Source organism: Talpa europaea (assembly GCF_964194135.1).
Source record: "Talpa europaea genome assembly, chromosome: 14".
NCBI lineage: Eukaryota > Metazoa > Chordata > Mammalia > Eulipotyphla > Talpidae > Talpa > Talpa europaea.
In genome coordinates, this window is record NC_140082.1 from 37,185,041 (window position 1) to 37,329,219 (window position 144,179).

Consider the following 144,179-nt stretch of genomic DNA (forward strand, 5'->3'; position numbering starts at 1 on the left):
CAACTACTTAAAAGACTTGTTTACATTAATTCAAGGGAAGAGCTGCTTGCCATTAAAAGGGAATTTATCTAGAAGCAGAAATGAAATCCAAATCTGCCAAATTAATCCGAATTTCTTAGTGAGTCATTTTAAACTAAAGACATAAAATAAAGCTGAAAGTTGAAGTGATTATGTTACAATTAAGATCCAAGATAATAAAACTATGGAAAGTTAGTGTAGAAGGTAGACTTGAAGAAAGTCTTAATCCTGTCTCTCTTTTCACAGATGAGCCCATTTTTGCAGCTTCAACAGAATGATGAAATGCTGTATTCAGACTCATCAGTAGCCAAACTCGGTGGTTGGCAAGTAGGTGACTGTAGGGTAAAGAAAATGTCACGGAGACGCCAGAAGAAGCAGCAGCAGAAGCCAAGAATGAAAGAGAAGCCAAGAGAGCAGCAGGAGTAGCCAAGTAGCCGAGCAGAAGCCGAGAAGAGCAGAAGCCGAAAGAGAAGCAGAGAACACCGGAGAGCCCAGATAGAGTGAAGACTTGCTGGGGGCTGGGAGGCCTGCCAGCCTCCCGGCCCCCCAGCATCCCTGCCTGCCATATGCCTGGTGAACCCCAATAAAAGACCTGCAAAAAACCGCTGAGGATTCTGACTCCTCCTTTACCTGGTCTGCATGAGATCAGAAAACCTGCACTGTGCCCAGTCCTGCCCTCTACAGTGACACACAAGAAGTCTTTGCTGTGTGAAAAAATAAAATGAAGTGTTGGGGCCTAGGTACTCTGAAGAGTATGGGGATACTTAATACCAGGTTATTAGCATTGAGTTTATTGCATTTTACTCATTTCTATCATCCTAAATTTGAAAGCACCGAGTTAATTCCTTATTTTGCATTTCTAATAATAATCACTTGTAGTTTGAGATATTCAGAAATAAAGGATTTCAAAAAGCATGCATTATGTCTATGACCTGCAATCCTGGAAAACAACATATTCATTTAAACCATTTCCTGTTTTTCATTTAGAGGTGAAAGAATCTTGACCTCTTTGCTAACAGAGTGCCACCAAATAGGTGGCTTAGAACAATTTATTGTCTCATAGTTCTGGAGGTTAGAAGTCCAGATAAAGCTATTGGCAGGACTGGTTCATTCTAAGGTGAGAGAGAACTACTCCAGGCCACTACCCAGCATCAGGTGTTGCCAGTAAACCTTGATTTTCTTAGGCTTATACATATATCACCCTAATTATTGCCCCCATCTTGGTATTCACCTGTGTGTCTAGGAAACCTGTCATACTGGATTGGCGATCCATCCTGAAAACCTTTTAAGCCTGGTTATCTAATTTAGACCCTGTATCCAAATTATGTAACACTCTGAGGTATCACGGGTTAAGACTTTAGCTTGTCTTTTGGGGGAGACACATTTCAATACATAACACTCCAAGACTCACTGAATTGACTGCCTTTCTAAGTTCCAAGCTGTAGGGTAAAGAAAATGTCGGGCTTTTCTGCCCTTCCGCCATCAGGATAGATGATGGATCCTTGTCCTGAATGCATGCCTGATGGCGGGCACCTGGAATAGGGTGTGGGCATAGGTAGATGGGATACACCTGCGTTAAGACTGTGCTTTTTAAGGGCGGCGTCATGGGGACGCCAGCAGAAGCCAAAGCAGAGAAAGCAGCAGTAGAAGCCGAAGCAGAAGCCGAAAGAGAAGCCGAGAAGCAGCAGAACGAATGCTAGAGAGCCCAGATAGAGTGAAGACTTGCTGGGGGCTGGAAGGCCTGCCAGCCTCCCAGCCCCCCAGCCAGCACCCCTGCCTGCCATATGCCTGGTGAACCCCAATAAAAAAACCTGCAAAACTACCGAGGACTCTGACTCCTCCTTTACCCAGTCTGCATGGGATCAGAAAACCTGCACTGTGTCCTGTCCTGCCCTTACACAAGCACAATCTATTCTGATAAATGCTCGCTTGCTAATCTTACTAAAACAATGTTAAACATAGATTTTGAAACATAAGATACTGTTCAGCAGATCCTTTTAGTTTTCATTTCTGCATTGCAATGATTTATGTTAATATGAATTGAGGTTACACAAGTGTTAAAATTATATTGAGTGATACTCAAGATAATTGTTGATAAATTCTTAGTGTGCGTGTGTGTGTATCAGCCACCAATGAGGCTGTATCCTGTGGGAACATACCAGAAAGTGGCAATTACTGGATTACATAGCATCTATTCTTCAAAGAGATCAAATACTATAACCTCCCATGCTTTAGTTCCCTCACGCTCACAGTAGGGTTAATAACACCCAACTGTCTCCCCAAGATCACAGAGATGTTGTAGTGACTCAATAATATTTATCACCCAAATTCTCTCCACAAGACAGGTATAAGCAGGAAGGATGCTTGTATAGTAGCTTCTTGATCTCACCTTTTCTGGTTCAGTTGTGTTCCCCTCTGAATAAATTGGTTAATAGCAGAATCAGTCGTGGTGTGGAAGATTGGGGGAGACATTTGGTAACTTTTTGTCACAGTTATCACTCTACGTTTCTGCCATAGTGTTTATATGTTCAGACCAATGACTCCTCTATCCTTAGCATTCTTTTTTTTTTTTTTAATTTTTTTATAGAGGCATGCTTTATTTATTTGTTTTCTGGTTTGCTTGTTTGTTTTGTTTATACAAGCACTGGGTACAGTCAGAAGCGCGGGAGGGTGAGAGAATTCACCAGAGCCAGAGCGGGGAGCAGAGCAGGCAGAAGGACCGAAGTACACTGCTGAGGGGAGCAGCGGGCGGCAGGAGAGGTCTGCGCGCCATGTGGGACCCTCCTTTGGTGGCCGGGGAGCAGCCGGGGATCGAACCGGCGCCGCAGAGGCCGCGGGCAGCTTCGCAACCCAGCGCTCAACCGCTGCGCCACCGGGGAGGCCCCTATCCTTAGCATTCTTTTTTTAAATGTTTTTTTAAGATTTATTTATGCAAGCATTGGGCACAGTCAGAAGCGTGGGAGGGTGAGAGAATTCACCAGAGACAGAGCAGGACGCAGAACAGACAGAAGGACGGAAGGACACTGCTGAGTGGAGCAGCGGGCACGGGCAGGAGAGGTCTGCCATGCCATGTGTGACCCCTGCAAGCCGGCTGGGGATTGAACTGGCGCTGCAGAGGCTTCGGGCAGCCTCGCAGCCCAGCGCTGAACCCTTGTGCCACTGGGGAGGCCCCATCTTTTTTTTTAAAGATTTATTTATGCATACAAGAGCTGGGGTACAGGCCAGAGGCGGGGGTGGGGGGTAGGGGGGTGGTGGGGTGGGGGCAGGTGGTGAGAGGATTCACCAGAGACAGAGTGGGGAACAGAGCAGGCAGACTGAAATACACTGCTGAGGGGAGCAGCAGGTGAGTCAGGAGAGGTCTGCTGTGCCATGTGGTTTGTTTCCTGGCCTACCGGAGATCAAACTTGTGCTGCAATGGCTGCAGATAGCTTCATAGGTTGCATCTTAACCCTTGCGCCACTGTAGGGTAAGGAAAAATGTCAGGCTTTTCTGCCCTCCCGCCATCAGGATAGATGACAGAACCCTGTGGTCCTGAATGCATGCCTGATGGCGGGCACCTGGAGTAGGTTGTGGGCACTGGTAGATGGAATTCACCTGGGCTAAGACTATGCTTTTAAGGGAGGCGTCATGGGGATGCCAGTAGAAGCCGAAAGAGAAGCCGAGAGAGAAGGCCGAAGAGCCCAGATAGAGTGAAGACTTGCTGGGGGCTGGGAGGCCTGCCAGCCCCCCAGTGTCCCTGCCTGCTGTGTACGTGGTAATCTAAATAAAAAACCTGCAAGAGCCACTGAGGACTCTGACTCCTTCTTTATCCGGATCTGCTGGATCAGAAAACCTGCTCAGTGTCCATCCTGACCCTACAGCCACCAAGGCTGGGGAGCATTCTTTCTTTAGAGCTGAATAGTGAGAGGGAAGTTTGGATCCCTGAGTATTAGTGCGTCAGGGCTAAGAAAAAGGGAGGAGACACAATCTCAGAGAAAATGTGATCTAACTTCTGATCCTGACTTCTTGCGAGGCATAGCAATACAGTGCCCAAGTGTGAATCCCAGCCTTTCCTTGCCCACAGTCGCAGGCCCTTCCGGCCCACTCGCTCGCCCTGTGGTTCAAGAAGAGCATGCAAGCACTTTGGAAATCACAGAAATCATGCACCCAGCATGAGGTGCAGGTGAGTCAATACACCCATGAGCGCTTTTTTTTTTTTTTTTAAGATTTATTTATTTATACAAGCACTGGGTACAGTCAGAAGCGCGGAAGGGTGAGAAAATTCACCAGAGCCAGAGCAAGTAGCAGAACAGGCAGAAGGACCCAAGTACACTGCTGAGGGGAGCAGCGGGCGGCAGGAGAGGTCTGCGCGCCATGTGGGACCCTCCTCTGGTGGCCGGGGAGCAGCTGGGGATTGAACCGGCGCTGTAGAGGCTGCGAGCAGCTTCGCAACCCAGCGCTCAACCGCTGCACCACCAAAGGAGGCCCCTGTGAGCGCTTTGAGCTGTCCTGCCTTTACTGTGGGCCTTCTGGGAGGGGACCTTTCAAAAGAGCTTGACATTGTGGCCACGGAAACCAGCCAGTGCAGTGCTGGACCCGGGTCACGAAGCCACCAGCCCGGGGCTAGGGCTCTGGGCTGGTCCCCAGCAGGTGTTCTCACTCCACTGCCTGAGACCTACAGCCTCCTTCCAGGTGATCATCACCCACACCGGGGCCAGAAGACAGCAAGGCCCCCTGGGCTGGTCAGGACTCCACACCTCCCAGCGCGCACGGCTTTGCTCATTACACATCCCGCCCCTGGCCTAGAACCCCGGCCCCCGGCGCGCAGGCCCGCCCCTCGCCACACGGACCCCGCCTCTCCCTGCAGCCCGCCGCTCGCCCCGCGTCTCCTCCCCTAGTGCCCGCCCCAGGCGTGTCTGGGAGCCCCGCCCCTTGATGCCCAGCTCCTTGATGCCCAGCCCCTTGATGCCCCGCCCGCCCCGCGCTGGGGAGTCCCCCTCCGCGGACCGGAGCCCGCCCCTTTCCTCGCCAGCCTATTGCCGAGGGCGTCGCCTCGGCGTCGGCCAATGGGATCGCGCCGCCGCGCCCCGCCCCCGCGCAGGGCGTCTGGTTAAGTGGGCTCGCGGCGCTGACCCCGTGCTGGTTTCACGCCATGTGGCGCTGCGGATGCCCGGCGCGGGGTGCCCTCAGGAGGCTGAGCGGCGGGTGAGACGCCGGGGCTGGGAGGGGCGCGCTACGGGGGTTCTGAGAGTGGCCTGGCGGTGGGGAGGGCCGGGAGGCTTCACCTCGTGGTCCCCAGCTTGAGAGTCCAGCGCCGCAGCTTGTAGCTGTAAAGCCTCCGAACCCGAAAGTCTCTTCTGTACCCCCATATCCTGAAGCCTGTTTTCTGGGGCTCCTGTTCTCCTGATCTCTTGCCTGGGATCGCCCTCATCCCAAACTCCTTGGTCTGGAAGCTCCTGTATCCTGAAACTCCCCTTCTGGGCCTCCTGTACCCTGACCCCTTAAGCATGTGTTTTTTCCATACCCTTAAACTTCTTTCTGGGGACTGACACCCAAAGACCTCTCGTCCAGAATTGCCTGGAGTGTCCATACTCAGAAACTCCCCCGTCGGAAGGCTCCCATACTCTTTCCTTTGGGGGCCTGGGACCTTCTGCACCCAGGGACCCCCCTTGTCTGAGGGCTCCCATATCTTGAGATTCCTCCTTTGGTCATAAGTAGTCGACGCCCTTCCTCTTGGGCCCCAGTGTACCTTGTTATCCCTCTTTTGGGTTCCTGGACCCCCTGTCTGCTTTTCCTGTATCCCAGGAACCCAGACCCCAGCCCAAGGACTCTAGCCAGGATTTCCTGGAGGGGTCCTTTCTAGCCCCTGAATTTCAGAGCACTCCTTTTCCCCCCACTCCCCCCAAAAGAGTTCCTGTCCCAGTCCTCAGAGTTGCAGCCACAAAAACCTGGGATAATTTTGGGCCAGGCCCAAGGATCTGCTTTGACCTGACCCCCTTTTCCTGTGGGGCCTGAGGCAGTCCCAGAGTGGGTGGCCCTGAGCACAGGTTGTCAGTACTTTGAAGTGGCACTGGTCGTTGATGTGGGTTTTAATATGTGTTATAAAGGAACTGGCAGTTTGTTCTAATTAGTGTCTTTGCTCCCATTTCTTTTTGTTGTGGGTAGAAAGTCCTTAAGAGACCTGAGGCTTCCACAGGCAGTACTTGCCTTTATGTTTCTATGTCCTTAATACAAATGTAGCCTCCAGAAATTAAATTATTTTTAAAGTGACTAGATGTATGGAAAAACTACTTTTAGTATCAAACCTTGACTGAGCATCACCCTATGAGTCCTTAAGCTAACATTTTGCTTGTTAAAAAAAGTTAAGTTGTTTAGTTTCATGCTAATTCACAAAACCTTGTTTAATTTCTGGTACAGTTGAGCTGCTCTTCACCCTGGTGAGGAAATATGGGTGTCAGTTGTTGGGGGTACCCGTATGATGTGTTTGAGTTTGCCAGTAGGAATATTGTTCCCACATTTAAATATTTACCAGAAGGTATATCAGGGATTCCCCCCTTGTTTCCAGCATTTTATATACCTTCAGATGAGCATTTTCTTTTTGTGATTGTATGCTTAAAATACTTCAGCCCATAATTCTAGAATTTTCTAAGTTGACAAGGAAAACAGTTTTATAGAAGATCTCCATAATATTGACTTAGTCTTTTTCTCTTCTATATATATCTTTTAAAGAAATGTATTTGTGAGGGGTATTTGTTGGGTATAAAGTTAATATGGAAAATCCTGTGCAACAATGCAGTGGAGAGAACAATAATTTTAAAATAAGTTGTGGGACCACTACACAGCTTAAGGTTGCTCTAGCCAATCTTAGCTTGTCTTCCTTTCCCTCTTAGATGTAATCACTGTCCTAACAGAAATGATTGTTTTTCTGTTTTTACCACTTATCTACATTCCTAGGATAGATGGAGTGTTAGCTGTGTGAATAACACCTGTCTAAAATACTGGGTGTAGCCTTTGTATTTTTGTTTTTGTTGTTCAGCATTATGTGACCCACATCTTACAGCTAAGTTTATTTTTTTTAATTGATTGAATAATCTATGATGTATCTGTTCTCTTATGAATGGCTGAGTTGGTGTAGTGTTGGGCTCTTATGATTAGTGATAAGAACATGTACATATAGCTGGATGAATTACTAATCTAAATAATGCCAGATGCTGCCCCAAAGTTGTCCAACGTTTGCACTCCTACTAGTAATGGATGGGAGTTCTGGTGATACTAGACTTCCTAATTTTTACAAATTTGGTAGGTGTGCAATGAGACTTTGTTGTAGTTCGAGTTTCCTGTAATACTGTGTGGAAGAAGCCATTTTGACATGACAGTTTTTTATACAAATTAAGGGAAACTGGCATCATAACTATGTTATATTTATTTATAAATTTGTAACAATAGCTTTTCATATTTATTAGTTTATATTATGGCTTCTTAGCTGTGTTGAGAGATAAAAGCATTAGAATGAAAGAATATTACTGGGAGTCAATTATCTGAAAAGGAAGATGTGATTCAGTTATTTTCTTTGAATTAATTATCTTGATTATATGGCAATATTTTCACATTGTTTTTTCACATTGCAACATGGTACCGTTGTTGTCATACATTATGTAATAATCATTTTGATTATTCTCCTATAACATAGCAATGCCATCCTCAAATCTTGGAGGTGGGGGAGTAGTAACACTGCCTGTGGGAAGGCGCTAAAGTATGAAGTCGGAGAAAAGATCCACGGATTCACTGTGAGCCAGGTATGGCGCAGGGATGGCCCTTGTGTGTTCGTGTGTCGATGCGACTTCTGCTGCACTATAGCGTCCTCCAGAGCAGACTCTGTTTCTGTCTGTGTCCTCAGGGCCTGGCTTCTCCTGTTTCCAATAGGTGTCCAGCTGAAGGGAAATTGCAAATGACAGAATTTTCTGCTTGTAAAATAAGTCCAGGTCCTCACTCCTTTCCCTGTACCTGACTTTTTTTTCTGATTTTAGAAAGACTGTATCTGCACTCAGACATACCGCTTTTTTGTCACTACTAAGCTGAATACACCAAATGCTCCGCACTGTTCGGTCTGCTTGTACTATCCAGTAAATCTGTTTCAAACTTAGGCAAATTCTGTTGTTGAGCCATTCGATTTTCAGAATTATAGATAAGAGTTTGTGGACCTATATTTACTTATCTGTATGTTAAAATGGATTTCACTTGGTTTTTGTTTTTGTTTAAACTTTCACGTCTTTCTTGCTTTATTGCAATAATTGAGAGATGTGTACTTCACTTAATTGTCTAGTTGTTGACTTCACTCTGTTGGCATCAAGCTCTAACAAATACAAAAGCAGATGGCTCTCAGTCTAGAAGGACACACGTACAGCTGTAATACAAGGAGCAGTGTGAGGAACAGCAAGGTGGAAGTACAGAGAGCAGGAAGGCAGTGCTGCTGGGTTGGGGAGGGATTAGTCTCTGGGAAGGGGCCTTTATGTTTAGACAGAACTCCATCTGTCTGTTAGCAGGACAGGAGCAGGGCCAGTGACAGGGCCCAGGAAGGTGAGTCATTTAGTTTGACTGCAGCCTAGATTCCTGACAGTGTGCCAGCATTTGTAAAGTCCTGAAAGGCTATACAGAGCAGTTTGAATTTGTAATACAACTGTTATTGTTAGAGGACATTATGCAGAATAGTAGATTCTTTTTCTTTATTTCTCAAGTTCTGTACATTCTTATGATAAACTCTAACTATAAAAACTCTCATGAGACAGTGTATCTACTCATTGTAACTAATTGATCACTTCCAAAGTGCTGTCAACTCTGAGATGCAGGCCTTAGCAGTTCCCTTTAAGCAGGTCCTTTGTGTTAGTAAGGCTCTCAGAGCAGCTCAGAGGCCCAGGTTCTAACCTTAGCCCTGCTAGTAACTTGCTTTGCAAATTCAGACACTTTATTTTTACCGTCTCTGAAAGGGGGTTTGATAAGCTGTGTGGTGTCGCAATGATCCAGTATCAGGATTGAAGAGAGGGGCCCTGACATAGTCAGATGGTAAGGTACGTATTTCAGTATCAAGGACAGTGGAACTCAAGCAAGACATTATCTCAAAGTTGGGAGGGGGGTTGATTTAGACCCTCCATGTCTTGCTCTAAGGAATGAGTAACTGCTGCTAGCCTGGCTCACTACTGAACTCTCCTCATAAATGAGATGAAGCCAAGCTCAGTCCCTACAGCTTCCTTCATCTGCCCTAGCCTAAGCTTCGTTTGTTTATTGACCTCCCGGCAGGGTATTATTCCAAGCATTCAGTGGGAGGGTGGGTGGAAGTGTGAGACAGCAGACATCACAGTGATGGTGACATGCCTTCAGGGCAGCCAGTATGCTCGACTTGGAGGGCCTGGATGGTGGCTCTGTGACGTCAGAGAGCTGGGTCATCTCTTTGAGCCTGTGTTTCCGTGTGTTACAAGAGAGCAGCCAAGCCAGCTCCCTGTACATGATGTAACTGCCCTGAATGCCTTTTCCATCTCAACTGCTCACATTTTTCTTGTTAATCTAGGTAACATCTATCCCTGAACTGTTCTTAACAGCTGTGAAACTCAACCATGACAACACGGGGGCCAGATACTTACACCTGGCCAGAGAGGATTCAAACAACTTGTTCAGGTATGTGCTGTGTTCTAAGAACTTGTTGAATGTTTCTATATAGAATATCCACCACATACTAAGAAGTTTAAATTGAGAAGTTTAATGGCTCACTTGTATGTTTATTAACAGCATCCTAATAATACAAAGTGAATGATTGAATGGATTTATATCCTCAACTACACAGTCGGAATCAGTGACTTTATACATTGTAGTCAGACAGCATGTCGAGACTGACATAATGATTAATAATCTGAGGTAATGTTAAGACTGTGTTCTATACTGGCCAGTATGAAGCCTGACCTTTCACATTGGTCTCTGCTTCCCCTCAGCGTGCAGTTCCGCACCACCCCCATGGACAGCACTGGCGTGCCACACGTTCTGGAGCACACGGTCCTGTGCGGCTCTCAGAAATACCCATGTAGAGATCCTTTCTTCAAGATGTTAAATAGGTCCTTGTCCACGTTCATGAACGCCTTCACAGGTAAGGCATCCTGAACCAACATCCTGAATATCCTCAACATCCTGAACCAACGCTGGTGTGGGTCTGTAGGACACACCTACCTGAATTTACCTAGTTTCTAAGATAAAAGTGGGTAGTTGACACCTCATAGAAGGAAGTTACCATTCTCTAGTCTGCTTGAAAGATGTCGGAAAGAATTAAATAAAATTTTACATCATGACCAGATTATAAGAACTGGAGTTTTAGAAAAAGACATCTGCGTTTATTTATGGAGAAAGTCAAAACAATTTTGGAAATATTGCTTTACGTTTGGTCTCTTATGTTGATGGTGTTGGAGTTTTAATTTTAGCAAATAGGATAGTGAAGAGGCTGAGGGAGTGCACAGAGTACTACAGAGGATGGTGTCTCTTTAGCTTGTGAGGTCACTGATCAGTGCTGCTGTCCCCTGCACAGAGCTGAACCTGGCAGGAGAGGCGAGCAGGGTCAGAGAGGTAGCGCCCCTCTGTGCGGGTGAGTGGAGGCTAGAAGTGAATCATTCCTGCGGAAATCTGTTCTGTTTTAAAATCTTACTTTTCATTTGTACCCAGCTAGTGATTATACCCTGTACCCATTTTCCACACAAAATCCCAAGGACTTCCAGAACCTGCTCTCTGTGTACTTGGATGCAACCTTTTTTCCTTGCTTGCGGGAACTAGATTTCTGGTATGTATTCGTTTGTTGCTTTTAGACTTCCATGTTAGTGTCACTATCATCAAGTAATTATTTATTGTTATGTAGGCAAGAAGGATGGCGACTAGAGCATGAGAACCCCAGTGACCCCCAAACGCCCTTGATCTTTAAAGGTGTCGTCTTTAATGAAATGAAGGGAGCATTTGTGAGTATTTTCTTTTTATATTGCGCTGAATTATCTTATAAAATATTGAAATATGTAGGCTTGAAAGAGAGTTGACATTTTACTGTGTCACTTAGTATTCCTACTGTATGGGACTTCATGAATTATTTGGGGGAAAAGTTCTCTGAGTAGAAACTGGGACAATGGAAGGACCAGCTTCCAGCATTCTGGAATCTAATCTTCTGGACTAATAGTTCTCAAACTGTAACTTGGGGGCTTCTAGTGTATGCTCTGTAGGAGGTCTGCAAGACAAGAACATCTGACAGCACTAACATGGCTTCTATTCTTGCCCAAGTTATTAGTGGAGTTTCCCCAAAGCTGTATTATGTGAGGTGCGATAATGCAATTTATGGGATAGAGAAGTAGGTATAAGAATCCAACTCCTTCTATTAAGCCATACATTAAAGAGATTTGCAACATATGCAGACAGTGCATTCTTCTAAATAATTTTCGTTTTGTTATAAAAAGTATTTTTCAGAAAATGCTTGTGTTAGCATGTAATGATGGATTAAGTAAATAAGTAATTATTTTTAAATATCTTGATTTTAATTTCTAAAACAGAAAAATTACACATACAGACACATAATCAAGAAATCTACATGATTGGGGGGACAGTTTTCCCTCTGGAAACCCAACAACCCCCCTTTTGCACAGCACATAGAAGAAGAAATGCTGGCATATCCTTCCTTTGGGGGCTCGTTTAATTTTGGGTTCTAATGATTGCCCTCCCAATCCCTCTTGACCTTTGAGATCTGCCCAGACATGTGTGGGACTGAGTGTACAGAGCTGTTCCTTCTCCCTTGCCTGCCACTTCGTATAGCTGGCAGCTTATTCTCATCCTCTGATACTCAATTCGGGCATCATTTCTTACAAGTACTGCCTTGAAGTTTGATTAGGGGGACAGTTTTCCCTCTGGAAACCCAAGAACCCCCCTTTCACACAGCACATAGAAGAAGGAATGCTGGTCTATACCTCCTTGTTGCAGTGCCCTTCCTCTCCCCTCAGCTATACAGTTACTCGTTGCCCAGTGCAGATAGCCTTCTTCCATTGGAGCCAGTCCCTGCATCCCGAGCATAGACTGAGTGAATCAAGTGCTTTGTTAATAGCATATGCATGTCTCTTGTTTACCCTTAGAATGGTTACACTTGTAAGATATAGGTATATGCTCCTAGGAGGCGATTAATTTGCTGTAATATAATGGGATAGTGTAGGTGTGTTATTTTACATCTGTATTTTGTTTATGTTTTTTAATCTGAAGACAGATAATGAGAGGATATTCTCGCAACACCTTCAAAATCGACTTCTTCCTGACCACACGTACTCAGTGATCTCTGGGGGTGATCCTCTGTGCATCCCAGACCTCACGTGGGAGCAACTTAAACAGTTTCATGCTACGCATTATCACCCTAGTAATGCCAGGTAGCATTCCCTTTCTAAAGTTAACATGGTGGGATGTTGAGAGTTGACATGCTTGCATTTTCTTACACTGAATTCATGCTTCTTCACATTTGGCTGAAAAATGTGTGCTTGAGACATTGATTTAGATGAGAGTCTTAGCTCAGTAATAAATTGCTTTTCTGATTTTTACAAGCGCAGATAAGTCTTCAGTCATACTCTGTGATGGTAATACACTCCTGGAAGATGACCCAGTCAACCCCTCTCCTATATCTGTGCTTATTTGTGACCCCCGCCCCCCATAGGACTGAAAACATGGCAGCTCTGAGCTACAGCCATTGGTCAGAGACATAGTCCCACCATGGCTGTTGCAGCTATTAGGCCTTGCATGCTTACTTTTTGATAAATCACTTGCTGCAGAGAGTATTAGGATAAAACACTAATACTTGTATTTATAGACATGAAGCAGTAATGTAAAATCATATTTGCAGGAATGCTTCATAGAAATGTTTTCATTATGAAAACTTTGCAGCACACAGAAAAATATTTCCTAGGTAAGTTTAGCCAACATTTTTTGCAGGAAATTATAGACATCATGATTACCCTTAATACTTAGATTGTGACCCTAAAACACTAGAATATTTTGTTACATAAGAAAATAGTAGTTTTGGGCCTCCCCGGTGGCGCAGCGGTTGAGTGCTGGGTTGCGAAGCTGCCCGCGGCCTCTACGGCGCCCGTTCGATCCCCGGCTGCTCCCCGGCCACCGGAAGAGGGTCCTACATGGCACGCAGACCTCTCCTGCCGCCCGCTGCTCCCCTCAGCAGTGTACTTCGGTCCTTCTGCCTGCTCTGCTCCCCGTTCTGGCTCAGGTGAATTCTCTCACCCTCCCGCGCTTCTGACTGTACCCAGTGCATGTATAAACAAAACAAAACAAACAAATAAATAAATAAATAAAACATGCCTCTATTAAAAAAAAAAAGAAAATAGCAGTTTCACATTTAATCACATAGAGTACTTACCTAAAACCACGTTCTACTCTATTCTAAATTCACAGTTCCTGGTTGTCCCCAGATGTTCTTTTGATCCCCATGAGCCTGCTTTGTCTGTGTATCTCTTTGTTTTTTAAGTCTTCATTCTTATTATCATTGACAAGTTAAACACATCAGACCAAGGCTTCCTCTGGACTTTGTTACCTGGACCATCCGACTGCCTCTCTGTGGCACTGGGGACACGTTCCCTTGTTTCCTCAGAGCTGAACATGCTTTTCCTTCATAGATGTATATCACCTGCTATGTCTGTATTCTACCTGCTTATTGACAGTGGAGATGCCAAAGCCTGTTTGCTGGCTCAGACCCCTCTCTTCAAACCTGATTTTCTCCCACAACCCTAACAGGTGCCTTGTGAATATTGAGTTTCTCATCAACCTGTTCCTGTTATATCATTGATGACTGATGCCAAGAGCAATTCCTTTAGTGTAGTTTGCAAATTTTCCTAAAATTTTTGCAAATTTATTTCTTTTAAATTATTATCTGGGCTTCTGTAAAGAGGTGCTTTCTTCCCATTAGTGGGGCTGTGGGTTACCCTGAAATATTGCTGATGGCAAAGACAGTGATTCTCCACCTTTACTGTCCAGCTTTAGGGGAGATGGTAGCAGCAGCTCCTCCAGTGACAACAGAAGGAACTTTTTTAAAAAGTGTTGTTTGGCTTATTTTACTTTTTTAATACTATTTTGACTTCAAAGAAATATTGTTAATATATGTTAGGTATTTGAGGTTATATAATCAAATGGAATATTTAATTTTTTTTGAATTTTATTTATACATACAAGAACTGGGGTGTTGACTAGAGGTTTGGGGGGTGAATAGTTTCACTAGAGATAGAGAAGGGAGCAGAACAGGTGGATCTACCAAAATACACTGCTGAGGGGAGCAATGGGCGAGCCAGGAGTGGTCTGCTGTGCCATGTGGGTAGCTTCCTGGCCGGGGTTCAAACTCATGCTGCAGTGGCTAGCGATAGCTTGGTAGCACTGAGACTTTCACACGTGCCACCAGGGAGTCCTGGAATCTTAACTTTTTTATGCTCAGATTGCCCCAACTATAATCCAAGGGTGTTCTTTTTAACCTGCGCTGTCTTTCTGGCAGTTCTTTTGTCTTTAGTAAGTGGTTTCTGGTCCACACCCCCACCCAGACTCACTCTGCTTCAGGATTGTAGTGTGCATTTCTCTGAGGAGTTCACTGAATGGAAAAGGGCATTTATACCAGCATTTGGGTGGGCTTTGTTCCATGTTATCACTTCTAGACCTTTGAGTGGAAATTTCTGAAGACTAGTATACTAGTTCCCAAAACCATAACCATAGCTTAAACCACAATATAGTAAATAAAAAGGTCACCTGTACCGTTGTAATACCTTTTGTCCATTTGAAGGAATATGTTGTCCTAAAAATGTGTAACCTGAAACTTACATCCTAAAATGAAACTTCATGAAATTCTTTCGTTTGTCAGTCTTAGATGCATTAATATATGACTATGACCGTAGCCAAATCTTAAAATAATTTAGTGTATAACTTACTTGGTTTTATGTCTTTACAGCAGATTTGACAGAAGATAAAGAACAATTTTTACCAGATTTCATTAATTGCTTCTGTTTAATTTGTGTTGTGTTTGTGAAACAGTTGTAGCAGTAAATGCTTCTGTTTGCTGTTTGTAGTTAAACTAAATAGAAAAGAATGTGTTTTTGTAGAGTTCTTTTTGGTATGGAAACTGACATATCATCTGCTATACACTATATACCTTCCCTTTCATACAAAAGCCATTTGTTTTTCTAATCTTTTAAAATAAAGTAGACTGATAGAGTCTCAAAATTTTCAGGTTCTTCACTTATGGAAATTTTCCATTAGAACAGCATCTGAAACAAATTCATGAAGAAGCCTTGAGTAAATTTCAAAGAATTGAGCCAAAAACCGCAGTGCCAGCTCAGAAGCCTTGGGATAAACCTGTAAGTGCTTGCTCAAGTTTTTACCATGTCTATGAAATACATTAAGATGAAGGCCAGAACTGTGTATCAGCAATAGGACTTTGAGAGGTTGTGGTCTCTGCAGTGTATTAAGAACTTCTCAAGCCTAACGAATGATTGTTTGAAAAGAAAGTAAATTTAATGAAAAGCATTTCTTGTACCATTTTCTCAATCCAGATAACCTGTGCCAGTATAAACCTGTTAATTCTTACTCTATGCGAGCTTAAAAAGCATCACGTTGTCTTGCAGAGGGAGTTCCAGATCACATGTAGCCCAGACTCACTGGCTGCAGATTCCTCTAAACAGACAACTATCAGTGTCAGTTTCCTCCTACCAGAGTGAGTGTCACTGTGGAAATTCCTGTTGTTGGGAACAGTTGGATCATGTGCTGGGCACCAGAGCGTGGAGGTGACTTTGCCAATCAAGAATAAATGGATGCGTGGTTACGATCTGGGGATCCGGGATTTTAGCATTATCTTAAGTTGTTTTAGGTGAAATTGCTTTGGTAGCCATCAAGAAGAGAAGTCATAGATTTATTACACTTTAGGGTTCATTCCTGTAAAGAAAAGATTGAGTCAAAACATTGTTAACATTTGGGGATCACAGATGCTGTGGAGCAGGGGAGAGCAGTGTGAGTACTGGCCTCATTTGGGGATCACAGATGCCGTGGAGCAGGGAAGAGCAGTGTGAGTACTGGCCTCAGGAACATGCGTGGCACACACGACTCAGTTAGAGATAGGGTCCCTGGACGGTCCGCAGGAAAGGAAGAAGGCTCCTCTGCTGTCTTGGGATGTCTCCTCAGCTGTCCAACATCACGTCCTACCTACTTCTTGCCTCGCTTTAATGCTGGTGGTGCAAATGCAACTTAAATAGTAAATGTCAGAGTGTTTGAACATGGTCAAGCCATCACATTTGATGTGCAGCTACGCCAACTTTTTGGTCTTGAACCAAAAAAAAAAAAAAACAAAGCAGTGTAGTATATAAAAACTTTGCAAGCACAATAATATTATTCTTTTTTGCTAATAGAAGTATATAAATTAAAATAGAGATTGAATAGAAATATATGTTTTTGCTAATAGAAATATATGATTTAAAATAGAGATTGAAATGAAAATGCTTTCTAGTAGACTTCAGCTTCTTTAGAAATAACCAAGTCAATTAGTGATTTTTGATGATTTTAAAAATGTATTTAAGGACCAATGCTCCCTCCCCTCCCAACTCTATGTTTTTATTTTAATGAAGCATCACTGATACATTTGAAGCCTTCACGTTAAGTCTGTTGTCTTCGCTCTTGATTGGTGGACCCAACTCCCCCTTCTACAAAGCCTTGATTGAATCTGGACTTGGCACAGACTTTTCTCCTGATGTTGGGTAAGTTTTATTACTAGGTCAGATTACAGTTCATAACTGAAGGCAATTTTGACATTTTAGTGTCTGGACACATTTTTGGTTGTCATACTGGGGAAGAGAGTTCTTGGCATCTGGTGGGTGGAAGTCAGGGATGTCGGAGGCTTAACCCCCACAGTCAGAGGATCCTTCCTCCACACTCCCCTAATCCAGCACTGACTACATTAGATTAAGGTTCCAGTATGAACTGGTTATGTCTCCTGTAGGGTATATTGATCAAAAAATCCCCCCAAAATAACAAGATAGATTTTCAGATTTTCTAAGATCTCAGAATGGCATGTTTGATGCCTGTTCCAAAAAGTCAGGTGACATTTAGTCTTTGAAATCTAGAATTGTGTAGAACTTGGTAGTCCTCTTTTCTTAGATTCTTTTATGGTAGCTAGTGTTTAAATTATATTGCTTTTAGAAATGTTAAAAGGACATGAATGTAAACATGATTGATCTGAAGCAAATATCTGAGGACACTGCTTTAATTGGCTTTTTCATGGAAGACTTGAGAGTTTAAAGTTCTGTTGTGGTGGAGTATTTGTTCTTTACATAGTGCACGTGCTAAGCAAAAGTTACGGATTCTGATGCGTTTTCTAATTCGTATTTAGGTACAGTGGCCACACCAAGGAGGCCTTCTTCAGCGTGGGCCTCCAGGGAATTGCGGAGAAAGACATCGGGGCAGTTCGAGATATCATTGATAGGACAATTGATGAAGTTGCTGAGTAAGTGCACCGTCCACAGAGACTAGCTCGCCTTCTGGGTTTCATTGAGGGGCCCGAGCCTCCCCATGTGAAAAAAGAAACATCTCTTCACACTTAATTGTGTCATTATTCCCCTGTTTCCTTGTGTGAAAGCACTGGTGTCCTTTCAGCAGCTTACTTCTTTCTTATCTCTGCAGAAAAGGATTTGAGGATGATCGCATTGAAGCCTTACTTCATAAAATTGAAATACAGATGAAGCATCAGTCTGTCAGCTTTGGGCTTGCCCTGACCTCGGTGTGTGATTTCTCAGTTGGCTCCTATGGTTCCTTTTTTTTTTTTTTTTTTTTTTTTTTAATCTTTGTGAACAGTAGTTCTTGAGAGCTCTGAAAGTGTAGGTTGAAATTCATAGTGTCTTTCCTTTGAACCTTGAAAGTTATGCTCTTTTGGATCTCATAAAAATTTAATTTAGTTTAATTTTACAATATATATTTTTTACTAGCTTATTTAATGACTGATATCTTGTTTTTAGGTAAAAGATATATGCAGAATATTTTGGGTAGGAATTTATGAAAACTGTTGATATGTTGGTAATTGTACTTATTAATTTATTAACTGTACTTTCATGTTAGGAGAAAAGCAGGTTTAAAGTGAATTTACCTTTTCTTCCAACCAAAGTGACAATTTTTCTTAACAGTCGTTGTAGTACTTTTAAATACAGAAACTGTCTTAATGCCATGTCTGTGATGTTTACTGAGCTAATATAGGGCATACTGTGATGTGCATCATGGATTTGAAATTCTGTTTCAGTACATAGCTTCCTGCTGGAATCATGATGGGGACCCTGTGGAGCTCCTGAAGCTGGGAGGTCAGGTGGCTCAATTCAGGAAGTGCCTTGAGGAAAATCCTAAGTTTTTGCAAGAGAAAGTAAAACAGTATTTTAAGGTACGACAAATGGAGATTTTGTATCGCTGAAATTAGTAAAAAGATCTGCGTAAGTCAGTTTTTGTTAAGAAGGTGATATAATTTCCTAAGTAAAAATTTAAATGCAGATATTAACTAAAAGATTGTATTTTCTGCATTCTAATGCAAGTCAGCTTTTTTATATGAGTGTTTATATTTTTGTATAGGAACATATAAACAAACCATCTGTATATATTTTGTTAATAGAAAAATTATATGAAATATGAGACCACCTGAGTGTGAATATTCAGGTTATTTTTATGAAGAATGTTTGCTTGCTCATTTCCTTAGACTTCTGAGTGTTTGCACCTGGTCTGTGTTCTCTGGGGTATAGGCATTAGTGTGGTAGAGCTTGCTGTGAGAGCCGTGGTGAACCTGAATGTTGTCTATGCTGAAATCAATCAGGACTTGATTTCAGGACTTAGAGATTTCTCTAAGTTGAGGCTTTGCATCAAGCTCCTGTGTTCTTCTCTCACCTCTCTGTAGTATTACAGGTGAACACTTTATTTAATTGTTGAAATAAGAAGGGAGGCATAATCATTTCACCTATATTTTCATATTATGTCAACATCATAATTTATATTGATGGAGAATTTAATTCCACCCTTTGAGAAACTAACATTGAGTAATGAAGACTGAATAAAATTATTCTGTTCTGAGTCAGTTGAAAGTCAAAGATTAATATTTTAAAATGAAATTTTTGGTATAATCAAGGTGTAAAAATGTTAAATATGGTATATTTGTGGTTAAGACAGTAAATTTAATAATAATTATCTTAATTATTACATAATCAACATAAGTCACTGTTTACCAGCCTAGCATCGAAATGTCAGCTTGCTGGGGGTGATAGCAGTATATTGAATTACATGTTTACCATGTGGTCAGTATTGTTGTGAGAATTTCACGTGGCTCAGGTACTCTGTGAAAAGCCACCCTGGACGTGAGTTCTGTTATGGGCACTTTAAAATGGGAAAAGTGAACCGTGGCCCAAGAGCATACTGCGGAAGTGGTTCAGCATGTCAGGATTTAATACAGTCTTGTTTTAATTGGTTTTATGTTTTCTGGTTATTGCAGAATAATCAGCATAAGTTAACTTTATCAATGAAACCAGATGACAAGTATTCTGAGAAACAAGCACAAATGGAAACCGAAAAACTAAAGGAAAAGGTCAATTCCCTTTCTCCAAAAGACAAGCAGCAGATCTATGAAAAAGGTCAGATATATACTTTGTATTTAGTAATTCGTAGCCTTCACAACCCCAGTGACCTTTATATTGAGTTTACAGTTGGAGCCAAGAATTATTTCAACGAACAGATATTTACAGGGCATCTACAAAGTTCTACATTTGTTGTGATGGAAAGGGTCAGCTGTGAGATTCGACTTTGTTTTCAGAAAATTCGTTTTACACTAGAAAAGAGGTAGCTTTATAAATTCTATTTATTTTATGAATTTGGAAATACTTTTATTTACCAGGGCTGTAATTTGCTACTGAAATGTACTGCGCTGTGGTTGATTGCAAATGAGCACAGCAGACAGGCCACACTGTGAGTTCAGGAGAGACAATCTCTTGAGGGATAAAGGCTGTGACTACGGTCCTTGTGGTGCAGGCATGGACAAGGACTAATTGTGCTAAACCCAGACATACCATAAAGTCCAGCTGTCCTACTCCTAAGTATTTGCAGAAGAAAATTGACAGTGCGCGAAACTTAGAGCAGCCCAGTTTCTATCAGCATGGTATATCCACATGGTGAAATACTACTCAAGCACACACAGGAATAAGATATGGCTCTGCTCCATATTGCTAAATCTCACAAGCATTGTCCAGATGAAATAAGTCAGACATGAAAGAATACCTATGGAATAAGTCAATTTATTTATTCAAAACCTTAGAAATGGCAAAAATCTAGTGATAGGAGGCAGGTGCAGCCAGCATTGGGGCAGGGACTGCCTGCACAGGCCATCGCGGAACTTTCTGTGCGGGTGGAAATGTTTTATATCATGATGTAGCAATTAATACCACTTTATACATTTGTCAAACCTCTGAACTATAGCTTTAAAATTGCAAATTTTTATTATAGGTAAATTATATATAAATTTTTAACATTTAAATATAATTTTTTAATAAAGATTATGAAAACATACAGTATATGCATGTAGGTGTTTTTTCCTCCCCCCATCAGGAAAAAAAATAAGTACATGGACTGAGATTATGGGAGGAATTATCAGGCATCACAGGACTTGGGGTTGACTCTATGTAGGAAGCAAATAATTCCATTTGATCATGCTAAGCTTGAGGTGATACAATTTTAAAAAAATGAAAAATTAATGTTAACATGTAGCCTATAATTCTTGCTTTCTGAATTTTTGCTAACACAGTACAGTTATTTTAAGTTCTGTGGTGGATTTAACATGCTAATCATGATTAATGAAGACACAAACTTCTGTAAGTGCCCTTGGACTGGTTCCATCTTACTTTTTTCAATCAGGGTTCTGTAAGTGCCCTTGGACTGGTTCCATCTTACTTTTTTCAATCAGGGTCATCTGCAGTCCACAAGGTCATTACACACGCAAGCAACAGAGGCTAGTTCTCTAAGTTGTCACATTACCAGCCTGGCTGTGGGTTATGTTCTTTCAAGGAACCAGTTGACACCCATATGTGGATTAATGAGGCCCTTATTCAAAACTGTATTTTTATATTACAGACTCACTGACAAGTCCTGTAGCAGGACTTAATACTTGTGCATTGAATGCCTCTCTCAGGCTGTAAGTCTGGAGCGTGGACTTCAGTGTGAGCAATCTGAGTCCAGCTCCAGAAAGGGAAGGTATCTGATTTATTAAAACTTAATAGTCCCCTAATTTGGGGGTTGCCTGCATGTACTGTATTAAGTTCAGTGAAAGTTTATAATGTGGTTGAAGAAGAAGAAAATTCTAGAAGTTTCTGTGCAGACCACTTCATGCTCTGAGAACTGTAGTGGTGTTAGGCAGGTGCATAGTGATTGAAGATGGTGGCCCATGAACTGCTTCTAAGTCTAGAGGGTGAACAGTCAAGAGGTGGAAAACATCTGAAAATCTGGGGGCTGAGCTCACCGAGGAGGTCATCGCCCTGGGACCAGGGCCTTGAAAGTCTAGAGAGTGTAAGCTTTATGTCGCAGTATCTCTTGGGCTCACCAAAGAGCTAGCAGGAGAGGCCAGGTTATCTTGTCTTGCATTGGGGCACAGGGTAGAAGAAATGCCTATGAAGACATGGCCAAGGTCCCAAGTAAAGGTCCCATGTAAAGATTCTCAAGGAACTTGAAGGAGGCCGAGGTGAAGGTCAGTGAGCCACTCCACTGTGTGGGTCTGCTCATCAGCTACCAGGAGGGTGTGTTAGCATGAGTTGGAGTAAGCCCTGTGGATCCTATAGGTGAGATGACATGTTTGCTGGTTCATTTGCTGATATTTTAAAAGAATCACTCTCACAGGCACACTCAGCCTCTGACAGTCTGTGTTCTGTCACCGGCACAGAAAAGGGAAAGTTATCTTCTCTGATCAGATCAACCCATGAGCAGGCCAAGGACATGTAGTTTGAAGCATTTCTATACTTTGTAAAATTTATGTCTTCACACAACTGTTTTGCTGAGATCAGGAAAATGAAATATGAATAAATAAGCACAAAAGTCATTAAATGTCAGTTCAGATAGAAATGTTTTGAACCTTTGAAAGCCAGTTTATCTACTATAAAATTTGGGGAAGTGAGTGGAGAAGAAACTGAGCAAACCTTTGCCCCCCAGCAGAGTTGCTTTTTAGGAAGCTGGGATGAGAATTAGAAAGGCCCCGTGCTGAGCAGGTTATGAGCCTGTGATTTAGCTGACTTGGCCATGGCAGATGCCTGCAAACTGTGGTGCTGATGGGGTCCCAGTGTGGTGTGGGGTGTCCAGTCTTGATGTAAGGTCTCACAAAGGGAGAGGACAAATTGCATAGAGAGGACCTTTTAATTATTATCCTGAACATTCATTTATCCCCCCCTTTTTTTTAGGTTTAAAATTGCAGACTGAGCAGAGTAAACCTCAGGATGCCTCTTGTCTGCCAGCATTGAAGGTGTCAGACATCTCGCCCACCCTTTTATTCACAGACTTGGAGGTGGCCTTGGCAGGTAAATACTCTGCACCGACGTGTTCATGGCTGCTCAGACTCGTCAGTGAGGGTTTCTGTACCCATGAAAGTAGAGTCACATAGTGACTGTTTTCCTTAAAGCTTGGGAGTACCCCTATAATTTTATATTCTACTTTGCTATTCAGGTTTCTTATAGATGTCTGTTTTTTTTTTTTTTTTTTTAAGATTTATTTATTTATACATGCACTGGGTACAGTCAGAAGCGCGGGAGGGTGAGAGAATTCACCAGAGACAGAGCGGGGAGCAGAATAGGCAGAAGGACCCAAGTACACTGCTGAGGGAAGCAGCGGGCGGCAGGAGAAGTCTGCGCGCCATGTGGGACCCTCCTCTGGTGGCCGGGGAGCAGCCGGGGATGAAACTGGCGCTGCAGAGGCTGCGGGCAGCTTTGCAACCCAGCGCTCAACCGCTGCACAACCAGGGAGGCCCTTATAGATGTCTGTTAACGTTGAATGATGATAGACTTCTATGGCCAGGCCTAGTAGTGTTTGTTTTCTGCCAGTGGAGTTAAAGGGCACTGGGGTTTGTTGCTTCTAGAAGCCTGTGGCTGTTTTAAGTGCAGGTCTTCACAAATCCAGGTCTTCTCTGAGCCCTTGGCCCAGACTTGCTCTTGTGCTCAGCCTCAGACTAGAAGAGGTGACAGGATGAGGAGAGGGGTGTGCATCATGTAGGAGGGGCGGGTTGTGGAGAGTGGAGGGAGGTATGGCTCTGTACCATCTCCAGTCTCATCCTAGAGTTCCTTCTGGGATGGGGCTGTGCCGCTGCTTCAAGTTGTTGAAGGTGCCTGATTTCACTCTGGCTTCTGGTTGGAAGCTGTCAGTTTAGAAGTCCCCAGACTGAAATAGCATCAAGAAAGTGTTCATGACTAGAAATCCATTCCAGATTCACAACAAGGGTCGGCGCCCCCTGGGTGTGATTCTGCCAGGCATAGGGCAGAGAGAAATTTAAAGAATCAAGCAGGGGAGTGGGCTCCTGAACTTAAGACATCTGAAACTTCGACTGACAGGAATTTTCAGGCAGAAAGCTGGAGTGTGGGGTCTTCTTTGTTAATCAGGAAATGGCTTTCCTGTTTCTCTCCTACCCTTCCATCAGGAGGGAACAAGATGTTGCTGATCTTAGTAGTCCCTGGTGAGGAAGGGGTGAATAGGTGTTCTTTCATCGTTACCAACAAGAAGTTGAGTCAACTGCTTACTTTTTACCCGAAGTCCCATCATGCAACTTAGAAACAAGACTCAAATTAGGTTCTACAAAGCAAATGAGACACATGCTATCTGGAATCAAATTACCTGTCAGGTGCTGACATTTTGTTGGCTTTCCTGGTGGGCCTGAACTTAACTCTGCTGGAGTTTCTGGTAGCAGTGCAGCACTCACTTGAACCCTTCGATTGTATAAAAAAATGAGTGGGCTAGTGACTTGCCACAGAAATGCACTTGAGCGTCACTTTGATTTCTGTGCTACATCTCTAGCTTACCTTGCATTTTTAACAGTGCTTATCCCGTTTGTCACATGATTTATGTTGGTATAAGCACATGTAAACAAAATCTTTTCTAGAAAGTAGAGTTAATATCCCTGCTCTCCCCCTTTTTTAAAGATTTATTTATTTATATAAGAACCGGAGTACAGGCCAGATGCGCAGGAGGGTGAGAGGGTTCACCAGAGACAGAGTGGGGAACAGAACAGGCAGACTGACAAAATACACTGCTGAGGGGAGCAGTGGGCGAGACAGGAGAGGTCTGCAGCGCCACGTGGAACCCTTGCCGGCTGGCTGGGATCGAACCGGCGCTGCAGAGGCCGCAGACAGCTTCACAGCGCAGTGCTCAGCCTTCTGCGCCACCAGGGGAGGTCTTCCCTGCCCTTTTTGACCCCCCTTAATTGTGGTTTGTTGGTGAAGCCTGTTGCTGTTGATTAAAAGCACTAGTAACTCATCAGTCAGGGCTTAGTTCCTCCACCAGCTTAGGGCCGTGGGTGAGAGATATAAGATGGACAATAGCACCTGCCTGGTAGGTGAAACAAACCTTGGGGCACGACTTCGATGTACAAATAGACGTATGTACAAATAGGCTGCATGGTGGGCCATGGGACCTCAAAGGGGAGCCGGACTAGTTTGGGAATGAGTGACTTTGGCGAAAGAGTGGGTCAGATGTAGCTTGGTTATCTGTAAGGATCTGTTCTCATGAAAGGCAGTGTCTGAGTGAAGGTCATGAGGGTAGAAAAAAGATGGGTGAGGAACATCTTGAAGGCTGGGTTGATCTGAATACCGAACATTATTGTATGTTTTGCTCTAAAAGCAAATTTTCTTCATTTTCTTGTTAAAGACTGTTTCTGTTTTTACCATGATGAAAGTGTAGTGGGAAATCTGTGTAAATTAGAGCAAATGGATAGTATTAAATTTTCAGTCTCTACCTTTGAGAAGTATTGGCATTAGTTTTCAAATATTAAAAGGGGATTAAAGGACTAAAATTTTCTCATAATGAAAATAACTTAAGCCCTTTTATTTCTCCAGCTGCAGAAACCCCCGTCCAGTACTGTGCCCAGCCCACCAACGGCATGGTGTACTTCCGCGCCTTCTCCAGCCTGAACTCCCTGCCCGAGGAACTCAGGCCCTATGTGCCGCTCTTCTGTAGCGTCCTCACCAAGTAAGCCTTGTGCGAGGCAAAGACACCCACATTTATAGGACACCTTGTCTTTGTGTATTTCACTAATAGGGATTTTTGGGGCTTGTGGTTATTTGTGATTTAATGCACCAGTAGTCACTTTTCAATGACTTGTTCTTTCAAAACTTGTATTGCTGCTACAGTATACAACAGTTAATACTTACCTAGTATATTTGTTCACAGTTTTTCTTAGGAAAAGTAATTTTCTTACTAAAATATATTGCATATATATGAATCCAGAGTATAAAGAAATCGTTACAGATACATGATTCTCAACAATTAAGTTCTTTATAAGATTATGAAAAGTGATTTTTTTTTAATCAGAAAATGTAAGTGATGAAATAAATATGGCATGGAGGCCTGGGATTACCTTGAGGTTGTGCCATGGACCCCTTCTTTTGAGCTAATTTTTTTTTTTAAGATTAATTTTTTATTTATGCAATAGCTGGGGTACAGGCCAGAGATGTGGGGAGGGTGAGAGGGTTCACCAGAGACAGAGCGGGAAGCAGAACAGGCAGGCTGACAAAATACACTGCTGAGGAGAGCAGCGGGTGCGACAGGAGAGGTCTGCTTCACCATGTGGGAATCCCCCTGGCTGGCCGGGAATCCAGCCTGCACTGCAGAGGCTGCGGACAGCTTCACAGTGCTGCGCTCAACCTGCTGTGCCACCAGGGAGGCCCCTTTGAGCTAATTTTGTGATTCCTGTTACTCCTCAATAAGCAAATGTCTGGACACAGACAGCTGCATCTCCGTGTTCCTCTGCTCAGTCCCAGGCCTAGGCGGCTGACTTGGGGAAGATAGTCAGAGCTTAGGTTTTCCTTCCCTACATTCCAGAAAGTTGGAGGAAAAGATTCCCTGTGGGTGCAGGGAGGACTACCCAGCTGCCAAAAGTGAGTGGAGATTTCGTGTAGAAGCAGCTAGTGGGTATGGGGCCCTTCCTCCCTGGCTGAGATTCTGAGCATATGAAAACCTCTTTAATTTTGTGGGTGGTCCTGCCCTTTCTTTTAACTATTGCTTCAACTGCTTGGCCTTCTGTGGCTCCCATAGCTTTAGAAGACACCTCAAAGTTGGTGCCGTGGCTTAAATTTCTTGGAGGAGCAGCAGTTAGAATGTGTTTTTCCAAAATCATCCATACTAAGGGGGCCTGTTTTTTGTTTTATTTATTTATTTTTTTTGTGAAAAAAAATCTTAAACTAAAAAAGCATACTCTTTTTATTTATTCTTTAAGAATACTAAAATTTGAGTAGATGAAATATGTGTCAGCATATTGTAGAGGAAAAAAATAATGGGGAACTCAAACATTTCACAGCTTAGGACTGGGAAAGCATTCAATGTATTTGCAGTTCTGGACAGTAGTTGAGCATCTGGTGCATTAGATTCTGCTGGGTTAGCTCCCACCCGGGCAGAGAAGGGGGACCACGTGAGGGAATGCAGACACACATCATGCTGTGTGATGAAGCGTAAGAGGCTTGTGAGGGCAGTGGCTTTTGGCTTGTTGCAGCAGAGGTGGCGCTGGTCATATGGGGATCTTTCCATCCACAGGCTAGGCTGCGGGATTCTCAACTACAGGGAACAAGCGCAGCAGATCGAGCTGAAGACAGGAGGCATGACTGTGTCCCCCCTCGTGCTCCCTGATGACTCACACCTGGACTCCTATGAGCAGGTAACGTCTATTTGTACATCGAAGTCGTGCCCCAATGTTTGTTTCACCAGTATCTTTTTCTTTTCAGTTTACATCAAATTAATCTCCTTTGTGTTTTTTTTTTTTTTCCATGATTTAGGGTGTACTTTTTTCATCTTTCTGCCTCGATAGAAACCTGCCAGACATGATGCATCTGTGGAGTGAAATATTTAACAAGTAACTATTTGCAAAGATGTACATCCTGGGGTGTATCAGAGATGGAGTCTGAAAGGAGAATTTACTCATTCGTTGGTTGTTGATTTTTTTAGCCTAATTTTACTGGTAGTTCCTTTGAACTTGTAAATTCCTGAAGCTTACATTTTCTGAAAAGTTATACTTACTTAATACATTTTCCATGATACTGCAGGGAGAGTGGGTGGGCATGTAAGGCTTTATTTTTCTTTCTTACAGCCCATGCTTCGAAGAAGAGGAACACTTCAGAGTGTTGGTGAAGATGGCTGCTCAAGAGCTTTCGAATGGGATCCCGGACTCTGGGCATCTCTATGCGTCCATCAGAGCGGGCAGAACTCTGACACCTGCTGGAGATTTGAAGGAGACCTTCGGTGGGATGGATCAGGTGACGAGCACAGGGAGCATTTGTTATTATGGGTTAGCCAGGTCTTCCAGGGTTAGTGTTCTCTGGTAATGAGTTGTTAGAGTTGAGGAAAACTATCTCTAATTGACCAAATTTCTTGGGGAGGAAACTTTTACTCACCATTCCCTTTCCAGCCCCTCAGTCCACAAACAGAATCGTGTCAACCAGTTCCGTAGCTGTTTGTATCAGGGATGAATATTTCTGGACTTGGGGTGGGTCTTCTGGTTCTCCCTCAGTCTAGTGAGGGTTCTACCTCAATGTGTCAATTTCTCTGGCTTAGGTGAGGTTGATGAAGAGAATTGCGGAAATGACAGACATCAAACCCATCCTGAAAAAGCTCCCGCGCATCAAGAAACATTTATTAAACTGTGATAATATGAGGTATGGATGCAGAGCAGTTGCTGCACCGCTTGGAGTAGTTAATATTTCATAGTATCTACTATTATTAATTACAGTGGGTTTAGGGCCAGAAGGGGAAACAATATACTATTGCTGTATATCTTCTATTGTATTATACATTGTGCATTTACTGGTTTGTTTTTTTTTTAAGATTTATTTATTTATTTATACAAGCACTGGGTACAGTCAGAAGTGCGGGAGGGTGAGAATTCACCAGAGCCAGAGTGGGGAGCAGAATGGGCAGAAGGACCGAAGTACACTGCTGAGGGGAGCAGCGGGCGGCAGGAGAGGTCTGCGCGCCATGTGGGACCCTCCTCTGGTGGCCGGGGAGCAGCCAGGGATTGAACCGGCGCTGCAGAAGCTGCGGGCAGCTTTGCAACCCAGGGCTCAACCGCTGTGCCACTGGGGAGACCCTCATTTACTGTTTAGTTCTAGTAATTTTCATATGATAGTAGTATTTGTGATTCTATAGAATTTGGAAGTTATATAAAAATATTGAGAGTAGGATTTCTCTTCTAGACGGTAATTTTGAATTTATCCTCCTGGTAATTAAGCCTGAAGGCACTGTTGGCAGAGCTTAACATCTTTATTATCCATCCTTGCCCCTTTAGAACAGACTTTGGAGGTGAAATGCATCTTGATAACTATTCATTAGCTGTTACACATTGAAATATGTGAAGACTTTGATAAATTAAAGCACTGTAGAGATGTGAAATGGCTTATTTCCTTATTTTAGTTACTCTTTAACATTTTGAAAACACTATAGAAAAAGTCTGTTTTTGTGTTATACAAAATGTAGTTTTAGTAAAACTTTCATTTTTTAAAATTACTTTCTGCATATATACTTTTAAACAGATGTTCAGTGAATGCCACTCCTCAGCAACTGCCTCAGACAGAGAAAGCTGTAGAAAACTTCATCAGAAGCATTGGTCGGAGTAAAAAGGAACGGAAGCCTGTGCGCCCCCATGTGGTAGAGGTGAGGTAGTGCTGGGGTGGTGGGGCAGGAGGGTATTTCCCAGGTCCCAGGTCTTATGTCACCATGTTAACTCCCTGAACTATCCTGTGGGTGCTGATGTCCCCACTGCACAGGTGAGGAACCCAGTGTAGGGGGTCTGCAGCTGGCCTGTCGACCCAGGTAAAGAAACCAGTTGAGACCAGGTGGTTGGGTATTTTCATCTATGCTGTTATCGCTTGAATCTTGTGGCTGAATCTTCTTTCCCAAACAGGCCTGTTTGGGACATGCTGGTAAAAGCAGAAATATGTTGGGTAACACCCGACCGTCACCCATCTGGTTACACCTGGGTTGCATCAGTTAATCTGATCAGTCTGATTAACTAGAATGTGGGTTCATGTACATCAGCAGGGATTGGGGAAGCTTCGGTTCTCAGACCCAAGGTTGACCGGCAGTCTCTGCAGGTGCCCTGTGAAGGCCACTGCTCCTTGCCATCTGACAGTCTCATGAAGCTCCCCTTGTTTAAAATGCTAACAGTGTTATTTAGAACAGCTTTGCTCTGGTAATTTTCTAGAATATACCCTACATAGTTCACATGCATTTGGGATTTTTTTTTTTTTCTCTAATCTCTCTTGGAAATGATTGATTTTCAGAAACCTTCACCTAATGGGTCTGGTGAAAGCACACACATCAGTGGCTCCCAAATCATAAGAAAGCTAATCACGGTAAGTCAACACTCACCGTCTCTGCAGATGAGCCCGTGCCGACCCCTGTTGAGTACCTAGTGGCCCTAAGTCTTCTGGGGGCAGCCTGTTTGTAGATTGCCAGTCAGGCGCCTTTTTCCATTGAATATTGAGGGGCCACTAGCATCCTTTTTCTGTGGACAGCTTGCCTAGTGGCTTTCTGGTACTAATTAGAGGTGTCCCTCCAGGAATCTCTCACTGTGCAGCTTAGCTTCAATCTAACAAAACTAACCACTCACACTAGTTCACCTTCAGCTGGGCAGTGTAATCCCTTCCTACTCAGCCAGGGTGGTTATGGTGTCACATTACCCAGCAAAGGATGGCAGTTTTAACAGTTGTCCGTGGGGAAACATAAAGCTGTAGTCACGGTCAACTACTTACATAATGCTGGCCATAGAAGGAGTTTTCAACAGAATACATTCTGTAGCATTGCGTCCAGGTCGGAATATTTGCCTTTAGTTTGAAAGTGGAAAGCTGGGTGGAGCAACATGTCCATCATTCTAACTCTCACATGCGAGACACAGCTGCAAGTAGGACACTTGGACAGCAGGGAGCAACCGTGCTCACCCCGGGCTGCATCACAGCACAGCCCAGCTGAATGACCCTCCTGTACTCCTCAGGACCCCACTTTCAAACCTTGCCAAATGAAGACGCATTTCCTGCTTCCCTTCCCTGTGAACTATGTTGCTGAATGTGTTAGGACTGCCCCTTACACAGACCCGGACCATGCCAGGTGAGCGGGGTGGCAGGGGATTTCACAGATAGGGACAGAAGTGGCCAATTAGGAGCCTGTGTTCTGGGAGCGGGAGGGTGTTGGTGGCAGCATGTGGAAATTGGACCAACCATGGAGTCAGTGTTGGTTCAAGAAAAAGGAAGTTCCATGTAAAAAATGGAATCGTGTTGTCAGCTATGCTGTGAATGATTTATTTCCCTATTTCTATAGTGAGGAAATGTGCTCTCTCTGCCTATAGTCAAGAATATAGTAATATATTTCTACCATCAAATAGAAAAAAGGACTTAAAACAGGAGTTACCCCCTAGTTAGATTTTTCCCTTTTATATATGTTGGTTTTTCAACAGTGGGTCCCATATGGAATACAGAACTTTCTAAGGACAAGCACATGGCAGGTAAACCTGCAGCACCTGTGCGGCCAGAGCCCCCTGCACAGCTTGGCACTCCTGCTCAGAGCCGCCCTCCCAGGGTTTGCGGTGCAAACAGCTTTTCCTCCCCACCAGCTTCAGGAATGACAAGTTTGAGTTCATACTTGCCCCCATTTAGTCCATCATTTGGCCGGTTTCTTCTTACAGAAAGGGTTGTGGGAGCTGGTCCAGTGCTCAGAGCAGCAGGCCCATGTCTCCACACATGGTGGTTGTGGCCCAGCTTGCTCCCTTTCAGATGGAAAAATTTTCTAGAACCAGCCTTTTCTAGGACATCAGCTATTAACCACTTACAAAGTCATGGGATCATGGGATTCATAGTAGACATTTATATACGTGGGAAGTTCTTGAATAATTTTTCCCGTGATGTGGTTTTTTTAAAAAAATGCTTCATGTGTGTTGTGACAAACAATAGAGTGAGGAAGGTCCAAAGAAAGTTCATGTCCACACTGCACCACCTCTCCTCTTGATCCAAGTCCACCTTTTGAAAATTGTTCCTCATTTTGCAGTTTTATTTTTTAAACATCAGACTATCGTTCATATGTTACAACTTGATTTTTATTTTTGTTTTCACTTAATTATCCATTAGGCAACTTTTAGATTATATACTTCCCTATCACCTATGTTTGTGTTTAACTTGCATTTCGTTAAATCATACATTTCATTTCAGCCTTAAGATCCTTGCACGTTTGATGACTACTAAGTTCTTGCATACAGAAATTCGAGAAAAAGGTGGAGCTTATGGTGGAGGTGCTAAACTCGGTCATAATGGAATATTCACTTTTTACTCATATAGGTGAGTTTTTCTCTGGCGTTGGAGACACAATGTCACTGGCTCATTCAGGCATCACTGTCTTCACTTTGGAGTGAAATGTAGAAATACAGTTTCCACTTCTCAGCACTTAGCCACTCCCAGCAATGTCCTTGAGGTTGCCAGGTTTTAGCAGTGGGATAGAAAGGAAACATTTTGTCTCAAGTAAATTCTGGAGTTTGGAAACTACTGAATAGGCAGTATTGCCCTTTCACTTAGGGTAATCCTTTCTTTTGTGGGGGGTCCCCTGCCTGAAGACTTAACACCCAAAGGGACGGGGGAATTGCCTGCTACCCTCGACTCGGCTCCATCTTTCTCCAGAACTACTTCAGGCTCTGTGTACTTGTGTTTGGAGCTGCGGTTCTGGAGAGGGATAGAAAAGTCACACGTGAGCTCACCATCACTGTCTACATGGCATGTTCAGCAGTACATGGGTTTGAGCAGAGGGCCTTGTAGCTCTGTGTAGACAGTGAAGGATCTCAAACTGACCCAGTTATAGGTGATTATTAGACTGTTCTGGGTGATACCTTATGAAACAGTGTTTGATCTACTTAGCTTTTCTGCATAAATTTGCTTCCATTCAATTAGATTTTCCTCTATCTCACTTTTCCTAGTGAATCAGAAAGTTGCATTTCTGATGGCAGAATCAGGTGGACAGACCTTGTCTCCAAATAGAGGTGACAGATTGGACAGATCTGCGTTAGATTTAAATTTCCCAGAGTATCGATTTTTGTCAGTGAGCTGTTTAGACTAAGCATTAAAATAATCATTTTAGGACTAGAAAATGTTGAAGTCAGTACATGATTGCTATTTCCTTTTCCACCCATTGATGGACCAATATTTATTTAACCCTTTGGGTCTCTTAGGGATCCACATTCAGTAGAAACGCTCCAATACTTTGCAAAGGCTGTGGACTGGGCCAAGGCTGGACGGTTTTCCCAGCAGGACATCGATGAAGCCAAGTTGTCTGTTTTTTCTGCTGTGGATGCCCCGGTGGCCCCTTCAGAAAAAGGTATTTGGAGTAGCTAGCAGCTCTGTGATGGTGATGTTAGCAGACAGGACTCTCAGCTCTGGGTTCTGACCATACACCTATTACCCCTTAACTCTCTGTTTCAGTCAAGTCCTCCAGGACTTGGCTTTCCTACTTGACGCAGATGTCTCTGCCTTAAGCACATGCTTCTTGGTACCTGGGCAAGAGCATCTCAGTGTTTGCCACTTGAAAGGAGGATCCATTGTTTCAGAGCTGAGTGAGCTGCCACGTAGGAGGCTTAGTGCTCTGGACAGTGTGGCTGTCCCAGCGAGGAGATAGTCCTGGTATGAAATCTCATTTGTCCTCATCCTCACCCCCAAAGGGGAGAAGCTCCAGGGAAGCTGAAGATCATGGTTTGATGTTTGGTGGAAATGTGTCAGTAAGGTGACCACACACAGGGTCAGCACCTGTGTTCCCTTCCAGGGATGGACCACTTCCTGTATGGCCTCTCAGACGAGATGAAGCAGGCCCACCGGGAACAGCTCTTTGCCGTCTGCCACAAAGGTCTTCTCAACGTGAGCAACAAGTGAGTAAGGCCCTTGCAAGTGTTCAGAGCCTGCTTGGACTTTTTTGGTTCCCCATGTAGGAGACAGTCCTGAGCGCCTCCTTCCTTTCAGGTACCTTGGTGTTGGGAAGAGCACACACGGATTGGCTATCCTTGGACCAGAGAATGCAAAACTTGCCAAGGACCCATCATGGATAATAAGATAACAAGTCTGAGCGCAGTTCAATTTGTGAAGTCAGGAAACTTAACTGTGTTTTCATTCCCCCTAAATCTTGATCATAAATATTATTTCACCAAAGGTATCACCCTAGCAAGTGAGACCAAAATCCTTCTACAGTTTAAATAACCAGACAGTCTAAGTAATCATGCATTAAGTGCCAGAGGTGTACAAATTATAATTTTAAAGACTTCTAATGATATAAATGCTTATTTTACCTTACTAACCCTAGATTATTTATTTTAAAAATAAAAAGCAACTGTAATCTACTGTGCTTTAGTCATTTTAAATGACATTTTCCTAAAGTAGTTCTTGGGACCTTTATTTAAAAACGAATGAAATGAACAAACCAAGGTATCCCAATATCTGCTTTGGTTTATAAAAAACTGGTTACAGGAAGGCCTGTCAGAAAACTAACACAAATATGCCAGCCAGCCTGACAGACCAGAGAGAACTCGGTACCTATGAGTGAGTGTTAACTGAAGCTTTTCCTACCAGGTCTGTAGAGAGGGGGCCCTCTCTCATCCCTTAATGACATTTTTCAGATAGAAAGGGAACATCTCCGTGCTTGCTCTCCTTTATCATTTGTTTCTCAGTGCTTGAAGGGACTTAATTCAGTTGTCATCCTCTCGATAGAATGCCTGTCTCCACCATTTCTGGTTTACAAGCTGTTACCTTTCTCATCTCAGGCCACAGCCCCGAGGGACTCCAAAAGGTCACCCTAAAGGTGGGGCTGATGTGGAGGAGATGTTGGTAGCCTTGGAATCCAGTGTTTGAGCTTACCTTGTTCTTAAAGCACACGTGAGTTCTGTTTCTAATAATACACCTGGTGTCCCTTGAGAAGCAGACAAGAGGTGGATTTGGGTCACCTCTCCCAGAGCAAGGCAATTTCAGGGAGCCTGTCTCCCTTCAAAATGATGTCTGCTGTGTGCAAAACAGTTTGCTAATATGTGCAGATTCACCTTTGGTAGCGACCCACAGATCCTCAGATTTAAAAATTAGAAAACTGAAGAGAGTGCTGAGTTTTGCCAAGTGTTTAATTCCACTGGGTGTGTACATTTAAAGCAGGACGTGGGGTGGAAGGTCCAGCAGAAAACTCTTGGGTCTCTTAAGGATCCACGGGCGAAGGGTACAGGTGGCAGGTATGCTGTGATTAGTATTAATGTCAACAGTACTCACATAAAGTCCCGATAAATAACTTAACTGTTACAAAAATGGGCGATAGACGGGAAATGGGAAGCATCACTGGTGGACAGGCGGGCCCCATGCATCTAGATGGCAGCATGCTCTTCGTGGCCACTGTGCACGTCTAGCAGCTCACCGGAGTCAGACACTTCGTAGCTGGCCTTGTACTTGGCCAATATTTTCATGAGCGGCCGCAGTTTCAGCCACCACTGCTCTTTGGGGATTCTGTGGCTGTGGAAGAGGAGGAAGAGGAGGCAGGGTTGAGACCACACTGGATGCAGCAGATGCTCTGCCTGCCCAGACACAGGAAGGGGCTTTATGTAGCTTTTCCATCAAGTCTAGGTGATCATTTCATTTCTAAACATTAAGCCCTATTTCTGAGTCTTGCATCTTCTAACTTGGCTTTCTTAAACATGTAACTGAGTCACATACAGAAACTGAAGCGAGGATTAGCACTTACTCTTGACAGCAGTGAGGTTTAGATATTATGCTTACTTACTCAAAATCTGTCTCTTTCTTTAGCTCTGCCACGGGTTGGAAAAGAACTTTTCTTTTGTTGATTCCCAGCACACAGATAGAATCATCTGTTACAAATTTTCCTATAAAATAAAGAAAATGATCTAAGAACTGATAATTGGTTGTATGAACAGGTTAGATGAAATAATAAGCAGAGGAAGAAACGGTGAGGGGAAAGGAAGGCTCGCTCACTGACATGAGGGTGTAGGGCCCTGTGGGAGGAAGAATCGGGGTTTCTTGGAACCTGCCTGGGTGGAAGCTAGAGTTCCCCAGCTCTGCTGGGGGCCAAGAGAGGTGGTGAGGGACACCCAAGAACTGGTGCTCCCCAGCTATTGCTGCTTCCTTCAGGATCAGGACTGGAAGGAGAGAGGCCATGGTGCATGCGCACCAGGGTGGTGCCTGGCCTCCCTCCGCCCACACTAGTCCTGGTGGTGATGCGGGTGATGGAACAGTTGATGGTGAGTGACTACTTCACTAAATACCAGAATAGGAAAATTGGCTTAAATTGTAGGAAAAAAGGCTGAGAGTTAATGAGATGAGTACTCATAGATGAATTGGAAAAAAGAAAATATATAACCAAGAAGGAAAAACAGAAAAACAGAAATTAACACAGAAAACTCAAAAAAGAGTTTTCTCATCTGCCAGCCTGTCTCAACATTAACGCCGCCTCACCCCTGCTGTCACCCATACCTTTTCCCTGAGATGTCTTCAGTTTCTCAGTGATCCACTGCATGGCTCTAGCAGAAATTTTGGTTCCAAAGTTCCTATCAAATGGAGAAGGCGCTCCGCCCTGTTGGTGGTTAATGTGAAATGTTAGATACACAATGCCACCTTCCTGGCTGCTGCTTTCTAAAAGTGAATTAGAAATTAAAGTTATTGTTACTTAACAAAAGTCACATAATTTTGAGAGACCAAATTTGTAAAGCTAGGTTTTGTGGGGTTTTTTTTTTTTTTTTTGTGTGTGTGTATTTCTGTCTTGTGTCTAGTTGGAACTAACCAAACACAAACCCTGTGACTTCAGTAACCAGAGGTTAGCCTTTGAAACTTTTAATCCGTGGGGCCAATCCACTGGCAGTTGGCACTGTCTTAGAATCCTCTAACCTTGAGTTAAGAGGTTCATAATTTCCTTCAAAAATATGAACTCAGGACTCATTTTCACAAAAATACACATATGCCTGCATTTCATCAGGAGATTCACTGACCTTCTGAAATGAATTAATGGGGTCTAGGTTAAAGGGGAAGGAGCAGGCAGAGTCTTGGTCATCCTAAGCAACTCCAGCTTTGTTATCTAAGGCACCCTTACAAATTAGAACATCTCAAGATGCTTTCCAAATCATTCCAAATCATTCTGATTTTGTGCAAACCTCAAATAAATATTTGACCTTCCATTTAACTAATGATGGCCCAATATCTAATGGGGCACTTAATTTGAATAAATTTTTATAGTTAACTGGCATCACTAATTCTGTAAAAGTTGATAGGATTTTCCTTAAAAAGTTCCATCTGCCCAAATATTGCAAACAGAAAACTCCCAAAACTGATTTTTGGTTTAACTTTAAAATGGTCCTGTAACAGTCTAGATGTTTTTTTAAATCTTCTGGGAATGTGCTTATGAATACACTTTTCTTTCCAAATGGTTAAAACAAAACACTGGTTTGAAACCAGTCCATGGCTAACACCTTCCTCTCCGGGGGTGTGCCCCCCGGATCCAGGCATCAGAGAGGCCCCACCTGCTGCATGTGGCCCAGCACGTTCTTTCTGCAATCGAACACGCCCTTGCCTTCTTCCGAGTAGAGTTGGTAAATGAAATCAGTGGTGTAGTTTTCACTGCAGCTTTCATTTCTGAAATGATTGGAAGTGGCCAAGTTAATCAGAGCAGGGGTTAGGGACTTAGGAGCTTCTGGCCCAAAAGGTAGCTGGGAGTTTGAGGCCCACTGAGCACTGGTGACCTGTGCCAGCTTGACCACCCCAGCCCTTTGACTGCCCAAGACCCTGTGAACGACAGACAGTATGATTTGGAGAGATCTTAAAAAAATAAAATAAGCTACAAAGCAAAAATGTTTTAAAAATCACCACTTCACAATTTAAATGCATGCCCTTTTGTAACACAACACACAGCTACTCTTTCTTAGTGTTCAGCGTGAGAATCATGGCAGAGAATGGTTCTTTTCAATCAAATAGGTTCTGACAAGCTAGGTCAGGGATAGAGAAAGGTTTGCCATTACCTGAGCACCAACCCTCGCTGGATAGTGGTCTTCATCTTCTGTGTCAGGTGCTCCACGTTGGACTAGAAAAGAGTGTTCTGTTAACCCGACACCTTTTACTCACCACCCGCTGTGTGCCAGGCACTGTAGGAGCCTACGCCTACATGCTGAAACTAGCAGTGGGCAAGTCTACATTTCAGTGGAGGGGGCAAAAGACAAAGGAGAACACACCATGTGGGAAAATGCAGTGGGGTGACTTTGATAACAAGGTTATGCATCCCCAGGAGGTAGGGATAGGAGTGACACACTCAGCATGTTTATTTAGTCAGCAGAACTTAAGCTTTTCCAAATAAATAGATCTTCTTACATATATTCTATATACTTGGCCTGAGGCTTATCCACTGCTCCACGATCCTTATCATTTTACCATTACAATATTTTCTTTCTAAGGAAAATAACTCTCCATTACATCTTTATGTTCAATCTCAAGTAACTGCCTAATGACAATTTCAGATGAGAGAATTTTTTACTGACTCAAATTTGGCCACAAATTTTGTAAGGAAAGAAATACTCTATTTTGAGAGGAGAAACATGCAAAAAGATATTTACAGGCAAGTAAATCTCAGCTGTTATTACAATTATTATCTGCTATGTGCCAGGAACTGCAACAGTGTTGGCCAGGCATCTTCTTTTGACAGGCTTTTTAAATTTTTAATTCAGTCTTGTAAAGAAATTCATAGGTGAAGATAAATCATTTATTAAAAAAAACAAACAACGCTCTCTCTACCGGATATATTTGTCTCAAAAACAGATGAAGATAAAATCACAACTATTTATTTATGAGCCATATTTGTGGTTCTGTATATTTCACTTGAGTTTTCATTGCTAACTAGCCCCTCCATCCTACAGAACAGGTTTTGGCATCACCAAAGTTGTCCTTGAGCACCTTCGGGCTGGGAGCAGGGCAGCCAGCAACACAGAGCCAGGTGCTGCCCCCTCCCTGCCGGCTCTCCTTCCCCTCCACACCCATGACTCCTTCCATCCCTGAAGGGGGACTGGGCAATCTAACTAATGGTTCGCTCTCCCAACCAGCACTTCCCCCAAAAAGCTGGGGGAACAGAGAAACCTGCATCAACTTAGAAGGCACCTGTGACCTTATGAAAGGAGCAAGTGGCAACACAGGAGTGAAGCTGTACACTTGGGTACTCAGGATGTGGAGACGTGGCCACATCTTCTAACAAATGTACCGCTTGGTGGGGAACACCGACTGTGTGGGAGGCTGTGCTGGGTTGGGACAGAGGCCTGCAGGAAAAATCCCTTGCTATGAACCTAAATCTACTTTAACAAAATACTACTAGCAAGGTGGTTTTCTTCTTGAGCATGTACCAGGAAAGAGGAGGCTAGCTTTGTCCCCATGTTTTTACTTGACATCTGAGCCCACTGTGCCATGTCCCCATGAGTCTAGCGTCCCCACAGCTCTAGCTGTTTGTGGCTGCTGGCATTTAACAAAAGCCACTCCCGGGCAGCACAGGAAGGGGGGCTGCAGCCACTGCAGAGCATCCCAAACTCAGACCCATAAGGGCACCCAGGAGCCAGGATCTATCTATATAGTCCAGAAGGCCAAAGAGACTGTTCATGTACAGCAGCTGTTATGGAATACCAGGTCCCATTCAGCAGCAATGTCCGGATTAATGACCTGCCTGAGAAATGCTAACGACACAGTGGATGAGATAATGCAAGAGGCAAAAACATACAAGCTCGTGTGAGGAGGACAGGCACTTTGAAGCATGTTTGTTCTCACTGTCCTGACACTGAAGGAGTCCTGCACCGGGACCTCCCTGGCCTTGATGAGATGGGCCGTTGGAAGGTCATAGTGTTAAATATCCTTATCCCCTCCCACCAAACTGATCAGATGGGAAGCAGCAGCAAAGGCCCAAGGGCCTGCGCTTACCTGTAGATCTCTGATATCAAAGGGCTCTTCAAAAATGTAGGCTGCATCGGCTCCTGCGGCGAGGCCCCCCATGTTGGCCAGGTAGCCACAGTAGCCCCCCATGGTCTCGATGATGAACACACGGCGCTTGGTCCCACTGGCCGACTGTTTGATGCGGTCGCAGGTCTGGTCACAGGAGGACATGGGTCATTTGAGGCAGGTGCAGGATAGGCCAGAGCCCCATGCCCCCCGCAAGCCCAGCAGGTCCTATTATGTGTCCCCAGCTCTGGGCCGTTGCAGGCACGGCCCTGACCTTGGTCAGTGTGATCAGTCCCTGTGATGTAAGAGCTGCCCATTGCAGCAGACCTGATCACTCCTCCCAGGGGCCTTGGGAAGACCAACAGACCAGCTCGTCTACCTGCCAAGGCAGCCTGCAGGATGTGAGCATGTTAGACTGTGTGGGTTTAGCCAATGGGAATTTGTGATTTTCTTTTGAAAAGTTCTCTGTGAAGTCTGGATTTTGGTCAGCCACACTCTCTCCCTCAATGTTACAGCATGTCTGGCACCGCTACTCAAAGTCTGGTAGTGGTGGATTCTTAGACAAAAACACCCAAAAGTCTTCCAGACACTTAAGAGTAGGTCCCCTAAGGCCTGGTTGGCAACACAAGCTCGGGAGGAAAAAAAAACCACCACCACAAATATCCACTTGCTCCCCTCTCTAGACAAGCCCACTCTCCTTCAGGTCTTGTAAAGTCTCTGACCTAGCTCAGTCCATGAAAAACGCACTGGACCTCTGGCCCTGCTCAGCACCTCCTTTAACACCATTCTCAAGTGTGACACAGCCTTCACATGGAGTGTCTGGCCTGCCCTCCAGCTGCCATCCCATCCCTACTGTGCCACCCTGTTCTCGTGGCTCCAAGACAGTGGCCCCATAGGTCAGCAAGGCCCTAATTCCTGTACTGGACTGTTTGCTTACATGGTGATTAATTCCAGGAGGGTGAGGGGGAGATGATCCTAGATTATCTGGTGAACATGGATATAAATGTCAGTGTCCTCAGAGAGGCAGGATCCACGAGATACCCAGGAAGAGGCACAGGATGCTGGAAGTGCCCGTTGGCAGGTTGTGAGATGAATAAGGGCCAGGGACTATGCCAGCAAAGGAACTAACATCATTTCTTTGGGAAATCCAGCTACTTCCTGGGCATAGACGAGAGTATCTACAAGGAGCCTCGTGAGAGTCCCTGTCCTTTCATCCCAGAGATGGCCAAAGCACATCTCTGCAGTCGTTTGTCATTGTGATCTGGTGTATCTTCCTCACTAAGATCGCAAATTCCATGAAGACAGGAATCACAGCTTGGATGGACTCTCACCTCTGCCACAGCAGCAGCCCCCAGCTGTGTCTTTCAACACAGCAGGTGCCCATATCAGCCACCAGCAACCAGTGGTACAGGAGGCCCTAAGTGAGTCTGCAGGGAAACCAATAGGGTGAAGGCAAGGAGGCCAAGCTCATGGGTCTTTGGGGAAGGGCAGTGCGTGCTCCAAAGTGTACCACCACCAGTGTGGGAACTCACTCCAGTACCTTGAGTTACATATAAAAAGAGAATTTTGGTTTTCAAACACAAGCTCAATTAAAATCACTCATAACTATACTTTAAATTTCTTTGATGGGTCCTCACCCTTACAAAAGAGACTGATTCAAAATTCAGTATGTGCTTTAGTTGGTGGGCAACTTAGTGTCTCTAGAAACTGAGAAGGGGAGAAATAAGCATCAGTATTATAGTTTTTGCTGGTGGTTGCACAGGGACGGGGGTGAGAACCTGACAAGTATCTGGAGAACCCACACAGGCCGGCGTGGGTTTTCCTTGTGGACATCATTGGATGTCGTCTATGACATTCAAGTACTGAAACCTCCCTGCGTAGTCTTTGTTTCCAAGGAATTCTGTGCGGTGGGGAAGAACAGGGCTACATTCATGGACCACATTCCAGGTCCCCTACCGTTGCAAAATCACATGCATTCTATTTCCAACTGACTCTCCCCAGCATGCCACCCTAAGGCAGAGAATTATTGTCACTTAAGTTATTGCAGAAAAATGTTATAATCCCTTAATGGAAAATAATATGCTGGTAAAAAGGCTTTCATAAGGCTACCCTGAGCATGTGCCTCTCAGCTCTGATGAGGACGGCAAAGATGAAGGGCCCCAGTGGACCCGGCAACCGAGCAGAAGCCCCAGGGTTCTGTAAGCCACAGAGCAAGAACAGCAGTGGAGGGCTGACACTCAGCCTTTGTTTACAGCTTAAATAGGCTGTGACTAAACACCTTCTCTTCGGCACATCAGTGTATCCAGCAGTTTGAATCCTGTCTTCTAAAGACAGTCATCGCAGCCAGAGTTACTAGAAGTAGCCTTGACGCGAGGCCACAGCACCAAGTATGACCTGTGTGGGGCTGGAAGCTCTTGGGGGTGGGGGGGGTTCTCTGACTTTAGGGGTGAGAGGAAGGAATAAGGCACTGATCCCCCCTGCTTGCCCAGGCCATTTGTCATCACTGTGCCAGTGTCCCCTCCCACCAGATCCCGACAACCTGCATTTGGTGAATGATTTCAAGGAAACTGCAGGAAAAACTTGTACAAGTTCCACCACTGCTAACTTTTTCCTGTACTGATATTTAAAAAATATAAAATCAAGTATGAAAAGATAAAATGGAGTTCGGACAGTGTAAAATAGGGGAAAAGCCACAGTCTTAACGACCACAGTCCTACTCTGTCACGGAGTTCTCAGGTTAGTCTCCTGTGACGAATATTCTCAGAAGTGAGTCAGCAGAACCTGGGCGACCAGACCAGATGGGCTGGGCCTCACCCACAAGGCATAGACTGAGGGCAAAGCCAGGACAGAGGCCAGGTGCAATGGGAGGGTGAGAGCAAGTGTGATCACCCGGGGGCGTCAACGATGCCATGGGGCCTCGAGGGATGGCCGCACTTGCAGCCTGGGCCACTCCATGCATCTGTCCAGCAAAGAAACAGAACCTAAGGAGGTGCTGTGCTGGCCCACGGCACCCCTCACTTAGCTAGGAGCCTCGTGGAAAGCACTTCAGAAAAAAAGGAGGCCAGTTACCTCTTGGCAGCAAGCTCTGAGAAAACAAGTGACAAACTTAAGATGTGCATCACTTTATGAGTCAGAGACAAGACACCATAGATTTTAGACAGCAGGCAACCTTTCCTCCCCTATCCCAATGTGGTATCTCAGCGCAGGCGAATCGACCTGGACCCAGGCTATTCTAGGTCTGTGCCAGGCTGAACCAAGGGGCTCTCCAATAGAATTAGGGCTCAGCAGGCAAACGGTGGAGCCCACCTAGATATGGGTATCTCAAGAAAGAGGCCGAGGTCACCTTCTGGGTGATCACTGATAGGGCCTGGACGTGGCCACCTCTTTTGTTGTTACGGGATTGCTACTCCCCATAGCACAAGTACACTGGGGCCACCAGAGCGCTCATGTCCAGTCACTGACCACAGGCCTGGTGACACCAAAGCCTGGCATGGAGCAGAGTGGGGTGGGCAGGGCTCACCTACAATAGAAGCACCAGCTTCAGCCCCGGGCAGGGGCTGCTGAACCTGTCACACAGCTGGGCGGTGTTGCACTGATGCAACCTCCTGAGATGATGCTATTTCAACTCCAGCAGCACCTCACTTCACCACCAAGGAGGTACTCAAGCCAATGGGGCCTGCTCTGGCACCACATACCCACCCACCCCAGTGCCTTCAGATACATGTCCCTCCCTATGTGCTGTTCTGGGGTCCCCTCTAGCTGCCGCACACCTGGCTGTGCCTCTTGGGCATAAGAGGTGGCCCCCCAGCGTACCTGTGAAACCCCAGGCCTCTTGTGCAAGAGGCAGGGAAGTGGAAATTCCACCCAGAGCACTGATAGAACATCGGAGTTTTGATAAGATAGATTCTCCCTAGAATGGAGAAGCTAGGATAACTCACCCCAGCCTGTAAAGTGTGATATCAACTCCAGCTAATAGGGGGAAAAAAAGGTAAATAATAAATATGGTTCATTTATCCTGAAAGACTAAATAGGTTTCCCCTTTCTGGCAGTCTCCTTGGGGAACAGAAACAAAATGTGGGAGCAAATAAAATGAGTGTCATTGCGCTTACCTCTACAATCGCATTCATGCTGGTATCAGAGCCCAGACTTATCTCTGTGCCTGGGATGTTGTTGCTCATGGTGGCAGGCAGGATACACATAGGCAAGCAGAATTCCTGGTGGCTGCTGCGGGCATCACCCAACATGATCATACCCTCATAACCCTGAAGCAGCAGTGCGGGTGGTTAGTGTGGCATCTGCCCCCCTGCTCATCATCAGGCAGGGGCTAGAGCTTGACAAAGCATCAGGGAGGACACCACTTGCTAGGGGGCATTAGTGAGCTCCGTTTCCCCAGTGGGTGAGAGAGAAGAAGTGCCAGTGATGCAGAAACTGGGGGGCAGGGGGACTCCAATAATGCCTGGGGAGTGATAGGAGGGCTCAGTGCCCAGCATGGAGGGGACACAAGCATGAAGGCAGCAAAGCAGGGCCAGGATGGCACAGGGTGTTAGTGGTTAGAGAACAGTGGTTCTTTCTAGGCATCTCGGAGCAGGTGAGCAAAGGCATGGCTGGGAGAGTTTATGTACCGATGTAATCTTGTGACTTTCTGCAAAACTATGCAATAACCCCATTCCTATTTCGGGCCACCCTATAGTCCCCCAAGGCAGACATGCAGTTAGAGCATTTGGGCCTGTAGCTGGGTGCCCTTCTGCTCTGAAAGGCACCCTGTCCCTGCCAAGCCTCCTTTGCAATTCTGACATGAAGCAACAGATAAAACCAAGAACGCCAAACTACTCTGGAATCCAAGGTCGAACTGTAACTCTGATGTCAAAAAAGTCAGCTGTTCCTAAGCACATGGATGGGGGTTTGCATTAGCTGCCTCGGGTGTTAGTAAAACAGTGGACACAGGCCCATACCCACCATCCCTAAACCCACAGAGCTCCAAACAGCAGGGGGTGGGTTTTGGTGGGTCATTTCTTGTCTTTATTCCACTCTGACTATTCTCCATTTTGCTGCCTAACACTAAGTTTCGAAGCAGGTAGCACCCAGGCCTCCCCAGAAGGCATGTCCTCCATTTCCTCTTAGCACCCCAAACATGTTCAGGGCGGCTATGGCCCAAGGATGGTATGGTGGGCCTGAGTAAGTTAGTGCACTGAGTGGTAGGGATGGAAGGGAGGTAGGCACTCACCACCGGCACCAGACCCTGAATTAGCAGCTCTGCCCACCCTCAGACTCCACGTCACCAACTCTACCCACCTGCGACCAGCTTCACTCAGTGTCCCCACAGACCCCGCCTTCCCGACCTGTCCACCTCAGTCACAAAGCAGAGACCTGGAGGCCCCTGCCCTGGAGACAAAGGTCTTAACCAGATCCTGGGGCGGCGCTGCCTCAGGCTCTGACAGAGAGATCTCACAACTCTACAAAGCCTCCGTGAATATTCACAGTCGTCCACATTCACGTTGAGAAGAGTGGTTTTTAAGGAAATAATCATGGTTCTCCTAGTCTCTATAATCATACCTCTGGGCCATCAGCAGGACTGTGGCTGCTGCTACCTTCTCAGCATTGAGAGCAGCACAGGGCACAGCTCATGTTTGCTGTGTTTTGGGTAAAAGACAAACGGGTCAGTTCTGTGGGATAAAAACCTGCCGCTTAAAAAGCCTGTAACCACAGTGTGAGTGTTTTCTAAACACCTGTTCTGAGGGATCGATTTTGTGCTGCTCCCTCCTAACACATGAGCACGCTGACACTGGTATCCAGTGAAGCCCCGTCAGCCAAGCACTAATGGTGGCAAGAAGAAGAGACTTTCCAGGTTTGTCTACCTCAGCACCGCTCACCTTCTGGGAGGGCACCTCCAGGTAGGAGCTGTCCTGTCAGCGTGGCTTCCAGCAGCACCCTGACCTCCACCCATGGGATGCCAGTGGCATACCTTCACCCAGTTCTGACCACCAGAAATGTCCCCAGATCTGGCAGCTGTCCTCTGGGGGCAAAACTCCCACCCAGTGAGAACCACAGAGTGAATAGGAGCAGTTGGCACTGGAGATGCTGGGTTGCATCCTGAGCGCTTCCTGGCCAAGCACTGAGGCAGACAGAGCCATGTTACAGACTATGGGCCCAGAGTCTCAGGCCACCTGAGAAGATGTCTGGCAAGGAGAACTAAGAAGTTGAGGGACTGATGCTCACCTCACACTGCTCCTTCTGCCCAAGATTCCCTAGGTCCCCGGTAGCATTGGGAGGGACCCAGGGCACCGATTCCATCCTCAGACTCCTCCCTCCCTGCACATTTCCTGCTGACAATGCCACCCCCTTCCCTTTTCATGGCCAGTCAGCCCATCCCAAATCTAAATCTCCCTCAAAAGATTCAACTTCACTGTAGCCGGAAGAGCGAGGGCTGCAGTGTCACCACGTCCAGGCTGCCCACAGTCCTCTGTGCTGACTTCCACTATGGAGTCACTGCCTGCTTATCCCTGATCACAAACCAGAACCAGGACTTTGACTCTGAGCCTCTGAGCAACTCCATCACTCACCTGGGTGGGTCAGCAGGCCTGGTACCTGCACCAGCGCAGCCTAGTTTATCACTGGTTACCCTGGCTCTGAGGAACGCAATGGAAAACTGAATTCAAGATAAAGAATAAATCTCAAAATCCCTCAGGGAGCAAGGATGGATAATTGGAAGCTTTTTCCCCTACATATTTTGGTTTTCAAATATTTTGGCTTTCAGATGTAACAATACATATGAATTATATCTTTGTAATCTGGAAAACAATTCCATTGTGGAGCCTGGAATGTGAGAGAGGGCGTCGTGTCTTTGTGCTGTGAGTGCACGTGAATCATGGCAGGGAGATGAACACCGACCTCGGTCAGGACCTGCAAATGAAACTTGTCACCGGCTCACCCACCCCAAGACCAGTGCTAATTAAGTAGCAATTAAGAAAAATGAACATTCAGTTGTTTCTACTGCAAGGTCAGCAAAAGCATGTTCAAAATGCAGCTGAGGCAGGGAGATAAGCACTGAAACAAATGAAGTTCATTTCTCGACAGACAGTGACCTTACAGCATGAAGACCAGGAGCTGAATTAACTCAACAGCAGCGCAAGTAGGACACAGTCAGCACAGCGCAGGCGGGACAGGTGATGGCAATGAGGACGCTCCAGCAGGGACACAGGTGACACAGGTGGAGCTTTTTAGTAAAGAAATTGCAGAAAGTTTAAGAAGTGCAGAAAAGTGAGAAACCAGTGCTAAGCATTACATACCATTTTTGATTTTTCAAAGCGTTTCCTTTTTATTTACCAGTACTAGAAACAAATGGGATGCCACAGGTGGAAGGAAAAAAAAAATCTCAAAAAAATATTTAAGAGATCTGGGCCTCACAAGGAAAATGAAACTTGAGAATTGATGGAAAAATTTTAGTCACTGAATTAAAAAAAAAAAAAAAAGAGCGATCCTCAACTCCCATGTGATTTCTCAGGTGTGATTTACAAATAGGATTATAAAGATGTTATTTCTGTTTCGTTTTGCCTTTCAGTAAAAAGACTGAAATAGCATCCCTAGTGTTTTAGATGTCGCTAACATCACCAATTACAAAGGGAGAAGGAATTTGGTGGCCACAGTCAAAAGTTTCACAAATTCAATGGTGGATGCAGGCTAATCAGTAAAATAACAAAGTGTTTAGTTCAAGTTTTACTCTGAAACATTCAAGTAGGAGCGACTACACCCAGGATTTATCACAATAAGGTGTACAGGCTTGATACCATTTGGTTTGTCCAAAGGAGGAAAAAAAAAAACCCACTTTAATGATTATCCGAATCACAAAAAGTGGTGACCTCCACCCCATGTGCTCTTCAGATGCTCCCGGTCACTCCATGGGCCTGGGCATTGTTCTGGCCACGGTGTAGGAAAGGAGGTGGTGGAAATCTTGGAAACTGGATCAGAGATGGTCAGATCTTTTACTATCTTTCTGGAAACAAAACAAGCCCAGACCTCGCTCAGGTTTCTAGTGTACTGGTAGATAAAGAAGCGGGCCAGGTGCCCTCTGGGTTAGTGTCCACGGCACCTGCTTTGCTGACTACATGGACTTACGTCGGTGATGGTGTTCAGGGCCGTGTCTGCACCGATGCTGAAATCAGAGCCCGGCACGTTGTTGGAGACAGTGGCGGGGACCATGACCATGGGCACACAGAGCTCCATGTGATGCTCCCGGGCAGCTGAGAGCTCTAGCAATCCCAGGTAGGCCTGCAGGTAAGTGTGTGCAGTTGTGGGGAAAGAAGGGGGAGTAGAGAGAGGGATATTGATGGACCACTAAGAGAATCCAGGTGAGAACACATTAACATCACAGACAGGCATGAAGGGGACCACAGGCAACATCTTGTAGACGCCAGATCACATTTCTTCAGGGTGAGAGTTTGACTAGGGTGAGGCTGCTCAGGGTGAGGCTGTTACATATTCTCTACATAAACTGAAAGGTGATATTGGCACTGATCTGGGATGAGCAGAAAATATTAAGGCCAGCAGCCCTGGTATATAATTTAAAAAATTTAAACAAACTGCCCATAAAACTCCTTTCCTTTCTGAGTCACCAAAGGGCTTCAATTTAAGAGACAGAACTCACTGATGGTGGAGCTCAGGCAAGGTGTCAAGCTCCCGCTTCTGGACTGAGTCACTTTCCTAGCACTGGGTGGGCTCATACTTCGTCTGGACCGTGATGTTGTCTGCATCACGAATGTCCAGTGGCAGTCGAACTTGGGGTGCTATGACCACCTTCAGTGAAGAGTAGCAGCCAGGACCATGCTGGCCAGCAGCTGGCCAGAGGCACTGTTCAGACATGCCGCACCAAGAGCTAGTGGGGGAACAGACAACATACCTCAAATCCTCCGATGATCAATAGTGCGTTGATGTTGTGGGTGCGGATCTGTGCTGCAATTTCCTCCAGATACTTTTTAGGCAGTGTACTGAAAATCAAGAGACAAGGTCACCCCCAGCACCCCAACAGGACCCACTTAACTCCTGCCCCTGACCAAACCAAGTGGCACTATAACCATCTGCCTCCCTCCTCATGGGGGGTCGGGGAGGCCCAGAGTGGCATGTTGGGGAACCACACAGTGAGTCTCGGGGTACATTTTCAAATTAACTGGAAGAAACTTTGCAATTGTCCAGCGGCTTGAACTCTACTGCCTCATTAGAAACTCTACTGCCTTGGGCCTCCCCGGTGGCGCAGTGGTTGAGCACTGGGCTGCGAAGCTGTCCACAGCCTCTGCAGCGCCGGATCGATCCCCAGTCGCCGGGCGAGGGTCCCACATGGCGCGCAGACCTCTCCTGCCGCCGGCTGCTCCCCTCAGCAGTGTACTTCGTCACTCTGCCTGTTCTACTCTCTGCTCTGGCTCTGGTGAATTATCTCACCCTCCCGCGCCTCTGACTGTACCTAGTGCTTGTATAAATAAAGAAATAAATCTTTAAAAAATAATAAAAAAAGAAACTCTACTGCCTCAGCAGAAAGAGTGAGAATGTTCCTAGCAATAATTGTCTGAACCTTCCAGTTCCCAAGTCACACATATATGGCATGTCCCATCTTAGCTCCTTTAAGGTCATACCCACTGCCACTTTCCAGTCTTCTCTTTTTCCCCCCTTGTCAAGGACGGCCAACACAAGAATCAGGCAATGACAATGGCTATGCAGGGTCCCAAAAGCCTGCCCAGCACCCAGCCCCATCCTGCTGTTAAGTTGACTTGGGGAAGTAGAGAATTCACAGGTTTGGTAGATTTGTGAGAAGTTGTAAAGTGAAATGTCAGAACTGGGATTAGTTGGGGAAGTAAGTGAGCCCAATGGGCATGCACAGCTCCCTCAGTCTAGGGTAAAGCACTGAGTATGTCCAGACTGAGCTAGCATGTCACCCCTCAGTGCACCCAGATTATGCCCAGGTCTATTCGGAAAGCAAACCACACTGGGGGGGGGGGAGGGGTGTCACAGTCTGAAGAGGCCCAGGAGGCATGCCAACAGGTCCTCTTCTTCTAGGTGGAACTTTGTTCAGAACACGAGTATGAGCATTCTGGGAGACACAGGACTGCTACAACCCGGGGGGCACCCAGGTTTCAAAGTGGAACAAAGGGCAAATTCCTTGCCGTGTCTGCAGTAAGCACACATGGATGAGGAAGCCAACACTATTAGACCCAAATGTTACTTCCCTCCCATACAAAATGGGATATGCAGTCGTGACGGGTGTTAACACTTGTACCCTGAGGTCAAGATATAAAGAACTGGGCTTAGTGTTAGACAACAATTCATTGAAATTCCCAGTTCCCAAGTCCTACCAGAAATAGGAGTTTGTTGTAACTTAGAAACATTTTTGTTTGCAATCACTCAGGGGGCATTTCTGCCGTGTGATCTGGGCTTCGGCATTGTGTGTTCAAGTCTGCTATCCCCACAGACACAGATGGAGACACCGCCAGCCTGACTCTGGTTTGAGTAGCACATCCCATGCCAATGTCATCACTTAACTTTATCACCTCAAATGAGAGCACTGTGTCCACCCGATGAAGCTTCAGACCAATGGCAACAAAGGATCATGGGAGAGGATCCTCCCCAACTTATCTGCTTGCTCTCTTCCCCAGGGTCCTTGTCTCATGTATTCCTTAAAACACAACTCAGACTCCCCGGGGTGGGCAGGACAGGCCCAGAAGAATTCCTTTCCTGGAAACTGAAAGCACAGCCTGTCTACCAGCTACTCTCTTCGGGAACAGGGCTTATTCCTCTTCCTAGCAGCAGATCAGGGCCAAGATGGGAATTACCGTTTTGTCCCAAGGATGGAGCCTCCTTGGCCAGTCCAGCCTCCGACATCTGCCCAGCCGATCTCTTTGATCTAAGTGCAAACACAGAATGAAACTGTAACTGGAAGAGAAAAGGGTCAGAGAGTTTTAGAAACACCTCAGATGTCTGCACCCTTGACAGGTGCAGAGACTGCTGCAAGGACTACTGAAGCCTCATGACTGCCTCACCTTGACAGCAGCATTTCAGCACCTGTCCCCTTCCACCTGATGTCCACTGGACCCTAGAGCTATCTACTGCCCTTGAGAACACTTGAAACTATGTTCTATTCTGAGCTCAACTGGCAGGTCTAGAACAAGCATTAGGACAGGATTCCAAAGTAGAAGCTTTGCATTAAAAAGCAATAACTGTTCAGCCCATTAGGGAACCCTAGGTTCTAAGTCCCGGAAGGTATGGGCTCCCACCCCCCCCACATTGTTCCCATCCGTGATGTTCCTTCTCCTGGCACCTCCTCAGGGACTCACCTGGCCTTTGGCGAAGCCCTCAAAGCCATCGTAGATGGCGAACATCTTGTGTCCATCCGCAATGCCCATGCGCACTGCCGAGCGCACGGCTGCGTTCATCCCAGCGGCAGGTGCACCCACATTTATGACAGCAACGTTACAGTTGCTCTGCAAATGGAAAAAGGCATAAGCCCCCATCACTGGGTGTGTCCCAGCCTGTACTTGCACAGGCCAGGGAGGGAACCCGGGCCCAGATGCTCAGACTGGAGGGGCACAGCTTCCTGGGTAGGAAAGGACTGCAAGGGGAGGCTGGGGAGTGGGGCTGGAGAGCCAGCGTGCAAAGACCTCCTACCTTTGGGATCTGAGAGTCTGGCAATTTGATGGCAAGTCGCTTGTAGGTGTTCAGGTTGTTTTCAAAGCTCCTAAAAGAAACGGAGGTTGTTGGGGTCGCACATGAGGAATGTCTTAGTGAAAGGGCGCAAAGAACTGTGTGTAGCACACTAGTTTTGTGTCCTGGCTGCCAGGGGAAGGAGGGTCCCATCTGTAGCCATGTCCTGCAAGCCCTGGGAGGGACCCCCACTGTTCTCTACTTGCAGCAGCAGCTCTGTGACTAGGATGCCTTAGGTTGCTTTTCCTACATGCGGAGTATGTCATTTTCTGTCTTATTTCTTATATGCGGAGCAACCTCCACCCTGCCCAAAATAATTTCTAACTAATCATGTAGGCCTTCAACCTGCAGAAACTTGCTTTTTGTACTGCCTTCATGTTTGGCCCTTTATATTGAGACAGAACAAGTGCAACTTCTAAGCACATTCTAGATGGCCACAGCAAGGAACAAAGGCTCTCAACAGAGATTTCTTCAAAAACACTCACCTTCCTCGGAGCTGCACAGCATCCTTAAATCTCCTCTCATCCATCGCCTTTTGTACATCCTGGGTCTGTAGAGCAAAACAAAAGAGCAAGAAGATGTCAAGAGTCAGCGCCTCCATGGCTGTATGTATGGGTGTCGGGGGTGTCAGATGAGCACATTCATGGCCTTTGGGGGGAAGGCATCTGTGGGGCAAAGCTTGAGGACCCCTATACATTGGTGTCACCAGCCTCATCCCTTCAACTTGAGGATCTTGGCCAAGTTAGTCATCTCTCTGCACTTAAGTTTCCTCATCTGCACAATATGAAAAAATAATCCCATCCCTAATGTCATATGCAGTTGTAAAGACATACCAGACCCTTAGGAAAAGCCTGACAACAAGTGAGTTGGTCACTAGGGTTATGTGAACTGTCTGACTAATGCAACATACTATGCAGCTTTTTGAAGGAGAAGCCAAATCATTCCTGCCTTGTGTTTATCTAAATCAACAGAAACCTGGACCGAAGAAATAAGTTAAGAGGGCCTCCCTGGTGGTGCAGCGGTTGAGCGCTGGGTTGCGAAGCTGCCCGCGGCCTCCGTACCGCCGGTTCGATCCCCGGCTGCTCCCCAGCCACCGCAGGAGGGTCCCACATGGCGCGCAGACCTCTCCTGCCGCCCGCTGCTCCCCTCAGCAGTGTACTTCGTTCCCTCTGATGAGACGCCACTGCTGCCTCAGCTAACAGACATGTAACTAGAAAGTTCTAACCCGTTTTCCTCAATCTGTTAGCCTGCACTCTGGGGCTAGAAGGAGACAATGCTCGCGAGTAAGTCACCTGAGTTAGCCGGCATGTGTCACATCACAGACCTGAGTGTCTGAGGGGTGCGGAGGCAGGCAGTGGCTAAAGCTTGAGGCTCAGCAATGTCCCCCTGCATTCCCATGACAACCTCCCACCAACTCTCAACAAGGCCTTTCTCCTCCACCACCTTTCTTTGACTTTCTGACTGAAATGCCTGAGATCCTCTGAGAACGCTCCTCCCTGAGAGTCCACTTACTCTCAAGGGAGGTTACTAATAGGTTTATAGATGTGCTAACTTAGAATGGAGAAAGGAAAAATGGAGCCCACAGGGCAGCTCCTGTGCCTCTGAAGGGTCATTTAACTCCCTGCTCTGCAGACAAGAGGGCAGCGTGGCTGTGGGGCAGAGCTCACCATCTGCACGCACTCCACCAGGGGCAGGCGCACGGCCTGGTTTCCGCTCAGCGACACCACACAGGCCGGGGTCTCCGGGGTGGCCTGGAGAAGGGCGACCACGGCCTCCACGCCCATGCGGCTGGCCTGGAAACAACATCACGGAGGTCAGACAGGCCAAGTCCACTTCCTTCCCCTCCCCCAACCCCCATGCCAGACTAGCCCGCACTGCCTGCTGGTAGGAGGGAGAAGGGGGAACCACCCAGATCCCCACTCTAGGTCTCTGCTCCCCAAGTCTGTTTCTAGAAACCTGCACATGGAAGACCTCCTTTTTACCTCCTGAGTTTGTTCAGGAGCCTCAGTCACCCTCAACTTCCCTCACTGGATAGGTGTCCCACATCTGCGGGACTAGACTCTTCAAGGCAGCAGGTGTCCATGTGGGAGCCCCGGCCCCTCCACTGAGCCACCTGGCAGAGACACCTCTATCGAAGGGTGCTCAGTCTTTGTGGCAAATCCGTTCCTTTGCCTCCCCAGAAAAAAATGCCCTCTGACTTCCACCCTCACTTACCAAAATCCTGTCAAAGGCTGAAGGTGTCCCGCCTCTTTGCACATGTCCAAGTATGGTCACTCGCGTATCATACCCCAGCTGCTTGACCACAAGCTGAAGGGAAATAGCTCTGTCAGGTGACACAGAACACAACACTCCATGGGCCGGGCACACCCACCCATGCTAGGTGACGGGCTGGGGACTGAGAAGAGTCCCTACGCTTCCTTCGGATCCACATGGGCAAAAACATGTTAATTTCTAAACCTGGCTTCCTGGAGGAATGTTTAGCTTGATGGCTAGCTGAAAATTATTTTTTAAAAATAATACCTCTGTAATCAATTAAAAATCTTATGTCTCTCCTACCTTGAAAACAAACATAAGTAACACAACTTAAAAAAAAAAAAAATCTCTTTGTGTAGCTTATTGAAAACAAGACTAATACTTTATAAAAATGTAACCATTTCCATGAATCACCTTAAATTTGTATAGATGTATGTGGAAAGGACAGCAGTAAAGTTGAGCTGTCCTCCTCAGGCTGAGACCCATATGGACCCCAGGGGGAGAGCCGGGGCAGGTAACCTGTCTTCCTGGGCCTCAGTTTACTCTACTATGGAGATAATGGGTTAGCACATAGAATTCCTGGGTCCTTTTTGCAGTCTTATAGTCCATGATTCATGCTCAACTTTGATTAGGAGGAACACAAGAATCTTGGCTCTATCAATAACTTCTTATCAATATTGCCAGGTAATTTTCACAGATCTCTCTCAATGTTTATTTATTTATTTATTTATTTATTTATTTGTTTGTTTGTTTGTTTTTTGTTTATACATGCACTGGGTACAGTCAGAAGCGCGGGGGGGTGAGAGAATTCACCAGAGCCAGAGTGGGGAGCAGAGCAGGCAGAAGGACTGAAGTACACTGCTGAGGGGAGCAGCGGGCGGCAGGAGAGGTCTGCGCGCCAGGTGGGACCCTCCTCTGGTGGCCGGGGAGCAGCCGGGGATAGAACCGACGCCGCAGAGGCCGCGGGCAGCTTCGCAACCGAGCGCTCAACCGCTGCGCCACCGGGGAGGCCCTCTCTCAATGTTTTAATATTCAGATGTATAGTTGGTAGGAATTAATAACAAGATTTTTTTTTTCTCACTAGTGGACCATAACCAGGCATGCAGTAGAGAAACCAACTTAAAAATCCAAATCAAAATGTCTTTGATCCTGAGGGGTGGTTTTAACCAGAGCCTGTCTGTTCCTCAGTGTTCCTTCCGGATTTGTGGTTTTCTTCTAGAACCCAGTTGGCCTGGCCAACCCATCCTGGCCTGTCTGGCCCAATAGGCCTGCCCCCATCTGATTGAGGCAACAAGATAGCAATCAGGGGCGGGTGGGTGTGGTGGTGGTGGGGGGCGGAAATGGTAGTGTCTTAAGTTATTCAAGCACACATTCTTGGCTGATCCTATTAGAGTGGCTGGTAGCCAGAGGTGGAACCTTTTATACCACTCTACCTAGCTTCCTCCATCTGTCTGGGAAAATGGAGCCTTTGGTAACATTCCCAGTGGGAAGGCAGGAAGCACAAGACCTCCAGAGCTGGGAGCTGTAAGAATCTCATTAAAGTTATGAGCCACTATAAAAATATTTTTAAGTATCAGGATGAACAAAAAGTGCTTACAAAAGAATAATGCAGGGTTCTAAACCTAAATCATGCCAGCACACTAAGCTTCCCCATTTTCAAGTGGGTGACAGGGGACTAAAGAGAAGATGACACTCACCTCCTTGATCTGCTCAGAGGTAATGGGTCTATTTTGGGTATCAATTGCTCCTTCAGCTACAATGATAATATTCAGTCTTTTTTTTCGGGCACGGTTCTAAGAAAACAGAAAATGAAAATCTTCAAATGCTGAAACTCTTCTTAAACAACCTGGGGCAGTTTGCTTCAGTGACCTGGTCCCTTGCCAGTAGGATCTGTCAAGTTTACAAACTGTGCTTCCTAATAACAGGCACCCTGGGAGGGTGAGTACTAGAGGGCAGGAGTCAGAGGTGCTCCCTAAGAGGTGATTTTGACTCCCTAGTCAGTCTGTCATGGGGAGTCACACACGTATGTTGTTTGGGTTTTAGGATGGATAATTCATTATTACTATAAATCAAACAATTTTTCAGACAGAAATCTTTAAGGTGTGAAGATAACAGTACACAAGCAATTATTTTTGCATCATTTGGAAAACCAAAAATATAGGAAGCAATGGTACGTCCATGAATAAGGGATTTGTCAAATAGCCATGCTTTACCCACAAAACATTCTGAAACTCTTAAAAAATGACAGTGTTGTCTATATACTTCCATGGGAAGATAATTCACTGAAAGCCTCCTGGGTCCCCACCTGGATCAACTAACACATTCACTGACTCCTCATGGGATCACTAAGGAGAGATCATGTCACCCACATCATGCCGAGGGGGTTAGGACACGGGACAGTGGTGCTGGCCCTGATGAGGGACAGAGCCAAAATCTAACCCTAGCAATCCTGATGCCTTGGACAGTCCTTTTCAATTTTGCACTCAAATCTCTTGGACTTGGGGCTTATTTTCTAAGTCATTTTATGCAGCAAGATACTGGAAAAATTCTTGCAGTGCTGCATTAATAACCAATTAATTACATATTAGATATATTACATATTCTCGTAGAGCTACGTTAATGCCCAATAAAATTAATTACACATCAGGCATTTTATTACATAGTCTTATAATGCTACATTAATGACCAATAAAAATTAATTACATATTAAATATAACAATATCAAGTGTTTACACATTCAAGTTCTTTTAAAACAACTGTCCTACACATCTGTCAAGACTTACAGGAGAGAGGACCCCACAAATTCTTACTGTTGTCCTAACTGCCTGTGCAATTTATGTTCAAACTCAAATATATTTGCAGAGAAGACTACAGAGTTGCAGAAATAATGACAATCGATACATGAAAATCAAACGACCACTTCAACTTCCCCCAACCTTCCTGCTGCCCTCCTTCCTGACCACCATATTCTTGGTGTCAGCCAGGGTTAGTTTCTATTTCGCTACAGGGCTCCCATTACTCCCTGGCCTGCCATACCATTGCCCTGGACCAGGCTAGAGACAGGCAGGGAGGTGGAAAGGTGGCTGCCAGGGGACAGTCACAGTCTCTTGGGGGTTGTGACTTTAAGTAATATATCACACGCAGTGGTAATTGCATGGATGTCCTCAGACCACACAGAAGTTAACAGTCTCGAAAGAATGCCACCTTCCCTCATGCAACCAACCTGGCCTTGCCCCACACCAGCTGGTGGGTGGAGGATATTGCTCATGTCCCATATCAGAGCCACAAAACAATGAACTTACTTAGGACTTTAATAGTAACGTTCATACTTGAACAGCCCCGCTTTACTGGTTTTGTACAGCTAAAGGCTCTAACCTCCAAAGGTACATGATGCTTCTCAGCAGAAATGCAGCTTTGATCAGAGCTCCTTATACCAGTTTTTAGGTCAACAAAGCACCCTGCTGGATTCCTTTTCTCCAACTCTGTCACCCTGAAGGTGAGGGCCGTGTCTTCATGCGCACTGGGCCCTGTGGCATGAGGAGTGGTGCTTGCTGAATGCAGGGGTGAGTAGCCTATGCTGCTTGCTTACATTACTTACCACTAAACAGTGAGAAGACAGTTATCAAAATAAAAGAAGGGAAATTGACCACACTTTGGGATTTCTGCCCTGAAAGTTATAAGTTGCTTTTATGTGCAAACTCATATGCCTTCATTATAGAAGCCTTCAGGGAGGGAAACTTGCCTGATGCTAATCAGCCACAGTGTGAAAGGCAAACATGCACAGACTCATGGCAGTGGGGGAGGCCTGGTTCACAGTGTTTAGCCCACAAACCTGGCAGTCAGGCCAGTGCGAGGGGGACAAAGCTACCGGAGATGTCATAGCATGTGGGGGAACTTAGGTTGGAGTCAAAACACAGGTCTGTTCATGCTTGGTGAGTGGAGAGAGGCATGAAGCAGATTAGCTGCCCAACCGTGAACTTTCTTTTAAGAGCCATGATTTCTGGGAAACTCCTTAATCTAAAGCTTAAGAACAAAAAAGTTATAGTTGTTTCTCTATCGTATTACTCTGCAATATAAAAGAGAACATGGATCCTTGACTAGTCAATATAGGTAGACCCCCTGGCAAGAGTGAATTCACTTTGAAATTGGAAAGTTTTCACCAATTGAAAACTGCCAAGTTGACAATGCCGGAGGCTGCTGCAGATCCTGGTCTGCGAAGTGCAAGTGACTCACCAGAGATGGAGGGAAACAAAGCGTGAGTTACCTCTGAGAGCTTGATGCACATGTGCTCCTGCCAGCCTTCTTCTGGGGGCGACTCTGGAAGGAACACCCAGTCTGCCCCACAAGCCAAGGCGCTCACCAGGGCGAGGTACCTGTTTAGAGAAAGCAATGATCCCATAAGGCTGCCATGGACAGAGCTCGGCCACCTTGGGCCACAGAACATGGGTGCTTGTTCTGTGCTTGCGTGCTTGCTTCCCTCCTAAGAAGCACTCTTAAAGTGAGTGCAGGGCTCTCGGGAGAATGTGCTAATAGGGATTGTTTCCATTTGAGTTGTACCCCTACATACGTACCCGCAGTGTCTGCCCATGACCTCTAGAACAAAGGTCCTCTGGTGGCTGGAAAAAAAGACAAAATAAACATCCATTCACCATTACCAGAACAGCATGGAAAACAAGGAGAAAAGTGCTTTTGCAGCCAAGGTAGACAGCACCCTCCCTAGCACTCCAATCATGGTAGGTCCTTGACTCCCCACCATTGACCCATTTTCTACAAAAGCAAATGCCATTCCAGCAGCATGCTGTGCCATCCCATTTTCTGTGATAAGGGGCTTTGGCAGCAAGCACTCTTTCTGGTAACTCGTACATCTGTTTGCCTGTGCCCAGACATATCTGCACTTCTAGGGCAATTTTCTAGGTTCTTTCCAAGAAAATAGCTCTACTTAGCTAGTCACTTCTGCTGCCAAGAAACACAGGCTGGAGACGCCCCCAGCAAACACAGGAGACAGAGGGTTGGGAGTTAGACAGTCAGCTTCGTGACTGCCCCACAGCTCTGATCCTTCCGTGAAAGGAAAACCTGACTGCTGCCAGCAGTTCATGGCGTGGTTTTCCAAAAGTCATGCTGTTCTCAGGAACTGGACAAACCTGAGCCTCTTCAAACAAAAATTGGGAGGCACTTATGCTATCTTCCCTTTCACTTGGTCTTGGTGAAAAGTGTCTGCACGCTCCCAAGTGCCACATGAAGAGCACTCAGGGATGATCCTGCATGAGTCTGTCACCGCGGACAGAATGCCACATTTCAGCTTCACCTAACCTTGTGACACCTGCAGGTTAACATCCAGGCTGTGCTTGCTGGCGTGTCTAACAAGGGTGTGGCAAGACTCACAGTTTTACTGACTGAGGTTCCCAAAGAAGACCTTTGCCCAGGACTTTAGATAATGATTCCTTGTCTTCCACGCTTTTCTAAATTCTCTCTGATGAACCAATTTTTCTCTGAAAGTCCATAGTTGGGAGTAACTTTATAACTTGGAAATAAAAAGATGTCTTGTACCATTTTCTAATACTCCAGGCATACAACTTGCACAGAAGGGTTCCCCTGTGGAATCTCCCAGAGCCAGCACTAAGGTCTGGGCCACGCACACACATGTCCAGCGCCATCACCACCTCTCCAGAGGCTCCTACCTCTGGGCGGTGGTCATGATGGCATCCACGACCTCAATGATCCTGTGCAAGGCGGAGTCAGTGCCGATGGTCATGTCGGTCCCACAGAAGTCATTGTCGATGGAGCCCACCATGCCCACGACATTGAGATAGCCATACTTCTCTACCTCCTCTTTGCTGATCTTGCCTGTGGGGAAGAACAGATCACACGTGCTTTGTCAGCAGGCACAGTGCTGACGCCAGGACGCCATGCTGGGCACTAACTGGTAGGTGGCCATGGGCAAGAAACCCTCAATTCTAAACTTGCTCTCTTTCTTTTTTCATTTTATCAGAACTGCATGTAAATGAAAAATAAAAACCAGACAAAGGTGGAGGGGATGACACAGATGCTGCTGATATTCAGAGAAGTCACAAAATGAAAGGAGCAAGGATCAGCACATAGCAACTGGCGGGCAAGACTGACTTCAGTCTGGCACCGGCTTCAGAGAAAGGCTTGGCTCTAGGGGAGGGCAGGTCACAGAACAGAATAAAGCCCTTAAGAATGCTGTGTAACCGGCCTATTGATTTCTCCACATCCGTGGGGGCTGGAGAGTTGACAGGTATCTACTTAGCATTCTCAGAAAAGATGAACCGTTCTGGCAGATGTGCTTAAGTAGAGTTGGAATTGAGGGTGTACAGGCAGCAGGCCTGAACTCAGGCTATTCCTCCCGAGTGATCCCCAAGCCTGAGTTACACCAGAATAAGGTGGCTAGAAGGTGCTTGGATCTTGCTGCTTGCCTCTGATAGCCATTCCTTATTTCCTAAAGCAGATCTTACAGACCGTCAGGCACCTGCATCAATTCAAGTTTACACCCTTTACAAAGCTGCTGTTATTCAGGCAATATACTACCACAAGTTTTACATTAAATTGGAATCTTATAATAATAGCTTTAAGATAAAACCCATGTCATGTACAGGGTTCTAGGAAACCCTTTCCTAAGTGCCTTCAAAGCTGTGAAGGATGGGGCCTCCCCTGGTGGCGCAGTGGTTGAGCGTTGGGCTGTGAGGCCAGCGCCTGTTCGATCCCCGGCCACCGGTGAGGGTCCCACATGGCGTGCAGCCCTCTCCTGCCGCCCACTGCTCCCCTCAGCAGTGTGTTTCGTTGGTCTGCCTGTTCGGTTCCCCGCTCTGGCTCTGGTGAATTCTCTCACCCTCCCGCACTTGTGACTGTACCCAGTGCTTGTATGAATAAATAAATAAATCTTTTTTTTAAAAAAAAAAAGCTGTGAAGGATGATCTTGCAGCAGACCACTGTCATCCCAATTAGAGTCCCCAACAACTTCAGTTTACAGAAGCCCCGAGTCCAGCCCCTGTGGAAAACAGTATGGAAGTTTCTCAAAAGCAGTAAAAATAGATCTAACATAGGACCCAGCTATCCCTCTCCTTCCCTACCAAATAGCTCAAAAACACCAATTTCGAAGGCTAGATGACTCCTCTGATCATTGTAGCACTATTCACAGTAGCCAAGCTATGGAAACAATGTGAATGCCCAATGACAGATGAGTGGATTAGGAAAGTATGGTGTTATGATGGATATACACAATGGAACACTACTTGGCTTTGCAAAAGATGAAGTCTTTCCATTTGCAACAAAATAGATAGAATTGCAAGGGATTATGACAAGCAAAATAAATCAGAAGGCGAAAGACAAATACTGGATGATCTCACTCATGTGAAATATAGAGAAACAAAATAAAGGAACAGACAAAATAAAACTGAAACAAACCCTAGAAATCAGACCGCAGAGTTAAAGCTACCAGAGGGGGAGGACAAGGGATGGGGGCCAAAGGAGGGAAGGGGCCCCATGGACTGGGGTGGAGGATCATTGGTGCTCAGGTGTGGTGGGGCAACACACATCTGAAGAGGTGGGATTCTAAACGTCTCAATCATATGCAGGGGTTTGCATCACACAACCTCAGTAAAAAATAATTAAAAAAAAAATAAGAACACCCAAGGAGCTACGGATGTAGCATGATGGCTAATCAGAGCTGGCATCCAGCATAGGGGTGCCCTGGATCCCCACTCAGACCCACGGGCGTCCCCCCCAGACTCCCCCTTGTCTGTAAAATGGGTATACAGATCAAACCCATCTCTGATGGTTCTTGTAGCCATCTCTGATGGTTCATGAAGCAACCATGAAAAAACAGTGGGGCCTGGCACACAGTAGTGAAATAAATATTCCTCTTCCTATAGCTTTCGGTTTATTTGAGGCACAAATTCAGTTCTGCTGGGGCAGCTGTAAAATATGCTAAACCGGCAGAATGTCAGAGCTCTCTGAAGGTGGGACCGACAAGGGGCAGGGAGCCCAGGAGAGCACTGTGCAGGCAGCAACATACCATCTTTGGCCAACTCCTCCAGCAACCCGTTCCACTCCTTCCGGAAGATGTTGGCCCCCGTGAGACTTCCGTCCCCGCCAATGACACACAGGTTGGTGATGCCCTGCTGAATCAGGTTGTGAGCAGCCTTCAAGCGACCTTCTCGAGTACGGAATTCTTTACAGCGGGCACTGCCAATAATGGTCCCTCCCTGGAAAAGGAAGAAAATTTTTGATTTATTTCCTCCTAACTGAACAAATGCTAGACTGGGTGCATGGCAATGCTGATGCATACACATAGGGCTTTCAAAATTGAGGTCTCCATTCTTTCAGTCTTATAAATTAGTCATCAATGTAAGTCTGTACTTCCCCCCATTTTTATTTCCATCCTGAAATTCTATGAAAAAAGACCTATACAGGGTAGCCAGGAGGGCATGGAAGCAGGGTTGATGGCAGGATCAACTTAACAGAGCAGAGGCTGCAGATGAGCCTAGCTGATCTGACTGAGGTTGACAGCAGGGGTAGCTGGGCACCCAGGAGCTGGGAAGAGCTCAGCACCCAGCCTCAGTGTGTCCAGTGGCTGCAGGGAACAAGGCTGCCCCTTCCATTTGTTCAAGGCCCTCACATGTGCAGGCAAAATGTACAGAAATATGTGAGCTACAGGGATTTGTTTTTCTACCACATTTCCCCTCCCTTACCTATTTTTAAAGACTAAATCTTAAGTGTGATCATCCAGACTTTTGAAAGAACAAAATTGGGCCTTCCTGGTGGCACAGGGGTTAAAGACAGTGGTATCAAGCTATCTCCTGCCACTGCAGCACTGAGTTTGATCTCTGGCTGGCCAGGGAGATACCCACATGGCACAGCAGTTCTCTCATGCCTCGTCCACTGCTCCCCTCAGCAGTGTCTTTCAGTACATCTGCCTGTTCTGCTCCCCACTCTCTCTGGTGAATCCTCTCACCCCCTGCATCTCTGGTTTACACCCCAGTTCTTGTATGCATAAATAAATAAATCTTTAAAAAAAAAGAAAGCAAAATCATGATTTTTTTTAGACTTGGTAAAAAAAAAAAAAAACCCAATAACCACAAAGAAGGAAGCGTCCCAGTTTTACTTAGAAAAATGTAGGATCCTAGCCCTTTGTGTGTGGCTAGGAAGGCACTTATAAGACTTCAGTTTTGTGTGGGAGGCTTCAAGTGCCCACTCACCTCAGAGAAAGATCCTATGTTAAGGACAGTAATCAGGATGGGGGAGGGCATGTTGGGACTCTACACAGCCCAGGGGACAGGGAAGGTGGAGGGCACAGGGCAAGACATGCTGGTTCCCTGAATGTTGATTTGACCAAGAGATTCCAGAGGGTCGTGTGATTTTAAGTGGAAGTTAAGTCAGCAACACATCAATAACAGCACTGGTAGAAAAAACATGGAGAGGACCCAGAAGGACACTAAGTAGCAAAGAAGCCGGCAACTCATAGACATGCACATGCACATACACACACATGCTCGTGTGAGCACACACATGGTCACACATACTCTCCCTTATACACACTTCAATTGACATGGACTTCCCACCTTCTGGCACAGCACAGATCAGAATGGAAATGTCCCTTTCTAGGCAGTCTAGAATCCAGATAATATGGTCCTGAGTTTTTGCAAATATTACTCTATCTAAGTGTTGATGACCATCAAACTTTCTTACAGTCTCTTTCCAGGCATAGTGAAACAAAGGAGGTCCAAGTGCAAACTTACGTGTCTGTGACCAGCATGACAACCTATTCCCCATGAGCATGCTGCCCCACCCCCAGATTTATTGAGAAATAGCTGACATATGACATTGTGTAAGTTTAAGGTGTACAATGTCATTTGGTGCATGTACACACTGCAAAACGACTACCACAAATTTAGCTAATACATCTCTCAATGCACATAATTACTTTTCTTGTGGTGAGAACTTTACAGATCTACTCTCTTAGCAACTTTCAAGCATATAAAATAGCATTGTTCACATTTTTTAAGGCCTATAATATGATGAAATAATATACATTGTGAAATCATCAGCACACTCAAGTTAATTAACGCCTCCAAATCACAGTTACCTTTTGTGTGTGTGGTGAAGACAAGGAAGATCTCCTCTCTCAGCATCTTTCAAGGATACAATGCTGCATTGTTAACTACAGTCGCCACGCGGCATAGTAGATCCTCAGAACTGATTCATCTGATAACAGAGTGTGTAACTTTGACCAACATCTGCCCATTGCTACCACCCCTAACCCCTACAACCCCCAACCTACTGTTTCTGTGAGTGTGACTCTTTTAGATTCTCTACATGAGATGACACAGTGTTTTTCTTTCTGTCTCTGCAAATGGCTTATTTCATTTAGCATAATGACCTCCAAGGCCACATAAGTTGTCTCAGATGGCAGGATGGCTTGGTTATATACACATATAAAATGTATATATCCACTATGTGTGTGCACATAATATAGATGTGGGTACGTGCACATGGGTCACATTTCTTTTTCAATCTATTCATCTATTGCACTAGCACCTTCCAATGAAATGTTTCAACTTGAATTCTATTAAAAAGTACTCAACATGAGTCATGGATTAATAAATACATTTCAAAAGATTGAGCTGTAAGTAAAAAGCTTTTCCAAAGTCCATTCTTCCTAAGCCATTGCTTTCTTCCTCATCCGATTTGGAGCCTTCACTAAGCTCCAATGTTCCAGGAGTTTATTAAGCATAAAATTCTCAGGCAGGTTTCTTTTAAATTCAAAGTAATCAACTGTTTTTGCCCCCAGTGGTAGTTACCTCATCTTTGCTCATACCAAGGCAATTAGCTGTCTGATTCAGGCCAGAACAGGGGTGCTGTGTTTCCACTAAATCCACAGCCCTCAGAGGTTGCCAGCGGGAATCTTTCCCAAGCTTTGTTACACCGATGCCAGGGACTTGCAAAAACCCCCACAGGCATGGAGATTTGTGTCTAAACATAAAACACCAGCAAGCCAAAGTACCTTAACGTAATTTGGTTTAAAAATCAGCCCAGATTATTACAAGTAGCATGACCAATGCTAGCTACCCCACGTAACTTTATTGCAAGGGTAATAACCCTCAGTTTGCACTATATAAAGCTTTTTTAAAAAATTTAATTGACAGTGACAAATTAAGGATGTTTTCTTGCCATGCAAGTAGGCCGCACATGATTCAGTCTTAAGTATTACTGCAATGCATATACAAAAGGCTCTAACTCAAAAGTCCCTTAGAGAAGCAGTATGAAGACAGCACCTACCACTTGCAGAATGCTCGAGACGCTTTCCCAATTGGCCTCCACAATGTTCCTGCCGCCATCTACCATGCCTTGGTAACCCTGGAGGAAGAGAATGAAAACATTTTTCAAACTGGGTTAGACTTTGTGGAGACACTAATTGATGTATTAATTGTGTAAAATAGAAATACAAATGACAATGCATCTGAGCTCCCAAGAGCCAATGGTTAGAAGACATGGTGGGTCTCCCTGGTGGCATAAAGGGTTAAGCAACGCACTATGAAACAATCTGCAATCTCTGCAGCACAAGTTCAATCCCCAGCCGGCCAGGGACAAACCCACATGGCGAGGCAGACCTCTCCTGTCTCACCCACTGCCCCCCTCAGCAGTGCATTTTAGTCAGCCTGCCTGTTCTGCTCCCCACACTGCTCCCCAATCTGTCTCTGGTGAATCCTCTCACCCCCCCACATCTCTGGCCTGTACTCCAGCTCTTGTATGCATAAATAAATAAATCTTGGGGGGAAAAAAGCACCACCATTAACTATGAAAAAAAAAAAAAGAAGACAGTTCGATACAACTTCTAGTTCAAACTATTATCTTGGGGTAGAGCCTCTTAAATTTAATCTCCAATAACTGGGATTTCCACCAAGACTGGTTCATTGCACGATGGGGAATTAAGATAGTTTGCCTACTGCCTACTGGTGACTAAGAGACTGAAAAGGGTCACATCTCCCCTAAAACTTTTTGTAATTTATTTTTTAAAAAAAGATTTAATTAATCAATTAATCAATTAATTAATTAATATAAGCACTGGGTACAGTCAGAAGTGCAGGAGGGTGAGAGAATTCACTAGAGCCAAAGCGGGGAGCAGAACAGGCAGAAGGACTGAAGTACACTGCTGAGGGGAGTAGCAGGCGCGGCAGGAGAGGTCTGTTGCGCCATGTAGGACCCTCACTGGCAGCCGGGGATCGAACCAGCACACTGCAGAGGCTGCGGGCAGCTTTGCAGCCCAGCGCTCAACCGCTGTGCCACCAGGGGAGGCCCACTGTTGGTAACTTAATACAAGCACACATGAGCAGTTGTGGTGACCAGACTGTATGTATACATTAAACATTCCTACTGGGGCCTCTATTTGCCCAGGCAATTTATACTACGCTAGATTTACAGCATTTTTTTCCTTTCAAGCACAGCTAAATGTTACCCTTGAAATTCAGTTGTCTTACCTTCCACTTAGTGACATTTACGGAGGGCAAACTTTAGATGAAATCGGATCTATGTACATTTTTGCTTAGATGCCCAAAGAAAAGCATCTCCATTTTTCTCCATAGGAGAAAAAAAGATCAAGAAAAACAGACATGTTTATTGCATTTTTATCTGTCTGCCTCACTTTCTAGGGCATTTAACCTTAAAAAGGAGTGGGCATTAAGTATTTAGAGATACTTAACATAATAGATTATTATTGTAGATTCATATCCTCTACCTAGTGAAAGTCTAGAAGAAAAAAAAGAATAAAGGATTTAAATAAAATGGCCCACTGAGTATGGAACCCCATATACAAATTCATCAATAATTCATCCCTTTATGAGTGATTCATAAAATTCATCCCTTTATGAGTGATTCATTCATATATTTATACATGTAAAATTCTCATAAAAAAGGTAAGACACATATTATCAATATATAATTGAGTGTTATCTATGTATTGCTATATTATTTATGATGCATGGATATATAACGTAGAAAAATGTAAACATGCACATGTACATGCATGTGTGTATGCACTCGTGTCTGTATATTACAAATGAGGAGAAAATCATATAGAATGAAAAAGAAGGTCAGAGGAGACTGCTTTTAGTGGCAGCCAGTGTCTCTCTACTCCAGACCTGTGGGCTCCCCCAGCCCTCAGAACAGGGGGGACAAGGATAGCCACGACCTGCCCAGTGCCTGCAGGGGGACACAGTGGCACTTCTTCAAACACACCTCAGCCTAACTTTAAGGGTCGCTTTCATCTTTTCGTTCCTATCTCCCTTCTTCCTGAAGACTTTACAGGGTGTACATTTTTAGCCAATTCCATTTAAAGTATAGCGCTGGCACGACCGGCTGTCACCGCAGAGGGCAAGGGAGATAAACTGGAGTCCACCCCACCCTCTGGAAAGGGAGCCGCTATCAGAGGGCTATTTTTGTTGGTCCTGGAATGTAAGCTCCTAAACAGAAGAGGACGAACTTCCCTGCTGCTCCAGTACCAAGTTCAGAACCACTTTCTCAGTGACCCCAGGGGTCTTAGTTCAACAGAACATTAAAAATAGGTCATAGTGGATGGATGGGTGGGTGTGTGGCTGGAGGGACGGATGGATGGATGAATGAATGGGTGGGTGGGTATATGGGTGGGTGACAGATAATGAGAGCAAATAAATTCATCATTGGATAGATGACAAATGATAGATGGATCACTGGAAACATGAATGATAGAGAAGGGAGGGGCAGGAAGGAGAAAGAGAACAAAAGAGAAAGAATCCAGATTTAGGGTTGCTCGTTTACGTGACCGCTGCCTCCCTGCAACTCCCAGGTTTCTGTTAAGTAGTAGGTCTCACGCTGCCTGCACAGCACGCGTCCATTCTAAGACACAAGAATGTGACTGAACAAACTGCACTTTGTGGTCAAGCCACTTTCTGGGTTTGCTTCTGTGAAGCTGGATCACAGGGAACAGCAGGTGAGCAGGCCTATGACCTGGGTCCAAGTGGTTACTAGACCACTGGGCTGAAGTAGTCCCTGCATTTTTGGAGGATGTGTTATCATGCAAACCTGTGACACCTGAGGAGAGGAACTATGCTCATTAATTAGGCCAGAACAGCAGGCTCGAGTTGGGCTTTTCCGAGCAGAGCAGGAGGGTGTTGCATTGATCCTAAGCAAGGCTTTGGCAAAACCGAAAGTGAAACCTTCCAAATCCCACACCAGTAGCCACTAGAGCCATTTGTGTATACTCTATTTCAGGTAAAGAGAGAGGAAGGGAAGGGAGCCAGTCCTGTTTCCAAGAATGAGACCTGGCTGCTGAAACGTCCTGAGATCACGGTGGGGCCGAGTCCCAGGCCCATCCTGTGACATACTCCAGCTCCACATTTTCATCACTCCTGTGGCTTGTATGTCAGAGCCACTGCTGCTCAGCATTGAGAGGAATGTGCTGCCCAATATATGTCATACTGGGACCAGAAAAATCCCCTTCCTCTTTATATTTCTCAGTTTTAAATAGTGATTTAATAAGACTTTTTTTCTTTCTAAATCCTGTTGTTTCTAGAGTCACCATGAAAAGCTGTTCTACAAACCTTAACACATTTTGAAAAGTAAAACGTTCTCCAAAAAGAATTTGATTTGTGTGTGTGTGCTCAGTGTGGTAATCAAAGGATTAAAAAAGGAAAAGGATGATTTTATCACCACTATACTTTGCAAAGCCCTCACGATTGTACACAGGAGTTTGGTTGCTAGGAAATGACTCACTCTTTCACTTGAAAAGTAGTCAAGCTCACCTAACATTTGGAAAATAAATACCAACCTCAGTTTTAAGTTGTCTTGCATTACTAAATTAAAAGGACTAGTTTTACACTGGTGTACTATAATTTGTAAATTCAGATGAGTTTTTCCTACTGAAATCTCCTAGAAACGTTCAACACCTATCCTAATGCAGTCACATCTTTCAAAAATTTTTTTTCTAAAATTTCCTTTGGAATTTGCCTCCCAAACCAGTTTCATGACTCACACAAGAAAAACAAACCAGAAAGCCTTTAAAGCTACACTTAGTTTTTAACCAAAAGTAACACTATTTTGTTGATCCTGATTCATAAGGTGTCCCCAAGAGATCTTTAAATGGCTCCATCAAATTAGCCACCCCACACAATGCTTAACATGGGATCATCGCATCACACCTGGGAGCATATTACAGGCTCATAAGTTATTTTAGCTTCTTGTCTGAAATTGTTTTGAGCAATGTCAAAATAAGTGCAATTATTGTCCCAAATGACTACTTGGGAGATTGTGACATATTTAGACATTATTTTGAATGGAATTTTTGGGTATATATTAAATCTATCCTAAATAGAGAAAGGGTTAGTCCAGCTGTGGGTGATTTTCTCTTATGGAGATTTCAAGTGTATTTTCAAAAATGCAAGATGCAGAGGGAAATTTTAGTCTCCTCTTAACAGCAAAGCAAGCCTGCTCTTTTATAATGCTTACATGCTTGCTGGGTCCTCATCTTCTCAACTTCATGCTTTTTTAGAATCTGATTTCCTGGATTCCTCAGTCAACAATGAAGTGTGAATGACAAACATTCCTACTACCAGAGGAAATGATCTGCCACAGACAGCACAGCTCAGAGGTATTTTCTAGATATTATCATCTCTGACTTTCTAAGCATAGTTACTGCATTCAGCGACTTATTCGGGGGGGGGGGGGGTTGTTACTTTCAAATAAATACATGGTCTTGTTTCCTATGAAACAATTAAGATTCCTTAATTTAAAAGATGTGGAGAGGTCATCTCTGAACTGCTGTTAAGTCTTAGAATTGGCGGACACTGTCCTATGAAACCAGGTGTGTAAGACAACGGAGCACAGGGGCTCTCCAGGAGGTCACTGACTTTCAAAGTCCAGGAACTTTACTTTGCTTCTAGGAACTTCCCATTCAGACTTCAGGTCAGGCATCTCCACCCTACCTTCACCTGCGGGTTCTCAGGGAAAGAATGCACTGGTCTATGGAAACTAAACCCCTGCTCACTGATTTCATGACTTCAGAGCAAATGCATAACAAACATTCTTCAAATTTATTCTTGGAGAGATTAGGTCAATGCTAAATTCTAAAATAGGTTAGCGTATGAAACAAGTTTTTGTACAGTCTTGTGCTTGGTGCTTCTGAAAATCTGATCATATACTAACACGACATATTTAGCCCTCTGGCGGTGTTAGATTTCTTTAAGCTAAAGTTAACAATGAAGCCAAAGCCACAGCAGGAACAATGGGAGTGGTTGTGAGGACAACAGAGGACTGTGGCTTCACAGCAGCCCTCAGTGAGGACAGCATAGGGTGTAAGTAGAATAAATTGTCACTTTTTTTGAGATTTGAGGACTAACATGTTGACTATAACTAGGTTTGAAGGAGTGAGGCTGAGATCACAGGAAGAGCTTAGCTGGGAGCTGACAAAAGCAGGGCTCAAGGTGGCAGTAGTAGTTTAACTGTCATTTCTCATTGTTCCAGGTGTGCAAGATAAGCTCTAGTGAAATGGGGGGATGATGTGGGGTGCATGGGTCATGGGTCTTTAGTGAGTTAACTTAAGGAGTCCAACCAACCTAGTAAAGGCTCATGGATGTTAGGGGGAGGACCTGCTGTGGGTTGGCACAAACACCGCCATGGCAATTGCATAGTGGTACACCACCCTTTTCATATTAAAGCTTGTCTGTCATCAGCATATTAGTGAGGCCAAAACAGGGTCCCAACCCAGTGCAGCCTGGGTAACATGCGGTCTTCAAGCTCACAGAGGCTAGTTCCCCACTCGCCCTGGGGTTGAGGCAGGGGTGGGATGGGGCTTGGGGAGAGTCAGCTCTGGCATCTGCAGTGCACACTTAAGACCAAGATGTTAGCTCCTGACCTTGTCCTGGTGCCCTTATTCTTGAAAAATAGAAGTCCTGACTTACCTAAGACAAACAGATTCTATGACGAAAGCCATCAGCTGAGAGCTAAAGCCATGGGCATAAATCCTAAGCGTCTCTTCCACATGCAAAGATGACAGACAGGCTCGGCAGATAGTCACACAAGCCAGGCGTGAGCGGAACCAAACCGTTCAGGGTGAATGAAAACAAACTTTGAAGTCAGTCACATTTAAAGAGCTGTAGAATGCTTTTCTTTCAAATCTGCAGAAAAACCCTCTGTGGATAGGGTAGTGAACCCACATCTCTCTTTTGTTTTTAAAGATTTATTTTTATTTATTTATGCATACAAGAACTGGGGTATAGGCCAAAGGTGGTGGCTCAGGGGTTAAAGTCTCAGCAATATCAAGCTAACTCCAGCCACTGCGGCGTGAGTTCAATCCCTGGCCAGGGATCTACCCACATGTCGCAGCAGACCTCCCCTGCCTTGCCTGCTGCTCCCCTCAGCAGTGTATTTCAGTGAACCCTCATCTTAAGCCAAATACAACTAGACTATTTCTGCAGCTGCGTCAGCAGCATCACAGAACGTAGGGCCTTGCTCTCTTGGTTCTGCTCCTCCCAACCCAGGCCCATCTGCTCTGGCAGTCTCTTGCCAGAGCATGTGATGTACTTGCCATGCCCTCTCCAAGAAGCTAAAGGCACTTACAAGGTTTCTAAGGAAAATCCCAGCTTAAAAGGCAAAAGCAAAAACAATTGGCTCATTAGGTGGAAAGACTGGGTGGCTCTCCCTCTCCCCCTTCTCCCTGGCTGGTGCCCACAGGCTCCTCATGCACCTCACATCACTCCAGACAGACCCAGCACCAGCAACAGCCAAACAACAAATCCGGGGCCAGAGATCTGGCAGGTTTTTCTGATTTATTTACACTTTCCACTCACTTTCTGCTAAAGAAAAGAACCCAAAAACCCTTCATTGAAATAATGCTGACCTGTTCACTGTTGGGGTGTGTGGGTTCTAGTAACTTCAAAAGTTCTCGGTGACTCACATACTAAACTACAAATGAACACAAATGTTGGACACATAATAAAACGATGCTTTAAAAAAATAAAACCCAACGCCTTCTAAATTTGAACCCAAAGAGTTCTAGGGTGGTAAAACCCATGGAGGGTGAGCATGGCCTCCAGGAGGTGCTCTCTGATGTCTGAGGACATTTCTGACCCTCCCACTAGAGGGGAGGAGTGGGCAGAAGCAGGGACGCTGCCAAACATGCTTGGTCACTGGGCACCTCGGACCAGCCAGCTGCAAATGCCAATGGTCCTGCTGTGGTTCAGTAGGAAACCCTGTTCCTGCCCAGCAGGGCCTGACCAGACAGCAGTCAACTAAGGAGACTGGGTTTCCACAGTTCTGGGAAGTGAGCGCAGGCAGGCGCCCTGATACTGTGCCTGCCCCAACCCAATGGAGTCAAAGCATCTAAATCATGGCATTGCACCCCAAAGCCCCCTTCCCTGCCCCAATGTGCAGTTCATCTCAAAGCTGTTCCAAGTGCGGGAAGGGTCATTGATTTTCACTGAACAGATGAGGAGACGGAACCAGAAGATTCATTTACTTATCTCCATCACCCAGCAACACACTGCACATCCTCAACCATCTCCCCAAGCCTTGGGGAGAGACATGACAGCACTGGGGAGGTACAGGATGTGAAGCAGATGCTGCAGGGAATGAGACTGACCTCATACCACCTTAGGGATGGCCACTCTAGGCAGAGAGCAAGTCACACTGCCTTACTGAGGTTTGTTGGTCAAATGAGAAAAAAACAGGCAGATTTCTGAAATGTTTGCACTTGAGAATTCAGATTCAGCACAGCTGTGACAGAGATGATTCCCCAACCCAACTCGTTCAACGAGACAATACTGATGCCCACTTGTGCAGAGTCCTGTGGGTATGAGAGTCCCTGGGACTTGGAATTGAAGATTTGAGTGAGACTGGCATCCAGAAGCCCCCTCTGAAAGGACATAAAGAACAGATTCAACAACTTCTATCTTTCTTGGTGGGGAGGGGTCATGAAAAGCATTGTAGTCTCTCAATGCCATTATCTTGGAGTCACTAGACACCAAGTACAGAATAACCTGGTTGTGTGATGACAGTTGCAAAATGGCAGGTAACCTCAATAGGCAATTTCAGTTGTGAGGCAGCCCATTTTCCTTTCAGTCATGCTCTTGAGACACCCTCAGTCTAGGGTGCATGGAAATCAAGACAGTCCTAATGCTATCTCCATGTCAGGATTCTCTTTGGTAGCTTTCTAATGAAGGAACTGCATTTTCCAGGAGGAAGTAGGATCTGTTCAGTTTCAGGACTCCACTAGCTGACTCTCCTCACCCAGGACGTGAAGGATGCAGCACCCCAAAAATATCAGTAACAAAGTCTTCATTACCTGTGAGGAAAGTGGGCCTCAGAGCCATCATCCTCATCAACAATGGAGAGAATAAATCTGCTCCCCTATATCAACACACCTCCATAGGAAGCCCCAGTGTTCTAAGGCACAGGCACACCCTAAGTGCACAGGCACTTCCCAAGTCCTTAATTGTAAACTGTGGAACATCTAGTAGTTAGGGTCCGGATACATCTCAGTAGCCTCAGAACTCAGATGCACAGTTGCAGGACACTTCATCAATAAGCAAAAACACACACACACACACACACACAAAAAAAAACCTCTTACATCTAAATCATTTAGAGTTGACAAGTCACTGTATTGGTTTCGATATTCAAAGATACAACAAAAACACTCACCATCCCCTAACCCCACCCTTCTGACTACTGACCTTTGCACCAAAGAGAGATCTGCCCCTTTAATGTCTTTGACCCTGGCACTAATGACATTTGGGGGCCAAAAAATTCCATGTTGTGAGGCTGTTCTTTGCATCATAAGATGTGGAACAGCATCCCTGGTGTCCCCCCCACTAGATGCCAGCCCCCCATCCCCATTAAAATAAAAATGTCTCCAACTTTGGAGAATTTCCAGGGTAAAAACACATCCCTTTACTGGCTAGATGGGAGGGTGGGGGATTCAAGCTCTTCTCAGCCTCCCGCCCCCAGTGACAAGTATAGACAAAAGCAGGTCACCTGTTCATGGGAGGACAAGGTTCTTTCGAGGAAATACTTAAATGACTCCTTCCACCCCTCCCCTTGTCCCTAGAGTCCTCCTGGGGATCCAGTGTTTCTGTTGTGGCAGAGCTGGTACAATAGTGATGACTTCACCAGGGAGATCAGGACCACAGCAGGAGACTAGATAAATTCATCTCCAGGAATCTGAAAACATCTTGCTAATTATGACAGAAAGGCCTGATCCAAGGGAGCTTGAACCCCCAGAGATTCTGAGGCCCAGGCTCACTTAGTAGGCTTTGTTTTCAGGCCAGGGTGTGCATTTGCTCACACTGTAAGGCAGAATGCAAACCTTCCCCTCCCAAAATTAAAAGGGCAGAGGAACCTGTGTACCTGCCTGTACACTCTTCTGCAGCAGCAGGAGAAGTTCACTTTAGCTACTGTATGCAAAGTCACACATTACAGGGAGGGAGGAGGTAAAATGTGAGGGGTGGCGATGTGCTCACCCCAGGTCAGTGAGCAGAGCAAGCCCATGGGGAGTCACTCACAAGGGCAACTTGACCCTCAAAGATCCTAATGGAAAATGATAAAACAATAGTCCAGGAAAGCTTTGATCATAGCTACCCTTCAACAACACCAAATCAGGTAAAAACAAACCCACAGAGTCACAGTTGAAAAAAACAAAGCAAATCTTGGAGAAAACACCCCTCCAGCAAACTGTGAGCAAATGGTCATTGGGAACACAGACTATGAACAGCCAGCCACTTGACAGAAGGAGAAAATGGCTCAGTAAACAGACCCAGGAACTGAACCTATTCTCGGGAGTTAGAAGCCCACACACAGGACTGGGGATTTGGTACTGCCACTGCTGTGCATGGCAGGCTGGTGGCGTGGGTTGGAATAAGTTTCAAAAACTGCTTTGGCAAAACACATTAGCCCTTTGTAAGGACCATCCCTTTTAACTCAATCAGTGAGGTATCTTGTGACACGGTAATAACACAAACACAGAATAGCTTTAAATGCTAATATAGCTCTGGTTATGTTATGAGAGTTGAAAAATGAGGAGTGACCTAACTAGATGCTTGGGGATGCAGTGATTGAGTAAATAAAAGGCTGAGTAAATGATACAACAATTGGATGGAATTTAGATAAAGCAATAGTTGAGGAACGACTAGAGCAGAAGGTAGAAAATAACTATACAAAATGTATTTGTTACAATTTTTATAGTACACATATTTATTTCCTTCTAGTGTATCACATATATAATACTGGTATAAAAGAATAAAATACTCAGTGATTTTGGAGGAATTAAGCAATTAAAATATTTTCTTCTTGTATAAATACAAAATGGAATACCATGCAGCTATAAAAAGGTGAAGTCTTCCCATTGCAACAACATGGGTGGAACTGGAGGGGATTTTGCTAAGTGAAATAAATCAGGAGAAAGACATAAACAGGATGATCTCACTTATGTGGAATATAATGAAACAAAGCAAAGGAAGAGAGATAATTACACCAAAACAAACTATAGAAATGTGCTTATAGAATTAAGGCTCCCAGATGGGGAGGGAAGGAGACTCCCATGTAGGACTAAGGGAGTTTTGGTGGTAGGTGTGGTAACGTACATCTGAAGAGATGGCAAGCCTACACTCCTAAATTCATATAGTGTTATAAACCAATGTTACCTCAATTAAAAAACATTAAAGTAAAAATAAGATATTCTTCTTTCCATATTTAAGCCTTCTTATGTTTTACAAAATATAAAACCTAATTTTTTCCCAATAATTTTTGAAATACATCATAGGGTCCAAATTATATTGGTGCCTTCCCTCCAAAGATTTCTATGTTTCCAGGACCTCAAAAGCAGGAGATAAGGGACAATCACTGCTGTTTTATTTCAGACTCTTAATTTTGAAGTTTATGCACAAGCAATTATTAGGGAGCACATCTAGATTTTACATTAATGATGCAAAGCTCAAAGTACTTGCTTTTCCCCATTTATTATTCAAATTCAGTCTCTACATTAAATGAATAGGTCACTCCATAAGGAAAGAGAGGTACAAATAAATATAGTCAATTGGAGAGAATTTATTCTAGAAGTCAAGACCAACAAGTTGATATCAAAATGGTATTTTGTGACAGGATCTCCTTTCCCTCCTCACTCCATCACAGGATCTCACAGCCCTGCACCTCAATAAAGGCATGCAGACTCCAGGTAACTTGACCCCAGGTGCCCCTTTGGTGACTGGGCTCCCTGCAGTTCACCTGCAGCTCTGGGCTATGGTCACTGGCCCTCGGGCAGGCATTCCGGAGAGTCAGAGAAAGCAGGAATGTGAGGAAGCACTGACCTCATAGATGAAGTACACTTTGGCTCCTACGTATATTCCCATGCGCACGACAGCGCGGACAGCAGCATTCATACCTGCAAAAGGAATGGGACAGTGTTATGGATAGGACAGGGGCTGCTCCAGTGCTGGCCCCTAACTCTCTGTAACCGAGGCTCATCTGGCAATCTCTGTGACCTGAGGTGGAGATGGAAAATAGATTTTTTCATGACCAGTTACAAGTGCTAAAAATATATTCGTCAATTGCCTTAGATACAAGTCATGCAATTTTATCAAAAGAGAAATCAAACTCAACCAGTGTACTATAAATAATACCCAATCAAGAAAAAACTGAGCACAGCACTGTGAAGCCATGCACAGCCTCTGCAGTGCGGGTGTGATCCTGGCCAGCCGGCGAGAATCCCACATGGCGCAGCAGACCTCTCCTGTTGCGCTCGCTGCTCCCCTCAGCAGTGTATTTTGGTTCTTTGCCTGTTCTGCTCCCCGCTCTGTCTCTGGTGAATCCTCTCACCCTCCCGTGCCTCTGGCCTGTACCCCAGCTCTTGTATAAAAATAAATAAATCTTTAAAAAAATATATATATATATTCGTCAATTGCCTTAGATACAAGTCACGCAATTTTATCAAGAGAAATTAAACCCAACCAGTGTACTATAAATAATACCCAATCAAGAAAAAACTGGGACATTTTCCCTAGAGGGCTTTACTTAAAATAAATTAAATGTAAGTCTGTCACACGACATTTTGCTCTCCAGTGAAGGTGCATTTCCGAGAAGCCATCTGTGCCATAGAACCATCGTTCAGACCCCAGTGAACAGGTCAAGATTTAACATCTGCAGAGTCCTGTGTCTTCGCTGGTCTTAGTGGACCAGCCAAGGCCCATCAGGAGAGCAGAGAAAAGGACAGAGGCCTTTTCTTTAGAAATGATTTTGTCCAAATCCTGTGGTGACCAGCATGTAGGCTTCCAGCCAAACACCTCCTGGACGCCAACAGCTGCAACTCACCTTTCTGTAAATTTAAATTTCAGAAACAAAGGTCAGGGATAAAGATCCTGGAGTGGGTAGAGCATAGATACTGCTGGTAAATAAACAACTAAAAGGTAATGTGACTTTCTGGGACTGTATTTAACAGACAAGGAAATAATTTATATACATTTGCATGGCAAACCAGCCCAGGGATGGTTAAAAATTTTCTAATTATGCTGAGCCAGAACCTTAGGGCTGTTCCCTTCTGAAAAGTGACACTTGAAAAAAGTTGGGGTATCTTTAAAATAAATCCATGCTTAATATATATCTCACATCTATGAATAAAATATATACCTAATATCTGTATATGTGGAGATGATAGATGTTACTGGTCTCATTATTCATGTTTAAATCTAGTTTATCACCCAACAATTTTTTTTTTAAAAGATTTATTTATTTATTTTTACAAGCACTGGGTACAGTCAGAAGCGCGGGAGGGTGAGAGAATTCACCAGAGCCAGAGGGGAGAGCAGAGCAGGCAGTGAAGTACACTGCTGAGGGGAGCAGCGGGCATGGCAGGAGAGGTCTGCACGTCATGTGGGACCCTCGCTCAGTGGCCCGGGATCAAACCGGCGCCGCAAAGGCTGTGGGCAGCTTCGCAACCCAGTGCTCAACCACTGCGCCTCTGGGGAGGCCCCACCCAACAAATCTTAATGACCTCCTGATCAATTAGTGCTTGTCTCTCAAAGTGCATTAAGTATTTTACCCTCATTATCATCACCTCTTCGTGTGTTCTTGACCTCACTAAATGTCAGAACTTTCGTCTTTCTCTCAAGTTGGTTACTGCCAATCTTCTTGATAGCTCCTGTCCACAAAATGTCTTCTCCCAACATTTCCTCTTGAACCCCACTGTCTCCCACAAACATTATCCACAATAAGCCAGGATATTAAAAGTTTTTTCCTCCTTTCTTTGTTATTGTACCAGTAATTTATAAATACATCTTTTCCTGTTAAAAGAACCTTTAAAATTCTGTAAAAGGGAAAACTGTGGAGATAGTAAACAGATTAGCGATTGCTAGGAGTTGGGATGAGGAATGAATAAGAAGAGCACCAGGATTTTTAGGGCAGGGAAATCACTCTGGATGGTATTATCATGGTGGATACCTGCTCATTATACATTTGTATAAACCCATAGAAGGCACAGCAGCAAGAACCCTTCTGTAAACCCTGGGTTTGAGGTATGTATGAGGCATTGGTGTAGGATCAATGATAACAAATGTATCATCTGGTGTGGAGTGTTAATTGGGGAAGGCTGTGCCTGGGGAGCGTGGTAAGGGCAGGGGGTATGTAGGGAATCTCTATGGCTTCCCCTCATGTTTTGCTGTGAACTGCTCTAAAATAGAAGGTCTTAAAGAATTCCAAGAGGGGCAGGAGGCCCACTGGACAGTGGTGGAGAATTGTTGGGACTTGGTGGCGGGTGTGAGGCGGTAACGCACATTTGCAGAGGTGTGAACCATAAGTGTACCCCTAAGTACTGCAAACCAACATTATATTACCCCAATAAACATAACTTAAAAAACTGCCAGATAAAAGATACCCCAAAACTCTCCTTCCCCTGTCCTTCCCTTGGGAGATAGCCGCATAAGGTCTCAAAAAGAAAAAAAAAAAAAAACTAATTTGAGGCTGACATCCATCACTGTCATTGAGCCCTAAGTAGCCACAAGCCCTTTTTACTGAGGTGTTTTCTGTGTTAGTATCAACATTCTTTCCCTAAAACATGAAAACAGCCACCTTCTTCCCGTGGATTCTCCAGAGCCTGGCAGGTAAAACTGACCTCTCTGGGAAAGATCTCCCTACCTGCTGGCTTCCACCTGGATGCTCACCCTTGGACAGCAGGAGCCACAGCTCTCAGGCCTGAGCACAGCTCCCAGGAGCTCCCCATGACTACGGGGCCACGTCCCAATGTGGGAGCCCAGCACCCTCTCAGGCACCAGGACAACACTCCACCAATTCCTGGCAGCAAAGGGCTGCCCTGCCCCTCATGAACACATGCGGCGCTTTATCACACTCGTGTTTTATCTCACACACCTGTGGCATTTTACCCCACCTGTGTGCTGTGCTGACACCTGCACTGTCAGGTGTGCGCCATAGCCTCGATCCTTGGACCCTAACTGATAGAAGCGCAGTTCCTTACGGTTACTCCTCACAACTTCCATGTGTCTAGGACTTTATTCTATGAACACTGTCACTGATAAATTAATCACCAAACAATTTAGCAGCAGCACTTTACCACTTGGTGAGAGGAACGATTAATGCCCTCAACCTCCCTGCACTGCCCCCTTCGAAGATCTCATTTGCAGAGTTGTTTCTTTATTATAAAGGTGTGATAAAGGACACATTTTAGAAAGAGGTAAAAAATGAGAGAAGGAATGAAATTGTGACGAGTAGGACAGGATCCAGAGGTGATCCCAGGAGACCCCAAGTGGAATAAATCTGACCCTAACTAGAACCTCTGTCCCAAGAGGTCTGAACAAGTTCACATCAGCCCATGGTCTGCCTCTGGGGTGGGCCACTATCACCCACACTGGCATTCCCACTAACCTGCACCAGGCTGTGCAGGGTGACTCCCAAAGTCCTGGGGTACCCAGGAAGGCAGGAGCTTGAGCATCTACATCTCTACCAAGCTCAGTGCATCCTGAGATCCAGTGCACCCGACCCCATAGGGCCTCCGCTCAACTGCTGACTGGTGATTTAGTTATGGCTGCTCTTTTCCTGGGACACAGTGGTCCTGATTGGGGCCTGGAGGGGAGGTGGCTGGCATCTTGCCACTGTGGGGCCTGAGCACTGGGTGGATCCCGCAGCAAGCCCGCCAGGTCCCGAGACTCCTGGGAGGGCAGCAGTCCAGCTCCAAGAGATAAACTGATTAGTCAAAGGCAACAAACTCGGCAAATGGCCAGGCTGAAATGAAAACCTCAGTTTTCTTTTTAACTCTAAAAGACATCTGTTCCAGTTCCCTCTATCACAATACCTGAGGAGAATCACCAAAGGGAACTTAAGAAAAAGTGTCAGGTAGGCCCAAATTCCTATTTAATTCCTTGGGCTTGTAACCCCCTGCTTGCTTTTGTGTGCAAGAGGCCCTGCCACTGCTGGGCCAGCCAGGCAGGAGGGAGCCTGTGAGAAAGGGAGCCTGGAGGACAAAAGCAAGGAAAATAGAGCCTATATCCTTGCAGGGCCTCCTTTTCACTCACAGGGAACACGGCCTGGGTCTCTCAGCCCTGGGCGTGGGCCTGCCTGTGGGTTTGTTGGTGCTCTCTCTGTCCCTGGCTCAGTGCCTCTACTAGAAGACGACAGGGCGGTTTCTGCCTTTTCCCCTGCCAGAGCTGCTGTTTTACTAACCTCCTCAGGCACAGCAGATTCTTCCCTTTTGCTTTTGTGTTATTAGCCCGACCCGGAAATAAAACAACTCTCAGAATAATTTCTGTCAGAAAATATCCTCCTGCTTACAAGCAAGGATCTTAGTAGCTGGAAATCTCTCCATTATTTGTAAGAATCTAAACCCCTGTCCTGAGGGAAATTAGATCTGTAAGAGAAATAGAAATAAACACACCTTGAAGCCACTAGGGAGGTGCTAAGTGGGAAAGTGTGATAATTACTGTAAATGTATTAGGAAGAATATATTCTAAATTGCTTTCTTGACATTGCACCTGAATAGCTTCTTACTAAATTACCAAGCAGGTAAGGTAATTATTACCATAATTTCTTCCTTGATGTCAGGGTGTGGGTAGGAACTTCCTGTTTCCAAATGCTTCCTGAGATCCAGTTCTGATAAAATTTATACTTTGACTAATTTGTAAGAAATAGGACTATGCTGACTCTAATAAAATAATTGGGTTCATTACACTTCCTATGTGGTAAACCTCCTTACTGAATCCTTTTGGGTCTCCTGGAGCCATTTTCCCTGTATAGTTCTCAGCAGTCATAACCATTCCTGACTTTTCCATAATTAAACTCCTTTTTGAAAAATAAACTCAGACTATTCCATCCTCTTACTCATTTTTCCCTAAGTCGATGGAGTTTTCATCTGAATCCTAAAGTGTGGCCTGAAATAATAATCACCACTGTGATAAGAAAAAGTGAAAGGAGTTTCATTTTCAGAATCAAAGGAGGATGAGCCCAAGGGATAGTAACAAAGTTTCTGGTCAGCTGTACCTTTCCTGAGATAGGTAACAGCTTGTATTTTTAAAAGGTGGGCAGAGAACAATGGAAAAATGACATTAATTATTCTACAACAAAGTATTTGTTTTAGCTTGGTATCTGGCAATCACTGAACATTCTGAGGTGAGATTCCTGAGGATCATACATTTTTTAGGGGGTTGTCATCTCTATGAGCTGATGCAATCTATGTGTGAGAAATGCAACAAATATGTGTCATAAAATATTAATCTTAAGGATCTTTTTCTTAAAGGATTTTTTTTTTTTGTGGACATGTAGGTCTGGTCAAACATTGTTTATCTTTTTGAGGGTGACAGCACAGTGTGGAGCTTGTAGTAATGGTATACTTGGTCGCTGGGGCACAGGTCCAGGGTGTCTTCACATTCGAATTACTGCTTTGCTATGACTGAGTCAGGTCTCTGCAGCTCTCTCTATGCCTTAGACTGATTTTCCGCAACTGTCTTCCACAAAAGCAAAATGTTAGCATATGTCAGAAAACACACTGAAAATATCTAATCTTGCTGGTGCTACTAAAATTCTCCATAAAACTTCCTGTTTAATCATTTAGGCATGGGAGGGGAACTATCCTAGGAGAACGTACTTCAATGCTGACATCCCTGTGAAACAAAGCTATTAAGTGGGAGCTTTCCTGACTCTTGCACTATCCAAATCACCCAACTTTGTGGTAAAAGTCAGTTTATAAGGGGGTTCTCACTCATTTACTCATTCATGCATCCATTTATGAGTACAGTACTCATCCATTTATTGAGTACTCTTTTCCAGGGCTGATTTGTTGACAATCAGGGGGACGCCCTGGCCATGGTGGGACCCAGTAGCAGAAAGGGACAAGTGCTAGTGGAAGATTAAGTAGAGCACGGGACGTGGAGAGGGGCTGCAGTAGGTGGGTACTATGGAGCTAAGCCAATCTACTTGAGAAGTGCTATTCAAGACAAAATGAGAGAAGGTGACGATGGAGGCCAGCCAAGGGAACATCTGGACGAGGACACTCCAGGGTCACCAGGGAGGGTGCCTGACACATGCTTGCATCCAGAGTCAGACGCAGACACCAGAACACAGCTGTCCCCTTCATGTCACTCAAACTTCATCATCAACATTCAGCGTGGATCCCTAAACAGGAGCGACACTAAGCCCCTGGAGTCCCACTGTGTGCTACCATGGTTATTGGCAACAAGAGGCTTGTCTACACTGAGATGTACCATGTCAGATACACACTGGATTTCAAAGACAGCCTGGAAAAAGTGTGAAATATCTTATTAATCATCTTTATAATGATGGTGTATTGAAATATGCTTAAAATTAATTTCACCTGTTCCTCTTATTTATTTTTTTAATGGGGTGACTAGATAGTTTAAAGTTGCCTATCTAGTGGGGATTCCCCCTGCTCCCTCTTTTCTATTCGACAGCATGTTTGAATCTACTCCTTGCATCTCTCCACACACTCCTTGTATCTCTCTCATTAAAGGGGCTGGATGTTCCATTCCAGACACCTAATGCAGTTATTTCCTGTTTCATGATGCATTTCCCATCATTCACTAGCATCAGCACTAGATAAAGAATATCTTCCCTACTTACCTGTCTCCACCTCTGCTCCCACACCCTTCCTTTTTTCATGCAGCACAGAAGAGTGTTACCTGAGGTCAAACTGTCCACTTACAAATCCATCCCATGCCTCTCAGCCCCCTCCATGGTGGCATCCTGCCTTGTGCTCAGCTCCACACCTGCAACCCTCCACCTATGACCAGTCCTGCTCCCCAAGATCCCCTAAGCACGGTATTCTCTCCCCTCTGCACGCTGTTCTTATCAGAGGCAGCCAGTCCTTCACATGGCTTCCAGGAGACACAGCTAAATCAAAGTCCTCACTACCTGACCCTGCCCCAGCCTCACCCATCTCCACCCTGACTGCTTCCTCCCAGCCTCTGCCAACCTCCTATCTGCTTACACCTTTCTGTAGCTCACACCTTGTAGGCCAGGTGGAAAGCCCTGGACCCTTGGCTGCCCCAGATCCTCTGGGAAACAGATTCCTTCTGGAAACAGCACCTTGTGATTTGTATGACAGCCCGCGCCATCATGGTGGTATGACTCTCTGAGGGAGAGGGCCCCTCCTCCTGACGAGATCATGACTTCCACAGGGGTGGCCACTGCTAGCCTGCAGATGATTAAATAAAAAGGGCAGCAACTCTGGTTTCCTGTTAGAAACCAGAGCTGAAAAAAATCAGGAGGAAAGGCTGCAGGAGGCTACCCTGCGCCAGCCTAGTAACCACTTTCTTGTCAAATGCATTTTCTGATCAGCTCCCTGATGTACATAACTTTATATCAATCATTCTACATTAATCTTCCTGTCAAGATCTTCATCAAGGTTGAGAAACAACAAGGTCATATGAAACTGCTGGCATGTCTGAACTGGCAGGGTCTCAGCACCCGTAACCTTGACTCACGTGTGATCCCAGCCCCACCTGAGAGACCAGCAGCACCCAGGGCAAATCTCAGGGCTCCCCTAGACCCACGAAGTCTTGGTTTGGTCTCAGCCAGCCCTGCAGCGAGAGGGGGATGCTGTTCTGGGCCCCAGGGGCAGTGGGGCTGGTGACTTTCTCATCAGGGCAGCCACCTTTTTACTTTTGCTCCAGTTCCTCTGCCTGGAGATAGTGATTAAAGAGAAGGGTGGGAGGGAGGAAGCAGACAAGATGGAAGGACCCACTTTCTTCATTTTGCAGGTGAAACCCGGAAACCCTGTCCCCCTACCATGGAGAACAGGACCTGGAAGGATCTATAAATACCTCTTGCTGCTCAGCACACAGCTCTGCCATGCATTTGCTACTGTCTTCTGTCCTGACAGGCACAATTACTGTAATTCCCTAGACTAACTACAAGGTGGAGAAGACAAGGAGAATAAAGAAGGGGGGCTGGGCAACGGGACCTCCTAGCAGATACTTCCATGTCAAATAAAAATATATCTCTATGCAAAGTTCCTTAAAAGAGTAACAACTACTTTTTTTTTTTTTAAGCATAGGACCATCTGTTCTTTATCCAAAGACACCTTTTCAACTTAATTACAATATGGATGACACTGCTGTGCTCCTGTTTGCCTTTTCCAGGTTCCTCTCCTATCTTCTTAATTGTATTTGTAATTGCTACTCATGGCCCTCAGTTGGTAGAGAGTATTTAAATAGCCCCAAATTCCTGGGTAAAAGGTCTGAGTCCTATATAAAAGCTTTTGGTTTTCTGTAACCAAAGGGAAAGCATGCTATTCTGGAAAGATCACAAAAAATGCCCAGCTGTTAAGCGTCAACTGAATGAGTGACACATTTTATTTGCATTCCCAGGATGCACTGTTCTCAATTTCCTTTTGCACAGGTCAGCAGGGCTTAGCAAGAGGCATAAATATCTCCACATATTGCTCTGTGGACAACAGAGTATTTTCCATTAGGCTTACATTTTCCACGAGGCTTAAATTCATTGAATGATATGAGAGAGGACAGCTAGAAGTGTCAGTCATTTGCCATTTTGTGAAAGGAAGTGGTCCATGATTCCTTAGAGAGATTTCAGGAATTTCCACAAATAGTTTACTTCCACTGATGGTTGAGGGCCTGGAAAGGCTATGCTGTGTACTAGGCACCAAAACGTACTGGTTAATGTTCACAGGTCTCTACTCCCACGTGGCCTGGTCCTATCACTTACCAGGATCCTGTCTCAGAGGATTATTCCTGTAAATAATGATAAGATTATTTTTCTGTAAATAATGATAAGTAGGGTTTCCTTTGTGGTAGGCAAGAAGGTTCACTCCGCGTAAGGATGCCCTTGATTCCTCAGCCTTCTCGGCTGCACCAGGCCTCCCACAGCCCACATTCTGTGTCCAAGACCATGAGTCACTTTTGGCGTGTGAGACAATATTGTGTGGGGGTGGACTCTCAGGGAATCTATCCATCCAGGTTTGTGGAATTTGTTTTAGTGAAAAAAATCAGTTAAAATTTGCAGACGTCTATTCCTTGTGACAATGAAAAATACCCAAAGAATCAGAAAAATAATTAGCCTCAGAAAGGCTCTTCCTTAGAGACAGGGTTGGTGGAGTCAGAATATAGATGGGGGACGTTCTGGTTTTTAAAAGCAATCATATAAATTCCATTGGGAAAACAGAATATCGCTTTGGTATCGAGCGGCGCAAGGCTTCAGCTGCCCTCTGTTTGGGAAAAGAAATTTTCTGTAATTGTGAGTATTTTGAGGTCTGCTCACCTTTGAGCCATAACTAGACTTTATAACCTTGGCTAAAAGAACATGGTCTACTGGTAAGTATTTGGGATCAAGAACAAAATAACTTGGTTTAAATGTTGCAACTGCCACAGAGTAGAACCTTAACCTAGTCACTTTTGATCTCTTTTTGAGTCTTTCTACCCACCTTCAATAATAAAGAAATATGAATGTTGGAGTTGAAAAATTAGACCTGAGATAAGAACTGTGAATCTCTCAGAGCCTAAAATGCACCTGAAGAACAGAAGCTAGAATCATCTCAACATGGAGTTTTATCAGACTCTTACATCTGATTAGAAAAATACCCTTGAAGTGGAACTTGAATATATTCACCTGGCTCACTAGCTTACCAGCACAATTCTTCTATCGTAGGGAAAATGCAGCACTGACATAAATTAGAATCAAGATAAAATAGCAAAGAATGAGAGTGCAACCAATAATGTGTTGAGAATAACCTCTGCTAGGGGTCTGTAAACTAGCTACCACTAATCCCAGACTCTTGGAACACATCTCAGGGCCGACTTTCTCAGAAAGAAAGGCATCCAGACGCTCCATCAACAGGGAGCAGGATCAAAACAGATCGTGCTTGGCATGAATTCCAAGAAAACACCAGACCAGCGGCCTGAGTTCTGTCTGGGGATATTCCCACACAACCAGCCATGTGGGCTTTCCGGTCACAGCCCAAATGGGCAGCTGAGAGCAGGAAACGCTCACAGGTGCACCTGCTGAGACCAGCATCTCCCACTCACCTGGCAGATACCGACCATGGCAATTCTCAGATGATAATCCTCAGAAAAAGAATCTCAAAAGGATCCTTTTCCACTGTGGAGAAGAATGTGGACTTACCGCCTTCTGTATTTATGACAGCTCACAGGTGGCAGGGCCAGCGTAGGTAACAGACAAGACTGATTCTGTCTATTGCACCACCAGGTAGTTAAGCAAACTTTTGGACAAAGACTCAAAAAAAAAAAAAATGACCCACAAACATTTTGTCAACAGACACAGCACCTTCATTCTAAATAACCTTGAAACTCTGACCTTGAAGTCTGTGGCCAAAGAGATCAGTTCCTCTTCCTGTGTTAACGGCTCACTGTCTTTGGAGCCCCAGCATAAGGTTCACTCTAAGATGCTTCCTAAATTGCGTGCCTCATGTTCTGGGAGGCAAATGCTTCTGAAGCCATGTGACAGGGAAGCCACTCTCAGCTTCATGGAGACCCCTACTGTTCCTAGAGCACCTCAGGGCCAAGTCATCTATCTCAAGCCTCTATTTCCCCAACCCCAGTCTTTGCCATATCACTTTTTTACCCGGCCCCCCTGCAACGTTTATGCTGGGAATCACTTCACTATTACACCAAATGAGAACATCCCTGCTTCCTTCGGACACCTCTGACCTGTGGAGTCAAGGCCGGTTGACTGTCCTCTCAGCCAATTCACGTCTTTATTAGGCTTTGCAAGGGACCCAGGCTAGGGGACTCTGTGAGCCAAAGGGGCGCATGTCCCCACGGCTGTTGCCCACATGTAGCAGGTGCCTAAGGCCCAGAGCACCAAGCAGGACCTGCAGGCAGCGACGGGCCAGGCATCACGTAGGCAGGCGGGGCGGCCCCAGAGCCCCGACCCGCCACACCCGCGCCGGCCCCGCCCTTCCCGGCTCAAGGGCGAGGGGAAGGTCAGCCCGCAGGGTGGGCTGAGGGCCAGAGTGCCAGATGCATTCCCCGAGCATCTCTCCATCGTGCGCAGCCTTGAAACATACGAAAAGAAAGCATCAGGGACTCTGAGCTGATCTGGAGTGCGGGAGTGCAAGGAACAGGGGAAATGAAAACCAAAACCCAGCTCTGGGACTGTTTTAAGCCGGCGTGATCCTTCAGCTCCAGAGGCGCATTAGCCAGGAAGGCACAGACGTCTGCCTTCTAGCGATTGTTTCTGCATTACCCAAGCTTTCACCTGGCCCCAGAAACCCCACGGTCTAAGATATCCTGCGTTCCCACCACCAGTAGAACAGCCATGTCGCGGATCCCACAGCCCTCACCCCGGCCCTAAATTTAAATATCCTCTTCGTGAGTCTACAGGATCTGGGGTTGGGGTCTCACCCCCACCCTTCCCCGAAATCAGCCTCCACATTGCGTGGTGGTGGTGGCGTGTGTGTGTGTGTGTGTGTGTGTGTGTTGGGGGTGGTGGTGGTGCCTGGAATCGTGTCTCGAGAGCTGTGGCATCCCCGGAGTTCCCGCCTCGCTTCCCGGCCCTCCCCATCCAGGGAGGCCGGCAAGAAGGGCCTAAAGATCCATTTTAGTTTTCAGTTTTGTCACCAGCCGGAAGCTAACTGGAGATCAGAGCCGCACAAGCCCTTCTGAAAAATCACCCAGCGGAAACACGAGGACGTGCGGGGCCAGAGGGGCAACCCCCGCAGGACCCCAACGCGCCCGCTACGGCCCGCAATGCAGCAGCCGCGGGCCCCAGCCTGCGCCGCGCCCGGGGCGCGAGTGCGCGGGGGGCGCGCCGGGAACCCGGCCGTTTTCCTCCCGCAGAGAGTGGGGCGGCGGGAAGACCAAGCTTAAGGAGGGGCGTCCGACCCCATCCTGTGACTCAGGGAGGAATGATATTCGAGGGATTCCGGGTGACTCCCGCGCCAGTTCCAATTTAAAAAACAAACGTGGAGATGAAAAAATTATTTGAGCTTCCTGATAAAGGATCCTACAGCCACTTCCCTTGCTCCTCTCTGCCCGCACAGTGGCCACTTCAGAGGTTGCACCCACGCGCCCGCAGCCCGGAAGGCACCCCTGCGGCTCCTGCACCGGGGCTTCCCTCCCCTGGGTCTATCCCTGGCACTCCCTATTTGTTTCGCCCTGCTCCCCTCGCCCCCACCCCGGCGCTAATCCCCGCTAATCCTCGCCCCCACCCCTGCTAATCCCCGGTACCCCCATCAATTGTCTACCCTTGCCCTGTTCCCCATCCCCTCTCCCTGTGCCCCACATCCTTTTTCCTTGTGGCCCGCATCCTTCGTCCTTCTATTGCCATTCCCACTCCTAGGTGCCCCCATCTCTTCTTCCAGGTGTCCCCATCTCTTCCTGCAGGTGTCCCCACCTCTTCTTTCGGATCCCACCATCCCTTTTCCTCCGCCTCCCTCTCTTTCCTCCCCAGCCCCCACCCGCCTCGCCCCGCAACCCTCTCGCCTCCGGGTTGGGCTAGGCGGTCGCTCACCCTGGGCATCCCCGCCGCTGGTCAGCACTCCGATGGCCTTGCCAGCCCCGGAGAGCTGCTCCAGGAACCTTCGGAGGGAGACTTTGCGGCTCGAGTCCTCGTCGTCCATGGCTAGGAGGCCTGGAGACAGCGACGCGCCGGGTGCTCAGCGGGCAGTGCGCCCCGCCCGCGCCGCGGTTCCTTGGAACCGCCGCCCCGCCCGCTGCGCCCGCGGGCCAATGGGCAGAGAGGGGCGGGTCGCGTGCGCCCGGAGTGGCCCACTGGGGAAGCGCCTTGGGAGGGGGTGCAAGGTGGTTGGGTGTATAGCAGGTGGAGGATCACGAACCGGCGCCGACTGAGCACCACAGGTGGGTGGGAGTAGCGCAGACGCTGAGCGCCACAGGTGGGCAGCGGGGGAGCATCGTTAGGGGCACGTATCCCAGAGGGCAGGGAAAGCACCACAGGTGGGGGGAGGAAAACAAGAAAGGGATGCGGCTAGTGGGGAGGGGTACCCTAGGTGGGTGGGACCATGGCAGTTGAGGGGAGCATCATAGGTGGGAGGAGCAAAGCTAGAGATAGTTGTAGGGTCAGGAATGGCCACCGTGCAGGTTTTCTAGGATCCAGCAGACCAGGTAAAGGAGGAGTCAGAGTCCTCAGTGGGTTTGCAGGTTTTTATTGGGATTACTAGGTACATGGCAGGCAGGGGCGCTGGGGGGCCAGTAGGCTCGCAGGCCTCCCAGCCCCCAGCAGGTCCTCATTTTGGGCTCTCTGGCCTTCTCTCGGCCTCCGCATTTGGCTTCTCTGCTTCCTTCTCGGCTTCTCTTTTGGCTTCTACTGGTGTCCCGTGACGCCATCCTTAAAAAGCAAAGTCTTAGCCCAGGTGAATCCCATCTACCTATGCCCACACCCTATTCCAGGTGTCCGCCATCAGGCATGCATTCAGGACCGCAAGGATTCATCATCTATCCTGATGGCGGGAGGGCAGAAAAGCCTGACATTTTTTCCTTACCGTACATAGTGGTGGGCCTGAACCCTCTTCCCGCGTGATTCCTCCAGGGGGGCTGTGCTCTGGAACCTCAGAGAAGCCCACATATTCCTCCAGCTTCCCCAGGCTACACCCTCAGGTCGAGAAAAGGCATGTTAGGGGGTTCTCCAACTGGTGGACAAACGTGGGCATTGCTGCCTGGCAACAACCGAGGCCTGTGCCCTCAGGGACTGGGGTGCCCTGGTTACCCGCCCAGGATGAAAGGCAAAAAGTGAATCCGGGGAGCTCTGCAGCTACATGACTCTGGACCAGGCCTAGGCACTAGAGGGCCTGTGGGGCATGGAGACAGCACAGGAAAGGCTTGGCTTTGGAGATAAGCAAAGGCACATTAGCCAGGGCGCATTAGCCAGGAGAGCAAAGGCACATTAGCCAGGAGAGCACAGATGTCTGCCTAAGGACAGTTCTTACCTAAGGAAACCTGAACTGCTCCTTGTTGTCAGCTGAGGCTCCTAGTTCTGTTGGAAAACCCCCAAAGTGAAATTGTAATTCACCCACCAGTATAGTGGGTGATTAACAACAAACTGAATTTTTGCAGAGCTTCATCTGGTGCCAGCACCTGCCACTGAGATGGAGCCCACTCCCACTTGGGATGTAGGCCAGGGGGCACCTAGCTCTGGGTTTGTGGTTCAGGTAGCCCCCAAAATTGTTCCATAAAGGGGCCATGGGCAGTTTGTGGCAGGGATGGCACAGCTCTGGATGCAAAATAAATGTCCAATGAACAGGAATGGAAAAGAGGCACTCAGAAAAGGGTGGCTCTATTAACTGGGAGAAGCCCCTATTCGCAGCCTAAACAAGCTATTTGCTATACAGCTCCCTGAGGCAAAATGTGGAGGCGGGGCATAAAAAATTTAGTTTGGATGCTTGCCTCCAGCTAGATTCACCTCCCGCTCCAACTCCTTCTCTGAGCCTGTTACAGTGTGAGCTTTAATTTATGCGTCAGCCTGATTCTTGACTGGGTCATGGGGGGGCCAAGATACCTGGCCAAATGTTATTTCTGAGTGCTTCTGGGAGGACGTTCTTGGATGAGATTAGCATTTGAACCAGTGGACTCAGTAAAGCAGGTGGTCTTCCCCATGTGGGTGGACTCCATTCAGCCTACTGAGGACCTAACAGAACAAAAGGCAGAGAGAGGAAAGGAGAATTTGCTGTCTGCTTGGGCTGGCCTGTCCAGGTTCTCTGACTCTTGGACATTAGCGCTCCTGGTCCTCAGGCCTTCAGGCTCAGTCTGTGTCACTCCACCACCAGGTTTCCAGCTGCAGAGGGTAGATCACGGGCCTTCTCGGCCCCTGCCAACACATCAGCCCATTTCTTGAGTGAATATTCTCTTACATCTGTCCCTCTATATACACCACTGGTCTTGTTTCTCTGGAAATCCCTGACCGTGTGACTGGCACACATGGTCAGGTTAGATGGGTTATATTTTAGTTGTGAAATGCTAAATCAGAATATCAATTTGCATATTGCCCCCAAACAGAACTTCAAACCTTCCCTGGGCATTACAAGATTGGGTTTACAATGACTGATTCTTAAAGGCCCCTTACTTTCTTATCAAAACCAAATGGTTCAAGGCCTAGGCGTTTAAATACAAACACACTGAAATATCCAAGCTCTGAACAATAATGCTTGCAAATGGCTAAACATTGAGCAGTGAGAGACGCATGCCAGGGTCTAGCAAGTTTCAACTTTTTCAGATCCTGATACAAGCCACAGACTTCTGCAGTTAGTCATAGAGCGGCATGTCACATGCAGTGAGCTTGGCAACAGGCCAGGTAAGGCTGCCCGGAGGCAGACGAGGGGATTCTCTTCACTATCTCCATAGGGACCCACTCTCACCTTAGAAGCCCACACAGGTCATTGAGCCCCATCCCCAGGGAAGATTGGGTGTCCTTGGTCCTGCGTCAGTGGGGATATTGGCTTTGCTCTCAGATCTCTGCTCCCTTCTTCCTGCAACACTATTGAGGAGCCTCATCACTGCTCTAGCTATCTCCATACGATGACCGTTTGAAAATTATCACTCAACTATTTCTTGTTTCTCAGTTTCTCCAAACTGCATGGTGGCATTCTTTAATCCCTTCCCCCCAGAAGATTTTCTTTGGTTGCATTTTTTGTTGTTGCTATTTTACATAGTGGTATTGCAGAATACAAAATATTATGGTGAATACAAATGAAGATCAAAAGCATTTTATGCATATCATATTATCAGTCAAAACACTGTAGAATTTTTTCCCCCATTTCTTAATAATTAGAGAGCTTTGGGGTCTCCTCACCTCACAGTTACAACAAGAAACCCATCATTTAGCCTTGTTTTGGGGCAGATGAAATGTCAAGTAATAGACATGCATCACAAGGTTTTCCTGCCTTCAAATGTTTGGCTCATTTAACATTTTTATTACCCTGGATTGTAGCCTCTTGTTTTCCATATCCCAGAGAGTTCTGGAAGAGAAAACATTTGAAGTACTTATGCCATGCAGTCAGTCAGATCTGAATGCTTTGTTGGCATCAAAAAGGTGGCTCTTTCCAAAGGAGCCAAGCTCATGATAACTTCCTTGGAAAGTTTCAGAGCAAAGACATTTGGTTGAAGTGTCACAATTTTTAAAATTTCAGACACAAGGAAGCATCTTCAGGACCATGCCTTAATTTCTCCCAATCTTGTCTAAAAGTTTAAACATCTGGTTGTACATTCCAGGTGGGTCTTATCCTTCTCTTCCCAAACTTAATTAATTCATTCTTGAATTATCTTTAAGGGAAACAAAAGCTTTTTTTCCACATAGATTACATGTAGTTGACATAAACATCTTCCAAACTCAGATGAAAAAGAACATGGGAAAACTGCCAGGAATAGGGTATTTTTATCAAGCAGGCCTTGCTGTGGTGAGGGCGATTTACTTAATATCCTAATAATTCATCCAACGCATCCGTCTCTGCTCCTTGACCCTGATATTCTTGTGACAACCTACAAGTCCACCACTCACCATTCAAAGAGCAATGAAGAGGCTATTGTGATGGACTCAGTTCATTTCCCCTCCCTGGGCTGGGGAAAGGCTGTTCCTTCTGTGCCGATGGGTGTGGCCAAGTGACTCTAGTCCAGCTCAGGCAATAAAGTGGAATTATGCAATAGGATTTCCAGAAAGACTCCTTAGAATGAGTCAAACCAAGTGCTACTGTTGGAATGCAGCTGTGATTGCAGAATCCACGTCACCTTTTATGGAGCATGAGGTGATGTAGAAGATACGGTCATTGATAAATGTAGCAGAGGGAACTGTAAAAGAAGCTTGGCTCTGAGAACTTTGTGGATCTGTTGAACAACTAAAGATTGCCTTTCTTTAGACTCCTTTGCTGTGAAAGGATAGACCTTTATGCTTAGCTTGAGTTATCTATTTTCTGCAGTGAAGCTAACCCTAACTGACACGTTTCTTACTTATAGTTTATGCCAATTTCTAATATTTTAGGTACCTGTGTTTCCCTGGAAACTCACAGGAAGTGGAAGGGGCTTTAATGATCACACAATTCACCCTCCTCGTTTTCTAAAAGAGAGCATTAGGGGAAGTAGTCTGGCTGTAGTGGGGAAGTAGTGGGGAAGTAGTCTGGCTGAGGTCAAGTTATGCCCCTGATATCTGAACCTAAGGCACTCTAGCAATAAAATTTTTCAGGTCTTAAACTGTACTGCCTACTCCATCTCATCCCTTATTGCCTTTTGAAATTGCTTATGGGAGACTGATATTGAAACCTACCACTGCCTTCAAGGTTTTTTCAACATAACAGAGAGAGAGAAGGTGTCCCCACGCTTGTCTGCAGAGGTGGTCCATCCTGGAGTGGGGATACAGCCCCTCTCTGCCTGGAGGCCTTGCTCCCAAATGGAATTCTCCCAACCAAAGTCTTATGTGACGTTTCCATGAGCAGTCATCAGTTCCTTCTCCAAACTCCTTCCCATTTTGTGTCTGTGTGTTTATCGCATTCTGACTCAGAATTATTGATTCATGAAGGCACTCTGCCAAGCCCTGATTCGATCTGGATACCTACAGACATGAAGGGACAAACTGATAGATGATTCTGCAGTAGCTGGACAAAACAGAACCTGACAGTCCCCCATCCTCCACTATGGACACATGTGGAAGGAAAATAGTTGCGTTTTCACTGTTGCTCTTGGGCAGAATCAGTTCTTTTTTTTTTTTTTTTTTTTAGTTTTGCCTTGCAATTGAACTCTGGGGCCCATAGTCTGCTTTCAATGCTAGTGCACAATTTCCAAGTCTTGTCTCTTCCTTTAAAAATTTCAGTGTTTATTATTTTATTATATAGTATGTTAAAAAGCACTATTTGAATAACATTACCTAAGCGATCAGATCAGAAAAGGTCATAAACTCAAAATAGGAGGTGTCAGTTAGGGTTAGGGTCAGCTGCACAGGCCTCATTATTTTCTAGTGTTTATTTTTTTGCTATCTTTTTGTTTGAAGAGTCTCCAAAAGAGAGAAAGATGTTTCTGTAGAAAGAGAGAGACGTTCTTGGTAAAATGACATGTATTCATGACTCAGAGGGCATCTGGGGGCAAATACAAAGCCCTCTGACAGGTCCCTGTGTGAGATTCTTATTAACTTGCCCCTCACGTTAACTGCTTGACAGGTGACGAAGGGAAAATCCTGGGACCAAACTTACCTTTGAACCTAGTTTTACTAATCAAGATAGAAGTCCTGCCAATTCTTGTCACTAGACATCTCTCTGCTGTCCTCATCTTCCTATTGCCCTAGTGTTTTTGGTCTGTTTTTTCCTTTGTGCTTGCTGCACATGGCTTCTTGCCCGTTCTTCTGCTTCCAGCTTCCATTTCACATCTGACATTAAAATGGCTCTGCTTAGACCCAGCAAGAAGTGCAGGGAAAGACTGAGGAATTATTGCCATTAGCAAGGAAGTCGACGTTTACTGGAGCCAGTGTAATTGGTTATTAGAAACACTAAGTTAATTTGTCTAGCTGGGAATTACTGAGGATTCACTCAGGCATGACTATCCAAAGCAGACAATAACTGGAGCTCCTCTCCCCCTCTTCGTGGGCCCTGTCCTTGCTCTGCAGGGGAGGAAGCTCCTAGAGCTCTGTCTGAGCAGACTGGTTCTCCCACCTGCAGATCTGAGGGACCCTGGCCGGTGCTCCTCACCCAGCCTCAGAGCAGCGCCAGGGACTGGGACCAAGCAGCCATTCTCTGTCCTGGCCTCACTTGACCTCTGCCTGCTTGGCTGGGACACACTGCCTGCAGTGTCTGAGCATGGAAACCTTTGTCCCCCCGGTGACCGGCTTGGGCTCTGCCGCTACTTGGCCATTGGCCTTCCACTCAGGCTCCAAGAGTATGACCTCAGTGGAGGGCTCAGAACTTTCTTCTCAAACTTACTCAGATTTTTAAAAGTCAGACAACCAAAGTGAAGCACATGCATAAAGAGAGGTGACTCAAGGGCAAGCAGAAAGTTAGATGATGAGGCGACTGTGGGCTGGTAGAAACAGTCTCAGGGCAGCATGGCTGCCACTGGGTCATGTTCGGCTGTGAGCTTCCTGGACTCAGAACCAAGATAGAGGGAAGGAAAGGAAACACCAAGTTTCTCTGTAGGGTCTGCTTTCCGGTTAATAGGTTTGCAGAATTTTTTCCCTTAACTCTATTGATAAGACATAGCACAACAGGATCTGTTGGAGGTGCCGTGGTCTTTTCCAGACTCTGGAGTAGCTGGGACCTGATGAAGATCAGTGGCAATTAGATGCACGTGGACTAAGAGGGAAGGAAGCAGGAGTCCCTGGAGGGCGTTTCCCACCAAAGTGTTAAATGTGGGGGGTGGGGGTGGGTGTGAACAGAGACACAAAGACACAGAGAAAGAGGGAAACAGAGACAAAGAGACAGAGAGAGGTGTGCTGTGCACTGAGAAGGTATCACATGGCAGGGCAGGGCTGTTCTGGAAGAGGTGTCCAGAAAGAACATGTGTGGCTGGGAGACAACCATGTAGTGTGGCGGGGGGGGGGGGGGGGGAGAGCGACAGCGCAAGTGCGCGAGAAAGAACACCTGTGTGGACTGCTGGCTGCTACCTGGCAGGTGGAGGGAGGAGAGGCCCTGAGAGTTGGCACTTCAGACTCACCGAGTTGAGCAAGAGTCCAGGGTTAAGTTACAGATCAGGAAACGCTGTCTTTCCACTGTGGAGTCACAGCTTCTCTGTGGAGGCCAGAGGAGTCCCCATGCCCCACTGGGTAGCCCTGGGCAAAGGACGTACAGGCTGAGTATCTGAGCACTAGGTTTGTTGTAGAAAAATTCTAGCCTTTCACCCAGGCAGAGGAAGAACAAGCGGTACTTCAGGAAAGGTGAGGTCAGGAGAAGCTTTATTACTCATGCATGAGGTCCCAGACCTAGGGAGCCCCATAAGGTCTGAGCATCGGTTTAAAGACCAAGGGTTCCTTTTATACACAACTGTCTCCATATCTGTTACATTGATAACATTGTTTTTGAGCAGGCACCACCATTTGCAGCAAAGTCCCCAGACAAGGGGGGCAAGACAAGGGGGGAAAGAGGCAGGCATTCAGGGATGGCTTTGGAGAGAGAGACCAGCTAGTTGGCTGCCCCACCTTGTAGATAAGAGTGCTGAGGTCCTGGCCATGAATCTTGAAAGGGAAGGAGCTGTAAGTAAGCAAACTTGTTAATTATGCCTGCATTGGAATGTTCATTGCACCTGGGCTGGAAGTTCTGCTGGAATCTTTATTATATTTATTTGCTCAATAATATATTTTCTCATCAGGTTAAGTGCTAAAATTAATGCATAGCCCCTTCTGCCAGACCTGAGGCCATGGTTATTCCAGGAAGGCCAAGTGTTCGTTAAGTGAGGATTTGCAACTTTCAGCAAAGGACGTGTTTGGGCGCAAAGCTGGCCTGTTGGCAGGAGGGGAGAGGCTGTGTTTACCCCATCCTCCAAACCCTCCCCGCCTCCTGCGGGCCTGGGAGCAGAAACCTGACTTCCTTGTATGGCCAGGCAGTGAGCTGGGAGTGGCCTGGGACCCTTGGATCTGTCCAGTCTCCTCAGGCAGGCTCCCAAGACCAGGGGTGGAGGCGGGGAGAGCAGAACATTTGAGCAGCACAGGGTGCATAGGTGAGGTCCCTGGGGTCACAGAAGCCAGGACATCAGAGCCTCTTCTAGCAAGTGGTGGTGGCTGCCAGGCCAGGGAGCTGAGTATCCACCTGGTGGGGTGCGCAGCTCATGCCTTCATGCTATGAAGGGCACAGCAGAAATGTATCACACTCGCTAAGAGTGACTGTGCAACTAATTCCAACCGCCTTATCTCCACGTGGACAAAGAAGGTGAATTTCTTTGTGGTATTCATAATTTTAAAAAATGGTTTGAGTGATACATTTCAGTGAAAGCTGTTATTTAAAAAAACACTGGGAAGTCCTTTGCTGATGTGGGACACAGAGTCTTATTCACCCCTCCCCTCTTTCTCTCCTCCCAACTCATCTCCTTTCCCCCTTCCCCCCCCACCCCTTTCTGTTCCAGCTCAGTTGCCTTCTTGTTACTTCTGGAAGCTGGGACCTGTCCCAAAGGGCCCTGTTTGTAGGACAAAGAGCAGGATGGACTCAGCGTCAGTGCTCACGGGGGAGATGCCAATTCGTTATGAGCCATGCATTTCAAACAGACTTCACCCCACTGCAGTGCCTGCTTTTGGGGAGGGGGTCGGATCATTCTGAGCAGTGTTCACGAGGGGTGGTCTTTTCCGAAAGTTCCCCGAGCTGAGTCTGCATCAAACTTTTTATTATGAGGCAACTGACAGGAATCTAGACTCTTTGTCTTTGCTCTGTACCCTGGCTAACTAAGGCTCGAAAATTGAAATCATATACATTTTTGATGAGTAATTTCAAATTAATAAGTTTGATAGAAATGACACCTTGACTGGAATATTGAGAAAGCGACATCTCAAGCAGGTGGTGGGATGTCATTAATTTCTGGCAACTGGGGAAGTGCCTGTCTGCCCCTCGTGACAGCTGGGAACACTAAGTCTCCATCTTAACCCCAAGCCATGCTGTGAACTTGACAAAGCCACGGTTTTTCACTGTGGTCAGAGAAAGGAGGTGTGTGTGTGTGTGTGTGTGTGTGTGTGTGATGTTATTTTTTAGATTAATCTTAAGATATTATTCAAAATAGCCATTTGGGAATTGTTTCATCTTTCACCAAAAGTGGGGTTGACATCCTTCTTGGGAGTCTTAGAGATACTTCATTTGAACAGGATTCTCCATATCATCCTTATACATATTAAAGCACTCTCATCATTTTGTGTTGATTAAGAAATGACCTAAGTTTCTGAAGGAGACTCCTAGTCTTTACACAACAGCACTGTACACCCCCTTTGTGCAGCAATTCTTCCTCTGACACATACACCAGCCTCTGAGCTGAGCCTTGTCCAGCATCTCCACACGATGGCGCCAGAACCCTGCTTTCTTTCTAGTCGTGCACCTGAGTCTTGACAATAGTGATGTTAACTCCAGATAAAAATTAGGGGAGTATTAATACCTTTCAGCAAGTACACATTTTGGTACCGTTAGCCACAGTTAGGACTTACTCATCTCATAATGGAAAATTTGTACCATTTGACCAACAATTATATTTCATTAAAAAAGTAGAAGCGGGGCTTCCCCGGTGGCTCAAGGGGTTAAGCACCACACTATGAAGCAGTCCGCAATCTCTGTAGCACAAGTTCAATACCCAGCCAGCCAGGGAGCAGCCACATAGCGTAGCAGACCTCTCCTGTCTCGCCCACTGCTCCCCTCAGCAGTGTATTTCAATATGCCTGTTCTGCTCCCGATCTGTCTCTGGTGAATCCTCTCACCCCCTTCATCTCTGGCCTGCACCCCAGCTCTTGTATTCATAAATAAATAAATCTTAAAAAAATTAGAAGATAATGCTTTCCTCAAAGAATGGATTTGGAGATCTCCCTGGATTTTTTATTTTTATTTATTTATTTATTTATTTTAATAGAGGCATGTTTTATTTATTTATTTATTTTGTTTGTTTGTTTTGTTTATACATGCACTGGGTACAGTCAGAAGCGCGGGAGGGTGAAAGAATTCACCAGAGCCAGAGCAGGGAGCAGAGCAGGCAGAAGGACCGAAGTACACTGCTGAGGGGAGCAGCGGGAGGCAGGAGAGGTCTGCATGCCATGTGGGATCCTACTCCGGTTGCCGGGGAGCAGCCGGGGATTGAACCGGTGCCTCAGAGGCCGCAGGCAGCTTAGTAACCCAGCGCTCAACCGCTGCGCCACCGGGGAGGCCCTCCCTGGATTTTTTAAAACAGGGTCCTGTAAGGCAATAGACCGTATTGCTCCTTGCAATCAATATGGTGTGCTTCCTCATTCTAAAGCCTAGTATGGCTTTAGAAATAAATAGTAACCAACTTTGAATATTTATTGCTTTTTTAGGATGACAACATTTACAGAACTACCTCTGAGCTCTATATTTAAGGATGACTCTGTCTGCCTCCAAATCCAAAGGTAGTCTTTTTGTATATTTTGGGGATCAAATTTGGACAATGTATATTTGATTTTTTGTTCTTATAATTCTTCCTGTTTCCTTTTTTTTTTACAGATTTATTGAAGCATAATTGATAAATGCCAAAATGTATATTTAAGCCTAAAATGAGTGAGTTCTGACATATCCACACATAGGTAAAACTCAGACCACCATCAAGAAAATGGCAGTATCCATCACCCTAAGATTCCTGTGCCTCACTCCTTTACCCCCACCAACCTCTCAAAAAATGCTGAGGTTACTATATATTTATTTGCACTTTTTAGAATTTTATATAATTGGAATATTATATATATTTTCATGGACTAGTATGGAAAATACCATTTTTTAAAATTCCTCAGTATTTGATGTTTGTGTTTTCTGATGTGTTATGAATATTGATGAATATGAATGTTGATGAATATTCTAGAGTCTAAAAGATTCAAACTGTCACATTACATGGTTCTTTCACTGCTCCGGAGTCCCATTTTTTTCTGTTTTCTTCCTCTCATCTCTCCCTAGCTATGGGTTTGCTTATCATTTGTATTCACCTTTGACTAAAATTGCACTTTCTCATTTCTTCTGGGAGATTTATTCCATAAGGCTCTGAAATGTATCCTTCTAGGCATCAGGTAACCTACACTTTATTATTGTATTAAACAGTTCCTTTTATTTTGGTGCTTCGACATTCGGAGCCTTGCTGACCCTGGAAGGTCTGCCCCTCCCAGGGTCAACAAATTCCTGGAAATGGTTTGGGATTTGTACCATACAGTACCATACAGAGCCTTTCAATGCAAATTGACAAGTCTAGCATCTGTACCCTAAGCTCCTCCTCTGTGAAGCCCCTGTATGCCCTGGAGCCCTTGCACCTGCCCTAATCACCCAGATCCGGAATGTAACCATTGAGAACAGTCCCAAACCCAGAACCCACTAAAATTACTCAAACCAGCTAATCTAAACTTGCTCACCTGCTTCTCTGGTTCCTTCCCAAGGAGACCACAAAAAAAGGCTCAAGTCCACATTCCTCTCCCAGCCTCTGACTCCTGGTTGTCCCTGTGCTTCCCACATTGCCCTGCACTGCTAGGCAGGTCCCCACTCCTGGGAATGGCAAGTAACCAACTATTCAGTGGCATCATCTCCTGATCTGGGGAGGCCCCTGTGGGCCTCCCCATCCCTGAGTAAACATAAGGCTACATTTAAAATGCTTTAAAATGCTCCAGAAAATACTCTTTTCTTTGCAAAGGACATATGTGCACAAAAGACCAGGATGGTGTGTGTTGTGTGCTGTGTGATATGAGAGTATGGATACCTGTAAACTCTTTAATTCAAAGGGAAATCATTAAGACCAAAACTATGTAACTGTATCTTATGCTCCAACACATTTGCTTTGAAAGTGAATTGACTCATTATCACTTAATGGTTTATAAGCAATACATCTATTGCAGTTGCAGGAAGGCCACAGAGCTGGTTCTATCTATGATCCCAGCAAAACAGGTAAAGGAGAAGTCCTGGAGCCCTCAGTGGCTTTCTCAGGCTTTTATTGAGCTTTTTTACATGTAGTGCAGCAATCAGGTACACGGCAGGCAGGGTTGCCAGGAGGCTGCAAGGCCTCTAAGCCCCGCCTCCCCAACGTCTTCACTCTGGGCTTCTCTGGCATTCTTTTTCCCCTTCTCTCTCCTGTACTCTCCTGCCTCTGCTTCTCTTGGTAATATCTCAATACTACTGCCATGACCCACAGAAGTAAACAACACAACTTATAACAATGTAGCAAAATGCAGGTGCCCCATCAGGCAGGGCAATTCTAATGTAAGGAGGGCAGAAAAGCCTGAAAATCATTTACCCTACACTATATAAAATATTTTCCTTTAGCAGGAAATGATTTACACAGTCACAAATTTGCAATAATAAATGCAGTTACTTGCAAAAATAGGACAATTTTTTTTCAGAATCCTAAGTTTCAAATTTATTGAAAACTCCCTGTGATTCTGAAGGGGAATGCTAACCAGCACAGATGTGGTATCCTGTTAAAAACAGTAATTATCCATCATGCTATAGGCTGCAGATACACATTACAGTAATGTTACAGAGAACCTCTACTAAATAGTTCTCATTATACATCTGGTCAGTCAATATATAAATATAATCATTAAGTCTCAGATGTTTTATAATCCTGTTTAACCCACATGACATTGAGCTTGAAATAATTAAACAGCAATGTGTTTGAGTAGCACCAGTGTGTGTGTGTGTGTGTGTGTGTGTGCAAAAGTGCTTACGTGCACATGAGCATGAGTGAGTGAGAATGAGAAACAGAGAATTGGTATTTCCACATATACATGTCATGTCATAGTGCTTCACAAACAAAGGATTTATTTTTCAATTCCTCTTTTAGGGAGGAAGTGACTTTCTTATAGAAATGACCTTCAGGGCCTCCCTGGTGGTGCAGGCAGTGGAGCGCTGCACTGTGAAGCTGTCCACCCGTTCTGTTCCCTGCTCTGTCTCCGGTGAATCCTCTCACCCTCCCGCACATCTGGCCTGTACCCTGTTTCTTGTATAAAAATAAATAAATCTTAAAATGAGCTTCAAACCCCACCCTCATTACTACAGCAGAAAGAAGAAAACAAATTCCTTAAGGGGAACACAGAGAGTACACTCAGATTAGAGATGTGTCATTTCTACAAGCCATATCTAAAATCTTCTAGAACATATGGGAGAAAATTCCAGTTAGCATAAATCAACTATATATGTAGACTAAAGTTGGAACAGGTTTATAAGCAAAGACTAAAATGTGGGCCAGAAGTCCTAAAGGAGAAGTAGATAGCTGTGGGTGGACCTGAGAATTAAGTGGAATCACCAGAAAATGTTCCTGGAGTAACAGTATGAAAGGTGACCTGCTCTTTATGGTGAAGGAGAGAGTGAATAGAATCAAGATCCAGTTAGTATCTTTATGGTTCACCTTCTATTGAGTGCTATGATAGTTCGTTTTCATTTTCATGAAATCCCTCTTAAATGAATTGCTTTAGCTCTGCTGGGTCAACATCATCGTAGAGTGAAGAAGTCAGTGCCCAAGAATATAAAAGATCAGATTAAAATCCCACTGAAAAAAAAATTGTGACTTTAGGGAGCTGGTTTCTGTTTGAGGGCATTATGTTATGTAGCTATATTATTATATTATTATTCAAGTCTTCATTACTTAGTCCCAAGTAATTCTCTTGATCTAATGAAGGCAATATCTGCTTTAGACAGATATGAATTTTTTTTAACGATTTATTTATTTTTATACAAGAACCGGGGTACAGGCCAGATGTGCGGGAGGGTGAGAGGATTCACCAGAGACAGAGTAGGGAACGGAACAGGCAGACTGACTGAAATACACTGCTGAGGGGAGCAGCATGCGAGCCAGGGGAGGTCTGCTATGCCATGTGGGTTGCTCCCTGGTCAGCCGGGGATCCAACTCATGCTGCAGAGGCTGTGGATTACTTCATAATGCGGTGCTTAACCCCTTGCGCCACCAGGGAAGCCCCTAGACAGATGTGAATTATTATTCTGAGCTTTTTGAAAAAACTCTTTAAGATGATGGTGAATCATAATATCTTTTTGAGATACATTCCCATGTTTATAGAAAAATTTGAACCATTAAATATTACTATGGGCAAGGAGACAGATTCCTGAAATTTCATAAAAAGAATGACTTGATTTAAAACCACACACCCACAGTGTCCCAAGTCTTAGACACAATGAGTCTGAGGGTAAAGAAGTGATGAGGTTCTGTGTCATCATTAAGAACAATGGGGATTTTGCTATTAATTTTAGTTCAGTATAATTTTGGAGAAGGGAAGTTGAGACTATCAACATTGAAAACCCATGTTCTCAGCTGTAACTATTTTAGTCCCAGTGAGAAAATGAAATTCAAGTGGAAACAACCAGACAGTAATATTCTCACTACTTTTCCTAATCCTCAGGGTAATGGGCCATTTTGACTAATTCCACTCCTTTAGCTTCAAATTCTCTAATGAAAACAAAAAGCTATTTACAAATTACATAGTAGCAGAGAGGAACTTCCAACTGCAGTTCTCAACTGTATCTTATTTTCTACTGTTTTGAATAAGGATGCCTTGTATATTTGACCTTAAATAATTAAGATTCTTTTCTAAAAATCTGCCATACTTACTTAATCCAGAAAAGAATGTATTTCTTTAAAGTACTTTTTCACTAAAGATTCACAGCTGTGTTTTGGAACATGGGGCTGCATCTTTTATGGAGGGCAAAAAGCAAGTTTATGACTTATTCTCTTTTGTATAATTTTTATTTTCCTCTCACACTGGGTTAAGCTTATAAATTCATCCAACATAATCCTGTGCAGATCCTGATATAATTCAAAACAACTTTGGTCAGTTCAGGAGCTTGTATTACAGTGGCTGGGAAGTGGCAAGCTCTAGGTCTGTGGGAAACCAGACAGTTTGCAGTACTTTGTTACACAGCTGCAAGGCTGCTCCCCAGTATTCCTGGGTCCTCCCTAGCATAGAGATTAGGGCACTAGGCAGAGCTGGACACTGAGTGCAGAAGGGGCAGGGCTTCCCACATCTGTCCTTCTAGGTGAGCCATAAAACAAAGAAACCAAAATACTGAAACTGAAGGATCAGGGCCTCAGATCTGGAGTTCTACCTCCTTCAAAAGGAGGGACCAGACTCATGTCCACTTACATGGTATGGGACCTAGAGTCTTCAAATAAGATGAAGAGCATAGGATGGTGGGTGCCAGGGGCTGGGTGAGGGAAGGATGGGAGTTTGTTGATTAATGGGACAGAGTTCCACTTGGACAAGATAAGAACTTTCTGGAGATGGATATTAGTGGTGGTTGCCAATAATGTGAATACACTTAATGTGGTTGAATTGTCCATTGAAAAATAGTTAAAATGGTAAAATTCATGTTATATATTTTCCTATAATGATCAAAAGAGATTAGCATAGTTTCTATCTTAGCCTTCTTGTCTTGGGTTATTATTGTTATTTTTTTAGATTATGCCAACTTTATCGTTTCATTCTTGAAAGCAAGTGGCATGTCTTCATAAATGGGCAGCACAAGATAATCATCCCTTCTCTCAGGGATGTTTATCTCAGAGACTTAGTGGGAAGTCTAAAAATACTACATCAAATTTGGGTGTATGATCACTAAAGAATAATTGCCTTGTTTAGTGAAAATTCCAGGAAGGGAAGTCTAGGGTGTTAGCTCTGTGTGGTCTCCTGCTGTTCATTGCCTGAAATGTTCCAAGCAGTAAGATGCATCAAAGCTTTTATCACTCTTCTATGCTCAATACTTGGCCCTTGGAAGTGTGAAATCGATATTTGATGACCACATTACTGGATGGCCCTTCAAAATCACTTCTGGGTGGATTGATCTTAAAGATACATACATTCATGCTTTCCAGTGTTTACTGAATTCATGTGAACGCTAATTCCGTGCTGCACATTGGGACACAGTAACAAGCAAGCCTGCTCCCTAAGATGGCTTGACATTGCAAGTGGAAACTCAGGGCAGATACTCCCCCTCCCTCCGGTTCAAGGAGCAAGAGCAGTGAGTCAAATCTCCCTTAAGGAACAACCCTGCAAGGGACCTAGAATGTTCTAACTGGTTTGTTCCTTGCTTGTTGTCTTCCTATTGTTGGAAACCCAATCCACTGGGATGGCTTCCCCTCCTAGTGGGGGAAGGGGTAAATGTGAGACCAGGTAAAGCACCTATGGGTGTTAAAAGGTAGTGAAACGCAAGATAGAAGAGCGTCTGAATCCGGCCAATACCCTGCTTGAAAAAACCCAGCCAGTCAACACCCTGCTTTCCTGCTACCCCGCCCTGATGCTCAACCTCATAAAACCAGGAACCCTGCGAACCACCCCGTCCCCTCCCCCACTCTCAGGGTGACTCAGGCAGTTGTCACCCCTCCCTTATCCACAATAAACTTTTCTCACTTGAACCAGTTTTTTTTTTTTTTTTCCTGTCAAAATTTGTGTGGTGTTATTTGGTGGAAACCAGACAAAGAGCCTTCAGAATCAGTAGCAGCTCCCTCTGTTCCATTCTTGGGGGCTTTTCTCACCAGAGAGCTTTGTAACTCAGCTGGGACTTGGAGCTTGGGGTCAGAAATCCTCATTCTCTATCATTGGAAAGGACTGTTGAGAACTGTTAGTCCATCACAGCTGTGTGTCCCTGCCTCCGTTTTTGACTTAGGAATGGACAATAATCCGGTTCCGGTCAATGATCCCTGTGCTTTTCAAGGAAAGATTTTCTTGCAGGAAAAAGAACAATATCAGGGAACTCTTGGTCAGAAAACTTTGAGAACATTCACATTTGGGAGCTCCTGTGGCAACCCCACTTCACAACCTTGTCTTCTAACATCTTGTGTATGAAACAGTTACATGTTCATATTGTTCAAAGCACATTCAGCATCTCCAACAAAACAAAAACAAATGTTACCTAGCCAGCGTAGTACCCAGAAAGTTACCATTTTAGGAATAAGTATTAGATTTAATTTGACTAGGAGAATCCCCAGAGTCAGCTTCAGAAAGTAGAGCCCTGATGATATTAGTGAGTCTATAAATCCAAAGAGTCACCTCAAAAGTGAAGCTTCTGATCAGTCAGGTATTTGTCTATAAGGTAACAAAAACAGTGACTGCAGGGATCATTTTGATAGTTTTGGATCCACTTTCAATAGTTACAGTTTCTGTCTACCCCTTGGTTTCTCTTCTTTGAAACCATGTCCCTGGCTGATGAGCAACAGCACACCTGATGTTTAGAGGTTCACACGTGATGAACAACAGTGCCTGCCACCACGCTCTTCCAAGCTTCTTTGGTTTGACAAACTGCTGTGTGCCTGAACTGTGCTTTGTTCTCCAGATCCAGTCTCTACTGGAATCTAGAATTGCTGGAGAATTCATAAAAAGACACAAGAAGCTACAGGAAAAACCATGTTGCCAACAGGGGGGAGATGACACATGCAGAACTTAGCACCCAAGGTGGTTGTGGTGAACACGTGACCATGGAGATTTGATGGAGGAAGTGGTCTTCAAATGGCACAGGACTTGGGGAGAGAGGACAAGACAGGCAATAGATCCGAATCTGTTAGTTCCAGCTGAGTTTGATAAAACTCTGGAAATTATATTAGATTATTAGAAACTATAAAACTAGGCTTATAAGAATGCATGTTGTGGATGGAGCTAGAAGGGATCATGCTCAGCGAAATAAGTCAGAAAGAAAAAGAAAAATGCCGGATGGTCTCACTCATAGCAGGAATTACGAAAACCTAAATAAGAGAGCAGGAAAAAGATTAATCAATGCAAAGTAATAATCAAAATCAACAAGCAGCTATAAACCAGAGACACACTGCGGGGGTGGAATTTGGGAGGGGTGTAGATTAGGGAGAGGAAGAACTGGAGTCAAAATAAGGGGGGGGGTGCAATTGTATGGGGAATATAACCAAAATGAAAATGCAAACATTGTAAAAAGATGAAAAATGATGTAAGAATTATATAAAATAAAATATTTTTTAAAAGAATGCATGTTGGTGGTAATAATGGTTATTAAGAAGCAAGGATGCCATTATTTAGTCCTTGTTCTTAGAGTGCAGGGCTCTGGAAAATCTTTCACTTCCCTTTGCCTAGATTTGCTGTAGAAGCAGTCTTTTCATTAGGAAGAAAAGTCACTGTTTCTGTCGAGTTGGACCAAATAGTAAGTCATCTTTGCCTGAGATGATTGAACTGTTCTATACTCATGCGATTACACAGTGGCCATATATTTTACTCTGTACAGCAGCTTCCCGTAAATGTCTTTGAATATTCCTGTGAATTGCAGAAATAAAGGCTGTGATGGCCTGACACTTTCAAATTAGATTAGATGGATGGGAGGGATGACCAATTTTGTGCAATATTCACCTAATAAGAATTTAACATTTGATGTAAAAGAATAAACAAAAAAATGATTTAAACGTTTTGTCATTTCTAAAGAAAAGACCCTCTTTTTTCCATTTAAATCACCATGAATAAAGGTTCTATTCAATTCCATAAGCTTTGTCTGTATTCCATTATCAATTTCCAGTTAATTTGATTGAAAAATATTGTTACTGGCTAGTTGAATTTCACACCTTTCCAGCAGGTCTTTTGTCATATTGGAGAGAGCTTCATGTGCATCTTTTATTCAAAAGGGATTTTAGATATTCAACCCTCCCACTAACTGGCCACCCATCCTTTAATGCCTCAATTTCCTCCGTGTGAAGAGAGGATAATAATAACTCTGCCACGACTTTGATGGATTTGGATTGTCAAGTCAGCATCCCTAGAGCACTAATCCAGGTACAGAATCAGCGTTCAGCTTGGCTGCTACAGGAGGGAGGTGCCAGAGATTTGGTGGGAGTTAAAGCTGAGAGACAGGGAGACAGAAGGTAGAGGGGGGTGGGAGTAAAGCAAGTCAGCTGGAAGAGGATCCCAGCTACAAAATCTGGGGAAAGGGATTATCATTTGTGTGTGGGTAGAAGCAGAGCTGTGGAGCAGGACCTTAGCCGAGTCCCCGTGGCTTACCTGGAGCATGAGAGTGCAGGTGGGGAGGGGAGCCTAACTAAGAGGAACTTGGGTAATGTGCGAGGGTGTGTTCCTGGACAGGTGGGGGAGAGGAGACAAAGAAGAATGTGGACTAGGTAGTGAGAAGAGAGATTTGACTGGGTTTCTCCTTTTTCATCTTAAGAGCCGTTGGAACACTGTAGGGCAGTGCAGGGTGGGCAGAAGACTTGTGATGCTGCTTCTGGGAAAGTGGACAATTTCCTGAACATTTCCCATTTAAAGGGCACCAGAAACTGACAGGTTTAATTCAGAGCTCCACTCATTTATGACCTCCTCTCATCCGCTACATTTTTGAGTCCTGCTGTTTCTCTCCTCAAAGCTACTGCCACTTGTCTATTGTGATTATTTTATTGCCTCTGCTACCTGATCGGTGCCATCATTATCTGCAAATATTATACCAAGTCCTCTCTTCCATGTGTGTGTGTCTGATTGACTGTGATCTCATATTATAGGGGGTCACTTCATGCCACATGGTGGGAGCCCCCAGGTGTCCCCATGAGTGCTCTCAATAGACTCCTCATGCACTGCAGCCCCTGAGCTCCTGATCCCACTCACCTCTAGGTCGTCCCTCTCTCTCACAGGCTCTATCTCCTCCTTCCTCTTCCTGCCTGGGCCAAGTGCCTCCTTCTTTCTTCCCCATTGTAGGATTTCTTTTTCCTTCTGCCTACAAAAGTTGTTCCCCTTATTTCCATACTCATCCTTCATTTGTTCAATGAAAGGATGAATGAATGAATGGAGAAACTCTGCAGAAACTCGAGTTCTAGGAAGATAAGAAGAATCAGACTGACTAGGAAAATCTTGAGAACTCTTAGGGAGAAAGTAATAGCTGACATCCTGATTTGCATATAAATGGCTCATGTTCCCCTTTCAGGATGCAGGGTACCTGCTGCTTGCAAGCAGACCCTGCTGTGAGCATGCGGGATTTAGGGAGCTGTAAATTAATAATCTCTCCATCAGACCTGGTTCTCAGGAAAGCTAGCCCTCAGGCTTAAGGAACTGGGTCTCTAGGAACCAGAGGCTTTCATGTTTTCTCACCACCTTGCTTGACAGATGGCTGGCTTGAATGCCACTTTCTCCCTTCGGTGTCTGAGCACAGTGACTTACATGCTGAGCTCCAAGGTCATTATTACCAAAGTCCTCACACCTGAGAAGCCCAGAGACAGAGCATAAGTCAGTGCACCTCTTCCACCTGCATTTCCCACCCACCCTCCACAGGTCAGGAAGCCAAGCTTTCCTGAGCCCAGGCCAGAGCACCTGTGCCGCCTGCTGGCCAGGAGACTAGGCACAAGCCCGCCCAAGGTCCTGCTTCCTGGCCCACATCTGGCCCCAGTGATCTCAGCTGGGTTGCAGCGCTCTGTATTGGCCTCCTATATGTTCATACCAAATTCTACTTTTCATTATTTTTGTTGGTGGAAATTTAAGTTGTTTCCACTTGTTCACTCTCATAAACTAAATTTCAATGAGAAATCGTGTACATCTCTACATTTGTATGGAAGGGACTGGAGCGGCTGTTTCCTTGAGGCAGAGAAACTAATCCCTAAAACAATGTCAAAGGAAACCATATCACCCTCAAAGGGAAACAAAAGCCATGAGTTGTTACTTGTCCTCCCTAAGATGTTTGCACCAAAGTATAATTTGGTAGACTGCACAGTCATTAAAAAAACAGCTTAATACAAATCTCTTCTTTTTAAATCCCCACTTAAATCTAAATTTATGAAGTGGTTTGGGCCACCCCAAATTTGTTTCTATAGAGCATGTTTGTCCAAGTGTGGCTCTGTGTATGTGTATAAAATTTGTTTTGCTCAGAGGAGAGGACAACGTGGATTATAGGACAAAATAGGGCAAAATGTGTACACAGGCTGCACATTGTCATTAAGAATGTGAAACATTATACCTAAGGAGGAAAAGTAAAATCAGAAATAAGAAGCCATTCAGCTCACATAGAGCCAAGAGAATTGGAAATGAAATCCTGGAGCCAAAGGAACAAAAGAGAAATTGCAACGTCACAGATTGTAACTTACAGAAGCATAATGTTCTGCGGAGAGGCTGGTAATGGGAATGGACTAGGAAAAGCTGGCAAATACAATTTCACTTTATTTTAATGTGTTCTGCACCTAAAGTGAATGTTCTATTTGTAAGGCGCAGGCCTGCATGGCCGTTGGGAAGTCACTCACGCCTCTCTGTTCCTCAATTTCTCCACTTGCCACATACAGAAAATTGCTTAGGCCTCCACTGCCGGCAGGCGAGCCTCTCTATTTTTCTAAACCTTGTTAGCAGGTACTCATGCTTCTTGAACAGAAGGCTCTGCTCTTTGTGCAATAAACAAGAGTCTGCAGTTGTAATCCAGCTTGGTCTGACTTTATTGCTGCACGTAATTACTGCTGGGCCTTGTGTTAGACATGATGATATTCGGCAGTTCAGAGAGTGACTCAAACCAAGTGCTCCCAGTGCAAACTAATTACTGATTTTCAGTTTCTGTTTTTGCTGCTTTTCAAGTTTCTAATTTTCTATAAGTTTTCCCTGATCACCTGGAGCATGGAATCATCACCCAATAGTATTCAAAATAATTTGGTACCATTTTATCAAAAAGATAAATGCCCATAACTACCTCCCACTCACTAACTTCTCTTTAATCCTCACACCTTCCTGACCTGCGGCCAGGCTGTGGGACCGAATTTCACCTTCGTGGGGTTGTGATTGTGCTTTCACATTACAAGGAGACATGGATTGGTAAGGACACCCCGTCAAGACAGCCCCATGACTCAAGGGCAAGGATTCAATCAGAAAATATGAACTCTGAATTGGGATTCAGAAAAGTTAGGGGTAAAGGGATATATTGAACAGGTGTGAGGCTGGGAGCAGGGCCATTGGCTCCGTATTGCCAGCACTCCTGTAAGTATCCGCTCCTGACTGGCCCAAGTAAATAAATGTCCAATGGTTGACACAAGAGTTCTTCCTCTCCATGGGGGATTTGAGAGTTCCTAGGGGGCGAGGGAAAAGACAGAATGTGCTGATAATTTTTCAAGATGAGGGACTTCCTGGTAGCACAAGGAGTTAAGTCTCAGCACTATGAAGCTATCCATAGCCACTGCGGCATGAGTTCGATCCCTGGCCAGGGAGGTGACCCACATGGCACAGCAGACCTCTCCTGACTTGCCTGCTGCTCCCCTCAGCAGTGTATTTCAGTCAATCTGCCTGTCCTGTTCCCTACTTTTTCTCTGGTGAATCCTCTCACCCCCTGCATGTCTGGCCTGTACCCCAGTTCTTGGATGCATAAAAAATAAAAATCTTTAAAACAACAACAAAAAATTTCAAGATGAGGTGCTCTGATGGTTCTGATTTTTGGAGGTAAAGAAGCAAAATCTGGCCTAAGTGTGGAGCCCAGCTACAGAAGACTATCATTGACAGCTGTGAAAGGGAACGTCTGCCAAGGGACAGATAAGTCATATACGTTTTTTGGAGGATGTAGACTGAATCAGAGAACTTTTCATAGGCAAGCAGGATCCTGCCCCATTTTCTAGCAATCATTTCATTGTAAATTAAAATGTAGATACAGAAAATGCACAAAATGTGTGGACTAAGGGCACTCTAAGGAAGTCTCATGCAGAGAAAGTTTGGGTAGTTAACACCACCTTTCCCTTTCTCTATAAATAACCAATATCATGAAGAGGTGGGTTCTCTTGCCTACTTTTTGATTGCTCTCCAGGTGGGTACACCTGATATAATGCCAACGTGATTCCTTTTGACATTTAATAGTTCTCAACATCAAATAGGTTCTCCATCATGCTCCATACATGGCCACTGGTTCTTATTTCACATCATTTTGACTGGACTTAAGTATTTTTGATGGGTTCATCATATGAATGAGTATCCTTTCTGAAGCTCAAATTGTCCCATCTTTGTTCATTAGGAGCCTTGCTCCCTGGGTCATTTTGATTCAACCCTCTTAATCCTCAGCAGCTTCCTCACCGCCACCAGTTGCCTAGAATCATCTTGCACATGGTGAGCCCAGACCTAGCACTGGCCCTTTCCCCAAAGCTCCATGTTCTCACAGGGGTGTTGGTTCACTCACCCGTTCTAAGGTACACCTGCATCATCTTCCATCCACACTGAGATATGGGGGTGCTGGGGTTAGCCTTTTAGTCTTTTGCTCCACCCTACAGTCTGTGAATAAAAGTCTCAGAATAATAAAGGATGGATATGCTCATCACATGGCTCACACATACTTGTGATTTCATTGTACCTGGCACAGCCTGAGAATTAATTTGGCACATTGAGGTTTGGTTGAAAACAACAGAAAACCTCAATAATAATGGAGGAGATAAGTCTGGAGCTGGAGTGTGTAAACCCCACTATATTCAACTTCTTTTGCCCCCATGGTCACCTACCTCATGGGCACAAAATGATTGCTGCATCTCTAGTTATCACAGCTGCTTTCTGAATAACAAGAAGAAAAGGCTGAGCAAAGAGTATACATAGTTACCATGTCAGGAAGGTTCTGGGAAGCTGCTTATATCCCACTAGCCTGAAGTTAGTCCCAGTTCACACCAATCTGCAAGGAAGGCTGAGAAGTTAGGGCTTATTTAGCCTCCGACTAAAGTTATTACAGCTCCTTTTTACAAGGAAGAATGGAAAAATGGGTAGTTAGGAAAAACTAGCAGCCACTGCACTTAGCACTTAGAAGTAATTATTGAACGAAAGTGGAAATGTCAGCAGGGAAGAAGCTCGGATGCACCTTCAGGGAGAGAAGAGGAGAAGGTGCCTTTAGTTTTTCTCGCTAGGTGGTGATTTCATCCAAGGAAGGATGAAGTGTGTAAGGAAAAAAGCCGAGAGAGAATAATGAAACAAAGTTTACACTAGTGTAAGTCTCCATGACCAATGAAAGCAGGCAAAAAATGATTGATGAGGAAGATAGAGGAGAAGATGTGAGCATGTGGGACTTCAGAGAGAATGGCAGGAGATGATGTCATTGCAGCAGTGAGGGCTCACCCCACACCTCTGTCCTGACCCTTCACTGCCCTATTCTCTCTCTGAGCTCTGTGTTCTGCTACTGGAATCCACCCTCAGCTCTTGTGTCCCTAGAGTCGCTGCTGATCTTGTCCTGACCAAGAAGCCTACATCAGGCTTCTTCACGCTCCTTTCCCCAGGGCCATGGTTCTCTAACTTTCCTATAACCACATCATTTGGGGGCTTGTTGAAACCAGATCACAGATCACTGGCCCCAACCCCAGATCCTTCCATTTCACGGGTCTGCGACTGACCCAGAACTTCCACCACCTTGGTGGAGGGGCTGCCTTTCCACATATGGTTTCTCAGGGGGACAGAGACATTCGGTCCATCGCACCTGGTTCCTAATATGCCTTCTCTATACTTAAATGCAAAAACTGCTCCTATTCTACAAACTTCATTAATGTGTTATTAGGCATCTCATTGGATCTGATAAGCTAAATTAAAACGAGCACTCCTTTACTGACGGTGCCCTCTAGTGGCCTATCCTTGGCATAGCACTGGGCTGTGGGCATTCGGGTGGCTGACGGAGGCCTAGCAGACAGCTTTTGACTGGAATTCAGCCACTGCCACCTGACTGCTCTGGAGTTAAGCATCACTCAAATTGGTGAATTGGGGAGAATAACAGCATCCACGTCATGGAGAGCTCTGTGAGCATCTGCTAGAGTGATGCCAGCATGTCAAACAGTGTGTGCGTGGCAACAGTAAATGCTAACCCTCCACTCCTCAGCTCTGTGCACGGTGAACCCACAGGTTCAACAAGAATGAAACACGTATAGCATCGGGGATCATGACGGGCAGATATGATCCACGTCAGTTTTTAAATGTCTTGCACAGATGCAAACACTGCCCTTTCATCCTGGATGGCAGGCAGCTTTAAGAAGAAAACAATGGGCCGCCAAATCATTTCATTTCAAGTCACTTCAGGAGCAAGAGCCACGGAGCATACAGAATTATGTGCTATAGTGGACTCCTTCTGGCATAGAGTGCTGTTTGATAAATAACACAGCTCAGAGTGGTTTTGCTGGCAATATTTCACCCTGTCTCTGGGACCAGCCCGCTTGCATAGAGCCCAGAGGCCACCAGAGGGAGGCAGGGAGCTTTGTTCCACATCCTTAGCAGGACGATGTCCCAGTTCTCAGCGTCGACCTGGCAAGCTGCTCTCAGTGCCAAGGGCTAAGTACAAAACTGCAAAGTACAGACAAAATTGGGCAGATTTGTGAGGCTTACAGTATCCCTCAAGGCCAGTGTGAAGCAAAAGCACAAATTGTGCTGGGCCAAAAACCAGATTTTGTCTTAACACAACCTTTCATTTCTCCAAGAAGGCAAATGTGATGAAGACCCATGCATTATAATAATTGAAATTATATATAATTATAATTATTATATAATTGAAATACAAATCTTTTATGCTAAGGATCATTGAAAAGACCAGTTCCCTGGGTGCCAGGACATCAGGATTCTTGGTGCTGAGAACAACAATAGACAAGTGTGTGCTGACCCGTCAATACCTCCTTAAATGGTCTGAGAGGGACGGCTGCTCTTCTGTGCATGACAGTGTTTACCCTCTGACCTCAGTGCCCTCCCCACGTCCTTGTGTCCAGGTTATCAGGGCGTTCCCTGAGTGATAAGCTATGGGTGGAATGCAGGTTGGAGCCACAGTCAGTCTGTGTGCAGGCACAGCCAAGACTTCCTCTGTGCAGGAAGCCTTCCCAGCACTTTATACAGACTCACCCACCCTCATAAAACCATCTGGGTAAAGCACAATCAAGGCTGCTGACTGCTGGTGAGTGATGTGTCTGGTGCCATACAGCGGGCTCAGAACTTGGCTGAGAGATGACGGCGCAGATTTAAGTCCTGACTGCTAGGGAACAAGACCGCACACTGACATAAAACAGCAGCGGCAAGGCTGTGGTGCAGAGTCAAGCTTCCTCCACCTTGTCTGAATAAACCATGTAGTGAATGCACTTAATTTTACCTAATTCTTAAATCACTGTGATATTTACAATTAGCACATGCACTAATATCCAGAAACTGAGCATATTGGATGAAGTGTTTTGTGGGAGCAAATGGAGACAGTTGTTACCCTACCTTTGAGGGCAGGGAGTAACCATAAAAGGAGACTTTGAAGTGAAGGGCAGCACAGTGGCAGATGAGACTAGGAGACACTTTGATTTGAGCACTAAGCAGTCACACGTCTTTCAAAGGTTAAAATACACTTCGGAGTGGTGATCATTTGTAAAATACAAACTGACTATGAAAGAGAGATCGTAAGCATCAGGAAAATCTGTAAAAGTATGAGATTGGGAAGGGAAAAACCTCAGACTTCCAGAGTGAGTGTGGACTCCAGGTGAGCCACCTAGCCCTAGGTGGTGGATCTGAGCTCTTGCAACTCAGCATGAGGGACCTTAATTCAAACGTAGTCATCTGGAGTTCTATGGGCATGTCTCCCAGGAAGGCTGGAGCCTTACCTGAGGTCACAAGGTAACTTCACAGAGCACTGAGACCTCAAACCAGGTGTGCAGCAGAGCAGAGATATTGAGATTTGACTGTGTCATTTTGCCTCTATTATAGACCTCAGGTTAGATATTGATTGCAGACCCTCAGAACAATGTAGCATGGAGGTAATTCCCAGAAATCTCTTCTTCACCGTGCAAAGGCCTGTTTTCCCAGATGAGGATAAATCCTGTAGTGCCAGAGAGCTGACACTTCACTGAGAGAGGGCAGGAAGGTGAACAAAGGGGGAAAATCCCAGTGATCACGCTGTGGGCTGAGGGCTGTTTTCTGCCCAGTGAGCACAGGATGAAGGAGAGGATGAACTGGAAATTAACTTCATGGCCCTGTGCCCCCATCACAGATGGACAGAAGATTGTTTCTTCATCTGCAAATGAAGGGTAAAATAATCCCTGCAGCTGAGGGTTGTTATCAGGTTAAATAAGCTCATATTTCTAGAGAACTTAAAGGCAGTTCCTGGTAAACACAAAGAGAGCTTTACTTAATATGGAAAATAATAAAAATCAATGATTTGCATGGAGAAAATCCTTAGGAATGCACTACCACATTATTTAAAATTAGAAATGAGTTCAGAAAAGTTACAGGACAAAAGATGGATATTTAAAAATCAATTGTGTTTCTATGCACTTGGAATGAACAATCTGGAAATGAAATTAAGGAAACACAATAGCATTAAAAAGAATAAAACACTTAACAAATTTAATAAAAGAAGCACAAAACTTATGCTTTGAAACTATAAAACATTGTTGAAAGAAATTCAAGAAAATCTAAGTAAATGGAAAAAGATCCCATCTTTATGAATATGATGCTGGTAAGTTGACAGTACTCACCAAAATGATCTGCAAATTCATTGTGGTCCCTGTCAGAACTCTCAGATCTTTTCTGTAGAAATTGACAATCTAATTCCAAAACTCAAGTGGAATTGCAAGGGACTCACAATAGCTGAAACAATCAAGAAAAAAAAAAGTAGTAGATTCACATTTCCTGGTTTCAAAAGTTATTAGGAAGCAATGGTACTTAAGAATACTAGTATGGGGGCCTCCCTGCTGGCGCCGCGGTTGAGCGCTGGGTTGCGAAGCTGCCCTCAGCCTCTGCAGCATCAGTTCGATATCCGGCCATCGGCGAGGGTCCCACATGGCTTGCAGACCTCTCCTGCCACCTGCTGCTCCCCTCAGCAGTGTACTTCGGTCCTTCTGCCTGCTCTGCTCCCCGCCTAGGCTCTGGTGAATTCTCTCACCCTCCCGCGCTTCTGACTGTACCCAGTGCTTGTATAAATAAAAAACAAACAAACAAACAAACAAAAAAAAAAACCCTGTGTTTTAAAAAAAAAAGAATACTAGTATGTTGGCAAAGGGATAAACAGATTGATCTATGGAACAGAATGAGAATTGCATAAATTAATCCTTACATGTATAGTTAATTAACTTTCAACAAAGATGGTGAGATCATTCAGTGAGGAAAGAATTTTCTTTTCAGGTAGTGATGCTGGTACAATTAGATATTTACATGATAAAGAATGAAGCTGGAGACTGACCATGTACTATATTAAAAATTAGCTCAAAATGCATCAAATATCTAAATGAAAAGGAAAGAAATAACTATAAAACTCATAATAGGAAGTATAGAGGTTAATCTTCTTGACCTTGGATTTGGCCTACAGTTCTTAGATATGACAGTAAAAGTATAATCAATGACAAAATAAATAAATTATTCTTCACCAAAATTAAAGAGCTTTGTGCTTCAAAGAACACCATCAAGAAAGTGAAAACACAACCCACAGAATATGAGAAAATATTTGCAAATCATGTATCTGATAAGGAACTTGTACCTAGAACAAAGGAACATCAACAGTCCAATAATAAGAAGACAAATACCTCAATTTAAAAATGGGCCAAGGATCTGAACAGATACTTCCCCATAGAAAATATTTAAAGAGTCAATAAACAAGAAAATATTGTCAACATTATTAGTCATCGGGGAAATGTTAATCAAAGTCATAGCAACATATGATTTTGCACTAATCTCACATAGCTAGAGTCAAAAGGCAATCAAAAAGGGCATATGATGAAACCAGACTCCTCATACATTACTGGTGGAATAAAATGGTGCAGCCATTTTGGAAATTCATCTTCCAGTTCTTTAAATGTTTAAGCAATTATCCAGAAATTCCTTTCCTAAGTATCTACACAAGAGAAATGAAAACATATCTGCGCAGAAACTTGTACATGAATACTCATAGCTGCATTATTCATAGTACCCCCAAAGTGGAAACAACCCAAATGTTTATCAACAGACAAAGGAATGAACAAAATCTGCTCTAGCCATACAATAGAATATTACTCGGCCATCAAAAACAATGAAACAATGATACTTGAGAGCTATTATCTAAGATAACACCAGAGTCTAGGAGGGATGTTCTGGGGCTTTGCTCAAAGACTCCGGGCAGCCCCTCCTTCCTCACAAATACCACCACCAAGTCAGAACTCTGCTGTGGGGAGCTGGGCAATGTTTTATGATGTTAATCCATCTTACTACCTGACAGGTGCAACAGATTCACTTCCTAATTTAATGGCAAAGATTCATTGCCTGAGCCTTCAATGATGACTAATGAAATGAAATAATTGAGTCAACACTACACAGAATGGGCACATGTTAATTGTAGGTGATAGGGGCTCCTATGATAAGTCTCACCTGGGGCACAAGTAGGCATGGAGGGTTTGCTAGGACAGGGAGGGGCATAGTATCAAAGAGCACCACTGTAGGAACAGCAGGAACTTTAAAACACAAGCATCTTTTGGTGTCTTGGCTTCCTTCCATACATCAAGAATGCTTGAGTGTCAGAGATAGGTTTGTGCAAACATCCACATGTGACCATTCCTCAGGTCACTTGCCCACTTACTCCACCCCCATAAGAAAACTTCAGCAGTGTTTTGTGAGGTTGTCCACGTCTTGACAAACTGGTTGAAGGAACTTTGTAAACTGAGAAGGGCTGTTGACACTTGTGAGAACAGTTTCCCACCTGAATTTCCTCTGTGGAATGAAGCACCTGTGGCAGGCATTATTGCATTCCGCCCTGGCTGAGGAAGACTGGACAGTGCCTGCAGCATGGAGTCAGAACCCTGCTCTGAGGAGATTCTGAGTATCTCTCTTGAAGTCACGGACATGGAGCTCATTTGGATATTTGGAAACACCGTGTAGCCTAGCGTGCCAGTGCATGCACCCACGCATGGGAACACATAATTTTCAAACAGACTTTTAAAAAATAGTGGAAAAATACATGTAATACAAAATTTACTATTTCAAACCATTTATAAGTGTAATCAGTTCAAGGGCATTAAGGATATTCACATTGTTGTATAAACATCCCCACCATTCATTTCCAGAATTTTCCCATCTTACCAAATTGAAACTCTTCCATTAACTAACAACTCCTCATTCTTTCCCCGGCCCCTTCCCAAGCCATTCCACTTTGTATCTGCTGGAATGGGTCTCCTCTGGGCGCTGGTTATAGATGGGATCATAAAGTATTTGTCCTTTTGTGGCTGGGCTGTTTCACTTACTATCCTGTCCTTGAGGTCCGTTCATGTTGTAGCGTGTGTCAGGATTTACATCTGTTATTAAGTCTTTAAATCTTTGAAGAACTTCAAAAGCAACCTAATACCTGAGGGGAGAAATCCTATATTGTCAAAACAGGGATTTAAAGCACTGGTACTTAATTAGAACAAGACAATAAAAAAACCTAGGGCCAAACAAAATTTCGCATAGTCATTTTATATTTTTTAAAGATTTATTTATTTTTATGCATACAAGAGCTGGGGTGCAGGCCAGAGGTGCGAGGAGGGGGGATGAGAGGATTCACCAGAGACAGAGTGGGGCACAGCAGGCAGACTGACTGAAACACACTGCTGAGGGGAGCAACGGGTGAATCAGAAGTCTGCTGCACCATGTGGGTAGCTCCCTGGCTGGGGATCGAACTCATGCTGTGGTGGCTGCGGTTAGCTTCATAGGTTGTGTCTTAAAACCCCTTGCACCACCAGGGAGGCCCAGTCATTATTTTTAAAAAAGTTTAAGTGATATCGGCAAAATATCTATTTTTTCCAATCACATACTGTAAAATTTCTTTCAGAAATAGCAGCAGCTGGTCTATAGAATTATTGATGTTGGAGCTAGAGGCACCTCAGAAGTTGAGTCCTCAATTCTCTAGCTTGGGAGATGGATCCCCAAGCTTCATTGTCTTCGGAGGTGACTGAGGCACTTTCAAGTCTTGACTTCTTGGTTCCCAGTTCATTGTTCCAGTCACACAGACACGATACCTTCAAAAATTCAGGACATCACATTCTGTAGGACGATGATTTTTCTGAATAGCTAAAAATCATATTTTTGAATATACAAAAATTTACTAACTTCATAAACTGAAGCTTAAACAGCTTTCCAAAGTGCCTGCAGTTCCCCTTTCTTTCACAAATCGTCATAAATAGCACCACAGTCTCAGAGTTTATCCTCTTAGACACCATGACTCTCATTTACAAAAGTCCTTCCACCTGAGCGTTTCCATCTTGCAGTTTTTTTTTTTTTTAAGATGCAGAACAAAATCACTTCAGCTCCACAAGTCACCAAACCCTGTTCCTGGTAGTGCAGCCTCACCCCATCTTCTGTGCTCCGTTGGTGCGCACTTATGAGAGGTTTTGAAAATGATTAATAGTAGTATATGGTTAAAAATCAAAATAGTAAATATTAAAAGATACTGGTTAGCTGAGAGTTTTGCAAATAAAAGCAGAGAGAATAATTTTCTCAAGTGGAAAGAAAATAGAAAGTTTGGTACATATGAGTATAGGATATGAACAGTTCAAAAGTGGAATTGATTTTAAAGGCTAAAGAGCAAATCATGCAGCTCTTGAAAAATATTTTATCTACAAGCAACAAAGAAAAATGAGTAATTGCTAAAGAGGACAAAAATGAAATGAGCCACCATCTAGAGTCCGGGCCATCTCCTCTTCTTGCTAAGTGGAATGTAGCAATGCAGTCACTTTAAAATGACAAACAAGTTGACCATTGAAGAGGTTTTCAGAAAATAAGCTATTGCGAAATACAAGAGCTTTTGAGTTGGGGAACCCAATGTATTATAAATGCATATAAATAATCATGCAATAGGACTGAGGTATATGCAACAATTCACTCTGCTTCAATTCTGTGATCTTTCTGGTATCTTCTTTGAATGTTCACCTTTTAATTTTTGTATAATAGTCATAATTTAGCTCTCTTGTGTCATTGAATCAGTAGGCTAAGTCAGCAAGAAATAAAGTACACACACTGTACTCACTAACATGGCTTTGAGCTGAAGCAGAAAATAGGAACATATTTCTATAAAATTGTAAGCTTCCAGAAGAATATTCCAAAGCACCAACCACTCAAGAGATTTAAAAACTAATATTCACAATGTAGAAAGAAGCATAATTTGTCAAATGATAAAGTGCCAAGTTCATCAGAATAGACTTTAAAGAGCTTCACCTTATGGTGTGTGCACTTCAGAAGTGGAAACCTACTTCAGGACAGTAAGGGGTCTGTCCTGTTCTTATGGAGTCAGCACTCCACTAGGCCTTAGACCATTCTGCAAGGCAGTATCAGTGGAGTCCTGAAGCCTCACATGCAGGTGGGAAGTTTATAAATGACCCCTTCTTTCTCCCAAATGCACCTGCAGGACACAAGGAATAATCCTTTATGATTCTATAAGACAAGGATTTTGAATTTGAACTCACATACGTACAGAAGGTCCAGTGCACTTACTTATGTGGAAAAGCATGGTGTCCTAGGTAGGAGATTGGTGATTCCAAATAAACCTCACTGTTTTCTAAAATGTAATTTCTAGAATGAGATTACACTCCTGCGATTGCTTCTGATTTCTTCTGGGAAATCAGTGGGCCAGTGGAAAAAGGCAGCTAACCACATTCTTATAGCTTATAGTCAAGTGAGGGAGGGATTTTCTTCTGAACAGAGATTCATTTTGGCTGCCTTGGCATGTGAATGGGCTGATTTAAAAAATATTTGAGCCAATTTTTATATTTGGTGTTATTATATATTGAGGTGATGTCAATTTACAATAGCATTTCATTTCCAAGATTACAGTTTCTTATCACACCCACCCCCAATGCCCAGTCACCATCCACCACCAATCACACAGTCCCTTTCTACCCATTCCCTCATGGTCCTCCCCCTGTGATAGCCACCATTCTGTTGTCATAGTCTAAGGGTTTGCTTTTGCTTTTGTTTTCTTTATATTCCACAAATGAGTGACAATATACATCATTTATCTTCCTTTTTCAGACTTATTTCACTAAGCATAATTGCTTCAGCTTTATCCATCTTGTTGCAAATGGCAAAATTTCATCTTTTTTATGACAGTGATATTCCATCAAGTATATCTTCCATGTCTTCTTTATCCAAGCATCCATCACTGGGCACTTGGGTTATTTCCAGGTCCTGGCTATTGTGAATACTTTTGCAATGAGCATGTCAGGAACATATGACTTTTCAAGTTAATGATTTCATATTTTCACATAAATATCCTAAAGTGGGATTACTGGGTCACATGGTAGTTCTGTTTTTAATTTTTTGAGGAACTTCCATACTATTTTCCATAGGGACTGCACCAATTTACATTCCTACCAACAATGAATAAGGGTTTCTTTTCCTCCACATTGTTGGAACATTTATTGTTTCTTGAATTTTTAATAATAGCCATTCTAATTGGTGTGAGGTGAAGTTTTATTGTGGTTTTAATTTGCATTTCTCTGATGATAAGTTGTTTAGAGCATTTTTTGAGGCATCTGTCTCATATTCTACTTTGGTGAAGTGTCTATTTGGATCCTCTGTTCTTTTTTAATTGGATTATATGTTTCTGTTGTTGAACTGTAGGAGTTTATGTATTTTAGATATTAACCTTTTGTCTGATAAATGGTTTACAAAGATCTCTCATTCTGTAGGCTATCTTTTTGTTTTGGTGATATTTCTCTGTGTAGAAGCTCTTTTGTCTAATATAGTCTCATTTGTTAATATTCTTTTGTTTTTCTTACTGTTGGAGACAAATTTACAATGACATCATTAAGATTGACATCAGTGAGTTTTTTATTTATTTTTTAAAGATGTATTTATTTATGCATACAAGAACTGGGGTACAGGCCAGAGGTGTGGGGTGTGAGATGATTCACTAGAGACAGAGTGGGGAACAGAACAGGCAGATTGACTGAAATACACTGCTGAGGGGAGCAGCAGGTGAGTTAGGAGAGGTCTGATGTGCCATGTGGGTAGCAAACTGGCTGGGGATCGAGCTCATGCTGCAGAGACTACAGATAGTTTCATAGGTTGTACCTTAACCCCTTGCACCACTAGGGAGGCCCAGTGAGTTTTTTACCTATGTTTTCATATCTGTGTTTTGTTTGAGGTCTTATAGTCAAGCCTTTAGTCCATTTTGAGTTGATTCTAGTATAAATGAATAAGATAGTGCTCTAATGGCACTTATTTATTTTTTTAAAAAAGATTTATTTATTTATGCATACAAGAACTGGGGTACAGGCCAGAGATGCAGGAGCGTGAGAAGATTCACCAGAGAGAGCGGGGAGCAGAACAGGCAGACAGACCAAAAACACTGCTGAGGAGAGCAGCGGGTGAAACAGGAGAGGTCTGCCTCACCATGCCAGCCAGTGATCAAACCCATGCTGTAGAGGTTGCGGACACTTCACAGCACTGCATTCAACCCCCTGTACCAGTAGGGAGGCCCTCACTCTTTTAGATGTCCAGTTTTACCAGCACCATTTACTAAAGATACTATTCTTTTTCCATTGTATGCTCCACTGACATAAATTAATTGCCCATATATGTTTGGTTTTATTTCTGGGCTCTTTATTCTATTACCTTGATCTGTGTATCTGTTTTTATTCTAATATCAAACTGTTTTATTCCTGTAACTTTGTAGTATAGTTTTAAGTCATTACACTTGGTATTAATTTCAGTTTAAAACTACCATTACCCAACTTGGGGTGTAGGGAGCCTTACACTGAAAGATAGGTAGATAAATAGAATCAATAGATATAGAGATATCTGAGAAAGAGAGTGATAGATATTGACATAGATACTCATATGGATATAAAGATATAGCAGTGTATATTTATGGTTAGCCAATTTCATAGTGATATTGATCTAAAGATATCTAATAGGTCTATAGATATGTGATAGACAAGAATCATGGCATATAATATAATCATATAATGGTCACACAATGATAAATATTGATAGATATAAATATACATTGATAGATATTAATTTATGATTAGCTAATTTGGTAATAGAATTCTCAAACAATGATACTCTATTCAAAAAACAGATTTTAATGGTAAGTGTAGGCATTTTCTTTATTCATATATAAAAATGTATATAAAAATCATTGTTTTTTGCCAATTTTAAAATTGAAATCACATTGCTCTTAAAAGAAGATGTCATACCTGATCTATTTGTTAGGTTGTGTATTTAGTACTTAGAGAAAGCAAACTAGCTATATATGTAAAGATAGTTAAAATTAAAAATTTTTTAATATTATCTGTCTTACACAGTATAGGTTGAAATGTTCATTATTTTATTTTAAAGCATCAAGATAAGAAATCTTGTTATGTGCTAGCTTAATTATTGGTTAGGTAGAAATTAATTTATTGTTAGTTATACACTAACCAGTTATTAGTTAAGTTAGTTATGTGATAACTTAGTGACAGTTATTAGTTAAGTAGAACTACATACATACATAGGAAACCTACAGGACAGGGAATAAAAAGAATGAAGAAGACTTTGCTATTGTATTAGTAACGGCTTTCTTGATCGAATGTTTAGAAACATAATTTAAACTGGATCAATAAAGGCTTTGTAGGAGTTGTTGTTTATTTATTTATTTATTTATTTATTTATTTATTTATTTATTTTGGTTCACTCAACTATGAAGCCTGGGGTGACCTGCTCACACTTGGCTGGATATGGGCTGATGTAGGCCTGAAGCTGTGCCTCACATTTGGTCTCCTGTTCTGTTTTGTTTGTTGATTCCTTCCTACCTGGGCTTCCTTCAAGGGGAGAATAAAAGCTGCAACCCAATAAGGTGGCATCCATCGTTGACATTTTCCCCTTAAATATGAAGATGCTTTTACACTGATGCTGCTCAGGTCAGCTCTCCTTTCCTGTCTTTTTGGGATCTATTAGCCAGACTTAGAGCACACACCTACCTGGGTGTTATGGTTTGGTAGGTGTGGGTGTTGGGAACAAATACTTTCCAATCCTTTGGAATGAGCTAGTTATGGGCAAGAGAGTTTGTTATGAAGGGCCTCCCTGGTGGTGCAAAGGGTTAAGCACAGCACTATGAAGCAATCTGCAGCCTCTGCAGCACAAGTTCAGTCCCCGGCCCGCCAGGGAGCAACCCACATGGCACAGCAGACCTCTCCTGGCTCGCCAGCTGCTCCCCTCAGCAGTGTATTTCAGTCAGTCTGCCTGTTCTGTTCCCCACTCTGTCTCTGGTGAATCCTCTCACCTCTCAAACCTCTGGCCTGTACCCCAGCTCTTGTATGCATAAATAAATAAATCTTAAAAAAATTTAAAAAAGGATGGAAAGAAGGGGGACAGACCCAACCCCCAGACATCTGCCAAAGCTGCATACCTTTAGTTGGTTTCTTTTTAACATAGAATAGGAGACAAGTATATATATATATTTTTGTACATGTAGATATTTGATATTAAAGATAATAGTTGATAGCACTTGATATTTCAGAAACCATGCAAATCAATCCTTTTATGCCCATACTGGCTAAGTACAATATTTGGAATGTCTGATGTGATGGGAATCAAGTGTAATGAGAAGTTTACAAACCCATTTTTAGAACCCATATTAGGAGAAGAAATATTAAATTTCCAGAATTATTAATAAGAAGTCTTACATTTTTAAGGTAGAAAAATAGTGTACAAATTAGATTTTAAAAGTTGGATATCACAATAGTTGAGATTGTGGGGCAGATCTCTGGTTTTTGTTTTTGGGGTTCCTTTAATTCTAATACCCTATTTTTTTAGCAACTTGGAAACTTTCCAGCATTTGCCTTCCATCATTCCCTTTCTCATTTTATTCCCTTTCCACAGTAGGTTTGAAAAAGCAAATCTGAGAGCTTGGAGATAAAAGAAAATATGTTCTAGATGTCATTTTGTCTTATTTTGCTTCATTTTAGGGAATTACCTGGGATACTCAACAGACATGTTTTTCTGGGGTGCTGCCCTCAGTGACTAAAAAATAATGCAATAGGCAAGATATGAAAACAATCTAAGTGCCCCCAAACAGATGAATGGATCATGAAGATGGGGTATATATACAGAATGAAATACTACTTAGCAATCAAAAATAAAATAAACTCATGATATTTGCAGGATTGTGATGTTGCTGGAAGGGAATATGGTAAGCAAAATAAGCCAGACAGAGAAAGATAAATACTTGATGGTGTCAATCATATGTGGATTATACAGAAACCAAATAAAGTGTCAGACCAAGACAAACTGTAAAACCTACCCTTGAATGCTGACCATAGATCTGGAGCATCCAAGAAGTGGGGGGATGGTGGGGTAGGAGTGAGAACAGGGGTGGGGGAAGCAAGAGAGCACAGTGGGCTATGGTGGAGGACTCTGGATGCTTCAGTGGCGGGAGGACATTAGTGACCTGGAGGAAGGAATCCCATACTGTCAAAATATTAACAAGGATGTAAAACAGTAGTACTTCATTACAAAAATAAAAATAAATAAAAAAGTACTCCACTAGGAAAAAGCCAATCACCTGGCAATAATCACCTCTTTTTGCCAATTTTAAAATTAGGAATATTGAACAATCCTGTCCTCAGTTAAGGCACGCAAGTGCCCCATATCAATACTTGAAGTTACATTTTGCTGAAAATATCAAACTTGTACACTTCGAGTATAATTATTTTATTTTAACCTTTTAGATCACTGTAATATAATAAATTATATAAAGGTTTGGCCATAACAACATAATTAGCAATTTTGCTGAAATAAGAGAAAGTAATGGTTATAGAAAAACAAAGAAATTTGGAATTATGTGTGTATTTCATTGTTCAGACAAACATTACTGGCCTTTAACAGAGCACCTAGATATACAAAACCAGGTCAATTTTAATAGTTTGCCAGTTTATAAAAACTTCAGCTCTACAATATATACTTTTTAGTTTGCTGTTATGAAATATTCAGAACACTGGTTCCTTTATTTAAATACAATGTTGTTTATTTGACAGTATCTGGACAGAGTCCATTTTTTGGCTTCTTCATATCTGGTATGTGCACCTCTGACTGTGTTCTTGCTCTGGACATGATGACAGAGATTGACCTGGGCCAGAACTCAAGATTTGCTGGAGGGCATCCCCAAGATCTGGGAGGTGATTCAGAAGGAATTTTTCTCTTGTTCTCAGCATTTTCCTCCTCTCTTCCTTTTTTGGGCGTATATCTTTAAAATAATATCTTGAAAGGGTTTCTAAGTTCCCATAAACTTAAGGATAGACCGGTTTTTCTGTAGTCATGGTAACAATGTCCTGGGGAGGGAGTGGGTCCCAGGGGATGGCTACCAGGCTGGAAGATTGATTTAAACAAGCAGGAATAAACCCCCTGAAATGCCGGGGGACTCAAGGACAGCTGGAGTGCTGAGAGCAGGGAGCAGGGAGGACAGGACCTGTCGGGGTAACTTTCACCGGGGAGGGAAGACACATGTCTGGGAAGCCCCCCTGAGCTCCAGCTCACCAACCTGTTTCCAGGAGAGCTCAGCTCAGGAATCTGAGCTGCCGCAGCTGGAGCAGAAAACACTGAGAGGTGAGAGAGACATTGCACCAAATAGGCCTACAACTAACAGAACAAAGTGGGGTTCTGGGAGTGCCTAAGTGAGAGGTTATGCTGGACTCCGTGGATGCTACATCTGAGGGTGTCTGTGGTGGAGGGGAGGGGCTTTAGCATCATTCCCTGCTGCTGACGTGAATGTGTGTCTTGCCATCGAGGGAATCAAGGAACCCAAAACTCACACTAATTAAACAAAACAGAAAAACCCAAAGAAGGAAGGAAGGGCGAAGGGAAGAGAGGCTGGCAGGAACAGCAAGGTGGGTGGGATGAAGAGGGAACATAAGAGTAACTCTGAGGTGCCTGGCCCCCAGCTGAGCTGCAACAGCCTGGACCATACCACGGAATCCAGGTGTGATGGCCACGCCTGACACAACTGTGTTTGGGTTTAAATGAGAAAGGAAAAAAAAATGCAGCAGTTTTGGAGGCACACAGGTCAGGTTTGAACCTGGCCAGTGCCATTCAGATACAGCAGCGCTTACCTGCCAGCTCCTGTGCCAGGCAGTGCAGGGAATGTTGGCCACTCCACCGGGGCTTTATTTTGAACTCTGAGCTGGTTTTGAAAATGGACAGGATTCGAGCTCCCACTGACACCAATGAGGTTCCAGTTTACACCAGCACCAATTAAGTCTTGGAAACAGCTGGTTTGGCAAGTGGACTAATCAGGTTTGAAATGTGGGTATCCTGAGGTGGGATAGAAGCAGGTGCTGCTTAGAAGAGGCTGGAAGCTGCCTGAGAGAGAAGCTGCTTGGGAAGGCTTCAGTTGGCTTGGGAGAATGGCTAGCCTCAAAAAGGTTTGGGTCAGGGCCTCCCTGGTGGCGCAGCGGTTGAGCCCTGGGTTGCGAAGCTGCCCGCAGGCTCTGCAGCGCCGGTTCGATCCCCGGCTGCTCCTCGGCCACCGGAGGAGGGTCCCACATGGCGCGCAGACCTCTCCTGCCACCCGCTGCTCCCCTCAGCAGTGTACTTCGGTCCTTCTGCCTGCTCTGCTCCCCGCTCTGGTGAATTCTCTCACTCTCCGGCGCTTTTGACTGCACCCAGTGCTTGTATAAAAAATAAATCTTTTAAAAAAAAAGGTTTGGGTCAGCCTGGAAGAAGCTTTAGGAAGAGACAGACTTTGGCTTCAGGAGAGATGCTGCTGGGGTGCAGCCTCAAAGCAACCATTACTACCCCCAGCTGCCACAGGTCAGCCGGATCCTAGTGCACAGTGTCCACCAAGTTCGAGAAAGCACCATCTTGCACAACCAGCTTTTGGTTTGTTCTACTGGACACTGTGGACACTACCAGTGATAGCATGGCCAGACACTCGTGGCCTTAGGACATTTTTCCTTTTCCCCAATTTCTCTTCTCTGTAGTTGTTGAATCCTGATATTAAGCCATGTCTTGCATTGTCTGTGCAAAGGTGAAGAAGCCACAAACTGAAATCTCCCCGAACTCTGCACTCTTTCACGAGGAAGGGAGGGAGGTTAAGAAAATCACCCTTCCTCCCCCCAGCCCCTCCTCCCCCTGGGTCATTCTCTTGTCCTGCTCATAGCAAGGACATCACCCGCAGAGAAGAACTACACTTTTTACTTTTCATTTGTATAACTTTTTATTAAGGCAGCATTGGTTTACAACACTGTTTATGATTCAGAAATATAGGGTCCCACCTCTTGAAGTGTATGTTACCACACCACTCCCACCACCGAGAGCTATATTTTTTAATCCATGTGCTCTCCATCCAGTAAGCTTCAAATCATCATGTGCAAATAGAAAAGCCAGGTGGAAAAGCTCAGAGCCTGGGGTCAAATGAGCACGGTATGAAGAGCATGGTCTGTGTGCTATCCCTGTAGTCATTGGGGAAACTGGAGAGTTAATTGTGATCGTTCAGGATCTTCCTGTAAAGAGTAAAGCTGAATTCCATTTAACTACCCCTGCCTTTCTGTTACAAAGGGGTTTACCCTTGAAAGCACAGATGAGCTTCACAGGACGGGATAAAAAAAAATATTGTACGACCAAAGAGAACATAAAATCACCCAGGAAGAGTGAGAACCTGCAGAGAAATAGGAGGGCGAGCAATATTGTGGCCATGAAGTAGTCAGAACATGGGGCTTTTAGAGATGGTTTACATTCCCCAAAAGTGAGCCGCATAGGAAAAATCAATTTCAAGATTGAAGGATACAGACAAATATAAAGGTGTCTGAAGTTATTATTTATGGTGTTGCAAGGTCAAATGACCTTCCTTTTCTTGTATTGCTCTTTTTGGTATTTTGATTCCCTGGAAACGAACATTAAAGATATTTAAACACAGTAAACTAGTTCTCTGGCGATATTTAATAAACAAGTTTCATCTGGGCAAAGAATCCTGTAAAAACCTGTAGCAATGTACATTCTGCTTTCTGACTTTAGGTACAACATAGTGCCTAGCAATCCTGAATGACAACATAGATTTTATTACACAGCTCATTTTATTGTTAATTTTTTTACTGCCAATTATGCTTATTGTCGTTACATGACTCATTTTTAAAGGGAGGTGAACACAGTACAGGTTAAGTATTAGATATGAAGTCATCAGAGAAAAAATAGAAAAGGTGGATCTTTAGAGAGGAAAGAAGTTCTATATGTGCCAGACCCCGAGAGTGGGTAGTAATATAGGGGGCCATAGAGAGGAGGAGGAGGGTATTAGCCAGGGTTCACCAGAGAAACAACTGGATATATAATGAGAATCATCTCACAGAATTAGGGAGGCTGAGAAATCTCATGTCATTCCCAAGAAGAGTGATGGTGTAGCTCTAATGTCTGAGAACCAGGAGCACGGAGGGTAGAGGCCATAATGCTCCAGCCCAGCGCAGGCAGAGGTGAATGCAGTCTTCCTTGGCCTTTTGAGTCCATAGGCCCTTAGCAGACAGTGTGGGGAAATCTGCTCTATTGAGTCCACCAATTCAGTGCTAATATTTTCTGGAACCATCCTAACACGCACTTCCAGAAGTTATGCTTACCCAGATATCGGGGCAACCGGTAACCCAGTCAAGTTGACACATAAAATTAACCATTTCAGGTAGTTTTCCCAATTGTGTTGTGGGGTGGGGGGTGGAAAAATTGGATTTCAGACCTGGGTGGTAGCTGAGCTGATGTCTTGAGAAATAACAGCTCATATTCACACCAGGGTGTGGCTCACCAGGTCTCAGTCCTGGTCCTCCGCCCTTACCTGGTGGAACTCATGTATCCTTACAATGCTGAGGTACCACCCATCCTTCTATCCATTTCACACACAGGGAAACTGAGACATGGGGTGGTCAGGTAATCATTCCAGGTTGACATTTAGTAGGTGGTAGAGGCAAGGTTTTCTTTGTTTATCCACACAGTCCATACTTTCACCACTATACTAATGGTCTCCATAGTAAAATCCACTAACTCTTACCTTAAAGCGATTGACTTCTAAACTTCACTTTTCTCATTTGCACTGTGACTTAAGTCACCGTGATAATGAAAGGATTAAGAGGAAGAGAAATGGGAGTTTATAAAATGCACATAAAGGGCCTCCCCGGGTGGTGCAGCGGTTGAGCGCTGGGCTGCCAAGCTGCCCGCAGCCTCTGCAGTGTGCTGGTTCGATCCCCGGCCACCAGCGAGGGTCCCACACAGCGCAACAGACCTCTCCTGCCATGCCTGCTGCTCCCCTCAGCAGTGTACTTTGTCAGTCTGCCTGCTCTGCTCTCCGCTCTGACTCTGGGGAGTTCTCTCACCCTCCCGTGCTTCTGACTGTACCCAGTGCTTGTATAAATAAATAAATAAATAAATCGTTAAAAAAAATAAAATGCACATAAAGGGAATTCAAGAAAACAATGTGTCTTTTTTAGTGCTTTTTCCATGGTTCCATGATTGTGATGTTGTTCAGGCTGATGAACAGGAAGGGCATCAGTAGAGCTGGGACAGGGATACTATGAGAGTCCTGGATTCCTATTTGAGTTCATGGATAAAATTGAGGCCAAGTTACCTATGAGTGTGAGTGTTGCCACCTGGTAGAGGGCTCTGCTAGACCTGGCTAATTATTGAGGCTTGTTGTGATTTCTTGGAACAATTTGAGGGCCATACTCCATGCTGATGTAGAAGATGTGGACAATTTCACAAAGCTTATTTCTTATTAAACAATATCAAATCATTCCTTCACTGAGTCCATTACATCTTGTGTTGGAACATGGTTTAGCATTTTTGGTTTGATCTCATCACTTGCCCTGGAAATCTGGAGACTTTATTTAGTGTCTATTGCTGTAGCGAAGACCCAGGAGCAGAAGCCAGAGGGGATGTCCCCAGATTTTCTAGCACTAGATCCCGGAGCCAAAGTCTCAAAAGAATCCCACGTGAAAATCATATGAACAAGCAGCACCAAGAAATTCAATCTTGTTGGTCTTTGGGGGTTTTGCAGGCCACTCTCAAATGGAAGTAAATCTGTGACCCACCCCTCCAGGCCACATCCTTGAGATGTCCAAGGATAGTTCTTCACTCTCCACCTTTCAGATGAAAAAGTGATCAATTAAAGTGAATCTCTTTGTTTCATATCTAGGAACCATAATACAAACATTGTCTCGGGGTTTGCATTCTAACATTAAAAGTGGTAAAATTATGCAGCAATAGATAATAAAGCCCTAGGATTAAAACCTTTCATCCTTATTCCCAAATTGGTTTTAAAAATAATGGTTATAATTTCACAATGTTTGGGCAAAACTCATAATTTTTTCAATGTCTCTCTGACTCTAATATTTTTCCAACTCAGTTCTCAAATATTTGAAAATGGTTTCTAACCATAAGAACATGTAGCATTGGGGCAGGCACTACCCTAAAAACGTCTTCACAACAGTAAACAGTTCCTCAGTTATGACTTCATGGCTATCAAGAATGTGTAATCAGGTATTTGTGAATAATAACTGTTATGGAGAACTGGCAAAAATCAGATATTTTATAGTTTCTACTTATTGAAATTCCAAAAAAAAATTCACTAAGTTTTTCAGTGGAATTTCCACTCTAATATTTTGCCAATCCTCTTGAGGCACTGACACATTTCATGGATACAATGTATTTGTGAAAAATAATCCTGCCTCTAAACAGCTTCTTTCTGCCCTTGAAAGGGGAGCCACTAGCTGACCTTTAGTCTATTAAACAGTACATGTTCAGGGGTAGTAACACTATTTATTTATTCAAATGATTATTACCTGAACACTTACTCTGTGAAAGTTCATGGGAACTTACAGGGTAAAACACCTGCAATCACCAAGCTGCACTGTGCCCTAGCCAGTCCTTTTATGGAGGGGATGGAGAGGCATGTGCCCAGTTCACAATGGGCATCCTCTAGCTGACTACTTCACCACTGGGCTCAGTAACCAAAGTGCTTTCCCCCAGCCCCCTGTCCATGCACATGTCCTTGGTACCTCCTCTGCCTTGAGCAGTTATGTTGCTTACTGCTGGACAGCAGTTTGCTTCCAAGTTGGTGCCTTTTGTATTTCACATAATTTCACTAAATATTAATTTGCAATTTTACAATTTTTAAATAAGAGATAATTCACTATTTTATAATTTAACTAAATAGAAAAAGATATTTCCACAATCTCACTAAATATTCAAAAAGCCTATAAAATATGAGAGTAAAAGAATGGATGAGTTGCATAGAAACATGAAGCTATACTTGTATGCTTTGGAATTTACTTGTTTTTAAAAAGAGTAACTACAAAATGTTGAATTAGATGAATGTGAGCCAACTCCAAATGATCGAGAGATTTTACAAACTCTACCTGGATTTGGCATTCAAATATACTGAAAGAAAATTTGTTTTGATTTGTTTAAGAACAATGGGGATCCCCTCTGACTTGAGGAAGAGATAGAACCCAGAATGATCTCTAGCAGCTGAGCTCCAAGGAAGGTGCTGGGTCTCCATGAACGGATTGAAGAAGAGCTCATATTTGTGTGAACTGGGCTAAAGTAAAATATTGTTGGCACTTTTTGTTTGTCTCTGGAATTCTCAACTTTACAGTCTTAGTTCAACTGCCCTCCTAACAATCCAACTCTTAGCGCACAAGAGCTTTGCCATGTAAACTCTAGGCAGATCTGCCAAGGAAGGAACAGAGCCATGCTGTGCTCAGTTTCAGGGGTTAGATGACTTCTTGCAACATCATTCTGTGAATTTCTGGGTGTGACTGAAAGAGATCCATCCATTCTTTGTTCTCTACTCTTCCTCATGTGTCTGGCTCCCCAGACACTGCTTGTCCAGCAGGCACAGAGAAGGGCAGGCATGGGACAGCAGGTGTCCACCTGGACTGCCTGTGCAATTGTCTATCTGCACCGGATGACCCCAGTGCCTGGCTTCTGGTGAGAGCCAGCACCTCACTCCTTACATGTACTGATCTCACCATAATAGTCAGTGATGGACCAGGGATGAGAAGACAGGGTTCAATTATGTTTCTGAGTTGGAAGAAATGCAATTATCTAATCATTTTCTTTAGGTTTGCAAACTCTACAGCATGATATTTGAAATGTGTGAACACATTATTGTTTTAACCATTCTGTTCTCGACATTCCTGTGGAGAGAGATGAGTTCCTTACTTGGTCTGACTAATTTTTCTTTAGGATTTGGGAGTACTCAATAAGGAGACATTTAATCTTTGGGTCTTGTGGCTCCCAAAGTTTGCCCCATAATATGAATGTTTATAGGTGGTGGAGAGTGGAACATCTTTTTATATAAGGAAAACAAAACAATATAAAAAATAAAGCTTTCGCCCAAGTGATTGCTTTTGTACAATTATGGTTATTAATCTCTTTTAAACTCTACTTTGTCACCCACCGGGTCTGTAAATCTGGGGAAATCAGGTTTGTATTTGGGCCTGATAGTGCTGGATTGTCATTTGCGGTAATGGTTAAATAAAGGCAAATTGTGATTGCGAAGTTGGGTGTGTTCTGGAGCTGAGATGGCACTGAATTTACCAGGCTTTGTTCATTTTTCAGAGCAATACGTGTGTATTCTGCATTTCAGACACTAGAGGGAAGCACTTGACTGAGCTACATTTCCTCAAATCAGGCAAGAGCAGGATTAAAACCTAAACCGCCTGGGTGCTTCTCTGTAGTAATGTCCTCCCCAGCCACCAGCATTTTTTTTTCTTTTCTTTTCTTCCTTCAGCCTCTACTTCTCTCCCACACATCTTTTTCTCATAATGGCGATGTTAAACATTCACAAGAAAACTCCCATTTTATGCATTCAGGGAACAAAGAGATTTGGAGGCACAGTCCCTCTGTAACCCACACAAATTGTAGCTTAAAATCACAGTTTCTGGTTTGGGTTCTTAAGCACAATTCCAAACATTTATTAACTCAGCTGACAGTAATTCTATTTTACCTGTATTCTTCATTCTTCCTGAAAAATGTTTCTCTCTGAAGTTGTTAGAAAGCACAGAGTCTTGCCCTCCCCAGGCACAATCCTCTGAAACCTGGGCTGGCTGGCCTCCGGGTGCCCTCCAGAAGGTTCCGGATGCCCCTGACTGCCTGGGACTTTCCGGGAGAGACATGGACTTAGATTAGAGCACTATTTTTAACTCTGCGACCCTGAACGAAATGATTACTTCTCACATCCCAACAGTTTTCCTCGCTTGTTAAAATAGTGTTAGTAATAGTACTTATTTCACAGTTTTGAGGCTTCTATGACCATGATATCTAGCATATGGGGAGTACTCAATGTTTACTGCTATTAATTTCAGCTATTTTATTTTTTATTTTTTTATTTTTTTGTATTTCTGATTTTCATTTTATAATCTCAGTAAAAATTCTCTATAGTTTTCTATCCCAAACATTTTTTTTTTAAAGATTTATTTATTTATACAAGCGCTGGGTACAGTCAGAAGTGCGGGAGGGTGAGAGAATTCACCAGAGCCAGAGCGGGGAGCAGAGCAGGCAGAAGGACCGAAGCACACTGCTGAGGGGAGCAGCGGGCGGCAGGAGAGTGGGACCCTCCTCCGGTGGCCAGGGAGCAGCTGAGGAGCGAACTGGCGCTGCAGAGGCTGCGGGCAGTCTCGCAACCCAGCGCTCAACCGCTGCACCACCGCGGAGGCCCAATTTCAGCTATTTTAAAACCTCTATGCCTTGTGAAAAGCAGATTGGAATTATTGCTTTAAGGATACTTCATTCAACTCTTCCTCCAACATCACATAAGTGCTGACAACTATGATTCCTGCTTAACATATAGAGGGTCACCTTATCAAGATGTTTAGCAATAAGAAATTTGTTTCTTCTTCCATTTTATTTATTTATATTTTACATCATTTTTCTTTTTCTTTTTTTTTTTTTTTTTACAATGATTGCTCTCTCGTCTCAGGTGTAGTTCCCATAGAATTTCCACCACTAGTTCACCCATGCGCCATCACCATTGTCCCTTGTGCTCTTCCCTCTGAAGAAATGTGTTTTTAAATATACTGGCATTTGATTTAAAATAACATCTAGTCTCCAAATTGTTATATTTTTTATCCTCTTAATTGCCAAAAAATAATGTAAGAAAACTATATTTTCTAATAAAGTTTAATTTAAAGTAGCCCATTTCTGAAAGCTGGTTGGACAGGCCATTCTAACTCTCTGCTGTCTGGCACAGTGGCTCTGCTGGGTGGCCAGTGTGAACAGAGTGCTGGAAAGATGGGCATCTGAGGGGGATGAGCTGTGGGTGCAACATACACACGGGAGTCAGAGACTTGGTATGACATCATGATTGTAATGAGCTCATTACTATTTTTTGGTATTATTTACACTTTGAAATAACATTTTAGGCAGAACAGGTTGCATTTAAAATATTAATATGGCTTTTATCTGATTCTTTTAACCCTTTTTAAAAATTGAGGTACCCTTGATTTGCATCCCTGTTAGTGTTTTAGATGTATAGGAACCCCTTCAGGTATATACTTTAGCTCTCCCACATGCTTCAGAACATTTAAAATTCCTCAAGTGGCTTGTATTTCTATAGGATAGCAGTCTTCTAATTTTGTGGCATTGGAAAATTCAAAGTGTAATTTATTATATCTTATTATTTCAAAAAGTAAAGCAAACTTATGGAGGAAATTAATTGAGAATATATTCGCTTACGAGGTACTTAAAAAGAGGTTCGCTCAGTAAGTAATTTGTCCAGAGCCTTGTTCATTGACTGTTTCTCTCGGTTTTGTGGTCGCAGAATAACTTGCCTTAATGAAAATGTGATATGTCACCCCTGCTTCTTTTCTCTGCTTTCACGGAAAGGCTGAGTCTTGGTGTGCATTGTCATTATAGCCCTCAAAGTCGTCTTCTCCCTAAGGTTTTCCTTCTGACCCAGGGCTCAGCTCTCATGGCTGGGAGATGGGACCCTAGATAAGGAGACCAGAGCTCTTCATATTTGTGGCTACTGCTCCAGTTTTAGCTCATGGAGCTCCACTTCATTGAGAAATTCAGGTATTTTTTTTTTAAATAAATACATTGTATTGCAGTTTCAAGAATTCCAGAGCATGTGGTTTTTTTCCCCTTCAAGATATCAGAAAGTGTGTCCCATCAATAAAAACAATTCTCATGTCAGAAAGATTTTTTCCTTTCTCAAATGTGAATAATTCGGTGGTGATAGATGGCATTACACTGTTGTTTTTTTTTTTTTCTACTACATGCATTACATTTTAATTTGGCTTATTGGCATCTTGTCTTTGGTTATTTAGGGTCACAGGTACCCACAAGGCTGGAGCCTGGCTGCTCTCAGGGGCTGCGCAGCCCCATTTGCCCCTCTGGCTGTAAGCTTGTCATCCCCTTCTTCATGACATGCTGCATTTGTAGATTCCAGAAGTCACTTACAATGCATGGGGCAGGAAAGGCATCATTTATAATACATGGTAGCTACTCGTCTTTTATTTATAAATCATTGTGCTCAGAAGGTTTTTATTTCCATGTCCACTGTGGATCCTCAATTATACTTAAACAAATTATCTGCCTCTTGTATTCCCCTTCTGTTTTACATGAATCAGTATTTTCATTACACACACACACACACACACACGTATATGCATGTGAGTTTGCGCCCTACAAAATCTGATTTCTCAGTGGTGATCTGGATCACATTGACTCCCACAAGGCTAGTTAATCATGGGATGTTGGGCCTCCCCTGGTGGCACAGCGGTTGAGCGCTGGGCTGCCAAGCTGCCCACAGCCTCTGCAGCACCGGTCTGATCCCCGGCCACTGGTGAGAGTCCCACATGGCGCGACAGACCTCTCCTGCCGCGCCCGCTGCTCCCCTCAGCAGTGTATTTCGTCAGCCTGTCTGTTCTGTTCCCCGCTCTGGCTCTGGTGAATTCTCTCATCCTCCCACGCTTCTGACTGTATCCAGTGCTTGTATAAATAAATAAATAAATCTTTAAAAAAAATCCTGGGATGTCTCTGGGGTTGATTATTATATTGTTGATTATTATATTATTATTATTATATTGTTGATTATTATATTGGACCCAAACTGAAAATTCAGATGACCCAAATACCTGCCTAAGCAGGACACCTAGGGATTGTGGGGCACAATCTGGATTTACAAACTAAGGTAAATCTTGTTTTCAAACAAGAAAAGTTCCTAGAGTGAAAGCAAGCAGCTGGAGGTGCTGAGTATTCTATGGAAGACTCCAGAATTTGAACCACACTTCCTGCCCCTGTCTGCCTTGCCCCTGCCATATCCCTGATTTCTTCTGAGCCTCAGTTTCTTCAGATATATAGAGGGGGAGATCATGCAACCTATTGGAAAGAGTGATTGTGAAGATTTATGCAATGATGTTGAGGAAAAAATACACAGCAAATGACACAGCAGAATGCATATAAACTTACCTAATTATTTTGGACATTTAACAAAGAATTAAGGTTCCAAACTTTGGTCCACCTGCTATACCATTTTGCCAGGAAAATATCAACAAGGATGGATGGGAGTGAACTGGTGGGGGCATGGGATGCATATACACACCCAGAATATTCTTTTTCTTGGTTCCCTCAAAGATGTGGATCTGATGAGTTTTACGTGCACAAGCAATGTTCCAGGGTCAGCAAAGCGAAACCGCGCCATCTTTGGTGGTGTGTAACCTGTCCCGTGACTGCCAGTCACTCACACATGGTCCCTTTGTCCAGAGGCCTCTTCCAACTGAAAAGGGTTTTATGGGAGAGGAGGTGGGACAGAGGTGATGGAGGGTCCCTGTGGCACCGAGGATGCACTGCCAAGCTGGAGAAGGTGGAGGGCTGGCCGATGTCCTGAGGACAGTTAGATGTGTAGCTAGACTTCTCATCTCAAACTCCCCATCCCAGTACTGTACATCCTTTCCCTTCTCAGGTGAACAAACACCACAGTCACACCTGAATCATGGTATCTCCTACTGATTCTAAATGAATTACAATATTACTGATGAATAATTTGCTGTAGATTTTTAAATACACTTTATTTTTTTAGCGCAGTTTTAGGTTTATAGCAATGTTAAGGAGAGATACAGAGATTTCCCATATCCCTTGCCCCGTCCCTCCCACAGCCTCCCCCAACATCAACATCCCCACCAGATGGTGCATTTGATACAGCTGATGAGCTGTGTTGGCGCAGGGTCCCCCAGAGTCCATTGTTTACTTTAGGGCTTTCCTGGTGTTGGTCATTCAGTGGATTTGTACAAATATAAAATGCATGTATCCATCATTATAGTATCATGCCGAGTTTCACTGTCATAAGAATCATCTGTGTTCTACAGAGTCATCCTTTAATAATTTGCTATAGATATTTATTCTAAATTTTTAATCTCAGTTTTACAACTTTCCTTGTTGACACCCTAAGGTTATTCAGCTACAGTGAATTTGCTTGATAATTATTATCAGCCCAGGAATAAAAACTCTGCGTTTAGATTTCTAAGGAATTTATTTGAACACATAATTTTTTGAAGAAGTTAGCAGAGCACTGGGAAATAAATATATTCATTTTTCACCATTTTTAAGAGATTTATTTATTTATTTATGCATACAAGAGCTGGGGTGCAGGCCAGAGTAAATATATTCTGATGAAGATTTCCTTGTGATTGCTTGTGCTTTCGATTAGTTAGTGAAATTTAAGACATGATTTCCAGGACTACAATACTGTAAATGGTGTAAATGTGACATTATATTAAATATTACTTTCTAGACTATATAAATATTCTAGAATATATAAAATATATAAATATTACTTTCTAGAAAAATAATTTTTTAAAAAGGTGCCGCTGAATCTCACATGACATTTGTAGTTATATTTGGAGTGTAAAATCAGCCCTGGTATCTCCCAGCTGACCACCCCAATCGTGCTGGGGACCACTGTCCCCATCACATCCAGCGACCCTCCCAAAGGGCCATTTTTATCACTGTGGCTGCCCCAGCTCTTAGATAAATAATTAGCATTTTTATTGTCTAGGAAACTGTTTTTAGCTGACTTTTTGAGTATATTCTCTTTCTTACACCACCAGTAACACTTTTCAGATAAAGTTCAAGATTATCCTGTTATCCTAAAGGCCACCCCACCCCTATTTTTCTCAGTCTGTCCTCAAACAAATTAAAAGTTCTGATTTATTTCCAGGGTCTTTTAAAAAAGCTCCCTGAAAAGAAAATACTATTTGTAGGGTGACAGGTAATTAGCAAAGCATTTAGATTTATTATGAAGCCCCAGTGGAAGTGGTGTTTTATTTTCTTTTACAGGAGTCTTAAAATTCCCTTCAGGTAATGGGTTGAGATTTGCTCTTCCCTACACAGACCAGTCCTTGCTCCAAAGTGGAGACTGTGGGTCATACGGCTGTGATGTGTGTGACTTACTGTCTCCTCTATTCCAGACTTTTTCCCTAATAAAATCACATTTAAACTTCCCATTTGGATTTCATTTACTCCTCCTATAATTTCCTTCACGGATAAAACTTATTTCAAATAACAGGCAACATGCTGAGTCCTGGCACCTCACTGAGTATAACATAACTCCCCACATCAGCCTTCAACATCCTCTAATAACCCTTCTAACAACCCCTACCGCCCCCCCACCAACTCCCCATGGCTACCCCCAAAATACCCAACAACCCCCCTCATACTGAGTCCCTCCAACAATCCCCTACCACAAATCCTCCCCAAACCTCACAAACATCCCCTATAATCCCCCACCACAAACCCCACCAATAAACCACCATCTACAACTCCCCCACCTATAATTCCCCCACCAGTAATTCCCCCCCAAGACCTCCCAACATCCTCACTCTATCACTCTGTATAATGAGTGGGCCTCATCATTGGGGTATCTGCTTCTCACTGCAGAACTCCCTCTGAGGTCCAAGAATATAGGGAAATTTCTTGCTTTCACAGATGGCCTATGCAAAATAGCTGATGCCCTGTCACTGGGTGAGGTATTAAAATCCTTGCACAGGAACATTAATTCCAAAGAGCACCTGCACCCCTATGTTTGTAGCAGCACTATTTACAATAGCTAAGCTTTGGAAACAACCCAAATGCCCAAAAATGGATGATAGGATCAAGAAGATGTGTACATATACACTATGGAATATTACTCAGCATTCAAAAAAGATAAACACATGCAATTTGCAGCAACATGGATGGAGCTGGAAGGGATCATGCTCAGCGAAAAAAGCCAGAAAGAAAAAGAAAAATACCAGATGGTCTCACTCATAGCAGGAATCTAGAAAACTTAAGTAAGGGACCAGGAAAAAGAATAACTATGAGAAAGAAAATATCAAAATCAAGAAACAGCTATGAACCAGAGACACACTATGGAGAGGCGGGGAAAAGAGAGATTGGGGTCAAAATAAGGGGGTTGCAATTGCATGGGGAATATAAAAACAAAATAAAAAAATAAAATCCTTGCACATGCGCTGTGCTAAAGTGATCAACTATTCCCAAATAGCTGTCAAAGACTTAATTTCTGGTATCTGGCCCCACTTTCCTCAAAAGACCATTGAAAATTTCCCTAAGTTCTGACATTTTGGTATCTGCCCAACAGCACCTACACTGTCTCAGCTGTTAAGACAGGCGCACAAGTCCTTCCAACCGCCGAGTTCTGATGCGTGGGGGAGATAGGGCAGGTGCCTCATCTGACCTGTACATTTTGGTGGAGGTAAAGGAAAATTGAAAATGTAATTATTAAAAGGTGGCATTGACATAGATAGGATCCATTGTGGATATTCACATGCTTTTAGGATTTCACAAAGGATTTCATGAAGAGTATAATGACTGGAAAATGTGGCACTTGTGAAATTAAGTAAAAAGGAGCATACTAAGTTTAAGAGTGGCAACCCTTCAAATATGTTGCAGTATCAATACATAGTCTGTAAAAAAGCACTAGAAAAACCCCCAAATGGTGATAACTATTCATAGCTATTAGTTCTGGGTCTTGAGATTTTTGAATCTCGAAAAGGAAAAATGACAATCTTTTATGTATATATGTACACATATATATTTTAATTTTCAAAATTTTCTCCTGGGTGTGGGTTTCATATAAAATATTTTAGGCAGAGTAAAAATAGATGGATTGTTATGTAAGGTTTTACCACACACACACTTGTCAGTCCCCCTAAATCTGTGGTATGTAGGTATTTGCACTGATGGCAAAGCTTCTTTCAGGGAATCACACTCCTTATCAAAAAATTCCATCCTCTTTTCTTAATTCATTTGGTATAAAGCTATTGTTTGATAGGGCATTTGTGGGGATTTTTTTCTGGAGGTTTTTTTTCAATCACCATTAATTTTCTATGTGCCTCAAATTTCCCTTTGACTTTAAGAAATTTGGTTTTTATTGTCCTCTGAGGAGGCCTGAGGGCATAGGGTACTTGTACCCTCACTTTCCTCCTGTAGGCTCTTATTTAAATTTAGATTATGACCACATGAAAAATTTGTTGGGAAAAGTAATCAGTAGGGCCATATGTTATAGTTTCAAAAATCACTCTAATTTCCATTTAACTCACATCATAAAAATCACCCTCCCATTCAATCAGACTATTATAAGGTGTTTTAGATGAGCGATGTGGTGAACGCCTGCAAAGGGCAAGCTAATAACAAGGCCTTGATCTTCTGGAGAGCTATTAATCTTTGTCGTTCACACATTTCAGTCTCTCTCCTCTCTCTCTAACATACACACACACACACACACACACACACACACACCCCACCATCACCACCACCACCCTTACATACACACACACACACACACACACACACAAATGGAAGTAAAACCATAAAGAAGAAAGCTCTTAAGAATACATGAAAGGGAAAGTCTTGACATTTTATTTTTGTTTACCAGAAATTGCCTCCCAGCTCAGATCCTGTTTCTGTATCCTCTCCTGCTCTGTGCTCAGACCCACCCTCATCTCAGATGGACCAGGCCTTCGTCCTGAGAGCTGGAGCTCCCTGGGAGAGCTGACATATTCTGGTAGGTTCTGGGCCCTGCCTCCAGTGACTGCAAACCAGACAGCTTTCTTATGGCTTTTATTTCTAATGTGTATTGTCATTATATTTAATAACTCTCTATATAACCCACCCAGGTCACTTAAAGGAGGCTTCATTGCTAGTTAGATGATTATGATGCAATTCATTTAGCATGCCCAATGACGCATGTTTAATTTTCCTCTCCTGTACAGGTTTGTGGGACTTGTGTATTGTGGTATTTTAAAAGGCTAGCTCCTAGCATGACAGGCATGTGTTGCGGAAGAGGATCAATGTGGTTATAGGTTTGCTTGAAAAACCACACTATTTTCCCTCTCACTGTTTAATCTAGAGCCAGTCCTCCTCTGCATCTGTCAGGTGGACAGTTCTCCCAACCCATATCTCACCCTTATGCTGGGAGGAGAGTTCTGATTTCTATCTCTGCTGGTTTAAGGACAGCAGTGGTCTTTTACTCAACCCTTTCATTGCCGTCAGCAAAACGAGAGAAATGTTTTTTATCCACTGCAGATGTTATGGATTATGTATAGTCCATGATAATTCAACATTTGCAGTGGAGCTAAGTATATTTTATTTGCTATAGGAATTGGCTTGATGAGAAATGATCATCAAAGTTTTGAAAACCTAGCATGCTGGAGGAGTATGTCCAAAAGAGAAATGTTTTATTCTGTCTAATTTTATTTTCTTATTCTTTTAAACATTTTTTTCAAATGATAATTCAACATTTGCAGTGGAGCTAAGTATATTTTATTTGCTATAGAATTGGCCTGATGAGAAATGATCATCAAAGTTTTGAAAACCTAGCATGCTGGAGGAGTATGTCCAGAAGAGAAATGTTTTATTCTGTCTAATTTTATTTTCTTATTCTGTTAAACATTTTTTTCAAATGACTCATTGGAATTACACTACTTGGTGTAGGTATGTGCTTTACCTGCTAAAGATTCTGATTATTTTCAATAATTAGGAATTTTCTAAAAGTTACACTTCAGCATCTATTTTTCAGGGGGTTGGCATTAATTTCTATTAATGAATAAACTCCCCAAAGAGGTCGCCTTGTCGTCAGTTCTCTCTGACACGATGAAATGCACATTGAGTTCGAGGTGATGGGCTGCCTACTAATAGAGCAGGCCCACTGTGATGTGGAGAAGGCACACTCAGCTCTGTGACAACAATCTTACAAGCAATGCGTACCCATTTGTATTTACAACTACACATGCAAATAAAGGAAGGGGACCCTGGTCTCAAGGGTGGCTACAGATAAAAGAAAAACCCTTAGCCAGAGGAAAGGGACAAAGCCCTTTTGTCCCCCAGTGTGTTTATGACAATATGTGGATGTCAGTTACTTGAATAGCTTTGGGCAAGAATTTTCTTTTTTTCTTTCAAGTGCAGATAGAGCCTAAACATCTGGCCATGGGAAATTACATCTAGATAACCACCTAACTTGTGAAATCTGGCTTTCTGTGCAACACAGATATATATATATATATATATATTTTTTTTTTTTTTCCACTCTGGAGTTTTTACTGCTTTAATTATTACTTGCAGACAGCATGGGAAATCCTCTTTTTCAGTAAGATAAGAAAACAAAACTGTTTCATTTCTTTTCAAGAGAAACCCTACTGAGTTCTAAAGTGAAAATTTATTACTGAGAAAAGCCTTTAATTTTAAAGAAAGAAAAATCTGTCTTTTATTTTTCTTTTGGAACATTAGGAAACATTTAAAAATGTGCATAAATAAATTAGGGTGTGGTGGAAAATACGTAAGTCCCTAACTGCAAACCTCATTTGGCCACATGCTATTTAGAAACATTAAATTTCATTCCTTTTCTTGCACGAAATATTTGCTATATTCATGGCTCCACATGAAGTTTCAAATTGTTGCTTTCCCTTTAAGATTGCCCAAATAATGGTGTTTTCAGGGAAAAGTAGGAAGTGTTCCGGGATTTACATGATATTGTTGTTTTTCTTGGAGTCCTGAATAAAATACAAATTAAGATAAAAATATCCCCGCAATATCTTTAAGCCAAACTAGCCAGTAGCGCATAAGCCTACTATTAACACACTTTCA

The 144,179-nt window shown here is 44.2% G+C and overlaps 2 protein-coding genes across 4 annotated transcripts; one reads left to right on the forward strand and one right to left on the reverse strand.

Annotated features, from left to right (window-relative positions):
- Positions 1 to 5,149: 5,149 nt before the first annotated feature.
- PITRM1 (pitrilysin metallopeptidase 1) lies at positions 5,150 to 33,345 on the forward strand (the record flags this gene model as incomplete). Its single annotated transcript, XM_084253031.1, has 27 exons — positions 5,150 to 5,202; positions 7,688 to 7,793; positions 9,560 to 9,666; positions 9,978 to 10,129; positions 10,696 to 10,810; positions 10,886 to 10,982; positions 12,259 to 12,419; positions 15,263 to 15,389; positions 15,657 to 15,745; positions 16,650 to 16,778; positions 17,411 to 17,524; positions 17,701 to 17,797; positions 18,311 to 18,445; positions 19,538 to 19,676; positions 22,479 to 22,595; positions 25,116 to 25,248; positions 26,809 to 26,929; positions 27,048 to 27,124; positions 27,359 to 27,524; positions 27,823 to 27,923; positions 28,797 to 28,917; positions 29,547 to 29,618; positions 30,257 to 30,369; positions 31,464 to 31,589; positions 32,471 to 32,616; positions 33,058 to 33,160; positions 33,252 to 33,345. The coding sequence occupies 27 exons, from the start codon at positions 5,150 to 5,152 to the stop codon at positions 33,343 to 33,345; spliced, it is 3,111 nt and encodes a 1,036-aa protein (XP_084109157.1).
- Positions 33,346 to 34,440: 1,095 nt separating this feature from the next.
- Positions 34,441 to 88,251, reverse strand: PFKP (phosphofructokinase, platelet; the record flags this gene model as incomplete). 3 transcript variants are annotated; one of them, XM_084253293.1, is made up of 23 exons in its annotated part: positions 34,441 to 34,772; positions 35,041 to 35,140; positions 35,742 to 35,847; positions 36,788 to 36,899; positions 37,283 to 37,344; positions 39,213 to 39,377; positions 43,340 to 43,492; positions 47,343 to 47,495; positions 48,124 to 48,211; positions 50,045 to 50,115; positions 50,546 to 50,692; positions 50,877 to 50,946; positions 51,398 to 51,462; positions 52,580 to 52,705; positions 53,127 to 53,219; positions 54,863 to 54,958; positions 57,430 to 57,538; positions 57,737 to 57,781; positions 58,844 to 59,009; positions 61,198 to 61,387; positions 64,461 to 64,538; positions 75,512 to 75,585; positions 88,143 to 88,251. In XM_084253293.1, the coding sequence occupies 23 exons, from the start codon at positions 88,249 to 88,251 to the stop codon at positions 34,628 to 34,630; spliced, it is 2,523 nt and encodes an 840-aa protein (XP_084109419.1). In that variant the 3' UTR covers positions 34,441 to 34,627. The 3 variants fall into 3 exon arrangements, with proteins under 3 accessions (XP_084109419.1, XP_084109420.1, XP_084109421.1); XM_084253294.1 differs by lacking the exon at positions 43,340 to 43,492; XM_084253295.1 differs by lacking the exons at positions 43,340 to 43,492; positions 47,343 to 47,495.
- Positions 88,252 to 144,179: the final 55,928 nt, after the last annotated feature.